Source organism: Anolis sagrei, chromosome 1 (assembly GCF_037176765.1).
Source record: "Anolis sagrei isolate rAnoSag1 chromosome 1, rAnoSag1.mat, whole genome shotgun sequence".
NCBI classification, from domain to species: domain Eukaryota; kingdom Metazoa; phylum Chordata; class Lepidosauria; order Squamata; family Dactyloidae; genus Anolis; species Anolis sagrei.
The window spans coordinates 205,824,894-205,969,072 of record NC_090021.1 but is presented as its reverse complement, the minus strand read 5'-3'; the positions used below and the strand labels follow the sequence as shown (position 1 = coordinate 205,969,072).

General features: G+C 40.3%; 1 protein-coding gene across 2 annotated transcripts; it reads left to right on the top strand.

Annotated features, from left to right (window-relative positions):
* The first annotated feature begins 27,071 nt into the window (after window positions 1–27,071).
* LYPD6 (LY6/PLAUR domain containing 6) lies at window positions 27,072–117,318 on the top strand. 2 transcript variants are annotated; one of them, XM_060776540.2, is made up of 5 exons: window positions 27,072–27,219; window positions 93,077–93,266; window positions 102,059–102,157; window positions 106,475–106,605; window positions 112,721–117,318. In XM_060776540.2, the coding sequence occupies exons 2-5, from the start codon at window positions 93,149–93,151 to the stop codon at window positions 112,880–112,882; spliced, it is 510 nt and encodes a 169-aa protein (XP_060632523.2). In that variant the 5' UTR covers window positions 27,072–27,219; window positions 93,077–93,148; the 3' UTR covers window positions 112,883–117,318. The 2 variants fall into 2 exon arrangements, with proteins under 2 accessions (XP_060632523.2, XP_060632534.2); XM_060776551.2 differs by lacking the exon at window positions 27,072–27,219 and adding an exon at window positions 80,547–80,788.
* Window positions 117,319–144,179: the final 26,861 nt, after the last annotated feature.

Sequence of the window (144,179 nt, the reverse complement as noted above, 5' to 3'; positions counted from 1 at the left end):
GGGTTGGCATTTGATGGCACTTCAAGGAGCACTGGAATGAATTCGGAGATGCCTATTTCTTCTCAGACTACCTACATCTGATGTGCACCTCTACTCATAAGTGATGGTCACTCACAGTGGTTCAGTCTTATGTCTTTTTACTCTGGAAGAAACCATACAGTGTTCAGGAGCACTTACCTTCAAATTAAGAACAGTACAATCCCCATAGCCACATGGGATACGTTCCTGGACTTTTATGAAACCACAGATAATAACAAACCCTATTGAAATGAAGGACATCTGGCCTACGGATACTAAGGAGACGTGGCGGATAACCTAGAAAATGCCTAGAGAGGAATATTTTGTTGCATATGGATAAATAAAACCATGAATGGTGATGCTGTGGGTGCTTGGGTCATTTTGAGTTCATTCTTCATGTACTTTGTGAGACATGTCCTAAATTATGATGTCTTAACATTAATGTTTTAAAAATATTCAAAACACATGGCAATAATTCTTGGACTAGATAATCAATTATTTTTGTTTTGGATTTCCAACCACGTAAGCAGTGTTGACTTTAAAATACCTTCATCTTAATCCTATCAATTTTCTTCCATGTTTACTATTTGCTTGAAAAAAATGCATTAGTGTCTTTTTGGTCCTCGAGTCAAATTCAGTAGGAATGCTGATGTTACAGTTTAATTACTGGATGACCCTCTATCTTTGCCGTGTAAGTAGCTGTCAGTTAGCACAGATATCTCTCTGTCTCGTGTTCTTGTTTTGGAAGATGTTTCCAGAGTGCTGACATGCTAGCCTTCTCTTATAGTACTATAAACTATTTGAATCATGCTGTTCATTGCTTCACATTTCACTATTCCATTTAAGTAAAAATTAACATTAGCCATGACAAGATTAATGTTTGGCCGATGTCAGTGTAAGAACTTGAAAAGAAGAGATCTGGTGTGAATTTTCTTTGTCTATTCCACCTTCAGTTGGTGCGTCTCACTTGTGTTGGGCCACAACTTCTCTAATTCATGTTATGTGGGGATAATGGCACTAACACACCAGTACATTTTTAGGAGGCAAGGTCAGGGAAGGTGACCAAGAAGTGCTATGTACACTAATGGTCAGCACCCATATAGCACTTGTCATATGATGTCTTGAACTCCACTTGTCCGTGGCTTCCCATTGCCATATACAATATTTTCTCAATCCACTCAAGTTCTTGAAAAATACTTGAGACTCTGCGTGGTTGCATGGCAGGAAAAATGCATGGGATTGCATGAGATTTTAATTGTCTTTTAAAGGAAGGATTCTATGTATGCCATCCTGGTTCCTAGATCATCAATGTTACAGCATGTAGTTGTGCATAGTATTCTCCATCCACCTCCCACTATTTATTCTGAAATTTGCTTCACATGATTTGCTTCACATGATTTGGAAGTGTGTTGCATGTGCAAAAAAACACATTTGTGTCTACACCAGGAATGGAGATTCCTTGGCCTTCTGAAATTATACAACTTCTATTAGAAGCATGGCTAATGGTTATGGAAGTTGTATTCCAGAATGTCTAAAGGTTATGCACCCCTGCCATATGTAATACTTCTACAAGTTAATATATACTATAATGTGCAGAAGAGCAAATAGGAAAAATAGCAATGAAGGGTGGGAATTTAATCAGCTCCATTCTACCACAGTTTTGATGAAAATTATCTTCTGAATGTTACTATTTACATTTGGATAGAAGTCTCCATTGACCAGGACAATATGAGAAAATGATTGATATCTACCTTTTCACCTTCCCGATTATCTCACTTTTGTTCACTATGGTATTTATTTGTACGACATATGTACAGCACAATCCCCTTACCCACAGAATCAATATCCACAGTTTAATTTATCTATGAACCAATAAACATTTCCTTCTCAAAGTGTTTGTAGGCCTCTTTAGATCTTCCAGTACTATTTTATGGCATGCTTCCATGTCAAATATAGTCAAAATATATGGTTATCCATGGTTTCAGATATCCACGGGAAGGTCTTGGACCGTATCTCTAGTGTTCACAATGGATGCAATGTCTAGAGAGGTGCTTAAAGGTTCTGGTACATATTGCACTATGAATGCAGTTTTTGGTTGTGGCAAAAAGGATCCATTTTTCATATTAGATGGTGACAAGAGGAATATAGAGGGGGAACAAGCATTTTTCATTTGAAAGTTAGACCCTATTAAAGTGGGCACTTAAATAAAGTGAACCAGTGTTCACATACTATCCTGCAGCAGTGAACAGATGTATCGCTTTATCCTGTGCATTCTTTTAGGGTTTTTTTTTCCATTTTCCAATCTCTTCCTGCCAATCACGTTCTCTGCCAGCCTGAACTTGCCTGTGGGATGCACATCATCTCCTGCAATAAAACAGTAGGAATGGCATTTCAAAGTATGTAACAGAATGAATATTTAAAGTCATGTCAGAAAGTCAGTGTGATGTCATGGTGTGTATGTGGGAAAGGAAAATAATTTGTGCCTTTTATTGGGAGGGAGTCTTAGATTGTAACCTGGAAATGACAAAAACATCCATTTGCGGCACTTCCCTTGAATCCTAGGTCTCATATCCACCATTTCCATGCAGGTATTGTGATCATCATGCTGCCTATGTATCTGTAAAAATGCAAATGATCTTCAACCATCTGGCACATGCTGTCTTCCTATCCTAATGCTCAAACTGCCCACCCCTAATTGGGCATAAAAAGTATTTGCATGTTGATCCTGTTTGCTTCAAATATGTACTGCAAAGACAGAGGAAAATTCAGTTAAAGAGAGTATCTTAAATGTTCTACATGTTTACTAAGATTTTGTTGATCAACATCGCTACATGGCAGGAGGAATTAAAAAAAGAGATTGATGGTGCATCATTGGTGTGAGGCACAGTCCTTCATAGTCCATGACTTCTTGGACTGTCTGACAAGCAGAAGTCACCCTGGTAAGATGGCCTTGTAAAAGTGCCTGTGCATGCTTTCTCTTTTATTATTATAGTCAACTCTCCCTATTTGCAGATTTGATTATTCACAGATTTGATTTAAATGTTCTCTCTAGATCCTCCATTGTGACTCTATGTCAACTTCTGCAGAAAGTTGGCCATAGAGTGAACATCTCTCTTGGAATCTCTAGATTTTCCAGTATGATTTGAAGTCAACCGTAGAGTCATGCTGAAGAAACAAAATATTTCTAGAGAGATGTTCTAACCAAACTACAGCTCTCATGATTACATGGCACTTAGCCATAGCAGTTGAAGTGGTGCCAAACTGCATTATAGCTTCTGTGTAGATCAGGTGTGGGCAAACTTCAGCCCACGAGATGTTTCAGGCTTCAACTCCTACAATTCCTAACAACAGGTATGCTGGATGGGATTTCTGGGAGTTGAAGTCCAAAACATCTGGAGGGCCGAAGTTTACAGTTGTCAAGTGCTTTGCTTTCTCAACTAGGCTCACCTGAAAAGGATCTGTGATGACATTCCTGGTATTTGGGCAGAATCATTTGCAGCACGATCTATTATACTGAAAGCAGGTTTCACAGATTTCACCTGAACTTGCTTCAAGTTGAGATGTTTAACATGCTTTGCACTTTTGAGATGAAATCGGTCCTTCCGACTGAAACCTAAGAAGATTATCATACAGTACAGTACCCCCAGTGGCGCAGTGGGTTAAAGTACTGAGCTGCTGAACTTGTTGACCAAAAGTTCGCAGGTTCAAATCTGGGTGGGAGGGTGAGCTCCTGCTGTTAGCCCCAGCTTCTGCCAACCTAGCAGTTTGAAAACATGCAAAATGTGAGATCAATAGGTACTGCTCCAGCGGGAAAGTAACGGCGCTCCATGCAGTCATGCTGGCCACATGACCTTGGAGGTGTCTACTGACAACGCTTACTCTTCGGCTTAGAAATTGAGATGAGCATCCATGCCCAAAGTCGGACACGACTGGACTTAATGTCAGGGGAAAAACTTTACCTTTACCTACAACTTGAATGTCTATATGCTTTGCCTTTCATCCATACATTCAAACCCACCATTATCTTTGTATTTGAGCAAAGCATCTTTGGAATTTTCCTGGCCTTGGGCAGGCTATCTTGGAGCTCCTTTAAATGACCTTTAAGCCTTGCCTGCCATTCTGAGAGGGAAGTGCATTTTGTTTGAATATAATACACATGGATAATTTTCAATGGGACCAAAGGTAGTTAATTACAGATGGTTTGAAGTGAGAGGAGGCATTAAATCTCTCAAGGAAATAACCACTCATCATAGAAACGAGAGAATTGTTTCTTAAAGAAAAGTGACCTCCGCCAACTAACCTCCTCTCCTAGGTTACTGGGTCACTTAGAACTGTGAGACACTTAATCATGGACTCACCTTGAAAACACTTAATTGTTTTAAAGGTGAGGGAACTTAACATTGGACAGCAGGTCATTATTAATTTGACTACTTTAAGATGTGTGTGTGAGACCCTTCATATCACTGGTCACTTATGGCAACCCCCTGAATTTCACAAGGTTTTCTTAGGTAAGGAATACTTAGAGGTAATTTTGCCAGTCCCTTCCTCTCAAATATAGCCTACAGCACTTGGTATTCATTGGTGGTCTCCCTTCCAAGTACTAACCAGGGCTGACCCTCCTAGGCCCCTTCTACATTGTATAAAATCCAGATTATCTGCTCAGAACTGAATTATATGGCAGTGTAGACTCATATAATCCAGTTCAAAGCAAATAATGTGGATTATCTACTTTGATAATCTAGATTATATGGCAGTGTAGGATAGACTTGTGCATTTCTGCTGTACCTCGATCAGTTTCTGCTGGCCAAATTCCGGGAGGCCTCTGGATCCATTTTTGAGCTTCTCCCGAAAACAGGTGGGTTGCTGAATAACCGTTTCTGGGCTGCAGCTGAAAAATCCGGGAAGATCCGGCCCATTGGCGGGATTGGGGAATTTACAAGACTCCCCTTTCTGTTCCTGAGATCATTTCCTTTCTTCTTTTCAAGGGAGTCTGGGTTTGAACAACAAAGTTAAAGAAGCACCCCTCCCTGGATCCTTTCCTATCATCCTTTCAGGGGAGTCTGGGTTTGAAGAATGAGGTTAAGGAAGCACTCCTCCTGAGACCCTTTCCTATCATCCTTTCAAGGGAGTCTGGGTTTGAAAAACAGAGTTAAGGAAGCATCCCTCCTGAGACCCTTTTCTATCTTCCTTTCAAGGGAGTCTGGGTTTGAAGAACGAGGTTAAGGAAGCACTGGGATCTTTTCCTATTTTCCTTTCAAGGGGGTCTGGGTTTGAAGAACGGGTTATGGAAGCATCTTTCCTGGGACCCTTTCCATGGACACAGCTTGCATAAGACATGTCTCAGCATTCTTCTATTCTGATTGGCCCAACAGCCAGGCCTCACAGAGAAACCCTGTGTGAGCAACAGGTGACAGCCTCTCTGCACAGCATGGTGCCAAATATGGGAGGAGGAGCCATGATCGGCTACCACATGGTCCTGTAATGGACAAAGAAAGTGATAGTTGAGCCCTTAGAGCCATCTGCCGTTGTATGGTGAACAAGCTGAATTGGCCAAAGGGAACCGATCACTCTGAATCCGTGCACAAGCCTAGTGTAGAAGGGGCCTTAGTTTCCAAGATCACATGGGATATGGTACTTTAGGATATTTGGTCTTGAAGATATGTTATTATAAAGCACTAAAAACATAGAATACATTGAATTAAAATCATTATATCATTTAACAATCCTCTTCCTAGGGCCCTTCTACACAGCCATATAACCCAGAAAATCAAGGCAGATAATCCACAATATCTGCTTTGAACTGTCTTATCTGAGTCTGCACTGCCATATAATCCAGTTCAATGTGGATTTTATACAGCTGTATGGAAGGGGCCCTAGTTGCTACCTAACAATTCTCATCCTCATTTAACAATCTCAGTACCATGAAAGCAATAGCAAAATAACGATAATTTAGTGCACTCGATCAAAAGTGTTATTACCTAAGAGTTGGGAGAAGATGGCACTTTAGCACTACATCTACTTATTCTCTACAATATTCGTAGAATGCACTTACACAATATTTGTTGTTGTGTGCTTTTAAGTTATTTCTGAACAGCGGCTACTCTAAGATGAATCACAGGATATTTTAAAAAGAATTTTTCAGAAGAGATTTCTTATCACCTTTCAGACACTGAATAAATGTGACCCATGAATAATAATTCTACAAAAAAATAAAATCAGAAGTTGATATTTCTTGTCCTGTACAGTTGGCCCTCCTTATCCACATGTTCTGCATTCACAGATTCAACAACCCGCAGCTTGAAAATATTGTTGAAAATCCAAAAAGCAAATCTTGCTCTTGCCACTTGACGAAACGGGCACTAAATTACTATGCCATTGCATATTATGGAAGCATCTAGGGACTTGGATATCCATGGGTGATTCTGAGGGCCCTTCCACACAGTCCTATATCCCAGAATATCAAGCCAGAAAATCTCACGTTAAGTGTCTACTCAGATAACCCAGTTCAAAGCATACATTGTGGGATTTCCTGCCTTGATATTCTGGGATATGGGGCTGTGTGGAAGGGGCCTGAAACCCTAGCAGATACCAGGAACCTACTGTATTTTGCATGTACCAGACACATTCAATATGAAGCATATACGGACTAGGCCTAGGGAATGATTGTATCTGATCTTGCCACAATTTCATAGTTGCTGGGGTATTTCTTTCTTTCTTTCTTTTTTAAAAAGAAAAAGTCAAAATAACAAATGGCCTATTTCTTTTTTTAGATGATGATTAATGGAGACTTCATTGCATGCTTGTTTCATGATTTGTACAATATGTACGTTGAAATGTAGTTTCTTCTTCTGGATCCGTTAAGTGCATCACAATTACATTAAATTTGCCCGGCTGTGCCGGTAGCCTTTGAAGTGAAAGTGAAGAAGACGGCAGAAGTAGACATTGAAGTTGATAGAATCTCTTATATACCAGACAGCTCAATAGCTCTGTGTTCTGCCTTTTGGACGTCTTCAATATTCCCATTGTTACATTATTGCTCGTAAATGCAGGAAGATAGTACAAATGGAAGACTACTTTTTTTAAAAAAAAGAGAAGTAGTTAAAAGCACGGAGAAATGATACGGCTTTCCATCTGGCCTTAATGAACCAAAGACATAATTCTGTATCATGAATAATGCAATGATTTCTTCATAAAATTACACATGCTGTATCAGAGAGATATATGATTATATGGCATCAGTATAGAAATGTGTGATGATATAATCTTGCAGATTAAAGTCATATAGTATTTCTAAGAAAGAAGGAAAGGTAGGAAACTCCCTATGGTACATTGTTAGATAGGAATGTGTTTCTTTTTGAGAAAAGCAAAGGAATGGGATCCAGCCCACAGGTGCAATTTTCTTTTTCTTGCACATACTGGTATTAAGCAGCACATAAAGCTGCCAAAGCTTGAGAAAATTACCTTTTTTTAAGACTACAGCTAGTACAAATCTCAAGTCAGTATGTTACTAGAGCAAAAAAAGTGTCTGAAATCCAAATAAAAATATTTCCAAGCTCTGAAGCTGTCCATTACACAACTGGGTAGCCTTTCTGGAAAACATGGCTATAGACCAGACATGGGTAAACTAAGGCCTGGGGTCCAGATGCAGCCCCTGGGGGGTTACCTTAGGCCCTCCTCATTTTCCTTGTCATCTTGCCATAAGGACACGTTGGCCTGCTGCATCCTTATGCTGAAAAGATGAGGGGGGGGGGGAGGCACACAGCATCTGAGAGCCCTCTGGAGCATTCTCAGCCACAGCATTTCTCTACCTCCTCCCGGCATAAGGATGGTGCAAGCGGCCCCATACTTATGCCAGGAGGACAGCTCGAGGAAGGTACACTGTGGCTGAGAGCCCTCCGGATCACTCTCAGCCACCGCCTGTCTTGTCTTCCTCCTGGCATAATGCCAAGAGGACAGCCTGAGGATCGGGGAGGAGCATCAAGAGGAGGATCATGAGGGAGGATCAGGGCAGTCACCATGTATCTTGCCTTTCTTCCAGCATAAGGATGGGGTGAGCAGCCCCATCCTTATGCTGGGAGGACAATCTGAGGACGACCCAGGCCCTGCCCTGCTCTCTCCTGGCCCTCCCCTCCCCCAGGCCCTCCCTCTCCCAAGCCCACCCCATCCAGCATGTGCCCGGTCCCCTTCTCTCGTGCCCCAGCCCTTCTGGTCCAAAGCACAATGTGGCCTCAAGGCAAAAAAAATTGCCTGTGCCTGCTATAGACTGACTTCACATTATTCAGATCCTGCTTACTACCAGTGGTAGCCTGGGCATGCAGTAGATAGCCATCTTGCTATGGGTTATCTGGACATACAGATACTCAAGAATGAGAAGCAAAAGCAGATTCTTATGGCATTCTAAAAACGTATTTAAATGTATTGCAGGATAAACTCTGTTCTTGATTATATTGTGATTCTGTGTTCAGGATCCTTTATCATCAAAGTGTAAACACACTGTTGTTTTTCTCGTGATGAACTAATATGTCTGCTATTCTGTAAAATGAAATCTATTTTGATTAGGAGAAACTGCACCTAGAATACAAAGTCATTCAGCAGTTCACAGTCTTTATAGTACTGGTAACTAATCTTCTTGCCACTGTAGGGCTTAATTATCTTAAGGACACTAGGTGCCCTTCCACACAGTCCTACACTACACTCTGGGGGAGAGTTCCACTGCTGAACAGCTCTCACCTTTAGGAAGTTTTTCCTCATGTTCAGGTGGAATCTCCTTTCCTGTAGTTTGAAGCAATTGTTCCAGGTCCTATACAGCCCTATATTCCAGAATATCAAGGCAGGAAATGCCACATTATCTGAGGATGGACACAGATAACCCAGTTCAAAGAAGATATTATGGGATGTTCTGCTTAGATATTCTGGGATATAGGGCTGTGTGGAAGGGCCCTAGGTCCTCTCTGATTTTGAAAGTTAAGTTGGAATGAACACTAGCTGTTGTGGGCTATGAGCCCTTCCGTACAGCCCTATATCCCAGAATATCAAGGAAGAAAATCCCACAATATCTGCTTTGAACTTTGTTATCTGAGTCCACACTCAGATAATGTGGGATTTCCTGCCTTGATATTCTGGGATATAGGGCTGTGTGGAAGGGCCCTATGTTTCAGAGGCAGGAACTGGCAAAACCACCTATGAGTGTTCCTTGCCTAAGAAAATCCAATGAAATTCACAGGGTCACAATAAAGACACTAGGTGGCTTAAAGGTACATACTCACATTGTCCGCTATATACACATGCAAAAATAATGTCCAGACCTTTTCTCATTAATAACAAAATCGACAAGCTCTATTCGACAGCTCCCAATTTAATGGAGAGAAATTGTGAATTTATCCTCCTTTTGTTTTTTTTTAAAGATAGAATCTTAACTATATCACAGCACATCAGATGAAATCGCACTTTGTCAGTTTCCCTACTTTATTCTGAACAGACAATGACTATCCCCTATCTTCTGACCTTGCAGTGACACATCCCTAATGTGTGGCCTCCATCCAGCATTCTTTGTGTAAAAAAAAAAAAATCACCCGAGTGCCATTTTTGTTTTCCTAGTTGCACAAAAACAGATAATGAGGTTGAATTCTTGGCCAGAGGAACAGTCTGGGTCTCAGTCCAGCAAACACTTAAGTATGTGGCCCTCTTTAAACACATGAGTAGACCAAAGAATCCACGTGGAAACCGTAGACACAGCTTTACCGTTATTGTGTATGTGAAAAATGAGTAATATTTAGTTAAACAGAGGCGATCTTGCTACACCATACTCCAGCTGAACATGCTTAATTTCCTCTCCTCCAGATGCAACATGAGATATCGGTTCCTCATCTCAGTTTCTGTCAATTTACCTTACCATTAGTGTCTCTTAAATGCAGTATCAGGTCTTCAGTTCTGAGAGCAAATAACTCTATGGAATTTCCAACTAGAAAAAGAACCACACATTTAAAAAACACCTGGCAGTCTGCTGAGGGAAAGACAATTTGTTTATTGTGGTACCTAATGAAATAATGTGCAGAAAAGAAATGTGAGGAACTGCTTTTCTTAGCTCCAGGGTAATAAATCATTTTCGAGGTGAGACAAGATTAAAGGTAACAAGTTGCTTATAATTTTGTCACAGAGGATTGAAAGTCAAAACATATTGATCACAATTCATGCTCTTAATTTTAACACTACCTCATTCTCTAGGATATAAAGCTCTACAATGAACAAGGATCAGAAACTTAATTAAAAGCGAAACAAAACAGGGCCCAACTACATCAGATTTGCTTGCCCCTTGCCAACATTCTTCAACCATTGGCTTGGTTGGCTAATGGCTGCATTTGTGTTGTGGTTCAAGACATTTGCAGAGTACTAGTAATGTGTCTGATCCAGTTTTATAACATTGTGATACTACTTTAACTGCTGTAGAAGAACATGTGGGTCAAGAATAAGGTTCCACAGTCTTATTCATGTATCCACCGCCAAGACACCACACTTGGAAAGCCTTCATACTCAGACAACGAGGGATCGCCTAAGTAAGTAATCCTACAAAGCCTTGGATTTTGTAAATTGGTATGTTATTTTGAATACTTTGTTCTAGTGCATGTCTAAAGAAAATTAGACATCACCAAATGACAAAATCCAGGATTCTGTGATATAGAGCAATGGCAGAAATTCTCCACAATGAGCAAACTCAGGTGTCAGCAAGTCATTCCCATTAGAAAACCATTTGATTGTCTGTCTTCTTCTGCCTTAGTTAAATGCAATATGTTGGTTTTGTCTCTTCACATTGTTCAGAGACATATTGTTCAGCTTGAGAGCTCTGCTGAACAATAAAGACCCTTGATTTTTTCCTTTGTTGTCTGATTACCCTATTACACACACCAGAGGAAATGCCTTTTAAGTAGGCAACCCATGTTTTAAGAAGACTGGATGAGGACTTGATACATATTAGATACATATCCACCCCATCACACTCGAACCTCTCCTTTCTGTATCTAATAAAATAATGCAGTTGACTCATCACATAGCAGATGGATAACTTCTTCCAATCCGTCAGATGTTCCCCACATCACAGTTTTCCAGCTTTTTCATTTTTATTTACAGATCTTGTGCAACCACACAACTTCTCAACTTACAAAGAAAGAAACATCAAAACATATTTTGGTACTGTAGAGGTGTGCAGTAAATGGAACACAGGAAATGTAGAGAGACAGAACACATATGGTCATTAAGCATACGATTTGCTAAACCCTTTCTAGCCAGTCAAAAGACCATCCGCTAATCCAATTCTTTCAGTGTGATACCTAAGATCTAAGTGGGCTGCCAATGACTTGCAGGCGGGTGTACTATCAAATGTCAAATACCATGCCTAAGGTAATGGTAAAGGTTTTCCCCTGACAGTTGTGTCTGACTCTGCGGTGTGGTGCTCATCTCCATTTCCAAGCCGAAGAGTCACCGTTGTCCATAGACACCTGCAAGGTCATGCCTCTGGTGAAGAAATAAAGGCCATGTGAAGACTACTGGGACCTTGTCTTACAAAGCTACAGTCCGCAGATCCTTTGCATGTGGTTTCTGATAGTTTGCCAATTAAATGAATCATACATCTTGTGATGGAATTGTCTATGTTTTTTTTAATTGCTTGTATTGTTGTTTTATTGCTTGTATTGTTGTGTTTGGGCTTGGCCTCATGTAAGCCGCACCGAGTCCCTTGGGGAGATGGTAGAGGGGTACAAATAAAGATAATAATAATAATAATAATAATAATAATAATAATAATAATAATAATGGAACACATAAGAACCAATATGCAAAGGTAAGGTAAAGGTTTCCCCTTGACATTAAGTCTAGTCTCGTCTGACTCTGAGGGTTGGTGCTCATCTCCATTCCTAAGCTGAAGAGCCACCATTGTCCTTGGACACCTCCAAGGTCATATGGTCAGCATGACTGCATGGAGCAGTCACCTTTCCACAGAAGCAGTATGTATTGATCTACTCAAATTTGCATGTTTTCGACCTGCTAGATTGGCAGAAGCTGGGCCTAACAGCAGGAGCTCACCCACACCCCGGATTTGAACTCCAACCTTTTGACCAACCTTTTGGTCAACAAGTTCAGCAGCTCAGTGGTTTAATCCACTGCATCACCAGGGGGCCCTACCTCAAGGTCCAGTATGCAAAGGGCCTCAGAAATGGGATATTTTACTGTGTGATATGATCCTGCATTCAGTAAGAGGAGAGTCAAGACCTATAAAGTTCTATATGACTTGAGTCTACAATCTGAAAGATTGCAACCCCTTATATGAATCTTCCCAATTATAAAGATGTTGTGGAGAGGGTTTTGTCTCAGTCCTACCACTGGTTCATGTGTGTTTGGTGAAGCCATAGGAGACATCTGTCTCCATGGATGCTCCCAGACTCCCTCTCATGCAACTGGTACCCTTGTCTGCTCCCTTTTCACCAGAAGAGTGGCTTTTTTTTATTGAGAAAGGATTTTGGGTTTAATATGTTGTGGCCAAATGGGGTTTTGGAATTGGACATGCTATGCTTTTATCTGTATTATAAACGAAGAAGGTAGGCCATTTCGATGGTAATGCACATCCCCCCATTCTGCTTTATAGAAGATAGTTATCTATTTGAAGAGGCATTAAAAGCAGTTCGCTATTTGAAGTCGTCTGTTTCAGAGACTCTCAAGAAATGAAGGAAGGGAGACATCCTTACCCCGGAGTTATCTGTCAGCAGTTCGCTCCTGGACATCAGACTAAGTAGCAAGCACACAAGTATTGTATTTCTATTTAAGATATACTAATTATATCTAGCCTACCTAAATTTCCTGTGAGGAAAGAAGTTATATTGACAGTAGCAATGCTGTTAACAGTGTCTCCTATATCAGACAGGTTTTTTTGCTGGGGAGCCAGACTCAATGTGCCAAACAGCTACTGGGCAGCTGCAGCTGAAGTGACACTGGTGGAGGATCTTTCAAGAGACAGTGGCATCGGCACCAGAGCTAATGCTTGTTAATTCCTCAAAGAGGAGGGCACAGTAACACCCCCTTCCCGCCCCCGAAGATCCTTTACAAAACTCCATGCCGAGGCAATGCAAAATGAAACAAGAGATAGTGCCAGAAGATGTTTTTCTAAGGTCAGAAGGCATTCAATGAGCTACTGAGCTACATCAGAAGACAACTATGAGTAGTGCTGTGGATACTGATGCAACTGGATTCAAGCCAAAGGGACATTCAGCTGTTGATGTGTTCAGAGGTGAAGCGGCATAGTGCATATCATAGGAACATGGAATGTGAGGACCATAAATCATAGCAAGCTAGACATTGTAAAACAAGAAATTGAATGTATAAACATGAGGTGAGTGTACAAAAGTGGGCAGGAATAGGAACAAAACAAAAATAATGATCATAGGTGCATAACTTTAAAGTAGATGATAAAGACACTGAAATAACTTTTGAAATCCTGTGCCTTGGCTTCATCATTAATCATATTGGAGACTGCAGTCAAGAAATGTGAAGAAGACTAGGACTTTGAAGGGCAGCTATAAAGGAACTAAACAATATCCTTAACTGTAAAGATATTGTGGAGCCTTGACTTAAGAGCATTCCAACTTAAGAGCATTTTGAGTTAAGAGCCCTCACTCGGCCTGGATTTTGCTTTGACATATAAGCAGCATTTTGAGTTAAGAACTAGTACCAGAGGGAACACTAACATGAGAGTATAGGGCTTTATGGCTTCAAGGAAGCTGCTTCCATGAATTGTGCTCTTTTCCACTTTGGGAGATTGCTCTCTGTGTTGCTGTTGTCCGCTTTGAGGAACTTTGGGTTACATTATACACAGGGGCGGCTCATCCATTACACAAAGTAAGCGGTTGAGGTACACTTTTTTTTGCCAGGGGCGCAGAGGTGCCTCTGTAAATGCCCCTCGACCACCACTTGAGGAGCACCCCCTCGGCTCACAACAGCCCTAGCAGTCTGGGGGGGGGGGCTCGGCTTCCTTGCCTCACTGCCGGGCGATCCTCTTCCTGAAGGGGCCGGGCCCTTGAGCCTTGCCTAGCCCCTCTCGTTCCTGCTCCATATCAATGATTGGTTGGGGGGGGGGGGTGCCAAAATACTGTTTGCTTACTGTTGAAAATTACCTAGGGCCGCCTCTGATTATACATTATAAAAATTACCACAACATATACATTTACTCAGAATTTCATGAGTTTTTATTCCTTTTCTGTCGGCACCCAGAAGAGTTCCCTGCTCATGAGGCAGCAATGCAAAGTTATGGAGATAGATTCACTCCATTTTTCCTGCCTAAGTTAGCATAATAAATGACCAAAGTCTATGCTACTTAACTGTAAGATATGATTCATCCTCACCCATCCCTTTCTGTCTCATTCCATTTCCATTTAAAAACTGTTTAAAGGTGACTTGAAGAAAACAAAGATTCAATCCTCGACTGAGAAGTCTTAATGAGATCTTTACAGTGTTTTTTGAAGCTTCTCATTAATTTGTACCAATCAGAGATTCCAACTCTGCACAAAAAACTTTTCTCCCATGGACTGAATGATCCTCGCTTAGAAATATTTTATATTGTCTCAGTGTTTTCTGGCATGTTCCCAGAGCAGATTCTTTTTTCTGCACTACGATCAATAGGAGAAAATAGCTCTAAAATAAATCAAATAAACCTTGTGTGGGCATTCAGGAAAACCTACAAAATAAGCAATATGTTTTCTTTTAAAAAGTGTGCGGGACAAAACAGACTTTTCAGAGCGTTACTGCCATTGAAGAATGATCTTGTTAAAAATTCAGTTCTTAACACAAAAACAGTAGAGTCTCATGGCACATGAAAAGCTAATGAATTTATTGCAGCATGAGCATTGGTGGATCAGAGCCAGATTCCCATATGAGGCTTCAAACAGCATCTAAGTCAGGTTCTCTTATGAATGAAAAATAACAACACTTGCCGGAATGCACATTGCAGTGATAAATTTCCCCCTTTCACTTACTGTTTTCATTTTTTTCACAACCTCCAAAAATAACAAGCGAAGATGTTTTGCTGCCTGAGATGGAGTGGCAAATGATGCCTTTTCCTGCATAGTCTAAACTTCTGTTTAATGTTGCTGGAGCATAATGGATGCAAAGTGGTTAGTAGCTTCCCAGCTATTCTGGAATCCATTATAGTGATGTTTTGGTGTCATTCCTCATATGTGTAATGTGTGTGTATGAGAGAAGGATTGGGTGGGGTATAAATGAAGTAGGGTGTGCATAATGGGCTTGTAATAAAGGTCTACAAATTCGTCATTCGGTATAAAAAATTCCTTAAATCCAAAATGGAGTAGGGTGTGCATAATGGGCTTGTAATAAAGGTTTACAAATTCGTCATTCGGTATCAAAAATTCCTTAAATCCAAAATACTTCAAAATTTCATTCATATGAGTGGATGAGATGGTGACACATTTGCTTTTTGATGGTTCAGTGTACACACACTTTGTTTCAGGCACAAAACTATTGCAAACATAGTTTATAAAATTACCTTCAGGCTATGTGTATAAGGTGTATATGAAACATAAATGAATTTTGTGTTAAGACTTGAGTCCCATCTCCAAGATACGTATATGTAACTATTCAAAAATCCCTCCCCCCCCCCCCCCAAAAAAAAACAAATCCAGAAAACTTCTGGTTCATTTTGAATGAGCAATACTCAACCTGTATTAGACATCTCCTTATGCAAGTGTCCGAATAGTAAACCACCACTAATGTAACTGAGAGGTAAACGGACGTAACACCTGAGAGGATTCTGGCCATAACTCCCATGGGCCAACTCAATTATTGTGGTATCTTCTCTCTGTTACTCAGGAAGTAACAATACAACAATAATAAAGAAGTTACTACTGCCTGCCTTTTTTATAAGGAGGGACTATTGTTCCAATGGCGTATTCAACATATGTTGCAGGCTTGCTTTCAACTAGCATGGGAGAGTTTAATTCACTGTCAACTGGAAGGTTGTTGTTCCCACAAGGCCAGCTCCTTTCGGCTCTCTGAGGGCCCTTCCACACAGCCCTTTATCCCAGAATATCAAGGCAGGAAATCCCACAATATCTGTTTTGAACTGAGTTATCTGCATCTATATACAGGTATTTTCTGCCTTGATATTCTAGGATATAGTGCTGTATGGGCACTCAGTTAGAAATGTAACTGGATGGGAGGATTACAAAAATGATACATTACAGTAGTGGTGGGAAGCATTCAGAGCTTCCCATTCACTCCTGTTACTTTTGTAAATCCAAGTCCCTGCCCCAATGTCCCACCATTGGGAAATCCTGTTTTTAATGTTACAGGCCTAACAATTAATGTCATGTCAGGAGCGACTTGAGAAACTGCAATATAGTAAAATACAGTAAAACCAATAGAAATGAAGGTAATTGTGATTCCTTGTGTTACCTTCATTCCAATGGGTCCACTCTACCTAGGACTAACATTGTTCACAAATCCAAGCATTCTGAACAGAACAGGACTGGAAGCCTTGAGATCATTAGAAATCTAAACAGTTTTTAAAAAGTAGGATTTGCTTTGCACTTTGTGAATGAATGCCATTTATCTCCCTGCATTTTTCAACAGCCCCTGGAGATAGCTGGCACTATCTGGTTCATTCCATTTTTTTCCAGGAAACTGTAATTAAAGAATGCAGTGCCTCCAACCACATTTCTCATTAGTCACCTTATTAGTTTTTGTGTGAGTAAATAAAAGGTTGATGAGACTTGGGGTTAATGACAAGACAAAGGGGGGTCTTCTTTGTAGATGTTGACTTTTGATGGTTTTTAAAATAAGCTTGCATATTTTAAAAATGTAAATCTTACTATAAGAGGGATGCCCCATTCCTTGTTACTAGAATTGTAAACATTTTATTCAACTACATCTGTTTAACTATTTCATCATGGAAATGATACTAATTTAGTTGTCCCTGAGATGGATGCAGTTTCACAGATATGTATCTGGTTTTGTGGCCAAGCAGTGTTTCAAACTCTGGTCTCCAGAGTCATAGTTCAACATTCAAACCACTGAACACCCGGCTCTACACAGCTTGCATACTTTAGATAAAAGTCCAATCAAGTATGTGTTAATCCATAGATCAAGGCAAGGCAGATGGTTTTGAACCGTCAAGTGTAAATGCAGTAAAGCTATGGGAGACTGAAGGAAATTATGCCATCCAGGAATGTCACTTGCATCGCAAGAGATATATTATATCCACTCTTGATTAAGGAAAAAATAGGCTATAGTTTTGAACCTTCTAATTTTTCTCCACAAAGTTGCTACTCTGGACCTCAAGTCTTAGGGCACTTCCACACAGGACTGAAACCTGCTCTGGAGAGGGTTTAAGACTCCACCGGTACCAAAAAAAACTGAACTTTCCCAGGGCTTGTCCCCTTTCCAGCATGGTAACTTCTGCGCTGGAATGGGGTTACCTCAATCACCTCCTCCAAAAGGCTTAAAATAAAGCAAAAACTTACCGAGCTGCCATGCCTCCTCTCTGCAGCCCTCCTGGCACCTGAATTTTGGGCCCTGTCTGGAAGAGCCCTCAGAAACATGGTCCTAGTACTGTTTAGCTACAGACTACACTGGCTGGGGACTTCAGAAAAAACTTGTCAGATCGCTTCTCCAGCCTTAAGAGAAAGAGGGTGGACTCTCAGCAGTACCTTGAAAGATCATTGGTCTGTCTGTCTATCAGTCACCTTCCTCATCTATTAGACTTGGGTTTTAAAATATTTGAATTGCATCCTCTGAAACTGTGATAGATGCTTAATCTCCTGCTGAATAAGATTGCCTCTTGCTACATTGTCCTTGAAAAATCAGTAGCAGTTACTTCCTATGAGTTCATAAAGCATTATCCCAAGACCAAATTTTTGGCTATGAACTGGAAATCCTAATTCTAAAACTTGGAGTCCAAAAAAGCAGCTTTTTCAGGCTATGCTCCCAGCATTACTTTTCCACAAGGGAACCTGTTGGATCACTCCAGTGTTTCACAGATGAAAACTGAGGCATGTGTGGCCAAGTAACATCTGAGCATGGCCAGGAAATGATTGCTTATTTATGAAGAAAGACATACAGGGTAAGAGAGGTTACAGCAATTTGGTTTTGCCTGTACTAGGAAGGGTAGGATTCTCCACTCTTTTCCTTTCCTCTCAGTTGAGTTGAATGCAACTTACCTTTGCACTTTGAACCCAGTTTGCAGCTGTTGGAGTTAAGCTGAGGCAAAGGGGGGAAAAATGAAAGAAGGCAAGAAAAAAAAGACACATTTTAAAAGCGTTTGAAAAAGTGGGACAATAGAAGATTATTTGTGACTGTTTCTGCCAAATCAGGAAACTTTGGGGGGGGGGGGGGTGAATATGACTGAGAATTGTGTTCATACAAAATGTTCGGAGATGGCAACTGCAGTGGTTGGAATTAATATCTCTAGAAGTACATAGATTTTTAAGCAGCTTCACAAAAATAAGAAAGAAATCTTTGAGTGATTGAAAGACCACAATTTTTAATAGGATGAGCAGCGGAGGGCAACTGTCAGGAACTGGGGGTTCATTGTTCATCACCTTATCCCCAGGACTTTCTTTCTTGCTTGCTTGCTTGCTTTCTTTCTTGCTTTCTTTCTTTTTAAATGTTTCTCTTGGCAGAACAGCCCACTGAAAAACCAAACGTAGTGAAATTAATCCCTGGCTTTAGCAGGTGTTTGGGACTCAAACTCTTTTCCCAGTTGGTGTGAGTTTGTGGTAGTAGAGGGTCCTGAGTAGTCTTGTGCATTAGTATAGAATCACTATCCATTTCTGTTTGTTTCATTCGTAAGGCCCTGTTTTCGCTTTTGAGCACCTCTCCTGAAAACGGGCACCTTTCTGAATGAGCTTTTTTGTCCCATTTCGTCCAATGGCGGCAATGAGCGGGCTTCCCGCGCTCCCCTTCCCCTCAGTTTTAGGGCTAGCACTCGGCTGCAGGGCAGACCCTGGCAACTGCAGGCACTTTGGGCCTGCTCGCCACACATGCACTCTCTTTCCAAGGAGAGTGTAAGCGTGGTGTGCACGCCCAAAGCACCAGCGCATGCCAGGGCCTGCAGCCAAGCGCCGAAAGTCAGGCAACTAAACAGTTACAATTCCATTCCCACTTTCCTTTCATCTCACTGATACTTCTGTACTGGATGGGTGTGTGTACCATTTCGTGCCTTCTGAATGAATAAAACGGTATAAAAACACAAATTAAACTGGTAAAACAATATAACCAGTCCCATGACTAGTCCTGAGAGTCAAAATGACTTGGAGAATCATGTGAGGCCATAGGCTGCACATTCTCCACATTATAAACTGCATTTGCCACATTTCCATTTCACCAGAAGCATGAAGTGCAATTCAAAGTTAAGTGTCATCTGTTATATTCATGCATGTGACTGTGAGTACTGAATTTACAGGGGAATAGAATGACTCAAGCGATTGTATTCATTCATGAAAAGGGAAGACATAATGAGAAGAAGAGTAAATGATGTGAAAGACAAAGACACAAAAGATGTGGGTTAAAATAATAGGAAGTAATGATAACATTTTCAAATGATGAGAAATAATGTGCACTGGTAAATAGAAACTGTCTTGAAAGAACTACTGTGAATGTTAAGTAAAGTTGGCATTTCTCTATATAGTACAAAGGGAAAATAATTTTGGAGGGGGCAGGCTCAACCATTGGATTCTTTATATTGTTCTTCCTTCTTTTCCAGCTGCTGCCTGAATTTATTTAAATTATTCTTTCTCTAGCCATTGTTGTCTCCAGGATTTTACAAAGGCCGTTTCATTAAAATTTCAAACAGCATGAATGGGATTGCGCATCTTACCTAATGGGGGAAAGAAATCAACAGACGTCTGTTATTTTCCATTGATATGAAGATGTTGCTCATTCTGCTTTGATGCTAAATCAATCTAATCTTATATTTGAGAACATCTGAAAAATCTGAGAACATAAAAATCTCAAAATAGCAAATGCAAGCAATAAAAGATCATTAATAAGGCACAAGCTGACGTATGAAAGCTGCGGTTGATGAATGGGTGCTGCTAATAAAAGACTGGATCCAAAGTTGAGTGAATGGATGTCCACTTCTGCAATGGAGGTTTACTCCCTTAAAAGGATTAGATAAACCGCAGTAGGAATTTGTTGCGGGGTGGGAAATCCATCTATCCAAAGGGTTAGTAGGTTAGACAGCCATGCTTCATATAGCACCATTGAATGGATGTTGTATGTAACCATAGTATGAGATGGACTGCTCATGGGTTGTCCACTATGATGCCTGAATTTCTTCAGCTGGTTTTAGGTATGACATCAGAAAACATTTGGTCCTAAAGGATTTCAACAGATACTCTGAAGGTGCCTTAATCCATGGCCTCCGTGACCTTCAGTATGCAACCAGCCAAATACACAGGACAGAACATACTCTTGTCCTGGCCTTTGTGGATGTGGAGGGTATGGGGAGACAGTCGATCAGTTATTCTCAATCTTTGGTTCTCCTGGTATTTTGGACTTCAACTTCCAAAGGTCCCATCCAGCTTGTCCAATGGTCAAGAATTCTATGAGCTGAAGTCAAAAGCTTTGGTGGACCAAGATTTAGGAACCACTCACCTAAAAACCAGGGTGATAGAAAAGATTGTTCCATTGCTATGGACAGACTGATTTCTGGTGAAATTTAGGTTCATTTTGCTGTTCTTTTCCTACAACAATTAAGAGAATCTGCTACAAGGTTTTCACTCAGTTACAACTATACTGAATATGTACTAAAGGAATTGCATTTCCTATTTGATAACAAGCCATATTCAAGGTGTTGACATACAAAGCCTTGAATAATTTGGAATGAGGATAACTAACAAAGTACTTCCCCCTTTTACGGAGTCACTCTACAAGTGGTGGAATACCACTATGTAAATGGGATTCTGGAGGCCAGGGTTTGATTCTCCATTTGGCTACGGAAACCCACTAGATGACCTTGGGTGAATCATATACTCCCAGCCCCCAAAATCCCACGATAGGTTTGCCTTAGGATTGTCGTAAGTTGGAAATGGCTAGAAAGCACACAATGATAATCATGTGACTTTTTGGAAGTGGTCACTTCTTTCTAGAGTTTTCTTCCATATGCACTCCAGAAAGCAGAAAAAGTGAACAATTTTCAAAGCATTCTGAAAATCCACTCATTTACCCAAAGCTTTTCCTGGCTCATATAAAAGGTCAACCAGTTTTGTTCTACTCTGTTGATTTCTTTATGCTTTATTTATATCTATTTTGGTGTTACAGTATTTTTTAAAAAATAATATCCTTTAGACTTTTTAATATATTAAGTCCTGGATAAGCATGCTATGCAAATAAAAACACTTTAAAGTGTGAACCAAAAAAAAAGGGGGGGGAGGGGGAATTAATGAAGATTCCTTTACAATGGAGTAAGATTATTGAAATTGCTGCCCCCACCACCAACTGATATCTTAGTCATAGGGAGGGGTGGGTGAGGAGAATGGGAAAGAGAATGGATGTAGGAAACATTTCCTTCAGATAACCAAAGAATGAACATCAAGCATTTTGATGATGTCTCCATGCATTTGGTGCCTGGTTTAACCAACATTTATGGATCTAAGGAGGAAAAAATAAGCACCAAACAAGAATTTCTACTTACCCTTTGGCTACAGTTCTTTAGGTTGCTGGAGATTTGTTCAAGAAAGTGGAAAAACTTGCAGGCTCATTTACTGTCTTGATTTATTCAGCAACCAATGAATTGTTCATACTCGTTTTTCATAATATCTGGGTTGAACTATATATTTCTAACTATATATACCTCAACACCATCTAGTTAAGCAGGTTTGATTCTTGTATCTTTTGGTCTCTGGCAACCAAAAAAGCAACAGCTCTGCATCTATGAATGTAAAAAAAGGCAGGTAATGTTTCTCAAAATCACCCAGATTTTAGGTTGCAGAAGCTGTATCTAAAGGTGTTCCCATGCATTTTTATGGTTGAGGCAAAAGATCCAAATGCTCCTGATGATCTTAAAGATATATCATCCTTAACATTTCCAATGGTAAAGGATTTGTGTTTTTATGTCTTTTCATTGTATTCCACATCTCAGGCATCCTCAAACTGTGGCCCTCCAGCTGTTTGGGCCTTCAACTCCCAGAATTCCTGACAGCTAAACAAACTCGATAGGAGTTGGAGGCCTAAACAGCTGGAGGGTCGCAGTTTGAGGATGCCTGCCATATCTAAACTCCCCATACAAGCTGGGAATCCTCTTTGTCACCAATACAAATTATAGAAGTGAAATGCATCTTTTATTGTTACAGCTTAGTCCTAAGAAATCCTGAGGTTTGTTGCTTGGTGTGATACTTAGAATTCTCTCTGCTTGATAGAATGGGAATATGCACAAATATCTGGACAAACTCTCCCAGCAATTTCACACATATATATTAACACAGGAGATAAAATTGAACCCTAAAGAACACTACAGACTGATGTTCAGAATGTCAAACATCAGCCCCTCAACCACTTTTTGAGTGTGCCCCTCCAAGAAGGACTAAAGCTATTGTGAAGCAATCCAGCAATTCCCATCCCAGAAAGGCAGCCCAGAAGGACATGAGGGTAAATGTTCTTGAAAACTGTTGAGATGTCCAACAGAACCAACAGAAACACATGGCCTTTGTCCTGTTCTTTCCTTAGGTTGTCCACCAAGGCACTCGAAGCTGTATCTATCCCATAACCAGGCCTGAAGCTGAACTGAAATGGGGGTGGACAATCCATTTCATCCCTGAACCCTTGGAGTTAAGACCCCACCAAATGCTTCAGCACCTTGCCCAGAAATCTAGGTTTGAAATCTCTTTGGGCTAGTTTTTGGAGAGGAAGATGGGCTCCAGGGTATGGACAGGAGGTCTGCCCCTCCAAGATCCTGTAAAGGAACAACATGCCGCTTGGAGATGGGAAGCCACAACACACTTTACGACCTTGCCCAAAAAAGGAATACATGTTTAATGTGGCAACAAATAACTCAGTTTTTGGCTCCCAGTGAAAGGACATTTTATAAATTATTTCAAAGCAGAGCCTGTTCCAGACAGTGCAAACGGGTGGCTCTGGTGTCATTGGATGATTAATTTATTTTGGCTTCAGTTTAAAATTTGAAGATTTCCAAGATGCATAGGACTTAAGCACTTTGTATAGTTCCTTTGAAATTTAGACGAAAGCCCAGATCAAACTAAGACCCTACTGATGAAGGTCCTTCATCTCACCACCCTTGGAAGTGTAGCTATATGGGGAGGGGGCAAAATGAAAACATTGCCCCCAGTCAGAATTTTCTCCTTCCCACCCATGAGATTGTCTTTCAGTCCTCATATTCATAGCTTTGTAGTCATTTAAAATTCTGATTGAGCATTTAGAGATGCACTTTAGGAATCTAAAGAAAAGGGGCAGGCAAAGTTACCAAGGGAACGCAAACACCGCAAATGTAAGAGTTGTAGGTGTGAATGATTTTCAATGTCTCACTCCCTGCAATGCTGGAAATCTGAATATGGAAATAAAATTTCACAGGGAAAGACAGAATTCTTATTTAATGGCCAATGCTCTCATTTTGACTCACCTGTAACTGCACCCAGCTTCCCTACACATTCATTCCCAAGAATAATACCTGTCTGCTAACTTTTCTGTGTATACAGAGGGGAGGCAGAAAACTGGTTGCTTCTTTGGAATGGATGCTGCTCTCCCTTCCCTCTTCCTAAAATGAAAGGGCAGAGCAAAAGGGAAGAAGAAAGGAGTGCTCCTCCTCCTGACCTGATGACTTGCTTGGCAGCCCTGGCTTTGGCCTGAGCCTTTTGCCACCTGGAAGGAAAGGGCAGATCAACAGAGACAATGTCTTCTTGCAGCTCTCTCTCTCCTCTCCATGTGGGCACAGGTGGATTTGCACCTGCTGAGTCTTGTATCATCTGCCTTGCAAATCCGGGTGGGGTGGGTACTACTGCTTCTACATGTAGTAGTAATATGGCATTGGGCTGTGGCAGCCGTTGATTTCAGTTTCACTAGATGGTGAATTCGTTTTGGGTCTAACTTGCTTCAAAGAAGCTATCCCAAGTGCTAAATCTATATCTTTCTCTCTCTACATAGTGGTGAGATACAGTTCAGCTCCTTTAAAGTTGTGAGTAAAACCTAGAATGAATTCAAACAATAACATTGGAGCCACCAGTCACCATGGGCACTACTACATGGGCCTTCTACTAGTGGGAGTGGCTATTGCTTTCTGTGGTCTGACCAAACGGTTTTTCATGAAGCTCAAGATGCCTGATCAATTGCTGTCATCATTATTCAGACCATGGATGGGACATCTGGTGGTGTGAAGACTGTTCAACTCCAGTTCCCATCAATCCCAGCTAGCATGACCAATGATTGGGTAGCAACATCATAGCCCAAGAGCATCTGGAGGGCTAGTGACTCAACTTGCTTATAATCTCTGTATACTTGTTATGGGCCTTCAAAATGTTTGTGACATATGTTGATCCTATAGAGAACCCTAAGAGTTTCTCAGCAAGTTTTGTTCAGAAAAGGTTTGCCATTGCCTTCCTTTGAGGCTGTGACTTGCCCTAGGTCGTCCAGTGGGCTTCATAGCTGAGCGGCAATTCAAATCCCGGTCTATCAGAGTTTATGCAGACTCTACTGTGGGGAAGATTCGTGGCTCTCCAGCTGCTACTGAATTCTACCTTCCATCAGCCACAGCCAGCATGGCAAGGGATCAGAGGTGATGGGAGTTATAGTCTGGACTGTGATTTAGATTCAACAAGAAATGTCTGCACAGTAAGCCTCTGAGTAATTACAGAAGGGCCTTTACAGATTCCTAATGATGGTAGGATGAAAAATAAATCAACGAGATTGCAGTGTCAAAGTACTGCTTCTTCAACAGAGGAAGAGAGGGGGAAAGAGGAAGGTGCATCAGGGAGGCTGTACGTGGGCAGCAAGAGTGGGTTGGAAGGAGGGGAACTGTGCGACAGAAACTTAAAGCCTGAGAAAAGGTGGGATGCTTGGCCTCAGGTATTTGGTTCCCATGAAAGGTGGAGGAGGATTTGGGTAGTTACCAAAAATACACACACACATACACACTCATATACACTCATTTATGTATTCATATGCTTTTCATGATTTAGCGCACAATGTATATCTTATGTTAATGTGGTATTGAATGATTGCCAATTGGGAAGTCGCTCTGAGTCCCCTTTAGGGTTGAGATAGAGTGGGATAAAAATACAGTACAGTGGAGTCTCACTTGTCCAACCTTCGCTCATCCAACTTTCTGTATTATCCAACACAGTCTGCCTCCTGCCCAGATCCATAACTGTTTCAATACATTGCGATGTTTTAGTGCTAAATTCATAAATACAGTATTTTCTACATCACATCACCGTGTATTGAACTGCTTTTTCTGTCGATTTGTCATAAAACATGATATTTCGGTGCTTAATTTGTAAAATCATAATGTAATTTGACTAATAGGTTATTCTTTACTCCCTCCTTATTATCCAACATTTTTGCTTATCCAATGGTTTTGCCGGCCCATTTATACTGATAAGCAAGACTTCACTGTAAATAAATATATGTAGTGGGTTGTAGATTGTTCAGGCTATATGGCCATGTTCTAGAAGCATTCTCTCCTGACATTTCACCTGCATCTATGGCAGGCATCTTCAGAGGTTGTGAGTTCTTTTGGAAACTAGGGAAATTGGATTCATATATCTGTGGAAGGTCCAGGGTGGGAGAAAAAGTCTTGTCTGCTGGAGCCAAGTGTGAATGTTTCACTTGGCCACCTTGATTAGTATTTGATGGCCTGACAGTTTTTACGTGTGGCTTGTTACTGCCTGGGGAAATTTCAACAGAAAGGAAGAAACCATGAAAATGAATAAAATCTGGCTACCAGTATTAAAAAAAAACGCTAACATTATAACAGCAAATAACGAACAATACTCAAACCCAGGGGAACTCCAGACAAGAAACAATCAGAGACAGCTAATCACTCCTCAACAAAGGATTCCCCCAGGCAGTAACAAGCTACACCTAAAAATTGTCAGGCCATCAAATGCTAATCAAGGTGGCCAAATGAAGCATTCACACTTGCCTTTAACAGGCAAGAGTTTCTCCCACACTGGACATTCCACAGATATATAAATCCAACTTTCCTAGTTTCCAGCAGACCTCTCAACCTCTGAGGGTGCCTGCCATAGATGCAGGTGAAACATCAGGAGAGAATGCTTCTAGAACATGGCCACATATTCTGAAAAACCTACAACAACCCAATGATTATGGCCATGAAAGCCTTCGACAATACAACTATCTATATATATAAATAAAAATGTAATGTTAGTTAGTGGGATTAATGTAACTCAAAAACCACTGGACGAATTGACACCAAATGTGGATACAATACATCAGGCCAACGAATGACCATCACTCATAAAAACACTGAAAAAAGCAGCAAAAGAGACTTAAAAAGCCAAAAAACAAAAAAAATGCATTACAATGCATGCTCAAAACCACATATATACACAAACACATATACACAAACATTGACAAACACATATACACATATATACACACAGAAAACACACATACACAGACAGGGCCACAGCAACGCGTGGCAGGGGACGGCTAGTTAAATATATGTATCTATACGCATACACAGAAGCACCCACAGAAGAGGAAGGTACAAGGTGCTGGGTGCCTTGGTTGGGGGCCGAGGGGCGTGACTGTGGGCAGACCCCCCTCCCTCCCTCCCTCTCTCCCTTTCTCTTCTCTTTCCTCCCTGCCTGGCGTGGGAAGCCGGGTCCGGCCTGCTTTTTGGGCCGGAGATGGGGAGGGGGCTGGAGGGGGGGGGAGCCTGGGAGGCGTGACCCGCGGGTGGGATCAGGCAGGAGTCCCTTCACGCGCCCCCTCCCCTCCTGGAATGGGCCAGCCAATGGCGAGGCCGTGCCAGAATTTAGCGTGGCCTCCGGCGCCCTGATTGGCTGCGGGGAGTGTCGGCGGGGGCCGAGCGTTCCATCGCAGGACTGCAGTCTGGACGCCGCTGCATTGGGCGCTCGTGGGATGGGGCGCCTGGCCGGAGCGAGGAGGGCAGCGGCAGCAGCAGCAGGAGGAGGAGGAAGGGGAGGAAGGAGCAGGCTGGCCGTTGAAGCGGTGAGTGCGGGGGCTTTGCGTGGAGGGGGGTTCCACGGAGAGGAGGCGGCTTTGGGGAGCGCTCAGGCTCTGCAGCAACAGATGGATTTATGTTGGGAGGCTTGGCTTGTTTCAAAGACTGGGAAGTGCCTGTTCCTCCATCCAGGAGCGCGCGCCGCGTTTGCCCTCTCCTGCCATTCTTTCCCCTTCCCTCCCTTTCTCCCGGTTTGTGCCTCGCGTTGCAATCGCGTGCCTGGAGTGGGCGAGAGGGGAGGCCAGCTGAGAAGGGCAGGGGGACCCAAGGGGTTCCAAAGGGAAGTTTGGAGGTGGACTGGGCAGGCAGCAGGGTTCGCCTCCTAGACAAACATCCCTCGGAATCATCATCATGCTGCAAGTCGGTTCTGATCTGCAGAACTACAGAGACACTCGCTGGAACACCTCAGCAAGCCAGAGTCCAAAAGTGGCAGACTAAAACCCAGAAACTCGTCATTATCATCATCATGTTGCAAGTCGCTTCTGATTTACAGATCTACAAAGGCACTCTCTGAAACACCTCAGCAAGCAAGAGTCCAAAAGTGGCAGACTAAAACCTTCACTATCATCATCATGCTGCAAGTCGCTTCTGATCTACAAATCTACAGAGACGCTCACTGGAACACCTCAGCAAGCAAGAGTCCAAAAGTGGCAGACTAAAACCCAGAAACTCGTTATTTTCATCATGCTGCAAGTCGCTTCTGGTCTACAGATCTACAGAGACATTCGCTAGAACACCTCAGCAAGCAAGAGTCCAAAAGTGGCAGACTAAAATCCAGAAACTTGTCATTATCATCATCATGTTGCAAGTTGCTTCTGATCTACAGAGACACTCACTGGAACACCTCAGCAAGCAAGAGTCCAAAAGTGGCAGGCTAAAACTCAGAACCTCAATCCATAGCTGATACCGAATGAGAGACCCCTCACCCCTGGGCACACAGAAGACTGGGCAACATGGAAGTTACTGAACAGACTATGCTCTGGCACCCCAAGATGCAGAGCCAATCTTAAGAAATGGGGCTACAAAATGGTGTCCACGACATGCAAGTGTGGAGTAGAGCAAACCACAGACCACCTGAGCCCTGCCACATGCAGCCTGAGCCCTGCCACATGCACAATGGAGGACCTTCTTATAACAACACCAGAGGCAGTCCAAGTGGCCAGCTACTAGTCAAAGAACATTTAATAGAATGCCAAGTTTGCAAACTTTGTGGCTTTAAAAAAAATACAATACAAATGTACCCTTAGTTTGCTCCGGATATGATAAATAAATACATCATCATGATCAAACTGGGCATTGTAAGACCCCTCCCCGCTCAAACTTTTTTTTAATTTTGGTAATCTTAAATAGTGCCCCATTAGCTCATAGAAAATATTATATGGGTCTTTCCCATGCTGCATGAAATCACACTTATTATATTCACATTGGATGCCCCCCTGCCATCCAAAAGCCAGGATGGAAATGTCCCAGTTCAATCAACAAACACATCCCATCCCTACAGTGGAGACCTGTATGGATTCAAGTCCATGTAGGGCAAGGAATCCAATGTATGCAGTGAATGCCCAGCTGAATGGGCTGCTCTTGCCATCATTACAGATTCAACAGGTCACCTTCTGTACTTTCAGTGATTTAGTGAGTCGTACGGCAAGCTAAATTGGCTGGTTTCAAATCCTGGGAAGCGTATGTATGTATGAATGCCACAGGTTGCTTCTTCCCGCAGCTGAATGCCAAGCATTTCAGTCTAGGAGCTTGGCGTGATGCTCCTCTTCTTTGCCGAAGAACAGGTTTGCATCCAAAACAGACAGGCAGAGGCATTGTTCCGTGCAGCATATATCACCAAAAGAAAGATGAAGGCAATGTGTGGTTTGGATTTATGGCACATTTATGTTTTCTTCTGGAAGTGAAAGCCATTGCTGCTTGCTTCTGAATAAATGCCAAAGGTTTTTGCTATTGGACTTTGTAAATATATTAATGTATTGTTGAAGGCTTTTATGGCTGGAATCACTGGGTTGTTGTGAGCTTTCCAGGCTGTATGGCCACGTTCCAGAAACATTTTCTCCTGATCTTTCACCCACATCTATGGCAGGCATCCTCAGAGGTGCCACAGATGCAGGCAAAACATCAGGAGAGAACGCTTCTGGAACATGGCCATACAGTCTGGAAAACTCACAACAACCCAATATATTAATGCATTTGATGATGTGCCCTGTAGGCTCATGTTTAAGTCTAGAAATTTTAGTTAAAAAATCGGTCTAAAAATCTGGATTGACTTATCAACAGGTCAGTGCGAGTATGGTGCCTTAACTCATATACAGTAGAGTCTCACTTGTCCAACCTTCGCTCACGCAACGTTCTGTATTATCCAACGCAGTCTGCCTCCCACCAAGATCCACAGCTGTTTCAGTACATTGTGATGTTTTGGTGCTAAATTCCTAAATACAGTAATTACTACATAACATAACTGTGCATTGAAATGCTTTTTCTGTCAATTTGTTGTAAAACGTGTTTTGGTGCTTAATTTGTAAAATCATAAAGTCATTTCACGTTCAGTAGGCTTTTTCTTACTCCCTCCTTATTATCCAACATTTTCGCTTATCCAACATTTTGCCAGTCCGTTTATGTTGGATTAGCGAGACTCTATTGTTTATGTATATGGAATCATCTTCTCTGAGTAGAGTGGTAAAATGCAAGAACTTAGGGCCCTTCCAGACAGGCCCTATATCCCAGGATCTGATCCCAGATTTTCTGCTTTAAACTGGATTATATGAGTCCGCATTGCCACATACTCTGGGATAAACAGAAAGCCTGGAGTCAGATCCTGGGATATAGGGCCTGTCTGGAAGGGGCCTTAGTGTGTCCCAGGAGAACCTAAAAGAAATACCACCTCCCTCTACTCTCTCTGCTATGGTGCCACTTCTGGCCTTTTGAATGCCTGGGCAGGAAGATGGTGGTGACAACCATGGTTGTTGTGAGTTGTCTGGGCTGTATGGCCATGTTCCAGAAGCATTCGCTCCTGATGTTTCACCCACATCTATGCCATAGATGTAGGTGAAACGTCAGGAGAGAATGCTTCTTGAACATGGCCATACAGCCCAGAAAACTCACGTGGGTGAAACGCCAGGAGAGAATGCTTCTGGAACATGGCCATACAGCCCAAAAAACTCACAGCAACCCATGGATTCCAGCCATGAAGGCCTTCAACAACACATTCAGCCATAGATGTCTGGCCCCCTGAGAAGGCATGATGCTTTCCCCACTCTCCAAATTACTCTCGACTTACTACAAGTCATATCAAAATCCATAATTATTGCCCCCAAATCTGCTCTTGACTTGTATGTGAGGTTGACTTATATAGGAATATATATAGTAAGTAGAATCCATTTTGCACAATTGTGTGGCACTATTAGTTATTACTGCAGTTCATTAAAGTTCCTGATGGTGATATGTTTTTGTTTTGAGAAAACAAATCATGCCGAAAACATATATTTGACTTAGAAATCTCTGAAAAAGTGAGGAACAAGGTAGGAGAGCTAACCCACTCTTAGCTTGTTCATGGTTTGTGTCATATTCTGGAGGGAGCAACCTTGTTTTCTGCTGCCCTGAAGACTAGGACACGGAACAATGGCTTCAAAGTACAGGAAAGAAAGGAGATTTCACCTGAACATTAGGAAGAACTTCCTAACGGTGAGAGCTGTTCAGCAGTGGAACTCTCTGCCCTGGAGTGTGGTGGAGGCTCTTTCTTTGAAGGCTTGTAAGTAGAGGCTGCATGGCCATCTGTCAGGGGTGCTTTGAAATGAGATTTTCCTGCTTCTTGGCAGGGGTTTGCCTGGATGGCCCACAAGGTCTTTTCCAACTCGATGATTCTGTTTGTTTTTCTTCTTGGACATGCTGAGTATTTGGTGTTATGGGCCATTCTCATAAATGTGCATAATATTATAGCCTTAAGCTCCCAAAGAAGGAGGACAATTGGGATGCTGTCCTATGCACATGTGCTCAGGACCAAGCTTCATTGCATAGAGTCGGCTGTGCTTTAGAGGGATTTAGAGAGGGATGTGTTCATTTTTACACAGGTCTGATGAAAACAACATTAGATATTTTGCCAAGGTAGACGGGAAATGAAGAAGTGAGATGAAGTCATAAACTTGTACTCAGATTGTGATTTATAGATGGCTGTAAATTGACTGATCTGCTTCAGCAATAATTATTTTTATGGGCAAAAAAATATTGATGTGTTTTGGTTCCATAAAGCAACTAAAGAGTGATTTCTTCAGGAAATATTCTCAATCATTTTTCTAAAAGGCTCTCCACTTCTCTATCTTGCATTTTGGACGTTCAAATGAGCAATTTAGATCTGAATTAGCAGATAAAAGCTCTGTATCTCATCTCTTATTGACAGCATCTCATGCTGCTCCATGAAGAAGAATCACATGTGATGTATCAAAGTGATAAGATAAGGATATGCATTTGTCTTGCACAAAGTCCAAGTGGTTTGGCTCAGTGAATTTGTGAATTCTGGCCATGATAGATATGTAGCAGTGAATAGGATAGAGAAAGTGCCTAGATTTTAGACTTTTGCAGGATCTGCTTAGTTTTATTATTTGGATCCCTTCCACATGGCTGTATTAAACTGGATTATGTGGTAGGGTAGACTCAGATAACCCAGTTCAAAGCAGATATTGTGGGTTGACTGCCTTGATATGGTTGTGTGGAAGGGCCCAAAGTTCAACTAACTAGAGGGGGCAATCACATATCCAAAATGGAAGTTTCAGCTGTGGACTCAATTATGTTTTGTGTTTCATTGGATGTGTGCTGCATATACAAACATGTACTTTGAAGTTACTGCAGATAGGAATTCCAGTAGGCCGCACTCCCTTATAGTGGGTCTAATGCAGTTGGCACTTATAAATTCTTGATCTGCTTCAAGTCATTCAGTTTTTAAGGGGATCTGGTCTACCTTTTCCGCACCTTTGAGATTAGTATTTTAAATTATTCAACTCTTGGCTCTTAAGATTGCTTACTGTTGGTCTTTTGGTGACTATCTGTACATCTCTTAGGGGGAGCTTGAAACAAAGTGAGTTGTGCTAGTGCTCAAGAAAAAAAAAATGTTATTAGGAACACTAGAGATAAAAAAGTTCCCAAAGCCTGAACCCTATTGTTAGTCTGAACTAGAAGTCTTCTATAAAATGAATGTAGTTTAACAATGTGTTGCACCAAAATGCAACAAGTTATTCATTGGAACTGCTCTAAAGAGGATTAACCTTTAGGATTTTGGCTACGGTTTCCAAATGTCCCAAACAGAATGAATATAAGCCAAAGCAGGCATCTTATATGCTTACTTGTATATGAAGACACAAAGAATTATTTGATGTAGGCAGATCCGTTTAGAGTTCTGTCTCAAAGAGAGTGCTTCTTATGTCTCTTCTTAGTCCAGAGTATATCTGCTTGGAAGTGATTACCATTGAGTTCCTCAGATCTCATTCCCAGCCAAATATGTGTTGGGTTGCAACCTAAAACACATCTTTTGAAAAACATTTTTGTTATAAAACTGTTCGATTTTGGTTAGATTTTTGTAGCATTATGTTAATGCTATCTATACTTTGTTGTGTTTTCCTGGAACAATGCATTTATATAATCCATTTTTATGAGGTGTGGTATAATTGCGGGGCAATTTCTCCTGCTACTGAGTGTACGTGGAACTAAAGAGAACTTATGGTAGAACTGAAGCCCATTCACATTGTATAGATATTGTGCTATTATTTTACTTATTTTGCCCTCTGCATATAGCTTGAGAATGTATTCCTGTACCAATAGTAGCACAATGTTATTGTTTAAAATAGACTTAAATCGTGGGGGCACTATAGCTGAAGTAGGAGTTCATTTGTTGAGTAGAGCAGGTGTGTTATGAATCATCTTTTTGTTTTATCTCTGAGAAATGATTTGTTAAAATATGTATATGATCTAGATCAATTGTGGAAGGTCCCCCACAATACCTTGGAGGACCCCTTAAAGGGCCCCAATGAATCTGCTCTTGCAAAAATGAAAACCCAAAACAAAACATTTTTTTGCTTTCAATTGCCCTGTAAGAAACATGGAAGTCTATTGATCATGTTTTTGGCAAGTGCATTTTGGCATATTTTTTGATTTTTAATAATTTAAAACATTTGTTTTGACCCCCTAAGAGAAGCTCCCAATAATCAAAATGACCCCCCCCCCCACTCTCTATATAATTTGGGGCATTTTGGAACAAAAATATTTCGGCAATTTTTGGACCCTTTGTGGGCCACAGAAACAACTCTCAGGGACAGTATGAAACCCACTCCTGCACCAGGCACATGATACTGCAGGCCCTGCTTTTGCAAATAGGTCCTTCTTCAAATGCAAAGTGGTCCTTCCTCTAATGCAGTGGTTCCCAACCTTTTTTTTTTAACCAGGGACCACTCTCCAACATTAGTACCAAAAGGGCTTTCAATCAGCTACCAAGTTTGCAAAAATTGTGTGTGTGGTTTTTTTTTTTTTTAAAAAAATCTGTTTGTTTGTTTTGTTCTGTTAGAAATGTAATACAATGTTCTGGTTGCGGATGACACGATAAATAAATAAATAAATAAATAAAACCAAAAGGTCTATGAATCAGTTTTTGGTCAACTTTAAATTCAGTTTGGTTATTTGGGGTGCTGATTCAGAAAATGGCATTGGATAGACCACATCAGCTCTAGTTTCTGAGACAGAAATATGCCAACCAGTAGTTATCTGCTTGCCCGTAGAAAAACATATTTAATAATCTGGAGCTGATGTGGTAGTAATAATCTTTTGTGGGCAGTCGGCCTCTCCCCTTCGAACATCCCCGTTGCCTCGGTACTATAAGAGGGTTTCGTGAGACCTGTTGTTCTTGTTGCCACATGGTTTCGAGGCAACATTGTAGTAATGGTGAGGCTACAGACTATATTTTCATTCTTGCGGACCACTGGTTGGGAACCACTGCTCTAATGAAGCTCTTCAGTCTCATGATCCCTAAAAAGCTATTCTTAAATTTAATTGGAACTGGCCAGAAACAATATGAGATGAATTATGAGTTAGGTCAACACATCCACCACCATGGATAAAGCTGAAGGTTTTCCTTTGTTCCACTTTACTAAAACCAAAGAGGATTGTTGCATCAATTTTAAAACAGAGTAAGAAGCAGCCCACAAATCACACTGCTTCTTAAGCGAATTGGGAATGCTACAGCCAGGGTGGGTAGGTTGCGGCCCTCCATCTATCAGCAGGTGGCAAATTTTTAGCAGTCCTAACCACCACATCTGATGTTGAGGGATGATGGAAATCTTAGCCCAGCAACATCTAGAGATCCTGCTCTTCTCTATGCATGTGATACAGCATTTTCTTTGAGTTACTAGGTTGTGCATTGCAGAAGTGTGAGGTATGTTGTTGTAACTGTGCATTTTTATTAATTAAATATGTAACTTGTAAGGGGAGAAATATTTATTTAACCCATGCAATTGATATATGTAACTATAGTTGTATATGACTATTGTATTCAACTAACTACTTACATAGTTGTTAGTAATATAGAATTGCCACTATAGGTAGTCCCTGAGTTACAAACATCTGACTTACAAGCAACTCATAGTTAAAAACGGGGGTGAGACAATAGGAAGTGAGAGAAATCTAGCCCTCAGAACAGAAATTCATTCCTGAAAGAGTTATTATCATGGAGAAAAGGTGTCTCCACTGAAGCTTTCTCACCAATCCTTGTTTCTACAACAAGTCAAATTTTTCAAAATCCAATTTTTACAGAGACAGAAAGTGAAGTGAAATCTGAACAGAGGCACAGACAGAAAAACAAACATCGCAGGGGTGTTCACTCTTCCCTATGCTATCCAAAGCTATCTATCTATCTATCTATCTATCTATCTATATCTGGAATTACACTTAAAATGTACCTATTCTGAATTACAAACAAATTTAATTTAAGAACAAACCTACAGAACTTACCTTGTTTGTAACTTGTCTGTATTCCATCTGTAAACTAGGTACATGATGGGTACTTATCTGAAGATGTCTAGACAAATAAAGCCGATTTTTACACATTTATTATCTACTGCTAATCAACACCTCATACTGAAAAACTTATTAAACTGAACCAGTAAATTGTAAAATGAATGTGTATCTGTACGACCCCACAAATGAGTTTAGATAATTCTGACATCATAATTCTAGTCCAGCCAATGTAATTTATGAGTAAAAAGAGGTATTTTGCTGAACTAATGCTAGGAAGGGTTAAATATTATTATATGCAATAGTAGGATGAGGGCAGGAATCTTGTATGAGAGTGATGTCTTCATAAGTGGACTTACATACGTTGAAATTAGAATTGGTTAGTTTTGTTATATCCGTGTCCAGTAGAAAGCTGGTGATATGTTATTATGTAGCAGAACTGGCACTCTTGTGCATCAGTCCCAATCCTCATCTTGTCAATATCCTTATATGCATCTTCACAGTTCACTAACAGGCTTTCTTAGTGCCTCAGCTGCTCAGCTAATATACATAAACTTATCTTAAGTAAAAAGTGCCAGGATTATGGCAAATATAGTTAGAATGCTATACATTATCCAATAGAAACTCCCACTGTCTGGCCTAATTGAAATGCTAAATAATAGGCATGCCCACTCCCCAGTTTTAACCCAACGTGATCAGAAGATTTTCTTGCCATTTTAGATTTGTGTTAGAGTATTACCCTTCAACTGTGGCTAATCTCCAATATGACTAGTAAAAATAACATTTCTTAAAGTTGCCTTATTTCAACCTAGTATCTTAGATGTAGCTCATCTAAATCACATTATCTGTTATTGGATCAGTGTGCTTTCCTCCCCCAAAGTTAGAAGAGTTTAAACATTCTTATTTCTGTCTTAAACTTACCAGAGCTTGCTGCCTTGTGTTGTCTATGACTGTTTTCAGAGGGCTAGCTATGTTGGCCTGGGTTGTGGTAAAAGTAGTCTTGCGCCTCCTTCAAAAGTGACCTGTGCCACAGAGCTTTTGTGGCTATCATTGGGTGCATGAGGTTATCATCAATTGCATACATATTGGCTAATCATAACAGTGATTTATGAAACACGTGAAACATGGGTATTGAAAAGCCATGTTTTGTCAGTGTTTCCTTTTTAATACATCATAGTTCACTGTAATTTAGAATGTAGACATAACACTAAGTGACTCCTATGGAGAATGAGGTTAAAACCCTCTTTACTTTTCCTTGTATTCTTGGAAAGGAAGGAGAACACAATTCCCAGGCTCAGCATGTAATTCTAAACCATAGTTTAGCATTGCAGTCTTGCCAGGTTTGTAGAGGTGAATGTAAAAACTTGTACAGACTTACATAGTGGCTTCATGCCTTCATAGCAGCCATTGAGCCTGTGAAAGTCTGGACATTAACAACCACTGAGTGGAGAAGACAGTGTAATGAAACAAACGGATGACTACTTCACCAGATGTGTAGCGACTTCTTAATGTGGCAGTTAAAACCACACTTCATGTAAGGTTGTTATTTCTTTCTGAACTCTCGGGTCCAGCATTCATGGAAGGAGCGGTTCTTGTAGTATAACACTGTGGCACCATTACAGACTTCAACAGCAACTGCAGTAGCACCATTACCATGTCTCATGAGACTCTCAGATTAAGTTTTACAAGCCTTAGTGACATCCAATTGGGATTACTATAATGTGCTCTACATGGGGCTTCCTTTGAAACTCCCCAAAGAGATATTAACTGAGGCTGGCTATAGGGACTACACAATTCCCTGTTGCAATAGCTGCATTGGCTTCTGGCCTGTTTTTGGGCACAATTCAAAGTGTTGGTTATGACCTATAAAGTACACAGCTCCCTTTATAAGTGTTGAACCATGATTCCCTGCTTTGCCGTGGACGTGGATTGTGTGACCTTGGGGGAATCACACACTCTCAGCCCAGAAAAGAACCTATCACTCTAAGGTGATAGGTTCACCTTAGAGTCGCCATATGTCAGAAATGACTTGAAGGTACAACAGTGTCTCTTTTTATGAGTCCCCTAGAATTCGGTGGTTATCTTCTCTCTCTGCCCCACCACTTTCTTGGGCTCTTTTAATGGGAATGAGGGAAAGGCTGCTCCCAGACTCTGGAACTCCCTCCCTGGAGAGATCATCCATGTTTACCCATTGTTGGCAGATTAAAACATTTCTCTGTCAACCTCTCTGATGACGGTTGGGCTTATAAATACTGTGATTTGGATTTTAAGGATATTGTATGAAGTTTTAAATACATTTTAATGTTTTAATGTTTAACAATTGCAACAGCATATTTTTTACATTCTATTTTTCAACATCTTTATCTTGTTTTAATTGCTTTTATTCAGTGTTAGCTATCCTAAGTTCTACTATTGGGAGAAAGGCGGGAGAAAGATAAAGTAAATACAGGCAGTCCCCAAGACAAACATCTGACTTAAAATGACTCATAGTGAAGAACGGGGGTGAGATAACAGGAAGGGAAAGAAATCTACCTCTCGGAAAGGAAATTCACTCCTCAAAGAGTTTTTATGGGAAAAGGTGTCGCAAGCTTTATCATCAATCCTTGTTTCCACAACAAGCCAAATTTTCCAAAATACAATGATCACAGGGGTTGCAATATATTTATGAAAATTGAACTAGAAATTTAGCTAGAATCATAGAACCATAGAGTTGGAAGAGACCTCGTGGCCATCCAGTCCAACCTCCTGCCAAAAAGCAGGAAAATTGCCTCCAAAACACCCCCCACAGGTGGCCATCCAGCCTCTGTTTAAAAGCCTCTAAAGAAGGAGCCTCCACCACACTCTGGGGCAGAGAGTTCCACTGCTGAACAGCACTCACTGTCAGGTTCTTCCTAATGTTCAGTTGGAATCTCCTTTCCTGTAACTTGAAACCATTGTTCCACATCCTAGGGCCCTTCCACACAGCCCTATTTCCCAGAATATCAAGGCAGGAAATCCCACATTATCTGAGTATGGACTCAGATAACCCAGTTTAAAGCAGATATCATGGGATTTTTTGCCTTGATATTCTGGGATATAGAGCTATGTTGAAGGTCCCCAGGTCTCTAGGGCAGTAGAAAACAAGCTTGCTTCCTCCTCCCTATGACTTCATTTAATTCACAAAGGCATTGGAAATTTAATGTAGATTCTAAGGATTTGTTATGGCATGTCAGCAAAAAGGATGTCCATAACCCATCTTATGCTTTTTTGCAGACGTATCTGCTTTTTTGTATACTGGCATTGCTTTTTGAGGATGCCATCCAGAAACGTTATTACAAATGTTTGTTTGTCAATGGAGAGTTAATCTCCTCCCCTTTTTTGGATATCGACTTGCATATTCTCTTTGTTTGCGTGTGGGTGTTTTTCTTTGCCAGTGTGTAGACCTCTTGGTCATCTTGGGTTTGCTTCAAGTTCATATGTTCTAACAGCAAATTTACCACTTTCTGTACTGAAAGTGGGGCATCACAGATATTTGTGGCAACAATGTAAATTAATTCAACAAGAATAATTTATATTTATATATCGTAAAACCTATCTATTTAGTCTGAGAAAGGTACTGAAATAAAACACAAGACTCTCTGTAGTTATCAATTGGAGTCTGAATTTTTCAGAGTATTTCTGTATTTTCTTAAAGAATAGGGCTGTAGCCTTATGATATGGTAATTTTTTGGTTTCTTTTTAAGCAAAATGGCTTAAGGGCAGCTGAAAAATGTATCTTCCTGCTACAGTGCATTTATATTATAAAGTCTTTTGCTATTTAGCCTAAGGCATAGTTTGTGTGACACTGTTTTCTGATGTCCCCAAGGATATTTAAAAAAGAAAAACAGTAAAAATAAACAGTTGTCTTGTCTAACAGCTGAAAGGAAATAGAGCAGCAAACATGCGGAATGCTTTAAAACCCAACGGAAGAGTAACTGGAAATAAGAAAGACGTGCATGCAAAACATTTGTATGCTCAGTTGGTGGTGGGCCATAGATTTTTCCAATGTCTAGCTCTAATAGTACTTGATCGTTGCTGGTTACCCTCTGCCACCATACAAAAACAGTATTACTAGAAACTAAACATATAATTTACCTGCCCCCTTCCCATGTCAGTTGTATCTCATCTATTTACTGAAATGTAGTTTACTTGATATCAGTCACGACAGCTTTTGCTTATAAGCCAGTGATTCTCTATATCTTTTTAATTATATACTACATTTGATCTTAATCAAAAGTCTGAGAAATGTATGATATACCGTATTTTCCAGCGTATAAAATGACTGGGCATATAAGATGACCCCCAACTTTTTCAGTTTGGGATTTACTCACTGTATAAGACTACCCCTCTTCCAACGCACACCAAATAAAAAAACATCAGATTTGATTTTCACCCCCTCACCTCATCATCAGGGCCCCATTAAGTCACTTCTTTCTTGGTAAGTGGATTTTCTTCTATAGCGCTGCCCTTGCTGCTTTCATACAGTCACTGCATATTGCGGGGATGCGGCCGCAGCCGTTTTTGAGCTCCCCCCACCATATGTGGAGACCACAGATTCTCCAGTCCGACTCGGAAGTTTCAGTACCTGCATATAAGATGACACCCAGTGTATAAGACAATCCCTGACTTTTGAGAAGATTTTCCTGGGTTATAAAGTAGTCTTATACCCCAGAAAATACAGTATCCATTTTTGGAACAATTGTCCACTTTCCAGAATGGGAAAGTTCAATTGCTTGGGACCAAAGTGTTCATTGTTATAAAAGCCATAATCAAAGAGATAGAATGGCTTACTCACAGTTTACTAGCTACTACCCAATAAAGTTATGACGTTCTGTAATTTTTATTTGTAATATTATTTACTAGCTCACCTCAGGTGATGATAACAAAGAATAAAGATATTGTTATACATTTTACTGTAAAGAAATTATAATGGCTGGGGGATACTTTTTAAAAAGGATAGTGCAGAATTAAAATATTCCAGAAGCTAAAAATAATGAAAAAGTTATGGCCTATGTGAAACTGAACATGGAAAGGGCATTACTGGTGGTGCTGGCTCAGGGTGGTGAGAAATGTAACAGGAATTCCAAATTGATGGGCAGTCCCAAGATGATATAGTATTGCAAACATACTTCTCATTCACCGATTTAAGTGTTCATTATCCACCTACCTGAGTCTTATTCATCCAAGTACTGGTTCAGCACCCCTTATCTGAAATTCCAAAATCCGAAATACTTAAGGATCCAAAATGGTCAGTAGGTGTGGCTGAGATAGTGACTTTTTTGCTCTCTGATGGTCCTACGTATGCAAACTCTTGTTTCCCAAACACAAAATTGTTTAAAATGTTGTGTATAAAACTACTTTCAGGCTATGTCTATAGTGGTGGTTCTCAACCTGTAGGTCCCCAGGTGTTTTGGCTTACAACTCCCAGCTGGTTTATAAGTTATTTAAGAAACAGAGAGCCCTTCCACACAGCCCTATATCCCAGAATGTCAAGGCAGAAAATCCCACATTATCTGAGTGTGGACTCAGATAATCCAATTCAAAGCAGATATTGTGGGATTATCTGCTTTGATATTCTGGATATAGGACTGTGTGGAAGGGCACGAAAATTACCCTCATGTTTAAACTTGGGCGCAATTTCCAAGATTGTTATGTATGTATATGCAGATATAAATATGAAAAAATACAAAAACTTTTGGTCCCAAGTATGTCAGAGTTATTTATTGTATCGAAAGCGAACCAAGGGACACAGTTGTAATGTATTTAAAAAACATACAGTTTTAAAACTTGGCATTATACTAAATGTCCTTTGACTAGTAGCTGGCCACTTGGAGTGCCTCTGGCGTTGCTATAAGAAGGACCTCTGTTGTGCATGTGGCAGGCTCAGGTTGCATTGTAGTAGGTGGTCTGTGGTTTGCTCTTCTCCACACTTGCATGTTGTGGACTCCACTTTGTGGCCCCATTTCTTAAGGTTGGCTCTGTATCTCGTGGTGCCAAAGCATTGTCTGTTTAGCACCTTCCAAGTTGTCCAATCTTCTGTGTGCCAGATGAGAGATAGTCAACCTGTGCTGACACTGCCATGCCTTGTTTACTTTTAAAATGTTGAATAATGTTACATGGGCTCAAGTCATTTTTTTTGCACCAAATAATAATAATAATAATAATAATATCTCAACTGGCATTTGGAAACAATAAACACTGACAAAATTACGATCTGCCAACTGCAAAAGGCCACCTTACTTGGATCTGCACACATCATTCGAAAATACATCACACAGTCCTAACACTTGGGAAGTGTTCAACTGTGTTTTTATGTCAGTAATATAATTTTATTTATATCTTGCCACCACCTCCCAAAAGGGACTCGGGGCAGCTTATAGAGCAGCGCATGATGGTGCCACACAAAACACATAAAATACAATACATCAGCATTTATAAATATCAATAACAACACCAATTAACATAAAACAACACTTACAAAAATTAACAAAAACCCAACTCAATTTAAATAAGTCACTCAATAGTAGCAGTAGGTACTAGTTAAAATACAGTTAGTGTCTTTGCCATTCTGGACATACCTGAAGTTTGAACAGAGCAGAAGAAAGTTTTACTCTTTTTTTTACTGTCATATCCAGAATTCCCCACCCAGCATTATTTCCTTCCATGCTGCCTGGGGAATTGTGGGTCTTGTCTTTCAAAAAACTAGTTTTCCAAGTTCTGAGCTTGAATAATTCTTAGTTATGTGAAAGTATAGATTGGGTGAGGCACAGATGGTCATCGATAACCCATTTCAAAGAGAAATTGACTCTTTGTAAATAATGTATTGACTACCACAGCTTGAAAGAACAACTTCTAAAAAGCTTCTTGAAGTCATCCCCCCCCCCCCCCGAATCAATCCTTTGTATTTTAAAAATGATATCTTGACGTTAAAATGTATGATTCTGTATTGTTCTTTAGTTGTCTGCAAGTTGTACTTCGTTTACGTGAACACAAAACAACACAGAAATGAAAGGTGCCCCCCCCCCCCAAAGAAGGGACCATAATCTATTGTATAAAGGACAATAAAATCCTGGCAGAGTTTCTGTTTCAGTTCAATACTGACTTCCAGCATATTAGGATTTCTTACTATTGCTTTACTGTAGCTTTAAGATTTCTTCTGACTTTCTTTTTGGCAAGAATCCCAGAATTTAACACTGTAAGCACGCCTAATGATCAGATGTGGTTGAATTGTGTATGCTACACACTTACCCGAAGCATCTATTGTGATGAAAACTTTTTAGGATATGTTTAACAGCTTTGTTTTATAGCTGCATAAATGAGAAACTTGAAATAACTTCTTTGTAAAGTGGTGTTGGACTTGCAGGAGTTCAATTTGGAACCAAAACAATGGTTTGCAAGAAAAGAGCGGTATCTGGAAAAAAAGTGAAATCACCCTACTCTTGAAGAACAATATTTGACCCCTGCCTCTCTGAGTCCAATGGGAATTGAAAGCCTTACACGTGTGCTGCCAAGTGCAGTCTTCTGGATCATAGCATGTTGGTACAATTTCTCTCCTTCCATCAACAGTGTTGCCAGACACTAGAAATGTAAGATATACTTGCTTTTCACTTGCCATGTCCAGTCAATAGTGCCAAGCTATGGATTGAAACAGTATTTATTTCACGGTATCGTTCATGCTGAACTGCATACTTGCCAACCCCCCCTCTCCCCCCCCCCCCCCCCGGCAGTCTTTTTTCCATAGTACAGTACAGGCATTTTTGGAACAGCTGCCTACTTTTTCAAATAGGGGAATTCTGATTGGAACGAGAATGTGTTCAATTATAACACATAGTCATGGAGGTACATGCCTGCTAGTTGTCGAAACAGATGTGCTGTCAAGTCTCATGTTAGCCATAACAAAATCTTCAAAATTCTTAGATCTTTCAAAGAAAGTAGAGGTCCTACATTTTATTCTGCGGAATATCCCAGTGGGCTTTTCAATATTATATTTACCATTGCTTCATGTCCAGGATTCAAAGAGCCCCCTGTGTGCTTCCATACGCATGCAGTGACTTCACCGCCTTCCTGTTTCTTGTGTTGTTCTGTGTCTTTACGTTCTTTTTGATGTATGGTAATCCCAAGGCGAACCTATCATGGTGGCTACGAACACGGGACATGTCTAAAATCACCCAGTGGGTTTCCATGGCCGATTGAAGGGATCCAACCTTGGTGTCATAAGGCTCATCTGCACTGAACACTTAACATGAATTGGAGGTATATCGAAAACAGAGTTTTAATGACGCATGGTGCGAATGCATGCAGGAATGTGCATTAGAGGCCTTAAACTGGGATAAGCAAAGTTTCAAGATTCTTTGCCCACAATGCACGCCAGCACATAATATGGTGAAATTGATTAAGGGAGGATCACTCCGTTACATGTGCATTACAGTGGGGGAGTTGAACACCACCCCACCCCACCCCACTCCATGGCTGTGAATCTGTGGATCCTGTAAATCAGGCATGGGCAAACTAAGGCCCGGAGGCCCCCTGGGCGATTACCTAAGGCTCTCCTTATTTTCCTTGTCATCTTGGCATAAAGACACAGTGGCCTGCTGCATCCTTATGCCAAAAGGCACTCAGCAACTGAGAGCCCTCTGGAGCATTCCCAGCCACCGCACATCTCGCCCTCCTCCTGGCATAAGGATGGTGTGAGGAGCCCCATGCTTATGCCAAGAGCTCAAGGAAGGCACACTGTGGCTGAGAGCTCACTGAAGAACTCATCCATCGACTGACTCGCCCTCCTCCTGACATAATGTCAAGAGGACAGCTCGAGGATCAGAGAGGAGGATCGAGAGGAGGATCAGGAGGGAGGATCAGAGCAGTATAAGGATGGGGTGAGAGGCCCCATCCTTATGCTGGGAGGACAATATGAGGATGACCCAGGCCCTGCCCTCCTCCCTCCTGGCCCTGCCCTCTCCCGGGCCCACCTCATTCAGCGTGTTCCTGGTCCCCTTCTCTCCTGGCCCAGTCCACAGTCTGGCCCCAAGGCAAAAAAGTTTGCCCATGCCTGGAGTAGATTCTGGAATCAGATTGGGGCTGAACTCTCCAATGCATATAAGCACCACCCAGGCCTCGACCTAGTTCCTGCGCCTGACATGAGATTAGATGTTTGATCTACTTCCTCCCTTGCCGATTTTGTCCCACATCACTTGGTCAGTGTACATGTGCCAATATTCCAATGCTCAACCATTCCACCCTTCTAACTGTTTCTCCAAAGGATTTCTAACCTGCCAAGCCAGCTCTTCAGTGGACTGTGCTGAGGCAAAAAGAGCTTCAGATGTATTGGTGTGAACATGGAATTTGCTTTTGGTTTCAGCCTTTTTTTTTTTTGCTGCTCCAAATTTATATAGTATTTTTTCCTCTCCAGTGTGCCTTTTCTGTCATTTTATCATTAATTATTTAATGGGTAGAACTGGAAACACAATCTAAAGAGTCCTTTAAAAATGTAGAGTTGTCTGTTTAATTCAGTCTTTGTATAGCTCTTTTCATTAAGGCTAACCCTTTGATCTTGCTATCTCTGCATAACACTCTTAGGACTCCTGGTACTTTCTCAAGAAAGAGAAGATAATGCTTGATAACAGGCATTAATTTACAGGTTTTGTTAAGGACAAAAATAATGAGGAGGGGATCAGACGGAATTGCCAATGTGAACTGCATTGAAGCCAATGCAGTTCACATTGCATTGGCTTAAATCTAGTTCCCCATCACAACCTAAGGAGACCTCTTCAGTCAATTGCTTGATGCTAAATCCACGATTTTGTAGATTCCATCGCTTCAGTAGTTCCACTATAATCAGGCTAGCAGTTGGATTAAGGCCTATTAATTTACTGAATATGTCTTGAATTTGAGGAGCAAGCTGTAACATAGGAGATAGGAGATAGTGTGGCTTTTTGACATGGAAAAATGAATTTGATTTTTATACTTAATGTTCGAATGCTAATTACATTTTGATAAAGCACTCACTGCAAACACAAATGAATGGGAGCTGCCTGAAATTGTGTGACTTAATAAGCTGAAGTTAATTAGTGTAGTTGGGTGGGTGCTTTATCAAGGCATTTCTTGCTTTATTGAAAAGCATATCACTGCTCATGTTCTGATTGTTCGCTGCGATCTTTCTTAGATATTGCAAATATGTAGATTTTTCATACTTTTAACTTAGTAATCTACGGGGAGCTTTTAAATCTGGCTAAATCAGATTTTTGTTTCAATCATAACATTAAGTTAACTAGATGTGAAGCATAATTGTTTTAATTCCAATATATTCCCAACACTATTGTTAAAATCCTTGGCACACGGATACAGAGTAAAGCTTTGATTGTGTTTCACAAAGTTTACATATGTCATTCCCTTTCATGTGGCAAACACTTAGAATCAGTTGAGTAATCGTGTAGTGTGTTTCAGAGCTACTGGAACGCTGGCCATTAGTGGAAATTTATTCCATCCTGCTGAATTAATCCTTGAAGTAAAACCACATTAATATAATATGCAGACAAAACCATATAGTATGCTTTTTTTCCAGGGGAAGTTTTTTTTTACACTTTTAAGAGTACAAAGGAGAAGGCACTTTGTGTGTGTATGTGCTTTCAAGGGAATTAATGTAGTTTGACAATACTTTAACTGCTGTGGCTCAGTGCTACAGAATCATGGAAGTTACAGTGTTATAAGCCTTCTCTGCCAGAGTGTTGGTACCTCACCAAACTACAGCTCCCATGATTACATAGCATTGAGCCATGGCAGTTAAAGTGGTATCAAACTGCATGATTTATACAGTGTGCATACATCCCAATTTTGCTGTCCATTTATGGCAACCCCATTGATTTTATAGGGCTTTCTCAGGGAAGAAATTCTCAGAGGTGGTTTTGCCAGTCTCTTCTTCTAAAATATTATTTATTTATTTATATCCCACTTTTCTCCCCCATTGGGTTTCAGATTGGCTAACAACAAGGTATAAAACATACAAGGTACATTGGGATAAAATAAGTAGACATAATTAAAAATAATAATTGAAACATAATAAAGCAGTTAGACCAGGTATGGGGAAACCCAGGCCCAGGGGCCAGCTGCGGCCCCTTGGACTCTTTTCTCAGGCCCTCCTCTCTCTCACCATCCTATCCTTCCTTCCTTCTCTCTTTCCTTCCTCCTCCTCCCTCCCTCTTCCCTTCCCTTCGACCCTTTTGTCCTTCCTTTCTTCCCGCCTTCCCTCTTTCTCTTTCTCCTTCTCCTGCCTTCCGTTCCTTTCCTTTTGTCTTTCCTTCATTCTCTTTTTTCTCCCTTCCTCCATCCCTTCCACTTTTCCTTCCTTCCATCCTTCTCTTCCTCCCTTCTCTTGTTTAGCTGGGAAAAGAGAAGGCAGAGGGAACCTGAGAACTGTGTTTCAAGATTTAAAATGGTGTCCCATTGAGAAGGAAGGGGAAAACTAACTTTCTGCAGCTCTAGAAACCAGGGCACAAGGCATAGCCTCTGAGTGTGGTGGAGTCTGCTTCTCTGGAGGCATTTCTATTGGGGGTGCTTTGATTGTGTCTTCCTGCATGGCAGGGGGTTGGACTGGATGGCCCTTGGGGGTCTCTTCCAATTCTTGGATTCCAAGATTCTATATCAGGAGCAGGCAATATGGGATCTAATGGATACACCTTTTCTCTCCCATCCACCATCTCATTCGACCAAGATGTACCCTTTTGGGACCCAAACATTTCCTATCTTTCCTTCACATTCTGTCTTCGAAAGAGAAGAGGAAGGGGAGGAAAAGGCAGGGAGGGCACTTGGGGAGAACCCCCTCACTCGCCATGCGGCCCCCAAGTTAGAAAGTTTGCCCATGTCTCAGTTAGACCATAATAGAACACTTTATAGATTAAAATAGATTCAACACTTTAGGTATAATTAAAACTAAATAAACATAAACTGAAGCCTTTATCCATCCAATTGCCACTTGTCCATAAACATATTACACAAAAAAGGTTCAGCCCAAATGTTACGATGGCACCTATCACTCTTGTATTCTTCTTAATCGAAGGCCCGATTCCAGCAAAAGGTTTTTACCTGGGGCCTGAAAGTTAGTAGGGCCTAAAGTACCTGATATTCTTTGGTGGTTTCCCATCCAAATATGAACCAGAACTGACCCTGCTTAGTTTCCTAGAATTGAAAAGATCTAGTGCCTTCAGAATATTTAGGTCCTGCAGTTACCTTACCCTAAGTCTTATTGAACACAATTGGGCTTACTCTAGTTAAATGTGTATACAACTTCGCTGCCAGTAATCTTTGGGCTAATTTATACTTGGAGCAATCCATCGCTGAACCAAAAATGTTTGACAGTTTAGGACAGTGACAAATTAGGACAGTTTCAAACAGCTGCAGGGACAGCTGGCCTCTAGGCAATCCCCATAGCAGCACTGGGGCAAGAAAAGGGGTGAGGGGTTTGGATTTGCTCATGGGAAGAAAAAGAACATTTTTGGTCTGTGTTGCAATTTGTCAGTGAAGCTATTCAGATATCAATCCCTTGATCTAGACCTAGGTAGGGCCTGTGCTGGGCTATACAATTTGAAGATGAAAGCTGTACATACTTGTGAGCATCAAAGTCCTCCTTGATTCTAGTGTTATCTGTAAAGTGAGCAAAGGGAGATCATTTACGAGCGAGAGAAAGAAACCTGATAACACAAAAGTGCTTGCCTTTTTTTTCTTGCTGTTCGGGCAGAAGAGGAAAAAAAGTTTACTTTGTCAAGTTGTCTTTATTCTGAATCCCATTCACCACCATAATCCTGGAGCCATCTTGTTATGCCCATTTCTCTCCGTTGCACTGTTTCTGGGAGGATCCGCTGCTATGTTCCATTATCTTTTGATACATTTGGGCATTTTTACTTGTTCCTCTCTTTCCTGTTAAGTGGTTTCATATTCTGGTCTTCATCCAATACTGGAAAAAGAGGGTTACAGGTAGCAGAAGTATTTGCGATCATTTACAAATACACGAGCTTCCTTAACAAGACAGGACTGAATTGCCCTAAAAGAACAGCAATGAAATCCCCGGGATTGCAAGTGTTTCTCAACCTCTGATCCTCCAGGTGTTTCGGATTTCAACTTCCATAATTCCTAATAGTTGGCCAAGTCGATTAGGGCTGCTGGGAGTCGAAGTCTCAAACACCTGAAAGACCAAATGTTGTGAACTACTGCTCCAGATCATTGATTTATTCCAGCTGAGTTTCATCAAATATTTTTTGACTAATTACTTTGGTTGTGTGCAACTGATGCTTATGGTGGTAATAATAGTAATAGTAATAACAAATGGAACTTTGAAAAAGGAGACGGAGGGCCTGTTTCTGGCAGCCCAAGAGCAAACCATTAGAACAAATGCAATCAAAGCCAAAATTGAAAAGTCGATGACAGATCCCAAATGTAGACTCTGCAAGGAAACAGATGAAACAATAGATCACATCCTCAGCAGCTGCAAGAAGATCGCACAGACAATACAAGCAGAGGCATAACACCATTGCCCAAATGATTCATTGGAACCTGTGCCACAAATACCATCTGCCTATGACAAAGAACTGGTGGGATCACAAGCCAGAAAAAGTTACAGAAAATGAACACGTCAAACTCCTCTGGGACTTCCGAATTCAGACAGACAGAGTTTTGGAGTACAATACTCCTTATCTCACGATCGTGTTAAAAAACAAAGTATGGAGAGTTGATGTTGCAATCCCAGGTGACAGCAGGATTGACTGGAAAAGCTGACACAATATGAGGATATAAAGATTGAACTGCAAAGACTCTGGCACAAGCCAGTAAAGGTGGTCCCAGTGGTCATCGGCACACTGGGTGCAGTGCCTAAAGACCTTGGCCTGCACTTAAACACAATCAGCGCTGACAAAATTACCATCTGCCAGCTGCAGAAGGCCACCTTACTGGGATCTGCACGCATTATTCACCGATACATCACACAGTCCTAGACACTTGGGAAGTGCCCAAAGTGTGATCCAATACAACAACCAGCAGAGTGATCTTGTCTGCTGTGGACTCATCTTGTTGTGTTTCAAATAATAATAATAATAATAATAATAATAATAATAATAATAATAATAATAATAATGACTTTATATTCCGCCATATCTCCCTGAGGGTGTTGCTTGATGGAAAGTAATGGGAAATGAACTGAGTAAGTCTAATCCACTCATCCATTAGCTGGCAGGATTTGTGGTGGGAGCGTGGTGCTTACCACAGAGCTTTTCAAACATTCCATGTTGGTGACATGCTTTTTAGACATGCTTCATTTTGCGATATACTAATCCAGTTTTACTTAAGAGACTAGAGATTACATCAATCTCTTCTAAAAGATGCAGACCCATAAAAAATTGTAACAATGAAATGTATGGGGATACAACATATCTCATGAAAACCTTTCATCGATATTTTTAAAATATAGGATTTGTCACTTATTTCAATTAGACTAATTCTGTTTGCATGACACAGCTAAACCTTGCAACCGACACACTAATTGTTGCGACACACAGTTTGGAAAGCTCTGATCTACCATTAGAGAAGAACTATGTAGAGTTTTTATCTAATGGTTCAAAAGCTTTAGTTATACTGTTGGAAAGATGAGTGGGTGCAAATCACCTGCTGTTTAGTCTGCTTAATGTGTGTGACTAACCCTTCCATTTCTTGATGAGGCCCTAGAATTGTGTCTTTTGCCAGCAACACTTAGTCTGGTGTTGGTGGATCAGCATCGTCCCATCAGATGTCGCTGGACTAGTTTGGCAGTACCTTATTATGGGCGTGTCAAACAATATTTGTTCAGCAAAATATGGAGGCCCACGTGTGCTCCAAGCTATATCAGAACCAAGGCAAAGGAAAGGTATTAGATAGACAGAAAAGGTAAATCTGTGCTTTGCTGTTGCCTTTGATACTGATAAAGAATCTGCCATACAACTTACCCTGTTCTTAAAGAGATTTTCATATAAATGATGTTTATTTATCTTACACTTTCAAAAGTCCTTCAGAGGAATTACAAGATATTTTGTTAAACACCCTTCTAGGTTTTCGTTTAGGTTGTTGCATTCTTTGTGCAAAAATCTCTAAATATTTTGCTGTATAGGCTTGTTCTCCTAAGCAAATGTATGCAAATTTCTGGGTTTTTTTGTGGTATACTTTGTTTTTCAGTGCAACACTGTGATTTGTCAAAATTTTGTCCTCTCCAAATATAAATCTAGTTCATTATAAAATGAAAAGTTGGGGGGGGGGGTGTTTGATATTTAATGGGACTCGGTTTGCTTTTTGTAATTGGTTGAATTTGTTGATGCAGAATCGTTGGATTCAGAGGGCTGATTGTACATTGGAGCTACTTCACATTTACTCATTCCTACTTGACGGCAATTGAAATATAAAATTAGCATCTCATGTCAAACCCGTTGCATTGTATGTAACATCTTGTCCCTGAAAACAATAATTTATAAATCAGTTCCAGTGGTTTCAAGAGAACCAATTGGGTTTACAATACTATATTTCAGGTGTCATATTCCTTGTGTATTTAAGAATATATGTAGTTAGGAAAAACATACATAGTTATGTATGTTTTGATATAAAAATGTTGAACCAGGGCATCTGGAAAGCAGTGGAAACCCCAAGGCATTGAACCTGGCAGTGACGTGACTGAAATGAAGTTTAGTGTTGTGGGCTCTTGGTGCCAAGTTGTGAACCTACCCAAGGCTTGAATAAAGGTTAAGGTAGAATTCTAAGGTTTAGCAACCTCATTCCATCTTGTGATTCAAGGAGTCATTTTAATTTTATTTGCCTTTATTTTAGATGGCTTCTACGTTCTAGTCGTATGGAATATACTCTTGGATGTGTTTCCTTAAGTCAATGGTTCTCAACCTGTGAGTCCCCAGATGGTTTGGCCATCAACTCCCAGAAATCCTAACAGCTGATAAACTGGCTGGGATTTCAGGGAGTTGTAGGCCAAAACACCCGGGGCGCCACAGGCTGAGAACCACTGTCTTATGTGAATTGAAGGGGTCATTTCATTTTGGGTGGGAATTATGTAGACTTGCAGATGTTACTAGACTATAACTCTAGTAACATCTGCAAGGCTGCATAATTCCCACCTAGCAGCCAAAACCAGCACTGTATTTATTTATTTATTGGCATTATTTGTATATCACCCTTCTCAACCCCAAAGTGATGAGGACTGTTGGAAGTTGCAAACCAACAGAATCTGCAGGGCTTTCTACTTTGAGCCTTAAATTGTTGTTTGGGAATTCCTTATCTGGAATTCCAAAATCCAAAATATTCTAAAATACAAAATTGTCTCAGTCACATGGGTGACTGAGATAGGGGATTCTTTGCTTTCTGATGGTTCAATGTACACAAACTTGGCTTCTTACATATATTGTGTATAAAATTACCTTCAGGATATGTTTATGAGTTATATGTGTAACATAGATGAATTTCATGTTTAGACTTGGGTTCCATCTCTAATGGATGTCAACTATTCCATAATAAAAAAAATCTGAAATATGGAGCACTTCCGGTCCCAAGCATTTTGGATAAGGGATACTCAAGCTGTTCTGCAGAGGGAATAGTGTTGAAATTATGTGCTGGCTGCTAATCTGGCCTCGTTTGCTTATATCAGACCGTCTTTGTACTGGCATTGACTTCAAGGGTAACACTTGGATCAAACTCTTCCACTTGGAGCAGAAAGATCATTATGACTTAGGTTTACACTGCTGAAATTGGCACAGAATGGTATATATATGACCTCATGTAATTGGCAAGATAGCAACTCAGCTCTAGGCTTTATGGAAATGAAATCCATTTACAAATAATTAATACAAATGGGCTCTTTTTGAGTTGAAGAGGGAATATTAATCTTTATTACTGAGTAGTAGGTGGCCATCATAAAATGATTAGCTTGAAGGCTTTTTCCATTTGTGAAACAAACTTTTTTCTTTCCCTTGAGAACATAGATATAAAACCCCCAGAAATTTGGAAGCTATGCAAAAAGTTTTGTGTTTTTCTTTGAATTTTCACTTCTTGGAGTTGAAAAAGAAACTTTGGAGCAAAGTGAAATATTCATTTCTTTATATCAAACAAACTTGTTTTAGTGTTTTAACAATTTCAAAATCATACATATCTTAGTTTTGTTCAAAGAAAATTGTAAATACACCCACAACCTCAAATTGCTGCATCTTGACTTAACCACATATATCTTAGTTTTAAAGTTAATTTTGGAGTAAAATAGCTTCAAATAAGAGAAAAATACGTAAAAGTTGCAATCGATCCCATTGATTTTATAGTAAATATAAATTTGACACATTTTATCTTCACAATATCAAAGACTGGCAATATAATTGAATATTTTAGATTAGTTTTGCGACAGCAATTGAAATCCTCATTAGTCTGTTATCATTTTCTAATTCTGTAGATAATTATACAGAGATAGCGTCATACACAGCTATCTTCATAATACACAGTTTGTGTGACTAAAATTTGGCCTCGAGAATGATTTTTGGGATGAGCATTCACTCCTTCCAAAGCTTTAGCTATTTTTTCTCTCTGATTCTTCCAGATTCCCACTTTGCCACAAAACACCCTTTGATAGTAGACTGAATGTTTTTGTAGTTGTCGATAGGTCAGTGCCAGGCATGTAGCCGGGGGGGGGGGGCCCTCGGGGGGCTTCAGCCCCCCCCCCCCCGAAATTTTCATGGTGGTTCGCGAAAAGGCCTTATTGGTGCATTATTTAAACTGTTATGTTTATTCATATCATGATCTGATCACCATACTCAATATATCCCATATGCATGGGGGTGTTGGGGTAATGATACAAAAGGTTTGCTAGGCTAGACCCTCTTTCACTCAGACTCAGCCCCCCCCCGAAACTCAGCCCCCCCGAAACCCCCCCTGAAAAAAAATTCAGCCCCCCCCCCCCGAAATGAAATCCTGGCTACGGGCCTGGTCAGTGCTATACTTGAGACTCAAATCTGCAGCATTTTCTGCTTACGTAGTCTCATTTTAAAATAATGGGTCTACACATGTAGCAAGTGGGAGTTGAATGGCAACCATTGATATCCATCCTTAAATGACAAAACATATTTAGAACAAGTGTGATATGGCAGCATGTGAATGTGAATGTGCATGTATGTGGGACAATATATCAATAGCAAGCTTTTCTCTGACCTGCATGCCATCATTTTTGTAGGAGCTTTCTATAGATATATCTTATGGTAAACCCGAACGGAACATAACTTAGATGATTACTATACGGGTTACGACTGTTTCCTTGCAGATACACACTTGTCCTCTTTCACTTAAAGGACAAAGGAAGTCCCCCCCCCCCCCTTAATTTGAAGGTTTCTTTTGATTATTGCAGTAAAAACAAGCTTAAAGCCCGAATTTCATAAGGTTTAATGTTCTTCTTGTTCTTCTGGTCCCTGTTTTTAATATTTGAGTAAATCTTGAATACTTGTGCTAGGGTTTTTTTTTCTTATCTCATTCTTCTTTTTTGCCATATTGTGTCCTCTTAAAGCTAGTCTTACTGTAAGCGCAGTTCAAATCCCTGCTCAGACTTGAATCTCATTGGGTGACCTTGGGCCAATCACAATCCCTCAGGCTAATCTCCTTTGGTGGTATCAGGATGAAATGTCTGTCTGTCCGTCCGTAGTGGGGACTTTAAGTATCGTACCTAGTGGTACTTCTATGTGCTACATTACTACGTAACCACAGTAGCTATGTGGCAACGTTGTAAATCCCAGCCCACCCACTCACCCAATCCCTACTTGCCGGTCAACAGCCACTCTGATTGATGGGGGTCTATTTCCCTGTTGCTTGGGAAGTGGCTGACAAATGTTCTCATCCCCTTGCACTTCTTGCCACTTCCATTGCTACAGACAGAGGCAGAGATTGTGTCACACAATGACCTCCCATAGCTGTGATTGCTTGCACGAGGGGAGTGAAGTGGGACCATCAGCCATCTGCTTCCTGATCAACAGGAAAGCAGTCACCCATTGATTGCAGCAAGAAAGAATTGGGGGACCATCACAATCCCTATGTATTCCCTAAATGAGGGGATACGTAAGGATCATGAATGCACAAGTCACAAATGCATTTGTAATTACCCAAAAACATTAAAAAATCTTAAGCACTGTTCCTAGAAAAGAAGTCAACAACTAAATTAACATACTTCTGGGGGAAAAACAGAAAGGATAGCAGTGTTAACCCAGTGGCACTAGGATAAACAAATTTGTGTTGTGTGTGTTGTGACCTGTTTGCTAATCTCAGTGATAAGTTCAGTCTCTGAGGAGGTATGCTTAAAGGTTTGTTTGTTTGTGTAGAATCAAATGTGTTTACATAGAGCCAGAAAACAGAGTAAAATAAAAGCACAATAAAATATAGTTCTTGGGCTACAGTATATATTCAGATGGAGGTCCTTTATTGTGATGTGGCAAGAAAGAGTCTCAGTGACCACCAGAGAGGTTATGTTCTACTTACATTGTTCAATCCCTATACTGGATATCACTGTAATAAAGCATATGTGGATCACTGGTAAATGTGCATTTGTATGTACTTCAGAGGAATTCTGCATAGTCTATAGTAGGGCCCTAGGAATCTGTAAAGAATGAGCCGAAGCCATTATGAATTGTGTACATGTCACATGGTGCATACTGGCATTTGTTCTACATGTGGATCTCTGATTCAGTCCCAGTCATTTAGATACAAACATCCATTGTGCAGTGTCCGATAAGTGCACTCTGCCTGCATAACACAATCCAATGCCTTTGTGTCATCAGCAAGATTCTGGCCACAACTACCAATGTATTCCAGTACCCCTACCCATTTTTCCCCAGATTTATCCAAAATGGGGCCAGCCTGCTGACAGCTGGAAAATGTTAGTTATATTTTGCACCTTAGGTCATGGCTGAGACAAAAAAAGGACCCTAATGGCACAAATCAGTAGACTGCTTGGGGCATGTTTTTTTTTATTGTAGGAGGAAATGGTGCAAGCTGGTTGAAATTTGAGGACAGTACATAGACAGGAGTCGTGCTGATGCATTGTGGTTATGTAACTATACCATAATGGGTGGAGGGGTAGGAAGAAAGGGCCACCACTATAATGGACACAGAAAAACTATGACATTGGGGAAAATGTTGTTTGATGCCGACAGATTTTATCAGGCTTCACATGCCATGAGTGCATGATCCTGAAAACGTTCAGCCTCTAGTGTACTATGTTGAAAGGACTGCAGCCATTGTTTACAGCCCACTTCCAGGTAACTGTGTTGTGTCGTGCCATTGCAGGTCTGAATATGATAATCCACCAAGACAAAAGTTCATCAGAGGGGCTGAAAGATCTTATGTAGATTTGGTACTCAATTTAGAATTGGATTTTTTCCCTTTTAATTTTATTCCAGCTTTATAACATTCTTCTGGATATGTTCCTTTTAATATGATGTTTTGCTTTTTAAAAGAAACACTATATTTAAAGAGCTACCAAGGATCTATTTTGCACAACACATTCAAATATCTGATTACTCAAATTTCTCTTTTGTGCTGCAGCAGCAGAAGTGAACATGACCAGCCTGTGAACAACTGAAATCTGTCTTCTAATTAATCCCTGACACCTTGAACACTGTGGTCTAATTGTTAAGAAGTTCAAAGGGATACTGCTCCCATAATGTGCTATAGCTAGCAAGCTACATAGTTGATGTATTCTGGTTGTGTGCATGTGTATTCAAATGGAATTAAAACACAGATTGGGCCCATGAAGTAAGAAGTTTGCTTTGAGGACAGTGGACCCACAAAAACACTGTGTGGAAAAGTTCTTTTTTGAACCACAGCTCCTAGAACTCCCATCCCTCCCTAAATTGTTATGTTGACCAGAGAAATGGTTCTCAACCTGTAGGTCCCTAGATATTTTGGCCTCCAACTCCCAGAAATCCTAACAGCTGGTAAACTGTTTAGATTTCTGGGAGTTGATGGCCAAAATACTTGGGGACCCACAGGCTGAGAATCACTGGACTAGAGAATTCAAGGTGCTGGAATCCAAAAGCTTATCCCCCCACCAAAAAAACCTTTCTGCTGATAATCTAGTTAATACATCTAGGTCTTTCAAGAAAGAATAGGATTGTAGCTTCTATAATTAATTTGCTATGCTTCTTTGGGCTGCTGTTTCCTAGAAATTGTGTTATTTCTTTTCCTTGAACTACACAGTCAGTTCTCCAAAAGTATTGCTTTGTAGGACTTTATATTTTGTCTTGTATCTCTCTCCCCCCACCCCCGTTTGGTAACAGTTGTGTATTTGCTGGGTATTTAGAGTGCCTTTTCCTTATTTCTAATGGGTCATTTGCATTATTCTTGTTAGTAAGACAACAGTAAGAAAAATGAACATAGCTGGTTTGGTCTAATTCGTAGTATCTAAATCTAACCAAAGCTGCAGTTTCACCCTTTCATTGGGTCAAACTTTTCACATGCTGAAACCACATACTTTGAAAAGTGTTTATTCTTATGTGAAATCCTGTAAGTTCAATGTGAAGTACTTCCTAATGCACATGCATAGGATTTTAGCTCAAATTTTAAGTTGCAGTTTAGATCAGATGTAGTCTATTATAGACCTTGGAGAGAAGGCTTTTTTTTTGGGGGGGGGGGGGAGAGGTCAACTTCGTTGTGTTGCTTCAAATAATTTCTGATTTATGGCAACTCTAAGACTTGGGGTTTTCCTGGCAAGAATGCCTGTATTAATGAAGAGACTCTAGACAGGCTATCACCATTGATCTGTGACTACTTCATGAAAGCTGAAGGAGTAAGAAGTTTGAAGAATTTCCTGATGCTCTTTCATATCATTTTGAAATTGTGTACCACATATACTCACGTATAAACTGCCATCATGTAGAAGTGGAAGTCAGGTTTTGGGATCCAAATTATGGTTTTTGATACATCCCATGTATAAGCTTCTTCTTCTAAGAGGGGAAAGCACCAGTGCCATCTCGGGGGACCGGTTGCCCCAGGTTGCTGTCACTATTTCCCTGCCCAGGCATCACAAAGGCTGAAAGTGGTACCATGACAGAAAGAGTAGCAGAGATGAGTGATTCTTTTAGATTTTACCAAGTCAGACTAATCTCTTGTCTTCTGCTACTTTACTTAGTAAAAGGGGAATGTTTCTTTTTCAATAAGGGTTTAGGTCTAGTTCTTCCATTGACCTGTGGATAAGTTAACCCATTTTTAGTTGTTATTTTTACTAAAATTTCTAGACTTATACATGGGTATTTATTTATTTATTTTAATTTACTGTATTTGTATACTGCCTTTTGGCGACTCAAGGCGGTTTCCAACAAATCAGTATACATAAAAGATAATAGACAAAAGACATTGGGCAGTATAAGACATCAGAAAAACAATATATAGAATAATTTGCAAAAGATACAACTAAATGCTTGAAATAAGAATGGAACAATATTCAGCACTGGTTATGATTTCTTGCATATAAAATACATTTCAATTCGATTTATCCTTTAAATACCAAAGCAGCACTTTTTAAAGACTATTGTGTTTATGTGGCCTCTGTATATACTTGCAGCTGATGCATGATTGGTTTTCAAGCAGGAAAAACTGTGTGGACTGACTCAGTATTTTGATGGTGAGTGTGCTGTCTTGAAAACTAGATATTTCACATTTTATGAGCGAAGTCACCATTCATTTTATTGTGCAGTTAAGCAGGATGTGGTCTTGATACCAGTTGAGGTCCAGATAGAGGTGCACATGCTGTTTGAGGATGACAGAATCAAGCATTACAGTAATGCTTCCACAAATTGTTGTTTATAGTTCTTGTATTTATTAATCAATGATGACAGTGTAAGATGTTGTTCAGACATACATTGATGGAAGGCACATTTTAAGATAATAATGAGTAATTGTATAAAAGCTTATATTGCAGGGAATCAAAACATTAAAATAATGAAAGAGCATAGCTTTATGAACTAGTACGACTGGCATCTTGCTGAATTAAGATGGTGTAAGTCAGCCTTATGCTATTGCAATCCACTTTTACAATTGTTGCATGAGTTGGAATTCTGTTCTAAATATGCAACAACAAAAGCTTCCCTGTCATCTTATAAGCATCTCCCTTACAAACATGACTATTTTCTTGTGATCCAAGAGTGGGGGGTGAGAAAAGCAGTATATAAATACTCTAAATAAATAAATAAATGTGGACCTCTCCAGCTATTTCTTGATGCTGGACATACTGTTAAGATGTCATGTGCAGAGATCTTGCAAAGACCACTGGACGTCTTCTTGGGAAAATAGCTGGACATATCCACTCACTCATCAATAATATGAAAATGGTAATGTTGAGGTGTGCGCACATGCTGATTTCAAGTTAAGGTTTTGTTTTTTTAAGGAGGGAGCATTGGGAGGTCTAGCTATAGAAATATATGTCCTTATCACACTACACTGATAAAAAGCTATATTCCACTTGAAGTGTCACGGTAACTTTCAAAGGAGTTATGGGGTTGGTAGTCCAGTGAGGCCCAAAAGCTCTCTGGCTGATATTTCGAAATGCCCTCCTTGAACTGCAAATCCCAGTGTTCCATATGATGTTGCCATGCCACTTGAAGTGGAAAGTAGCTTTACAACAGTGCAGCATGATGAGTTTCCATAGATGTACTTATGCCTCCTGATGTAGGCCCTCACACATATGTGTATGTTCTTAAATAGAATTAAGATCACTGAAAAAAATGAAAAGCAATATTTTTAACTTTTTACTCATAATGATAATTCTGTAGTCCCCCTCCTACATTTTATTGTGGAGGTATAATGATTAAAATGAGATGTTTTATGGAATTCTGTATAAGAAGATCCAGAACGTATTGTTAGTGTGCAGTCTTGAACACATATTATTAAAGAGTTAAGCACATCAGACTCCAGTGGGTTTCTTCCAAGTAAATAGGGTTGTGTAGTTAATTGAAGAGCATTTTTATAGAATGCATTGGCATAATTGTTAGAAACAAATTGTGATTTGCAAGTGACTTGAAAAGAAACTTGCAGCATTTACTGAATTTGATCCATGCCTTGTATTTCGGATTGGCACTGCCCATGAAGCATAGAGTATTAACTAGTAGAATGCACTGCTGCTTTCAGTTACAAAATGTAATCCTTGTAAGAAGGGGGTACCAGAAGTGTTTTCTATGAAGTCAGCAGAGTCTGGGATTTGGCATTAAAGAGGGGAGAGTTGAAGTCCCTAACAGCATGTTCTGACTACTGAAAACCATCATGTATAGAAAATAAAAACATATTGTTATCAAACATTCTGTTTGATATCTTGAGAAATGTTGAAGATTCAGCAGCCGGGTTCATGTCAACAGAACAATCTGTCCTCCGTATCGTATCTACAAATTCAACCACTCGTGGCTTGAATATAATATTTCTGTGTGTATCCATAAAGTAAACCTTGATTTTGCCATTATATAAGGTAAACTATTTTACTGCGCCGCTGTATATAATGAGACTTGAGCATCCATGGATTTTAGTATCCATGGACATCCTGGAACCAAATTCTAGTGGCTCTCGAGTGCTCACTGTGAAGGATCTTGTGCGTGTCTTACTGAAATGCTTTTCATGCTGCAAGCATTGCCACTTTGTAGCCCTATTTCTTAAGGTTGAGTCTGCACCTCGTGGTGCCAGAGCACAGTCTGTTCAGTACCTTCCAAGTCTCCCAGTTTTCTGTGTGCCCAGGAGGGAGTCTCTGATTTGGTATCAGCCATGGATTGAGGCTCTGAGTTTTAGCCTGCCACTTTTGGACTCTTGCTTGCTGAGGTCTTCTAGCGAGTGTCTCTTAGAAAACTTTTTCTTGATTTAAGGCGTTGGCTTGCTGGCTGATTTCCGGACAGGAGATGGGCTGGATATATCACTGCCTTGGTCTTTTCACTATTAGTTGATACTTCCTGGCAGTGCAATACCAGCTAAACAGTGTAATTTTTCCAGTGGTATAGGGCACAGACACCCCGTGATAATGCGGCACGTCTCATTAAGAGCCACATCCACTGGGATTGGTAATGTTCCCTGTTAACAGTCTCGGCATTTGGGGCATTCACTGTAATATCAACATTTAAGTGAAATTGTATGTTCATATGTATATGACATACTGGAAGGAACATGGAGTATACATGAGCCAAATTTTGAACACGGATAGTATATTGTCAGTCCAGTTATGTGCTTTTCATTGGTGGAGACAACTCTACTTTAAAGCATATGAAATGCAGAAAGAAAAGTAAAATGAATCTGTGTATCCCAGTTGTGTAATGGAAGGCGGCACTTATATCTCTGGGATTACGAACTGTACAAGTACAGAATAGGGATTGAGTGTTTGTCTACAATGTAAAAAAAAATCGCACTCATATAAGTGCTGTCATTCAGATACACAACATTCTTGATGTTTTACTTGCAGTTCTTTGGGCTTTGGTTCAGTTCTTTGGGCTTTGGTTCTGTTAAAAAAAAACCCTTGCCTTTTTAAACAGAAATTTCAGATTTGTTGGCCTTCCAAGCTGAATTTTTTTGCTGTGGAGTTTGGAGAAGGAATTAGTGATGGGTAGATCTGGTTGGTGAGATCCACTTCCTACCAGGAGGTGGTTCTTTCCCTGACTGCATCTCTTTTTAAAAGAAAGTGCCTGTGTTGATCACTATATCAGTATTAGCACTAAACAAAAAAAAAATGTATATTTGAATCCATGGCCATGTAGCAAAGGCTTGGAAATGTAGACCACTCCCTAATAGCAAAGTGATTTCACTAGGAGGATATGTGTGCCCAATTATGGCAATCTCGCCATGATGTGTGTGGCATTTCAGAGGATCAGTGCAGATAGTGAAATGTGGTGCCAAACAGATAAGCTTTGACAGTATCTTCAGTACAAAATGAAAATGATAGATATCCTGGACAAGGTACTATAGTCAGTTTTTTAGTCTAGATCTGGAAAATGGAGAATCTCCCATTGTACTTCTACCAATGCTGACCACTCTCTGCAAACTGGGAATTGTGTATGTGTGTGTGTCCTGGGGTCTTGGATGGTATAGAAGGCTGAGGCAAATGACTCATTTCACCATCTCTGTTGTTTGCTCTTGGTACATCTATATCACAGACCTGAAAATAATTTCCCTACTGGAGGAAACCAGAGTGGAAAAGGACAGCAGGTGTAAAGATCTTACGTTCTTAAGACCTTTCCTCAATTTCCAGTTCCTAAGACTGGAAATCCCATTTGTGTTTTTATCAGGTTTTATTGGTGTTTCACCTTTCTTCAAACAAATTTTAACTCTTGTCAGTTTTCCTAACACAGGGAGTGTAGTTGCCTCTAGGAGATATGTACAGCATATTTGTTTAGACCTATTAACTGGGACAAATAATATATATCTCGGGATCTTTCACACCAGTTAATTATTACTTGGCACTCTTCATCTTCAAAGGCCTTTATGAATGTTGATGAATAATCACAGAATCCCTGAGGAGCAGTGAGTATTTATAATTGCCATGTAACATATGGGATGCCGAGGAGGCGGCTCTGGATTTTCCCCTTCCCCCATGTAATGCATTCTCACCAGACCACTAATGATATTCATGATTACATTTGAGAGGTTGGTGTTTGCCAGACAGAACCTGGCCACTTATTGCCAGGCAGAACATGGCTGTGTACATGTCTTTTCTCCGCATTACATTCTCATGAGAATGGGGTTACATCTGTCTGGGTGAAGGCGTATTCTTATAAAAGCAAGAACCATAAATTATCTACTTGCTCTGATTCACAAGTTAATGGCTTAGGTTTGAGAATAGAAGTGGAAAGCTATATTAAGTGGAGTTGGTCAACACCATGGTTAATACCTGTTCAGGTGCTACTGGCTTCTCCACCTCTATTTCTGTCTTCTTCTTTGAGTCCCGCAGACCTGGACAGGTGTTGCAAGGTAAGGCGGAAGAGTGGAAGAGGAAGAGATGTGGTAGAGATGTGGTTGGTTCTCTCTTAGTGGAGAGGTGGTCTTTTGCATGGTGGGGTCAAATAAGAGTGAGCTAGTCATCTATAGTTGGCTTTCACATTTGTTCATCTTTTAATGAATTGCTGGTGCTTAACTCTTGACAGTTTTGTGGGGTGTCATTGAGTAGTGGAAGGAGAAGTAGTGATCGTGGTGGTGTGCCAGTTAATATACTGTGGTTCTGTCTTTTTGGCCTCAACTGATTTTCTGCAGTAAGGAAAGCCAGGTGGAAAAACAAGGAATGATTATAAATGGAGGAGTGCATGAAACCTAAGGGAATGAGGAAGGATGATACAATAAAAATCTTTTTTCTGAAACCTGGTACCACTCTTAGATGTGGGCATGGTGAATGTGCAGCGATCATTCATTCATGAGTTATTTTACACAAACACACACACACGAACGAGACTGCTTTTCTCCCAGGTTTACAAAAAGGACAGAGAATACAATTAAACACATGTAGTTCAAATATACAAAATCGAGATCAAAGCAATATTAAATAATAGTAGAATTGAAACCAATGCAAATGTACTTGAAAATAGATTAAAAATAGTGTGTCTGTGTGTATGTGCCTTCAAGTCGCCTATCAATTTATAGCATTCCCATGAATTTCATAGGGTTTTTTAAGGCAAGGAATATTCAGATGCAGTTTTTCCATTTTCTTCCTCTGAAATATACCCTAAAGCACCTGATATTCCTTAGTGGCGTCCCATCCAAGTACTAAGCAGCTTAGCTTCCAAGATCAGAGGAGAGCTGGTGCCTTTAGGGTATTTAGGCCTATTTAAAACAGTATAGAGCCATAAACAGCCCTTTTCTTGTTAAAATTAATGTATAAGGAATTGCTGAAAAAGAAAGGTCTTAACCTGCTGATGAAATGAAAAAGAAGGAGCTTCCTTATTATCCCTCGGGAGGGAGTTCCAAAGTGTGTGAGCAGTTCACCATCGTTCCCACCAGCTGTCCCTTTTAGGGCGATCTAGCAGAGAGAGGTACCTGCCTTCCCTGCAGATCTGAAAGTTCAAACAGGCTCCTAGGGGCAGATACATTCCTTCAAATAGCCTAGGCCTGAATCAAATCACTGGCTCAGATCTTAAGATGGTTTAATTCAAGGGCATTTACAGTAAAAGTTTCTGATCCAAATGTACTACTCTCTTGAGTGTCGGGATTGGAAGTGGAATAAAGTATAGGCATTAGAAATAATGAGAAGCCTGAACTTTCTTAAACTAGTTTTGTAAAGTTCTTTTATGTCTTCCAGGATTTCACTTAGCCATACTATTAAGTTATCTCTTCTCTCCGTGCCCTCACAGAGCGTTGCCAGCTCTCTCCCTGGAGAGATTTCCTGTATTTAAATAGTTTGAGGCACTGTTGCAGGAAGCTGCCTCCCACTTGGTCCTGGCACATACTATTTCTGGCACCAGAAATTCCTTCGCTTTGGTATACATTTCAAAGTCTTCTTAGCTACAGCAAGTAGGGGATGGATGGTGTGTGACGGAATTGATGGAGGAAGAATCATATCGACAGCATCAGCTATATGCCTTGCCTCTTAGCATATGATTATATGCGCTATCTCTTGGTAAGACCTTAACAGCCATCGTTTTAAGTGGGTCAAGACTTGGCGGCTTGAAAAGATGTGGGCTAGAGAGGGGCTTGGTGGGAAGGGTCCCATCAGTACAAAAAAGGAATATGTTTCTGTTCTTGATTTGAAAGTGTTATTTCCTGTTCAGTTGTATGCCGATAAATTTGAAAGTAGTTTTTATACTGCAGGAACTTCTTTTTTATGTCAGAAACTGTTGAATTGCATGAGGATTCAGTGATGAGATATTCATTGAAAAACTATAGCAAAGTGTGACCTCAACTCCAATGCAATAGCTGACAATTCTCTTTTTTCTATTATACAGCAGACTCTCAGTTAACCAGAATTTAAGCAACCAAAAATCTAAAGCAACCACCAAAAAGTCAAATAAATAATACTTTAAATTCTTTAAAAAGCTGTTTTTATAATACAGCAAAGCAGTAAAGCTGAGTTACTTTAAGTTAGGTTTATTTGCTTTTAATTGTCTATTTTTAATATTACTGTATTTCAAGTCTAGAATGTACTTTTCCCACCATGTAAACATCTCTACTGGAGCTCTTGTAGCCTTTATCTTATCTGGATTCCTTTGATAGCAAAGTAGGATGTGGAAATAATTTGGAATACAAATTTCCTAGCCTTCACCATTGTACAGGTTGGCCATTCAACTGCACGACATCTGGAAGACCAGTTGTTCCCTACCTTTGACATAGAGGCAGCTCCTTTGGTTCTCTGTAGGATTGGATGTGACGTCCTTAGCCTCACCCTGCACAAATCACTTCAGGTTGCTGGATGATTTGTTTCTTTTTCAATTGGGTGATCTAGGACAAGTCACACAATCTTAAATTTAGAAAACCCTGTGATAAGTTCACCTTAGGTTCACTTTAAGTTGGAAACAACTTGAAGGAACACAACAGCAACATACCGTAAATATGAAGATCTGGTAAAATAAAAGCTGTACAGTGTCATCTGTGATATGTGTAACTTGTTACAGCACTTGAATCCCAGCACATTAGTTGGAGCCACTAATCTGACCAGTTGAAATTGCATTCAGCTAGACTACACAAATCTTGTTGCTATTTTAAAAGAAGAATGGCCTGGAAAAACAATGCTAAGTGGTTTCTTTTAAATTCCACTCTTATCAAATGTGATAACAGCAAATTTTAGTGCTGGTTTTTACAACTAATAGTACACTCCCATTTTTCAGCATCATGATGTGGTTTACTGATCTGTCAACCTTGTTGTCCAGCAGGAATTGAACAGTGACCCCCTTGGATGAAAGATCTTCACTTGGCACCCTGTTGTGTTCTCTAAAGAGTGGATCTTGCACCCAAACAAACACACTTTTCATAACTGCAAAACTTGTAGTGTTTTGACAGTTTTGTCCAGACATTACGTTACACTATTCTGAAAACTGAGTCATGAGAGCCAATGAGCTTATTGAGATTGTGCTCTCTTTCTGACCCAGCAGCTGCATAGTTTACATTTCAGTTAGATTCAGTTGTGAAAGCTCCGACTTTGGAAAACTCAGATTTGCATAGGACTTTTTCATCATCCTTTAGTGAGCATTACGTTATGCATATCCTTTAGTGGTTATTGGTTCTGTGTTTCACATCTGGCAGATTCCTTTCATTTTAAAAGAAATCCTGATTTGTACATATGTTTCTATCCTGGTTCCCCACAGTTAAAAATAAAACACAAGACATTTCAAAGAGTTATGATTTCTTAATAGATTTCAATTGTCAGCGGATTTTGAGGAATGGATGATGTGAAGAAATGGACAAGATTTCCCCCTCATTATTTATTAAAAGAATGTAGAACCCATCTTTTAAAATCAGTTTTGATATTGAAATTAACCAATGACAAATATTGATGGCTACAACCAAGTCTTCAAATAGTCCTTCCTAGGAAGAAATACATCAATTTCACACTATCACAGAGTCTTAGGTTCTATGATGATATGAAGTTGACCTATAAAGCCCTAAACAGTTCTGGCCCAGTTTACATGTATCTCCCTCTATGAACCATCTAGGACCTTAAGATCATCCAGGGAGGCCCTGCTCTTGGCCCCACTGCCATCGCAGTCACGTTTGGTGGGGACGAGAGACAGGGGCTTCTCTGCGGTGGCCCCTCGGCTGTGGAACTCCCTCCCTAATGAAGTTAGATCTGCCCTCTCTCTTCTGACCTTCTGGAAGAAACTTAAATACTAGTTATGGGATCAATCGTTCACAGAATAGTTGTTTTACTGGGAAGACAAGATTTTATTGGACAGTACTTAGACAGTTTTGGACGATGATTTTAATATGTAAATTTTAATGTGGCGAACTAGTTCTAATGAATATTTTTAAACTATTTTAATGTATATGGATGAATTTATTATGTGTTTTATATCATGTTTGGCATTGAATTGTTGCCTGTTTGGAAACCGTTCTGAGTCCCTCCTTGGAGGTTGAGAAGGATGGGGTATAAATGCTTGAAATAATAATAATAATAATAATAATAATAATAATAATAATGTATTTGATGGACTTCACTGATTTGCCTACCATAGATCAGAGCTTCCACAAAGGCTTGCATGGGGGGGGGGGGGGGGAAACATAAAATTTTTGGTTGTGTTCATAAAAAAAATTAGTAATTGAGCCAGGCTGGCTTTCTGATATATTACTAAAAAAATATTCCATGTTGCAGACATTAAATTAAGATTCTCTATGTATGCAAAAGAAAATAGTTCCGAACCATTTTGACAGCATGTTTGTCTGTGTGAGAAAATAATGTCTCGTTTACTGTATGGATGAAACTTAAAGAGCAGTATACAGCATCAAAAACATAGGCAAATGAAGAGTTTTGGATATTATATATTTGGTTGGCTGAGAAGCATCGAATAAGTGATGATACCTCTTGAAGTGAAGAATATTATGGAGAGAAGATAAGCAATGAACAACTATAGGGAGATAGCTGTTGTTTGTTGACTTTTTAGGGGGGATTATTAGAGACTTCCATAAGTCTGGATATAAAACTGGCCTCTGATAACCTTCTTGCCGTTTGCAGTGTGGTCCTTATATCATACATTTGTAAGAATACAGCTTATGTATCATAATAGCTTAGGCTGTATTCCTGCAGAAAGATAATGTGGTGAATGGTTGTGCAGCCTTGGAATGGGCATGTGGAAGTCCTAAGTGTTGTGGGGGTTGGCCAGCTGGTAGCCATGCCTCATGCTGATCCCAACAGCCCTAACAAATTCTAAACAAAGTAGCATTAAAATTGTTTACCATTTTTACTACTGATGCTGAACATTTCTTCATCTGAAATATCTCTTTTTGGACTTTGGATGTAATTCATTATTTGTGTCCGAACATATCTCCCTCTATGAACCTTCAAGGACTCTTAAGAGCATCGGGAGAGGTCCTGCTTTTGCCCCACCACTCTCACCCTCTCGACTCAGTGATTGCTCCTCAGCTGTGGAACTCCCTCCCAAATGATATCAGATCTACCTCCTCCCTCCTGGCAATAGATACAGTGGTTGAATGCAATTGACCATTGCAACCTGCAAATGGACTGATCATGGATCGCATTTTTAAACTGGCGATATTTTAGAATTTTTAATCTTTGAATGTTTAAATTATGTTTATTAATTTGTTTTAATTATGTTTATTAATTCACTGTCCAACATCTAATGGTTGTCTATTGTAAGCTGCGGGTGGGGGTGAGAAGGGCAGGGTATAAATGCTTGAAATATATAAATCAATAAATAATTGTGCTTGAGTCCATGTCTGTTTGAGGATACATTAATTTTTCTGGCTCAATATTTTTCATAGTTTTTCCACTGTGTATACTGGGGTACAAATGATGGTGCCTTACAGATACTGTTGATGTGCAACTCTCAGGACTTCTTGCTATATTATCTACAGCTGTTGGGAGTTGAATTCAAAAATATAAAAAGGGCAGCACAGTTCCCATTCCTAATCTAGATTTCAGTTATCCTGAAATTGGCCATGCCTTTCAAACCAAGACAAGTGGTCGCAGTAGTTGGAGAGTTCTTGGTTGTGATTCTAAAGGTATATATTTTTTTAGTTATTGCTAACACCTATTTAGATACATATGTCTGAGTTGAGAGTGTGGCTGAGGTGCAGCCTGTTGATTGGGTCTTCCAAGGTGAAAGCTTTCAGCTGAAAGATGGGACATTTCCATTAGCCCTGGATTCATTCTCATTATGATTCTTTTACAGGAAAACCCAGTTGCCCAGGGGAGTGAGCAGAATTCATTTCAGTCATGTTACAACTGCACAGATTTCCCCTGAGTCCCCCAGGGGAGATAGGGCAGGATACAAATAAAGTGTTATTATACTGTTACTATTACCATTTGCCAGCAAACCATTTGCCAGCAAATATGGAAAACACAAGAATGGCCATCAGACTGGAAAAAATCAACTTATATCCCCATACCAAAAAAGGGAAATGCGAAAGACTGCTCAAACTTCCGTACAGTGGCCCTTTTTTCTCATGCCAGTAAGGTAATGCTCAAGATCCTGCAAGGAAGACTCCAGCAATACATGGAGCGAGAGTTGCCAGATGTTCAAGCTGGGTTTAGAAAAGGCAGAGGAACGAGAGACCAGATTGCCAATATCCGCTGGATAATGGAGAAAGGCAGGGAGTTTCAGAAAAACATCTACTTCTGCTTCATTGACTATTCTAAAGCCTTTGACTGTGTGGATCATAATAAATTGTGGCAAGTTCTTGGTGGGATGGGCATACCAAGCCACCTTGTCTCTCTCCTGAGGAATCTGTACAAGGACCAAGTAGCAACAGTCAGAACTGACCACGGAACAACAGACTGGTTCAAGATTGGGAAAGGCGTATGGCAAGGCTGCATCCTCTCACCCAACCTTTTTAACTTGTATGCAGAACACATCATGTGATGTGCGGGGCTTGAGGAATGCAAGGCTAGGGTGAAAATTGCTGGAAGAAACATTAACAACCTCAGATATGCCGATGACACCACTCTGATGGCCAAAAGCGAGGAGGAGCTGAGGAGCCTTCTAATCAAGGTGAAAGAAGAAAGCGCAAAAGCCGGGTTGCAGCTAAACATCAAAAAAACCAAGATTATGGCAGCAAGAATGATTGACAACTGGGAAATAGAGGGAGAAACCGTGGAGGCCGTGACAGACTTTGTATTTCTAGGTGCAAAGATTACTGCAAATGCAGACTGTGGCCAGGAAATCAGAAAACGCTTACTTCTTGGGAGGAGAGCAATGTCCAGTCTCGATAAAATAGTGAAGAGTAGAGACATCAGACTGGCAACAAAGATCCGCCTAGTCAAAGCCATGGTATTCCCTGTAGTCAGCTACGGATGTGAGAGCTCGACCTTAGGGAAGGCTGAGCGAAGGAAGATCGATGCTTTTGAGCTGTGGTGTTGGAGGAAAGTGCTGAGAGTGCCTTGGACTGCGAGAAGATCCAACCAGTCCATCCTCCAGGAAATAAAGCCCGACTGCTCACTGGAGGGAAAGATACTAGAGACAAAGTTGAAGTACTTTGGCCACATCATGAGGAGACAGGAAAGCCTAGAGAAGACAATTATGCTGGGGAAAGTGGAAGGCAAAAGGAAGAGGGGCCGACCAAGGGCAAGATGGATGGATGGCATCCTTGAAGTGACTGGACTGACCTTGAGGGAGCTGGGTGTGGTAACGGCCGACAGGGAGCTCTGGTGTGGACTGGTCCATGAGGTCACGAAGAGTCGGAGACGACTGAACGAATGAACAACAACAACAATTACTTTTTAAGGAAATCCCAACAAATCTATTTTGCTTCTTGATGTATCTGTATCTGTGGAATATTTGCCACAGTGTGGGTGGATAATTGTGGAAGTGACTGCATTAGCCACCTAGGAGACCTTGGCAAGCCACGTCTGCTTATGTAAATCAAAAAACAATACCCCCCCCCCCCCCAAAACACCTCTAAGGACTATGGAGGCATTTCTACCAGGTTTGAGGTTGTAAAAAAGGCCTCTTCTGGGCCTAACATATGTACTATACGTCAGTCTCATAGATAAACCATGGGCAAGTTTTTGGCCCATAATTATGGAATTTGCTATGATCCAAGAGTAAGTTAAAACTTAGGGGCATGTAACAAAGGATGTAAAGGAAAGTGATGCCAAAGAAAATAATTCCATGAGGTGTTAACAGGCTTATGTTTACCCTGAATGTTGGATGCATGAAGAGGGAACTAAATTATGGCTGTGTAATATTGAGAAACCTTGCTTTGGGCACTTGCATACACACTTCTTGCATAGCAATCTGAGTGGGGAGAAAAGGACACTAAGCCTAGCTTGAAGAAGAAGGAAGGTGAAATTCAAGGCTGTCAGAAATGCCCCAGAGAGCTTGCCTCTGCTCTCAGAAGCAGAGCATTTTGAGGTCCATCTTTTATTGGTGGTGGCAAACCCTTGTAGAAGTGAGGTGGAGAATTCTGTTGTAGAATGAGAAAGGGTTCTATGCCACATTGCTTAGGACAGTGGTTTTTAACCTGTGGGCTGTGGACCACCAGTGGGCCAAAAGGATGAAAATCTGGCCCATGAACCTCCTTTCTCTTTATTTTATTTTTCCTACTTTTGCACTGCCTGCCTACTCCTTCCCCATCGCTGACCGTGGCATATGTTCTGTATCAGAAACTAGAGACGATGTGGTCTATCCAATGCAATGTTCTGAATCCACATGCCAAACTGAATTTAAAGTTGACCGAAAACTGATTCGTAACCCTTTTGGTACTAATGTTGGATAGTGGTCCCTGGTTAAAGTGGTCCCTGCTCAAGTGGTCCCTGGTCAAAAAAATGTTGGGAACCACAGGCTTAGGAGATATGGGCTGTTCAGCTTCTTGTTGTTTTTGTTGTTGTTGTTGTTGTGTGCCTTCAGGTTGTTTCTGACTTATGACAACCCTAAGGTGAACCTATCATGGGTTTTCTTGGTAAGATTTATTAATAGGGAGTCTGCATTTGCCTTCCTGTGAGTCTGAGAGCGTGTGATTTGTCCAAAGTCACCCATTTGAAACCTGGTCTCCTAAGACGAAAGTTGTTGTCCAGTGCTCAGATTACTACACCACCTGACTATGAGCTTTTGCCCCATGGTACAAAAACTTTGATACCAAATGTGTACCCTGGACAGCCATTTGTCTTGCAGGAGCACCCCGTTTGCATCTATGCCTAATTGCAGAGATGGAGACTTCTATATATAAAGAATAATGATATCCGAAATTGGCAAGATTTTTAAAACAAATAACTTATTCTCTTATGGTGTGTTGTACTTCTTCCAGCATCATTTTTCAGAATTGTAGCAACCAGGGCACAAACCCAATTAAGCATGTGGCATGTTTATATAGCCTTTTAATTGTTCAGACAATACTGAAGGTTGGGAGAAATGTCATGAAATAGCTTTTTGTTGTGGTAAGAATGTTGGCACAAGTACGTTTGGTGAGGTGGAGGGAATGCATATATTTTACTGATAAAACAATAATGATTCCAATTTAACAGACTTAGAGTACCTGCTATAAACGTTGATTTGTAGTATATTAACATTTGTTTATAAGAAGGTCACACTGTTCTGTAAATCTTCCAGATTGTTTCCAGCTTTCAGTGTTCAAATAAATTGTACACTGTGTTGAACTAAATGCTTTTTTCCTGCTGCACATGGAATTGGATCCAATTCAGTCTTTTGATTACCCCTGGAGCATCCGTTTTCAGATACTTAAAAGTTTCATTCCTTCAGTGTACTTGCAAGCAAAGGGTATTAAGCGTGCCAGATTGTAACCAGTATCTAAAAGGAAGGGGAAAAAGAGAAAGTACACTCTTGGCAAAAAGGATTGGTACTCAGGCTTGAGGGCTTTGCTGGCAAAGTTTGTCCCAGAGCGCTTTTTTCTTATCTGTGACTTTGAGGTTCTCCAAGCTGGCTTATAATTAGAATGTCAGCCCTTTCCTCTAGGCTGTGCTAATGATTGGTTACATTGGAAAAATAATTGGTGAGAAAATATGTAAGGCATTCTATATTTTAATAAAGTTCATCAGTCAGAAGAGGAGGCATAGAGCAGCTGTACAATAAACTAAAAAAAAAACCCTCAACCAACACAAGTTGAAATGCAATTAAATTCACCAAAGCCTATCCTGTAGTAGTAAATATTTTTGAGAATTATTGGTATTCCTATATTTAACCACAGCCATTTAAAGTCTTAATCTTCAATTTAACAAACGACTGGATTTTGTTCTGTTTTGCCAAGGAGCTGTGGTGGGTCCTTCAAGCAGCTCCACTCTCACAAAGCTTATCTTCAGCTTCTACTCACTTTATTTAAGCATGGCTGGTCAAGAAGCAAGTCTAAATTTAAACATTTTGATGTATCATTTTTCATTGTGCTGCACTGGGGAATGCAAAGGAACTAGGTGACCATTGCAAGGAGCATAAATAGTAAGTCATCTGTCTGCCATCCAAAGAGATAAAGTGGTACACCTTGAACAAAGGATGACTTACAGATAAGCGCTATTATATGCAATAATAACAAGAATGATGGTTGGTATTCAGTGTTGCAGCTACAAATGTTTAACCTAGAGTTACAGATTCGTAACTAATCTGTAATACAGTATAAAGACCCTAATTTAAATCTAGGTATAAGCCGCCATAGCCCATCCTAAGAGTGAGCTGGCAAGAGTTAAGGGTTCAAGGAGGGAAGGCATTTCACACTCTCTTCCACCAGTGAATGAGGCTGCAAAAATCTAGTGGAGGACCCTTAACAGATGTTCTTTCATAATATAGTTGGCTAGCAAAAACTATCAGAGGGGAAGTAAATCACAATGATGACTCTTACAGGACTGAATTTCCCTTCATAGAGGTAGATTTCCTCTCACTTTCTACTGATTCAGCCCCATTTGTAACTAGGAGTTGGATGTAAATTGGATGTTTGTCACTTGGGGGCTGCCTGTAGTAGAAACTGTTACGCGTTATGTGAAAACAAACAAAATGCAGTAGGTGTGAGGGTTACAGGGGGTTTCTCATGTTGTGGTTTCCTAATGAGCTTGGAACTGGATGTTCTGTTGAAACAATACATTCTCTGATCTAGGTCTCTGCTAAATAGCTGTATGGTATAGCAGGGAACCAGAAGATAAAGGGATAGAGGTAAGATGTGAAACAGATATAACAGCGGTTCCCAACCTTTTCTTGACTAGGGACCACTCTCCAACATTAGTACCAAAAGGATTACAAATCAGTTTTTGGTCAACTTTAGATTCAGTTTGGGGTGCTGATTCAGAAAATTGCATTGGATAGACCACATCTGCTCTAGTTTCTGATGCAGAACGTATGCCAACCAGTACTCACCATCTGCTCCCCCAGAGAAAAACATATTTAATAATCTAGAGCAGATGCGATCTATCTAATACAAGTTTCTGAATTGGCATGCCAAATAACCCTAGGAACAAGCCTGAAAATGAAGACACCAAGGCACCCCTGCTTCTAAGAGCCACATGGAACAACTCTGCTCAGGGGGAGGAAGGAGGAGGAGAAGAAGCAGTCAGGAGGCTTGTCATGCCTTTCGTGGGTAGTTAGCCTCTCCCCTTCCAACATCCCCGTTGTCTCAGTACTATAAGAGGGTTTTGCGAGCCAGTCACTCTCGTTGCAACAGTGTAGTAACAGTGAGGCCGCGGACCATATTTTAGTTCTTGGAGACCACAGGTTGGGAACCACTGAGATATAAGGAAGTACTGCTTCACATCACAGTGTTCCTGAACTATGGAATTTGTTGTAACATATTTTATTTGTAAATTGTGGATGATGGGGATATCAGCAGCTGCCTGTTATGACCATCATGGAACGTAACAGATAAACCAGAGACAGTACATCTGGTGTTGGAGTCCATGAGCAGGAGGGAGGTGTTATCAAACTGTTCTTGTTGGCTTCTCATAGGCAGCTGAGAAATGGCTGTGCAAACAGAATAGTAGGACACTGAATTCGTTGGTCTGATCCAGGCAAGCTTTTATGTTAGAATTGGTGGATGGGAGGAAGTATTTAACTCCTTCCTGCTTGCTGCTGCTCCACTCACCTCTTGGGCTTCTAGTACTCATTTAAGATGTGTTTATGAACAAAATGCGTAGGTGGAAGAAGCTCCAATTTTCATGGCTTAAGAGTTTAAATATCGGTTTTCACATATTTCAGTTCATGATATATTGTTGGGAAAAAGCATGCTAATTGAAAGTTTTAAAATGTGTTTCAGATGTTTTATTCCACACTAAGCTGGATAGGTAACTCTGCTAGTCCAGGTCATTGTCTTCATTTCCTGTATAGATGAAATTCCTGTGTAGACTAAATTGCTTACCTGTGTGTTATTGCAGCAAAGGGACCAGACCTTGCCTCAGTAACTAACATACGCTCACGTTATTTTTATGCTGAAATTGGTGCTATCATGTTTAATATTTCAGGGCCTTGATCTAGCTTGAAGGAATGTCAGCTTAAACTCATTTCCCCTTACTTCCAGAAACAGCTCTATAAAGATCAGCTCACTTGTAAGTCTCTGTTGTTTGCTAGCTGCGTGAGGATGTTTTCAAAGCTTTCTGAATCAGTGGGTTTGGCCTTCCCTCCTTTTGCTCCAGGGCTGTGTTAACAATGATAAAATATTCATTTGATCCTTGCTTTCTGGAAATGAAGCTCCCAAATTATTAATGTGTTAGGAACACAGGGTGTTCAGAAGCTTGTGCTCAGAAGAAAGAAAGGGAGATGGGAACAATACGTGGACATAATATTGATCTTGTAAATACTGGTCTTGTAAATGCTCTTCATTGAAAGGGGGAAAAAACACATTTGTGTCAACTCAACTAATGTTTGCTTGATCTCTGTGGTCAGTTATACAGGTCAAAACTATGACATGGTAATAGTAATTCACAGTTGTGTTTTAATGAACTTGGAAAGGAAGTGGCTTAATTATTAGGAAATAATACATTTAAATCAGTAGTGGGAACCCTTTCTCCATGTTTAGTTGTTAGTAGGCTGTTAGTTGTTACTGTTCTATATCGCCCATGCCAGGAATATACTTTTGTCTGCCAAATCTCTATGTTCTAGGAGCAGAGCCTTCAATAGAGAAGAGTGTTATGGCAGTTTTAGCAGTATCACTAAAATATTATGATTGGAATATGGTCACTTAATAATTTGCAAAGAGACTTTGTTCAGGTACAGTTTTTATGGTTTGGCTATAGTTGCCAGTAATTTCTTTGATGCACATTTATATCTAACCTAGTAAACATTTGATATGTCCAGGGAGGGACATACTTTTTCAAAGCAGTACCTGTCTCTTAGCACTTGTGATGGCAGGGCAAACTCAGACATAAATTTGCAAATATCTTGCAAAGTTGAGGTTTTGACTTCCACCAGTGACATTTGCTAGTTCCTGTGTTAGTTGGGTGGTGCATCTACTTAAGGTGAAAGTCTGAATTTGAAAGTGTCAAGTAAGTGGTGGTAGTCCTTGGACTGAAGTGAATTGTGGAGAGAGATAAAGAGTGGACCACTGTGGAGAGATAGCTGCTGAACATATTTTGGATTTATTTATTTATTTATTTACTGTATCTGTATACCGCCCCTCTCAGCCTTCTGGCGACTCGAGGTGGTTTACAAGGCAAAATTCAATGCCACAAAAACACAAGTACAATATAAAAACATTAACATCAATAAAATCACCGGCAACAATAAAACATAATTCAAGAAATACTCATTAAAAATTGTACAGTTCCATTGTGTAATTATTCCGTTTCTTATACCCATTACTCAGTATTTGCAAATGTCTGCTCGAATAGCCATGTCTTGAGTTTTTTCCAAAATGCTAGAAGCAAAGAAGCCGATCTGATCTCCCTAGGAAGAGCGTTCCATAGCTGAGGGGCCACCACTGTGAAGGCCCTGTCTCTCGTCCCCACCAGCCGTGCTTGTGACGATGGCAGGACTGAGAACAGGGCCTCTCCAGACAATCTTAAAGTCGAAGGCTTTCATGGCTGGAATCACTCAGTTCTTGTGGGTTTTTTTGGGCTATATGGCCATGTTCTAGAGGCATTTCTCTTGACGTTTCGCCTGTATCTATGGCAAGCATCCTCAGAGGTGAGGTCTGCTGGAGCTGGGAAAAAAGGGGTTTATATATCTGTGGAATGACCAGGGTGAGACAAAGGGCTTTTCACACCTAGCCCAACTTACAAAAGTACTTTGTCTCACCCTGGTCATTCCACAGATATATAAACCCCTTTTTTCCCAGCTCCAGCAGACCTCACCTCTGAGGATGCTTGCCATAGATGCAGGCGAAACGTCAGGAGAAATGCCTCTAGAACATGGCCATATAGCCCAAAAAAACCCACAAGAACTGAATCTTAAAGTCCTTGATGGTTCATATGGAGAGATGTGTTTGGACAGTTAAGTTGGGCCAGAACAATTCAGTACTTTGGTTAGCTCCTTTAAAGTTCAGACTCAAATCTAGAGCAGGGGGTTGCTATAAGATAGGTATATGTTTAAATCCCCTCGAACAACTTCACTGAAGATTTATTCTCGAAGACTTTATTATAGGCATAATTTTATACTCCAAACTGGAAAATCCTTTCAGAGGAAGGGTGTTGTTTAATAAACAGAAATAGCCAAATGGTCGGCAAATGAAATGGAAAGAGTGGAGCTTTTTCTGTGGTTGTTCTTCCTCTTTGAAATTCTCTTTCTAGAAGTGCCTACTTTTCTCTGATGCTTAGATACCTAGTGAAGGGGGTCTTATTTGGGCTTTTAAAAGCAACAACTAAAATGTCAAAGTTTAACCAGTTATTATTCTTGCTACTGTCCCTTCCAGTTGTTGCCAGGGACTCATTCTTTTATGATAAATTTGTTACACATACATAAGCCTTCAGGCTATTAATGGCGGAAAAAAGCAGGATAGAAACACACATTTGGTTAGATTGATTAAAAAGTGTGTGTATGTATGTGTGTGAAACAGCATATTCGTGTGCTGCTCGGAAATCTGCTTTCTCTAGCTCTCTGAACTCCACTTGCAACTTGTAATTAGCAGCAAGACTAGATGGTCCACTTTTCGGAGAGTAATTAGTACACTAATTGTGTTTGACTGTTTGACCATACTTGGTTGCTGTAATTGAGGTGGGATGGTGAACTCCTTCACCATGTCTGCTCTGGGTCTTGCTGATGACAATGTGATATAATGAAGCCTGCGCACAGACGTCAAAATGGGCTAGAATATAGTTGACCTTTCCCAAGGCTTGGAAGAGAGAAGCAAAAGTGGAAAGGGAAAAGTGACGTTGGGAAGAGAGAGATTTCTGGATGGGGGAAAACATTTGAAGCACAAAACAAATGTTGGCTGTTCTTAAAAACATACTCAGCCCTGGAGAGAAAGAAGATCTGTTGTAGAGAAGGGAATACAGTCCAATAGGGGAATTAAGAATAAATAAAAATACATACATAACTGGAAGTTTATTTTGGATTTAGTATCACTACTGGAATATGCTGTGAGCTAAGTCATTGGTTTTCAGCAGGTGTTTTTCACCCCACAAATGGATTAAGTTGTGGCAGTGGCTTGTCATTCTTTTTCTTTTTAAGGAACAGCAAAAAAGGGCAATCAAAAGCAGAGGGAATGAGCTTCATTTTAATAGATGATTCCAGGAGACACCTCTTTTGCCGCACTCCTCCATGCTGCTATCAAAATTGTGTTTGTTGTGGCACTATTAGGGCAAAGAAGTTCTTTCATCTGCCTTATAAATAGAAGAAGACTAGCATATATAGTTAAGAATGAGATTTTTTTGTTTGTGTTTTTAGGGTAGACTCTGGAGCCCCCAGTAGCACAATGGGTTAAACCCTTATGCTGACAGGACTGCTGACCAACAAGTTGGCGGTTCGAATACAGGGTGCAGGGTGAGCTCTTGTCTCAGCTCTAGTTTCCCATGTGGGGACATGAGAGAAGCCTCCCACAGGATGGTAGAATATCAAAACATCTGGGCATCCCCTGGTTAAATTCCTTGCAGACGGCCAATTCTCTCACACCAGAGGTGATTTCCAGTTTCTCAAGGTACTCCTGACACAAAAAAATAGGCTCTGGAACCTTACAAAACATTGAGGGCCCTTCCACACAGCCCTATATCCCAGAATATCAAGGCCGAAAATCCCACAATATGTGATTTGAACTGGGTTATTAGAGTCCACACTGCCATGTATTGCAGTTCAAAGCAGATAATGTGGAATTTTCTGCCTTGGTATTCTGGGATATAGGGCTGTGTGGAAGGGCCATGAGTGATAATGCTAAATTGAGGTTCTTTTCTGCACTGTTTCTTGGCAGAGAGAGTTTTCAAGTCATAGCTCTGATTTTGGTTCTATTCATTCAGGTGTAAGAGAGCTTTGTCTTTTCTTCTTTTTGAATCTTATCCCATTTACTCCTGTCTATTATCTCTTTGTCCGTGCTCACCCTTCACTGGAAACAAAAAGGGACCTTTCCAAATTCAACAGTAACAGGAAAAGTCTCACTTCTGTTAAACTGGACCATGTGATGATTGTTATGAAGTTTTGTAACCCTGTTTTCCTTGGTTTTGATTATTATGGAACAGAGTCCAGTGGAAGCTGAGCTTATTAGAAATGAGGCAGCAAACAACTTACCCTGAGCAGTTATTGAAGGGGAAATCACATTTCCAGGACAAGCTCCATATCCACGGAACTTAGTCATGGTTTCATGACAAATCCACTTATGGCCTCCTGTACAAGCTGCAATTTCTTCTCAATACCTCCCAAATTCACTCCATTGAATACAATAGGGTGTACTATTATCTCCATTTCCACGTATCCATGTGAAATCTGGGACTGTATTCCCCATGGATAAGGGAAGCATACTGTATTACATTTGCAACACAGTAATTTGTGGAAGATGCACCCAAAAACTATTACACATGAGGAAGTGTGCATTCAAAATAATTCTGCCCATTGCTAATCCTAGCAGGAACAAAAAGGATCCTACTGAGCTCTTCTTTGTTTCCAACAATCCTTTCTGTATTTCTTTATGGCTGAATGCTAACCCAAAAGAAATGTGATTTCAATAACAGTGCTTGACAGGTTTACTGTGCTGTGTGCCATATTCTTGGCAAAAAAAGTTTCATACTGGTAGGAATTGGATCAGCCTCATCTTCTGTCCTTAGCTCCACTCACTGACGGATGTGATTGTAAAAGAAAATTAGAAACTTCCTCTGCAGGGAAGGAATGCACACATACCATTTTCATAACATTCAACCATGATTTAGAATTGAGTGGAAATACAGTCAGTTATGTGGCATACATGCCTAGCTTCCAAACACTGCTTGTGGATTGACTTCTCTTTTCTCCAATACAGTAGAGTCTCGCTTATCCAACCTTTGCTCATCTAACATTCTGTATTATGCAACGCAGTTTACCTACCGCCCAGATCCACAGCAAATACAGTAATTACAACATAACATTACTGTGTATTGAATTGCTTTTTCTGTTGATTTGTTGTAAAACATTATGTCTTGGTGCTTCATTTGTAAAATCATAATGTAATTTGATGTTTAGTAGGTTTTTTCTTAATCCTTCCATATTATCCAATATTTTTGCTTATCCAACATTCTTCTGGTCTGTTTATGTTGGATAAGCGAGACTCTGCTGTAACTGGAAGTCTCTGAAGCCAGCTATCTATTGTATACAGATGAATGTTACTGAGTCATTTTTTTTCTCCTCTTCTGTTAGAAGATGACAAGACAGTGCAAAATATTCTCTCCCACCCATTGCTGTTTCCATCTGAAATTCCTTTACCCCCTGTGCAGTTTCAAATGCATGTTTCTGAACAGTAGACATAAAATACAATGTTGTCACTCCTCAGTGGAACTTTCTGTCTTTGGGGCTCAGTTATTCTGATAATGTCACCACAAAATGTTTATTAAACAATCTTAAGATCTGCAGAGTGTGAGCCACTTAGGAATAATTATAAAGGCCTGCATGTAATAGATCTGTGGTGGATTTATGGGTTTAATATATTTAGGCATCTTGATTCTTTAGATTTAGACAATGATTTCAGCATTTTATATGCTTTTTAAAAAATGCAATGAGCTGTTTCTATCCAGTAAAATATCACACATAGATAATGCCTTTTCCTAACACAAACAGTGTGAAATTCACCCACAGCATGTACACCAATGCTGGAACTAGTGTTTTTTTGGATTTTCTTTTCCAGAAGAGACAGACCAGATTAAAAATGCATTCTCAGATATAGGATTAATTATTGGATATGTTGCACTAATTATTTAGAAGCCTAAATAATTAGTGCAGGTCTTTTTTAAAAAAATAAAGGAAGATTGAAGTAGATATAGGTTGGAGAAACTTTGCACAGAATATAGTCTGATGGCAACAGAAAATTAATCTGGAGCAGAGGCTTGCCTAAATGCTCCAGCAGATCTAATGCCTCTCGTTTGGGATAGAAGTGCACCAGTTTTGAATTTCTGCTTATTCAAGTTAGATATGCTGCAAAGAATGAGACCTTCCGGGCACTTTAAGTGGAACATCTTAGTCTGTTTGGCGTGGGTAGTGGCCTCCTGTATCAGCAAAGGCCCATTAGAGTATAACAAATCAAGAGCCAGCGTAGGAGATGGGGCAGACAGAATGCCATGAGACACTCCGTAAATCCAGCCCAACGTTCAAGAGGATTAAAAGTTTCATTACTGCGGTGGCTGCTGGAACACATGGGCCAGTCTCTGCTCCAGTTTATTATCCCCAGTCTGCTATTGTCCCCTTGGGCTGGTGATAGCAAAGACAACATGTCGCCATCTTAATCAGATCTGACAAATGAACAATTGTGTTGCTGCTTGGTGAATTTGCCGGGTGACTTCAGGAGCTCTGTTTCAGAGCAAAAGGCCAGGGAGGAGCGGTCCTGTCGGACGTTGGGGAAGATGCGTTGCTGCTTGCCGCAAGCGGGGTAAGGTCGAGAGGATTTCAAGTTTGCCAGCTTTTTGTGCCAACATGTTAGGGAGGAGAATATATCTGAGGGCTGCATGAACTAAATACAGAAATAAACTGTAGGGGGTGGTTTTGTTTTGAAAGCTGCAGGGTGTTTTGGCCACCTTCCCTAAGTACAGCTGACTTGGAGAACCATTTGGATTTGCTACAGATGAAATATATTCTCTGTACTCTGCTGTAAGAGGAGAACAAAATCCTGCAGAAGGACACTCCATTGGTATTCTTCTGCTTAGAGTTCAGTATAATTGGGATGAAGCATGCTGTTTTGTTGGAGTGTATCAGCATAAAACTATATGACCTTCCTCTCCTTTCTGCTACCCAGTTGAATGGCTGTATATCAAGGCCATCCTTGGTACAGCTGTTTATAGATGGAAAAAAGTAATAGGGTATGGGTATTCTTTTTTGTAAAGGCCACTTTCAGTATAACAGAAGAAGATAAGGTATCTGTGTCCTTCTAGCACAGTTGACCACTTATATGCAGTGATGGATGTCTTTGGTCTCAATCAGTATAAAATTTCCAAGAACTTTGGTTAATTTCTGGATGACTATTAGTACATGTTGTTGTTGCTATGTAAATATCTAAATGGCATGATTTTAAAATAATGATATAATGCAATCATTATAAAGTGCTTGAAACTATTAGAAACTGTCAAAAAGAAAAAAACAATATGGGCTTACAAACTAAAGAAAGACAAAGGCATGTGAGGGAGCCTATTACGTTGCATTTTATGTGGGGCTTCAGAAATATTACATGATGCTAAATGTGATCATCCAAAGTCTGGTCAGATTTTGACTAAAGTTCTTGGAGTGTTAGTGATTAATTACATCAGCTGTGCTGATTACACTATGTAACATTTGAAACATTTTCCATTCCTGGTTTGAAAGTGTTATTTCCTGTTTAGTTTTGAAGTACTTAAATTTAAAGTAGTTGTTATATTTCAGAAACATTTTTGAGGCTGCCACAAACTATGTTGAATTGGTTGAGACTTTAGGAGATATTCATTGCAAAACTATAGCAAAATGTGATGAAGGATATCCTGCAAAAACAAAGGTTTTCCAGTTTAATATGCCTTTTCCATGTTTTTTGTGATAGAACTAATTAGGAAATAATATCTATAACCTAGGAACAAAAATCATGTTACATAGTGATGTTAGTACATTTGAAAACCTTAGGACAAATGTTGATTTGGTGTCAGGTTAATTGAAGGACACCCTGACCAACATACTTATACTAACATGCATGATAGAGGTTCTTCTTCCTTGCATTAGCACTCCAAAATTGCCAGATTAGTCGGTATGAAAAAGAGGGCCTTTTCTTCATTGCCTCAATCTCTACTATATTCCATTATTACAGGTTATTTGAAAGCCTTTAAGGTTTGTTTTCCTTGACCTTCTCTTGACTTGCAGTTTGTACAGAACTGATTATTTTCACAGTCATGGTGCATCCACATTGTAGAATTAGTGCAGTTTGCCACTTTAACTGCCATGGCTCAATGCTATGGAGTCCTGGGATTGGTAGTTTGATGAGGCAGCAGCATTTGTTGGTATAGAAGGATAAAGATCTTGCCAAACCACAACTCCCATGATTCCATAGCACTGGGCCATGGCAGTAAAAATGATGTTGAAATGCATTAATCTTACAGTGCAACTGCACCCTTGACTGTAATATCTTGGGGGAGAGGTTGGGTATCTTTTTTGTTCCTGCCAGTAGCATTATTTATTTACATTCCATCTTTACTCATCTCTAGAAATAATTGCGGCTTATTATTAAAACATAATTATATTTTGTTCTGCTAGTTTTTAATATATTAAGCCACTATGGCATGGTTTTATATCTAAAATGTGCATTAAAATATTTAAATAAAAGTAGACGGAAAATGTGGACACCAAGGGGACAAACCACCTCTGAACAAATCCTGCGAAGAAAATCCTGTGATATCTTTGCATTGGGGTTGCCATAAGTCAGAAACCACCTGAAGGCACACAACAACACACTAAAGGATATAAATATGCAGCAAAACAGAGAGACTCGAAGAAGTAGTGAATATCAAGGAAAAAGAAACTGAATCGCGAAACCAAATGTTAAGGTTCAGCCGATAGGTTAATTAGGAAAAGCAAAAGGAGGTTTCCAAGCTGGAACAGAATAGTGTAACAGTGTAAAAAGAACAGATAAGAATAAATAGTTGGAAGTTGACTGAAATCAGAGAGGAACAAAAAACCAAATGATAACAAAGTTAATATCCATTTGATGTCAGTGTAAGGATTGCTGAAAACAGGGAAGGAATTACAAGGGAAGATTATGTTGTGGGTGTGTGCATGCCTGTGCCTTCAAGTCACTTGTTGATTTACGGTGACCCCATGAATTTCTTATGGTTTTCATACTATGAGGTGGTTTGCCTGTTCCTTCCTCTGAAATATAGCTTACAGCACTGGGTATTTGTGGTTGATTTCTCATCCAAGCACTAATGATGGCTGACCTTGCTTAGTTTCTAAGATTAGACAGGACCTGATGCCTTTAGGGTATTTATGCAGGTTATGCTGATTAGTTGTTTTTAATCTATTTGAGGTCTCGCTTGCAGGCAATAGTATAGGGATTTGCCATGAATTGTGATGAATCCTTCCTAGGGAACCCTTCACCTATTGCTCGCATCTCCCCTTATCTCATCTCACGGAGTAAAGTGTTGCCATTTGGCTTCCCTTTGTTCTTCTCTATGGAACATGGGAAGCCTCCTGTGTTCTTGCTGGTTCCTCTTATGACGGTTTCACCTCACATCAGGCTTAGAGCCCCCCCCCCCCTAGTAGAGCTATGTTGTGTGGGGTCTGTGCCTGAAATGAGGTGATACTGTCATAAGATGGGCAGTTTTGTGCGTGTGATGAGGTCATAAGCCTCAATGGGTGACCTTGGGAATGTCATAGCCCAAGAGGAAGGCAATGGCAAACTTCCTCTGTATAACTGTGGACAAGAAAACCCTACGCTAGGGTTGCCACAAAATGGATTCGTGTTGATGAGATGTAACAACCACTACCACAACATTTAGATTATAGACTGTCCACACCAAATTTAGTCCCCCTCTGCTCCCCCCCCCCCCGCTACATTGACCCACCTTTCTATTGCAGCAGGACTTGAATGAAGATTTAAGCAGGTGTGGCTATGTGCTTAGCTTTGTTTCGTGTGAGCTTTTTTTTTAAGTGTCCTGGGTCAACGGAAGAAGATTGTGCTCTTTCATTCAGAAAGCACTGCACTGGTAGTCCTCAACAGGGAATAAAAAACAGGGCTCTCTCATAACTCTTTATCTTATTTCTATCCTCCCTGCCTGGCTTTGTTTACTTCATAGAAGGGATCATCTCTCAAATATGAATTGCAAATAGAAACCCTTCTGTAGTTAAGTATGTAAATGTGCTTTCAACATGATAGCAGCTGTGACTAAGACTCGGATGACTTGTCTGCTTCGTCTTTGGGAGTTGGTGGTAATATGCATACAGCGTGTTAGAATAGCTCTGCCCTGGGGCAACTTTAGTGTATTCATGGCTCCTTTTTTCTCTCCCTGGAGAGTTTGCAGCTTGCTCTTTTGATCTGCCTTTTATCTCTCCTGCTTGGCTTTATGCATCCACCGAGCTTTCCCTGGCACAGCTGTAAGGCGGAACTGGGTGCCCACGTTACTGGTTATATCCATGCTCCTTGTTTACTTGGAGCCCTCAAATGGGTTTCAACACAAATATACCGCCTCATTGTCCCAGAGATGACTCAGGATGGACTAATGCTTTTCATATTGTGCTCCTTAAATCTGGAGTGATTAGAGTGGAATTTACCTGTGGAATTTATCTGTGGTGACTCTTCTTTCTGCTGCACCCTGAATTTTTGGTAATTATTTGCCATGTACTTATAAACATTTTCTCTGCCTAATATGATACCTAGAGATTTTTAACAGAGTAACTTGGGATGAAAACAGCTACAGTCAACACTCCACATTCCCTTTACAAAAGGAAAAATATATTTGGAACGGCCCTGGAGTAGGATTGCTGGATTGTGTGGTTTTAACATTTATATTAATATGTTTTAAACTCCATGTTTTAATTATCAAATGCTGTTGCGTTTTATGATTTGATAGCTGTATGTTATTATTGTTTTATGTATGTGATGCATTGAATTTTGCCATATATATGTTGGAAACGACTTTGAATCACCCCCCCCCCCCCCGGATGAAAAAATAAATAAAATACCCAAATATATATATATATATATATACACACACACATATACTAGTGAGAACACCTCTCTAGGAATTCTCCAGCATGGTTCTATGATCAACTTGAAACTAATATTGACTATAGAATCACATCAAAGAACTAGCAGATTTCTAAAGAGGTGTTGCCTCTGAGGCCCCTTCTACACTGCCATATGAAATCCAGATTATCTGCTATGGCCTGGATTATATGACAGACTCACATAACCCAGGTCAGATTAGACAATGTGGACTATCTGTTTTGATAATATGGGTTATATGGCAGTGTAGAATGGGCCTAAGAATCTCTAAGTCCTCCAGCAAAGATTGACCACAGAGTTGCACTAGAGCAGGGATTCCCAATAATTTCCCACTTGCACCCCTTTCCATCTGGGAAATGTTTATGTGACCCAAGTATACAAGTATGTAAAATGGGCATAAAAATCAAGCATTTGCTGATAATACGTCAGCATTTGCAAGACTTGTTAAACAGGCTGATTTCCTTTTTGTGGAGTACTTCTGAAGCATTTTCTGCAGAGTCTGCTGTAAATGCTTCAAGTTGTTGCTAACAGATTTGTGTAAACGGGTGGCATTTAGAAGGGTTTTAACATTGCCAAATGTTTTGTGACCCCCCACATTGAGTTATCATTTTATTTAAATCTGAATAAAATCCACAAATGTGAAAACTGCAAATGTGGAAGGATGGTTGTACTTCCAAGTTAGCTGTGAAATATAGTGTATTCTTTCCCTCTTTGGAAATGGATTGCCCCAAGCATAGCACCATATTTTGCTACATTATACGTACTGTGCTATGGGAAGCTTGCAATTCTATTTTTCTCGACCAGTACTTTGAAATTTGTCTCTGAGTTAACTTCAAATAATCCCTTCTTCCTTCTTTCCTGCTTTAGAGGTGTGTCTGCCTTTAGCAGTTTGGCCCTGCAGTTGCTATGTTTAGCATCTGGATCCGCAGGAAGATGTTTGAATCCAGTTAGTATAGCATTGGTGTGTTTTTATTTGGTTTGGTTAGCTTTCCTGTTTCCATCTTCTGTATCTTAGTTTCTGCTGAACAGTTGTTTGTATCATAGTTGAATGTTTGTGTTTCTTGCCTCCTGGTGGATCTTTATATATGTAAGTTTGGGTTTTGGGGGGAGTTTTTATTCAGACGTTTTATTTTTAAAGAAGCAAGATAGGCACAATGTTTTTAGCATCCCAGTCTGTGTCTTCACCCTCCTTCTCCTGAACTGCACAAATTATACAGTCCAGGATAAGGAGGGTGAAGACACAGACTGGCATGCTAAAAACATTCCGCCCATCTTGCTTCTTTAAACATAAGACATATAAAGGAAAACTGCTATTCATCATATCACTACATATTACAGTAGGAAATACAACTATCGGAAAGAAAGGCAGGGAAGGTAGAGCATTTAGGATCAAGGCAGGGGTAGCTGATGCTATGATCTGATGGGGCTCACTCTGAAATGGTGGGGTGGTGCTGGTTAGAGCCACAAACCACTGGTGGGTTTAGGGGAGCATTTACTGTTAACTTTTTACCAATGATAAGGGTTGAAATGTGAATCCTAACAAATAGTGAGTAGAAAGTAAATGGAGATCAGCTTTCATTTGTTCTCCCCCCTCCTCCTTTCCCATTTTATAAATGAGTGTTGTTTCTACAACAAAGACATGGGTGGGGGGAATAACAGGAGGAAGTGGATTTGCTCCTTCAGACCCCCCCCCCCCCAATTAAATGGACTTTTTTCCCATGTCAGGAGCAACTTGACAAACTTAAAGTCACTTCTGGTGTGAGAGAATTGGCCTTCTGCAAGAATGTTGCCCAGGGAATGCCTGGATGTTTTACCATCTTGTGGGAGGCTTCTCTCATGCCACCACATGAGAAGCTAGAGCCAACAAGCAGGAGCTCACCCCACTCTCCGGGTTCGAACCACTGACCTTTTGGTCAGCAGTCCTGCCGACACAGGGGTTTAATTCATTGTGCCACCGGGAAGGATTATCCTTCCCTGTCTAGCACCTCCTTTTGGCCTCCACCCAGATAATGGAACAGTACCATTTGGTCAAAGTACTTGAAAGTCTTATAAATGTGCATTTGACCTCTCTAGTAGAAAATTCTAAGTAATTCATTACCTACAGATCCCAGGTTACCATATTATGAAGACATGGCAATTCAAGATTCCTTGAGATAGTTTATACTGCCATCATGACTATCAGCCATCAGTGGTTTGGTAATTCATAAATCTCTCTCATATCTATTCAGAATTCTCACACTGGATGGCAACTCACAAATTGAGAGGGCAATTCCAATTGTCTTCATCTGGTTCCACCTAGAGTAGAATCCCATTTTCCCAGTTGTGTTTTATTGCTACAACCCAGTCTATTTTAACCCTTTTATCAAGGGGTTCTATGCAGTCATAAAACTCCCATTCTTGCGGAAGTGACTCTATTAGTTCTGATTAAGGAACCAGGTATCCAAAAACACAGTTATGGTGGTTTTCTACTCAAAGAACAAAACATGCAGAGACTTTTGTTCTTTCCCAAATAAGCAGGAAGGCTTTTCTTTCTCCTTGGTTGCAGCAGTATGCAAAATATAGAAACTTTACAACTTCTTTTTCCTCACTACTCACAACAGTAATTCTCCAATCAATCTAACTCACTTCAAACTTACTCAGTATAACTACAACCTATATACCACTCCCATTGCATAAACCACCATGCTCTAATCACAGTGGCTTAATGCTTTCATGGGTGATTACTAGGCCAGAGGTATTAACTCTGCTATCACTTAGAAAATGTCAGGTAATTTCCAAATCCTGACACCTTCAACATCCTTCCAGTGCCAATAACCTAAAAAACAAACACGTTATGATGAGCAGAAGACAGGAAAATGAGGGCTGGGTTGGATGCCCATAAAAAGACATTGTAAAAAGGAGCTTCTTTCTCAGAGACTTTAACTGAGATATGCTCACAAGGTATTTCTAATATGTGATTTGATTGGATTGGATTGTAGGCATGGCTACGGTTTTGTCACCTAGGCAGTCACCTACCCTGCATGCACTGTAAAACTGGAGAAAAGTCTGCAGGTGTAGGATGCAATGTAAAATATGAAATTGCTCCAGAGAAGGCTATTAGAGATTAACTTTGATTAAATATAGCAACACTCAATGAATACTAATGAGTGGGTTTTTAAAAAATGTAGAGAGGAAGATTTTGCCTATCATTATTTGGGGAATACGGAAGAGCAAAGTTGCCAGTTTCCATTCCAGGAATGTTTTACCTAATTTTCAATGTACCTATTGAAAAACATTCTACTAAGCTTTGCTCTTTTTCCCCTGGATGATTTATATGTTGAGATCTCAGATATTTGACAAACTGGTAAAATGGCCCTCAGCTCCCAAAATGGCCTTCACTCCCCATCTACTTCCGATTGAGATCATTCCTTGCATTTGATTGACTGTCATGAATATTTTCCCTTCTTGCTGATGTAACTGTTCTTTCTTAAGAGCATATTGCAAGAAACAAGGTTCTTGGTTAGGAGAGCAGATCAATGCAAAATAGAACAAATATACTGCTTAACAAATGGACCTAAGAGCACTGTACATCTCATCACGTTTTCTTCTATATTAAATTATAATAATGGTAATGATAATAATAATAATACTATTATTATTATTATTATTATTATTATTATTATTATTATTGTGCACATCATTTGAAAATACATCATACAGTCCTAGATGCTTGGGAAGTGTTTGATCTGTGTTTTTGTGTCAACAGCATAATAATAATAATAATAATAATAATAATTATTATTATTATTATTATATTTCTTACCCGCCTCTCCTCATGGTTTGAGGTGGGTTACAACATCACTAAAAACACACAATTGTTAAAATACACATATTAAAAGATATTTCTAAAAATACATATTAAAATACACAGGAAAAAAGATTAAACATAAAGAGACAACTTAAAAATTTGTAATGAAAACTGGCTGGGTAGGCCAGCTGGAAGAGATAGGTCTTGAGGTAGGTTTAAAATTCTGACAACTCATTTAGCTGTCAGAGCTCTTCCGGCAGGTTGTTCCACAGTTTTAGGGCGGCCGCTGAACTGGACCCAAACCATGTAGAACTTTAAAGGCCGAAACCAACACTTTGAACTTTGCCCAGAAACTAATTGGTAGCTAATGGAGTGACTTTAGGATCTGTGTAATATACTCATTCAAGGATGTTCCTCTTACCAATCTGGCTGCTGCATTTTGAACCAATTGGAGTTTCCGAACTTGGTACAAAGGTAGCCCAATGTAAAGCTCATTGCAGAAGTCCAACCTTGAGGTAACCAGTACGTGCACTACCATCTTTAGGTCCTCCAAATTTAGGAAGGGTGTATCAGTCTAAGCACTCCTGACCATCAAATCTATTAGGGTTGACATTCATAGAGATGGATCCAAGAACACTCCCAAGCTGCAAACACATTCTTTCAGGGGGACTGTAACCCCATCCAGAACTGGTTGGCACACCTCCATTCCCAGATTAGGACCCTTGATGGCAAGCACCTCTATTTTGTCAGGGTCCAAATTCAGTTTGTTTTACCTCCTCCAGGCATTTATTCAAAGGAGACATACTATCTGAGGCTGTTTTTGAAGGCGTGGAGAAATATATTTGGGAGTCATCAACATACTAATAACACCCTGTGTAATAAGAAATTCAATGTGCAGATTTGACAAATATGAATTTAATATGATGTGTGGGAATGACTGGATGAATGGAAGATGAATGGATGGATTGAGTTAATAATTTTGGAAACACCAGTATAATTTTAAGGCCTGCAATGACTAACTACCTGCTTGCTGGACTTGCTAATGAGAAACCCTGATAAGAACTGGGACAGTGATAACAGAAATGTTTGCAACATTACTTATGTTAAGAAGGAAGTCAACACAAGCCTTGTGTTTGTTAACACCAATTAAGAAGATCAACACTGAGATGGATCCAGGATGGAAGACATCTATCATTAATTTACAACTTTGGGACTACATCAACAGAATATTACTATAAAAGACTCAATCTAATAATACTCAAAGTGTGGCAGTCCTGAGGAGTTTGTTCACCCGCCATGCTCTGCTTCATGGGAAGGAGAGAGATGGTGTATTTGGAGAGTGGCAGATCTGCACGGGAGCAGTCTGGTCACTTTGGAGCTTCTTTCTCAAGGGAAGAGGAAGAAGTGCGCTTTTGGAGTCTTAGATTTTGTGCAGGGAGTCAGTTTCTGCTGTATGGAAAACAGAGATCTGGTCCTTGGCATCGTTCTTAAGGAAGACATTTTGGCATTTCAGCATTTTGAAGTTACGGTGTTATGGAAGTTATGGAACTATACGTTGGCAGGCTGCAGGAAAGCAGGGTCTGGCCTAACAGGTGCTTCTCCAAGGAGGGAGAAAAGGATATGGTAATATTTTGGATGCATGTGGATGAATGCGTGTACTTGTGTGTGAATGTTGAGTGAAAAATGTAATTCCCCTTTGTTTGTTTATTAACCAATGTAATTGTAAATCCAATGTAGTTGCACAGAATCTATATGTCTGTATGTCCAATGTCATTCTTTGTCTAAATGTTTTCTGTAATCTGATATACATTCTCACACTGGAAATTGCAATAAAAAGAACCTATGTTTTAAAATCATTGAAAAGTCATTCATGACACCTGCCCCTACGGATGATTTCTCCGAGCGGTTTCATATAAATATTAAAAAGGATTGGGGATAGAATGGCACCTTGTGGGATGCCACATAAAAGCTTGGATATATACTTTTGAATAATCTTTGCTGGAGTATTATAATATTGCTTTTAGCTTTGTGATTGTTGACTGCACCTTACATTGCATCATATTGTGTTTCTCTCACCATTTTCACAAGTTTGATTGATTAGGATGGTTTGCAGAGCTGGAAATTAAGATGGAAAGACTTTGCAAAATCAATTGCACTTGCCTCCTTCAGGGTTCTACCAAAAAGTCAGACTAATCCAAGCTTGAGGCTTCAAAAACGTTTCTGGCAAGTGGAGCCATGGAGGGACCGTCGTGTATGTAGCACTTCTTCAAGTAGCCTAGTTCCACTTCCTTAATTACTAGTAATTAGCTACTCTGAAGTAATTGGTTTTGTCAGTGGGGAATGGAAAGAAGGGATGAACAGTTACCTGATTACCAGGACGGCTTTATACTGCAAAACTACTTGTATGATCATGCTTTTGAAATCCTACCAGAAGTAAGTCAGGCTGGATGTACACTGCCATGAATCCAGATTATCTGCTTTGAACTGGATTATATGAGTCTACACCACCATATAATCCAGTTCAAAGGAGATAATCTGGATTCAGAAAGTGGATTATATGGCAGTCTAGATGGGGCCTCAGTGCTTTTACATCCTCTCCTGGAGCTTTCTTTGGGCCCTTACAGACAGGCCCAATATCCCAGGTTTTCTGTTTATCACAGATTATCTGGCAGTGCGGACTCATATAATCCAGTTTAAAGCTGAAATCCTGGGTTCAGATCCTGGGATCTAAGGCCTGTCTGGAAAGGCTCTTAAAATCTTTTCAATTAGGACAATTGTGGGGACAATTGTGATGCTTAATTAAAACAATGTTATCTAACTCTTAATATGGTTTGATATTGAGAAATGGCCTATGTTGGCACATCTTTGTTCAGTGGTTGACACTTGGGGCTCTTTCACTACAATTCTGTTTTGTATAATCCCAATTATAGCACTACAATTCCATTTTTATGTCCATATCTGCATCCTGTGAAATCTTGGACTTGTAATTTGACCAGAAGAACCAAAGGAGGTCTTTGAGAAGTCTAAAGCCTCTTGCCCTAAACTATAAACCCAGGATTCCATAGGCCGTTGCCATCACAGGTTAAGTGTAATCAACCATAGCATGTGTAGTGTAAAAGGGTCCTTGTCCTCAGAAAGTGCATTTTCTGGTTGTTATGATGTCTTCAGCATTTTAGTGTGCTGAAACCAAGTTTCAAAAGATGCAGACTAAAATTGTATGCTGTCAACAAAGACTCAACATTTAACTAGTATTTTGCCAATAATAATTTTCTTTGGTAACTTGATAATAATGGTTTTTCAAATTAAAAAGTACCCATCATGTTGAAGGTGATAATTCCCAGTGAATTGCAGGCCCTTTGAAAAAAATAAATAGAAGAGTGTGTGGAATTTTACCAGGTATTATGGATCGCATCTCTTTGCCTTTACCTCATCTTCATCCTTGAGCCCCCACAGGGATTCTCATTCTGAATATTATGATGTGTTGTTTGATAGCACAGTGGACTAAATAAAGAGGTGATTTTGGTAAGACACCCTGTGATCTTATTGTAATGTCCATAGAATTAGTATACACCCATTTGATTGAAGACTAGTTAAGCCATATACTTATGTTGCTCCAGTGAGTGCTTTAAACATAAATTTTCTCATGAATAGATCTACATGGGAATGTCTATACCACAACACAGACCACCTTCAGTGATGTTGTCTGTAGAGAAAATGTCATGTATGCCAGAGCAAATTATCCATCTTGATCAAAATAACAGCTATTTTCTCTTTTCAATTTTATTGTACTACTTGGATGCCTTATCTGGAAATCCAAAATACTCTAAAATCCCAAATTGTCCACATGGGCGACCAAGACAGTGGCACCTTTGCTTTATCATAGTTGAATGTACACAAACTTTGTTTCATGCACAAAATTATTTAAAATATAGTATAAAATTACCTTCAGGCTCTGTGTATAAGGTATTTTTACAGCATAAATGAATTTCATGTTTAGATGGGTGTCCCATTTCCAAGATATCTCATTATGTCTGTATATACAAATGTAGGTATTGCAAACTCCATACAAATCTGAAACCCAAAACACTTCTGCTCCCAAGTATTTTGTATAAGGGATACACAATCTGTATACAGATGTGAAATCTAGCTACTTGGTCTGCTCATCTATTCTTTTGTTTGTCTTTATGTGGTTTTAGGTGCATACATCTTCTGGATACAAGAAGAACGTACTCCCAAGAAATCCGCATGTTTGAGGCTGCCCCTCTGCAATGGAATCTTGGCCCACATTGGCCTGGGTCCTGCTCCTTAGTTTGGCATCAGACTGCCTGAAGGGAATCCAAGCCAGAGACTTCACAGTGAAAGATATTGTCTACCTTCATCCTTCAAGTAAGGGGGTGCTTTGAATGCAATTTTCCTTCTTCCAACTCCAGTTGGACTGGATGGCCCACGAGGTCTCTTCCAACTCTATGATTCTATTATTCATCTTTGGAGAATGAGGCACCCATCTCTGCAAAGCCTGTGCAATGAGGGAAACAAGCTAACATTCAAGGAGCAAAAATGATGGATTGGTTGTGCTGCCTAGCTTCTGTAGGAAATAGTTCCTTTCTCAAATGGGAAGATAGTGTGAAGTAGGGAGATTTTATACATGTTAGATCACTGAAGACTGGTGCTCTCCTCAAGCGAGGATGCTCAAAACTGTGCCATGGATCAGCTCCCATAAGTCCAAACAATACAATTGTGTACTCACTTTTATAAGGCTTAAGTGTGCAAAAAAATTGAAAAAACACAAATATTTCCTGTGATGGCAGGGGTAAGACAACACTGTTGCAATCCCTAGTGCCACATGCCACTTCACTTTCCTAGTGGATCTTGGATCCTTTTCCTCTTTTGATGTGGCACAAGTCTCCCCTCTTCTGATGGTATGAGTCTCTCTTTCATCTTGGCAAAGGGAGGAAGATACTAAGGGGACCTGTAACATGTGGAAAGCTAGAAGAGAACTAGCCCCAATGGATCTACTTCCTCCTCCTGCGTGTTATGTGTTCCTGTTCCCCCAGTGTCTTCCTTTGCCTGCATAGAGCAGAGATTTGTGGAAGGCAGGAAGAGGAGTCAGATCTGCTGGTTAAGTGAAGTGATGTCTCCTCCTCTTACCTGCTTGCTGTGAGTCTCTGTTTCACCCAAGAAAGGAAGGGAAATACAAATGGAGCAGATACATTAATGAGGAACTGGCTCTGCTGACTTACCTGACAGATCTAGTTTCTCCTCATCTTCCTATGTGCCACATATTTCCACTGGATCTGATTCCTCTGCAATACCAAAAGGAACAGGGATTCATGGCACTCGTGCTTCCTGAACCAACCTCCTCGCTCACCTCCTGAGGATGGGGCTGCCAGGTGAATGGAAGCTCCAACGTCAGCAAGAAGCAGGTTTCAAACTCATGTCAGTCTGACACCTGCGAAAGTGGAGGGCCAATTTGTAGTCAGTTTCTATGTAGACCAGGCCTGCCAATGAGCAGTCAGGCTTTCTGGTGTAAATTTATTTATTCATTCATTCATCATATTTGTATCCTGCCTTTCTCACCCCGGAGGGGACTCAGGGCGGCCTTACAATAGGCAGCAATTTGATACCATACACACATATATTAAATAAACAATTGCAATAAAAACCAAGCAATTTAAACATGAGTAATTAAAAACAACAATTAAAATAACACCAACTAAAACGTAAGTAAAGTAACGTAAAGTAACTTTGTTGTGAATGCTACTACTCTCCAACCTTTTGGCATCTCTAGAAACCAAAATCTGGTGTTTATCATCTGTAGTTTACAAAGGAAAAAAGGCCCCCAACCACTTTATGGAAGCCCTTTGGTTTTCTACACAAACTGGAGATGAAAGGAATCTAATACAGATTTAGACTAGAACAGGGACAAAACCCCATTCCACCCAAATTCGATCTCCTACACTTACATTTCAGTGAGCAGTAGCCATGCCACATGCTACATTTTAAACATACGTCCTTTGACACTTTCAGAACAAGCCAAATGTTCTGAAATAATTCAAAATAATATGTAATATGAGAGGAATAGAAAAAAACAGATTGCCATGCAAATGTACTGTAACTACTTCCTGTGATACTAGTGGCCACTCATGGTTAATCTTGGCTCATTGCTGGTAGTCATTCATATCATTTCTTTTCTTCTAATATTCACACTCCTTTCTGTTTCAACCATTTATCTTTAACTCCTCAATGTTGCGCCGTACATGTAAAACTGAGGCCAGCTTCTATCTTTGTGCTGGTTTTAAAATGCTCTATAAAGTGCTCAGAATTAAAAGCAACTTCCTTTGCTCTTGTGTTACCTCCCCCTTTTTATCTGCAGTGCTAATTTTTATTTTTATTCTTTGATAAATCTCCTTGTTTTCTTACAATGATTGGGCACAGTTGTTGACCAAGAGAAGTTAATGACTGGATATAGTTACAGGCAATTTTGGGACACTGGGCAGTCTCTTTTGATTTCCTTTAGAATGGTTCTCTTAAGGGACGGTGTGGCCTTGTGCCCCAGACCGCAGTCTATTAGGCTTAGTAACTTCTCTGATCATGAGCCAAAACTGGAATCCCACACAGCTGTGACTGCTGTTCTTTGAAACTTCCTTTCAGTACCAGGATTATTTTTTTTACTGTACCAAGCACCTCCACAGCTTTCCAATCCCCATTTCCCTCCCTCCCCGCCTGCCTCTCTCTCTTTGCTCCCATCTCCTCTATCGATAGGAGGCAGAGCACCATGGAGTTCTCCCAGTGGGAGATCATTTCCTCCTTCTGCTCAGACTGCACCTGCATTAGATGTGGGTTCTCTAATACACATATACTGTAATTTGAATTTCTTGGAAGAGCTGAAAACTGTGAGAGCTATACCACCAATTTGGAATTGGGCTATTTGCTGCTGTTGCTGCTGCTGCTGTTGTTTTTAACAAAAATGCTTTCAATTTGACTTTGTTTTTCAAATTGTCTTTGTCTTGCTATTTATCAAATTAAATCAAATCATTTATTTCAGTCATAGATCAGCACAGGAAATAAAAGTCACATTTCCATAGAATAATAGTATATGTGCGAACATATAGGTATCCAACGTTACCATTATAGGCATATAAATATAAGTTGCATATTCCTTGTCTGTAATGCTCTGGGCCAGAAATGTTTTGGATTTGGGATTTATTTATTTTTTTGATTTTGCGATACCTTCATTTGCATACAGAGGTTGGCTTATCCAACCTTTGCGCATCCAGTGTTCTGTATTATCCAACGCGGTCTGCTTTCTGCACAGATCCACTGCTGTTTCAATACATAGCGATGTTTTGATGCTAAATTTGTAAATACAGTAAATACTACATAACAATACCATGTATTGAATTGAATTTTCTGTCGGTTTGTTGTAAAACATGATGTTTTAGTGCTTAATTTGTAAAATCATAACATAATTTAATGTTTAATAGGCTTTCCCTTAATCCTTCCTTAATATCCAACATTTTAGCTTATCCAAAGTTCGTTTATGTTGAATAAGGGAGACTCTATTGTACTTATATAATGAGATATGGAACCCTTGGTTGTGCCGCGGTTTAAACTGCTGAGCTGCTGAACTTGCTGACTGAAAGGTCAGTGGTTCGAATCTGAGGAGCGGGGTAAGCTGTTAGCCCCAGCCTCTGCCAACTTAGCAGTTCAAAAACATGCAAATATGAGTAGGAAGGTAGTGATGCTCCATGCAATCATGCCGGCTACATGACCTTGGAGGCATCTACGGACAACAGCAACTCTTCGGCTTAGAAATGGAGATGAGCACCACCCCTCAGAGTCGGACCTGACTAGACTTAATGTCAAGGGGAAACGTTTACCTTTTATATAATGAGATATCTTGAAGCTGGAACCCAAATCTAAAGAAGACATTCATTTATGTTTCATATAGATCTTACACACATTGCCTGAAGGTAACTTTATGCACAATGTTTTAAATAGTGTAGTGTATGAAACAAAGTTTGTATGCATCACACTATCCAACATTTTTTTCTGGCTCTTTCATATATTGGTTATCACAAACCTGGGTAAAACTCTTGGGATTCTAGTTGCAGTTCTGTGATTGTAAAACCCGATTAAAATGCCTGTTGCCCAGTGCTGCCAAGCTTTTGTGATTGAAAATCATAGGGCATCATCTTAAGCTATCCCTCTGGGCTAGTTTCAAACTCATTATATTAGAATGTTAGAACATTACAATTCCATCAAAATATAATAAGGAGAACCAAATTATGAAGAGCCGATTTTATTTATTTATTTATTTTCATAGTGTCGTTCTGCCTAAAATACAGTCAAGGTAGCTAATAGTGAAATAGAAATTAAATTTTAAATTAAAGCTGGAATATTTTGTGTGATTTATAGGTATGTGAGGACTATAGTTATGGTGCTGAGAAGTGACTCTCAGCCTAAACCCATTCACGTCCCCCCAAAAACCTTCTTATTAAAAACATATACCTTGGCATCATATTTAAGGGTACTGAGAAAGGTGGGAGTTTTTTCCACTGCTGGAATAGGGTGTAAAGTGTTTTTAAAAATCTTTCTTTAGGAACAAACTAATTTGTTCTCAGAACACAGGAATAAGCTATACAAGTGTTCCATGGCCCAAGGCTCCCTTTGTAAGCTACGAACGATAGTATGATATATGACATTGATTTAGGCTACTTGCCTAAAATCTCTACAAGAGTTTTCCATTTTTCCCCTGCAGCAAAATGAAAGAAATTATTTTTCAGGTGGCTTTTAGAGAATATAGAAGAAAAGTTCTGGCAATTCAAGTATTTCTGGAAAGAAGACAGTCTTACAATGGCCGTTATCCAAAACAGCACTTCTGGAAAGGAGAGATCAACTTTAGTGCTGATCATCAAGACGATTGTGCAATTTTAGGTTGAGAAATCAATTTTAAATGTTGGCATAATTCTTTTTGTGAAATTGAATATTGCATAAGGTAAAGGTAAAGGTTTCTCCCTGACATTAAGTCCAGTCGTGTCTGACTCTGGGGGGTTGGTGCTCATCTCCATTTCTAAAGTGAAGAGCCAATGTTGTCTGTAGACACCTCCAAGGTCATGGGGCCAGCATGACTGCATGGAGCGCCATTATCTTCCTGCAGAAGCAGTACCTATTAATCTACTTACATTTGCATGTTTTCAGACTGTAGGTTGGCAGAAGCTGGGGTTAACAGCAGGAACTCACCCCCTGTCCCCAGATTCGAACCTGTGACATTTTGGTCAGCAAGTACAGCATCTCAGTCGTTTAAGCCACTGTTCCACCAAGGCCCCCCCTTTTTGTGAAATTGAACATGGCATATTTCCACAGGAAGTTATTTATTTATTTATTTCATACATTTGTATCCCGTCCTTCTCATCCCCCGGGGGGGGGGGGGGATTCAGGGCAGCCTCACAATCAGCAACCATTAGATGTCCAAACAAGACAATTATAACAACAATTTACATTTAAAACAATCATTGAAATATCACATATATAAACATTAAATTAAAATTAGGCAAGTTCAAGTCATAATCCAGGTCAGTCTGTTGTCAGTCCAATAAATCATTCTCATTGTTAATGCTGCGCCTGCTGCTTGAATGCTTGGTCTCACAACCAAGTTTTAATTTTTCCCCCCTAAAGGATAGGCGGGAGGGAGCTGGTCTGATTTCATTAGGGAGGGCTTTCCACAGCTGGGGGACCACCACCGAAAAGGCCCTGTCTCTCGTCCCCACCAGTCGCCCTTGCGAGGATGATGAGATTGAGAGCAGGGCCTCTCCCGATGATCTTAATCTCCGAGGTGGGTCGTAAAGGGAGATACATTCGGACAAGTAAGGAATCCCTCCCCCAAATCCTCATTTCTTTGTTGACAACTACAAATGTTACACTCTGAAATTTTATAATTTCTCCTGTTTTCTATTATTTATTTGATTCTGTTAAGAAATGTAGTATTTTGCAGGAGTAGCATAGTTAGTGAAATTGATGCAGAAAATTCACATAAAGAGAACTCCTTAACCTTAGAAAGGCTTCAGCAACTCAGTTAACAGTGTTTTAATATTACCAGCTTGGTCACACTTTGACTCTGAGAATTCTGGGATGGTAACTGGTGGCTATAATGATAATTTGCTAGATATATCTTCTCTATAGAGACGTGCATCCAAGTATGCAAGTGTGCACAGAAGCAAAAATTACTGGTCCCAGTAGTCCAAGTAGCAGAAAGCAAATTGCTAAATGGACCAAGTTTAAGGCTGTAATATTGAATATACTTGCATACTTATCTGAGAGTAAGTAGAGCAGACATGCCTTTTGAGTAGACGTGCATAGAAGTGACAATTTGCAGAGTTGTGTTGCACGTTTACAGCAACACAAAATCAATGTTTTAGATTGATTTAAACCTAATGTTTTTATTCATTGTGTAATTGTGTTGCTATTGTTTTTGTAAGTTGCAGAATCAAATTGTTGCCAGTTATAAGCCGCCCAGAGTCCCCCCTTGAGGGTTGAGAAGGACGGGGTATAAATGTTTGAAATAAATAAAATAAATACAGTGTAGAGACCACATGAGAGTGATCCCCCCCCCCTCCTCTTACATTCCACCAAGTACTAGCACTTGTCTGAATGCTTTGTCCAGCAATGATGCACCTTTCCCCCCAGCTAGATGGAAGCATTTTTCTGGTGCGTGTTGTTTTGTTTTTGAAGCAGTACTATATCTTTGCCTTTGGTCATTGTACTTTAAGAAGGCTGTGGAACAGGTGTAGGTAATTGTAGTGAGTTGAGCCTGTGCCAGCAGACAGATTGGTTTTAGAGTTTTTGTTGGCACCTGCCCCATCTGACTCATGGATTTCTGAACTTCTTCAGAGCTTTGAGAGCTGCTCCTTAAAACTGGAAGGCAGTCAGAGGGAGAACTGAGTAGATTGGAAAATAAGTCTTTTGAGGAAAGAGCTGTGAGGAGGGAACTGGATGAGTTTATTATAGGGAACAATTAGAAATCTGGGGGCTTATCTACATAGGCTAATACTCTGAATCAGGACGAAAGTCACTCCTGGATGTCCATGTGACATTCAGGGACTTATGGTGCCTAACATGGAGTAAAACTGGCTAATCTGATTTTGCACTACATTAGCAGAAGTTGGAGAATAATCTGAAATTTACCTGAAACTCTGGAAAAGTCCACACTTCAGGGTTGGTGCGTGCAGCTGGGCCAGTTCCAATTTGAACAGATCCAACTCTTCACATGGACTAGTGCAAGCCTCTGTGTAGGTAAAAGGAGATTTCAGCACACTCTGTGCAGGGCAGTGGTTCTCAACCTGTGGGTCCCTTGGTGTTTTGCCCTACAACTCCCAGAAATCCCAGTCAGTTTACCAGCTGTTAGGATTTCTGGGAGTTGAAGGACAAAACATTTGGGGACCCACAGGTTGAAAACCACTGGTGTAGGGAAAAGGGGGAGGCAATTATCTTTTACATTGTGTGTTGTTACAGCATTGACTACTGAGCTCTGGTGAACAGCTTGCACAACCTGGTGAAAAGAAGGGGGACTCCTCCCTTCTTCAACTTGACATTGGCAAAGGTGCCTTGTGATGGCCAGGAGGTCTCCAGAGCTACCGTTGGAACAATCTATCCAGTGGGACCAAACTAAGATTGGCCCAACTGGATGGTTAGGACTCCAGTCCTGTTGCTGCTGTGTTTCAAGGGAGAGAAGTGAAACCATCTCCACAGAATCTGGTTCAAACCGGTCCCGTTTAGAGACCATGGCAGAGTGGTGCAGGAAGGGAAATTTGAGATACTTCCCATATACTTGCTGAGCTGTAGAAGAGCGCCTATACTTTTTATTTGCTGTGCTACAGGGCGGACATAGATGCCAGGGCAGGTAGGTTTGTGTGGACCATGATTTAAAACTTCTTAATGGTAAGAGTGGTTTGACAGTGGAATCGGTTGGACCTTTCCTTACAGGAGGTTATGAAGGCTGTTACCCTGAGTTAACTGCATTAAGTGAGGGGTTGCATTATATAGCTTAGTATCCTTTTTATTGTGCCTGCTAACATTTAATTTTTTCCAGTCTGGGTGAGTTCTGGTTTGAAAAAAGTTGAAGACTCCTGCTGTAGAATATATGGAGCTAGAGATGATTGGTGATCACACAGGCAGTACATGAGGGCACACTTAAATTAGCTATAAATCATCAGCTCTCTCCTTTGTCATTTTTTTTACTCTTCCTACCTTTCCCCACTTGTTTAAAGAGAGAACAAATAATGGCTGATACGATATTCCCTAGATGCCTTCTACTTCAGATTATTTGGGATGGAAGGCAGAAAAGGCAGGCTATTTTTTAATTGAACTAACCCAAGTTCCTAGCCCTCATGCTTTCAGTGTGTGAATCAGGAGCCCTCAAACCTTTAAAGACATGGTACCTCAGACTGTTGCAGGGCCGAAGTATAGTTTGGAAAAAAATGAATGAATTCCTATGTACACTGCACATATCTAGGTGCAAAAAAAAACCCATGAAAGAACAAAACTATATTAAAAATAAAGAACAGTTTTAACCAATATTCCCAGTATTTCAATGGGAAGTGTGGGCCTGCTTTTGGCTGATAAGATAGTCAAATCAGTTAGGGTTGTTGTTGTTGTTGTTGTGTGCCTTCAAGTCATTTCAGACTTAACACGATCCTGTCTAAAGTTTTGGGCGGAGGCTGGGTAAATGACCTTGGATGGCCACATCCGGCCCATGGGCCTCAGTTTGGGAACCCCTGGTGTAAATGGTGTGCACCCTTCTCTCTCCCTCCATGTGTGCCTCCTTGTTGTTGACTGCCCTTTTGTCCTTTTCTTCATTGCTTGCTGCTCAATACTGGCAGTACAAGACAGCCAACTGTTGGAATGTTTCCTTTCCTCTTATTAGAATAAATCAAAGCACACATAACCATTATCTAGTAATAGGGAATTATCTGTTCTTATTCCACTTATAGTAGTGAATTACAGCTATTGACATTACAGAAAAAGATAACTCCACTGTAGCAAATTAATGCAAAAAATTAACTTGTTACAAAAGCAGCTCATTTGAAAAATGAGTTCCTAGCTCATTGTGTGTGCATGGATTGATGGATGGATGAAAGTAGTTCACAATGTGATTTCATTGTTATGTTTACATTTTTCAGCTACTCCATATCCAGGTGGTTTCAAATGTTTCACCTGTGAACAAGCAGTTGACAACTATGAATGCAATCAGTGGGCTCCAGATATCTATTGCCCAAGAGGTAAGGACATTTGCGTATTGCCAAAGAAATTCTATCCTATTTAAAGCAGCTCCATTGGTTGCTGATCTGTTTTCAGACCTAATTCATATAAAGCCCAAACGGTTTGGCTCTTGCCTATTTACATGACCACATCTCTTCTTATGAACCTGTTCAAGCTATAAGATCAGCAGCGAAGGCCCTCCTCTCGATCCCACCTCCCTCAAAAGCGAGGTTGGTGGAGACAAGGGAGAGGGCCTTCTCGATAGTGCCCCCCTGACTTTGGAATGCCCTCCCCAGGAAAATTAGACAAGTACCTACCCTCATAACATTTAGAAAGCCTTTGAAAACCTGGCTGTTTAAGCAGCCTTTTAATAATGGCTAAAAGTATCAACCACCTTATCAGACAGGATTTTAAATGGATATTAGAACTATAATTAATATCCTGGATACTCTGATCATAGGAATGATTAGTTTTAAATGGTGTTATATACTGGTTTTAGAGGTTTTTTAAATTGTTTATTTATTTATGTTTACATTCATCTGCTATTTTGTTTTTATTAATTGATATGTGATTAGTGTCTGTGTTATATTATTTATTGTATTTGTTTGTTTTGTTGTAAGCCACCCCAAATCCATCTGGGGAGAGGGGGCAGGATATAAATAAAGCTTGTTGTTGTTGTTGTTAATTTTCGTATGAGTCCAGCCCCTGTCATCGCTCCTAAGGAGTCATCTGAAGGAACGGAGGACTTAGGCTGCAACTTGCATGTCATAGACTATCAAGTGACCTTTATACTGCTTTGTATGCACAACTTATTTAAGCATGTCAGAAAAACATGTTTCTGTAAGACATGTAACCTTGGACATTTCTTTGCATATTTGGGAATATTCAATGCTGTACTCTGTTCAGTTCTTCCATGTTGCCCCTGTTTATTGCTGTGAAATGACAAAGAGGCTTCATACATATACAAAAACATTAAGTATATTGGGAAGACAGTGAGTGAATTTGCAGCGTCTGATATTAGTTCTATCCTAGAATTAATCAAACTGAATTGTGAGCACTTTGGCAGCAGATACATCAATTCTCAGCTGGCATAACATTTGCATGTGTAGGGATCACCATAGCATATAGATCTCATAACTACAACAATTATAATAAAGAAGATAAGTACTGGCCCTCTGAAAGCAAAGAATATGAAGCTATTTCACATTCAGTAACACTGGTAGATATTTTAAAAAATACCCCAAAGCCATTATAAATGGTTAGTCAAACTTGATTTGTGTTATTTAGATAAGGTTCAAACTCTTGCTTTGGTGATGCACTTGTGATGACATAGCTATGATTAGTTTTCTGCTCTGACTTCCCAAACTCACCTTAAAAGCCAGGCAGCTGAATCATCCAAGGAATATAGTGTTGCTTGAAAGCAGGACACCAGAAGATGCTGCATCCAACCTCTTTCCACTAGTGAACCATGGTACAAAGAACCTGTTGCTGCTCTTTGTCTTGCTGCTTGATGTACAAAGAGCATTCTTCATCTCTACGCTTGTCTGCAGCAGAGACCTCCTTGGCTGGTACATCTGCTTGGCTTTTAAGGTGCATGGGGGAGGGGCATTTATGATTGTGCCATGTTGCCACAATCATGTGTGAATGACTAACTTTACAAAGCTGTAAGTATGTTATACAGCACTGTAAGCACTGACCAGAATGTCATCCTGTATCAATACCAGTCCATAAAGACCAACATCCTAGGCCTTATCTACAATGCTATATAATGCCAATGAGGAATCATATAATGCAGTTGAAGTGTGTCATATGAGTCTACACTGACCATATAATGCAGCTTCAAACTTCATTGTATGTCAGTGCAGAGGGAGTTCTATTGGTTAATCCCACCTAAAGTAGACCAATTGAATCAATTGTTGGATGGTAGGCATAAGGCATAAGGTATACCTTATTTCTCCTCTTCGCAGAATACAAAGAGAAGCAGAACATTGGGACCCATTTGGAAAGTGTGGCGGAAACTGGAACCTATAGAAACTAGAAACCAGAAAGCAGTTAGGGTGGAAGTGAAGGAAGTATATTTGTTTTCCTTTACCATCAGAGGAATTATAATGAAGGCTTTACATGTCTGGCCCATCTTCTTTTAAACCAAATCAAACTGAGTGCTTTAAGCAACAAACCCTGGCTTTCTGAAGGAAGGTAAAGCTGGGGGCTGGAATGGTGTAAGAAGAAGAAGGAGCAATAAAGAAGCAGGAGTCGAGATTGCAGAGGAGCTGGAGAAATGAAGTTGTTTTTAATAGGCCCCACCAAAAAAACAAAACAAAACAAAAAACCTGTAGTAGTGTCCCCAGGGCAGGTAGTACAGAATACTTGATGGGCTTTGCTGAGGAATGTTGATATAAATGGACTTCATTCTGTTTGGGCAAGAACAGTCATTTGTAGAAGCAACTGTGTTTGCCCAAAGCTGTGTTATAAGGGGTGTTCAATAAAATACAACAAAGTGAACAGCGGTCCTGACTTTTGAAAATGTTTCCTAACTTCAAAGAGACATGAATTAGGACATTAAAGCAGAACAGCTAATTAGGGGCGCGTGACAGCTTACATTTTTTGAACTCGTGTTTCCATTACTTCCCTTAATTCATTTGCGCAGCTCTATAAGCTACCTGCTTTTGATGATCTAGCTGAGAGACATCCACCATAGTTAGGCTTCTATTTAAGCTCTTTTGTTTTATCTACTTTGAAAGGTACCGGGAGTCTTTCTATATTTACCAAACATGGGATTTGAAGCTGGAACTGACCAGGTGGAAAATGTAATCCATGTTATATCTTTGCCACAAAAGCTCCAAAATGTACTTAGAACCCTAGCTATTGGATAATGTTGGATTCATACAATGCTGCTTATTTAGTTATAAGAAAGTGTACTTTGCAATTAGTCATCTTTGCCAGAGTTGCGTTCATTTGTTTCATAGATGTGGGAAATTCTTGTGACTTGTTCTCTAAGTATAATGTGAATGCTGTTCATAATCAAGGGACTTCATAACAGTAGGATTTCTCCCCTCCACAAAAGACATGACTGGTGTGGGACATGGTTTGAATTAACAAAATTATATGAAATTTGCAAAGGAGAGTGATAAAAAAGAGACATAGGGCCCTTCCACACAGTCCTGTATCCCAGAATATCAAGGCAGAAAATCCCACAATATCTGCTTTGAACTGGGTTATCTGAGTCCACACTCAGATAATGTGGGGTTTTCTGCCTTGCTATTCTGAGATATAGGGCTGTGTGGAAGGGCCCATAGAGAGGAAGGGAGAACTGCTAGAAGTAGATGTTCTCCTGGAAATCTCAAGATTCCTCTTTCATGCTCAAATATTAAGATAGAAATGAAGACTTAGGATGGACTATACAATTTGTGGTGTAGGGAAGTTTCATTTTCTATCTATGGATTGTGTAACTCTAGACATAGTCCTCAGTTGCCCACATTGCATCTGCTATATGGGCAATTGGAGACTTGGTATAGACCAGTGGTTCTCAACCTGTGGGTCCCCAGATGTTTTGGCCTTCGACTCCCAGATAACCTAACAGCTGGTAAACTGGCTGGGATTTCTGGGAGTTGTAAGCCAAAGCACCCGTGTACCCACAGGTTGAGAACCACTGGTATAGACAGAGTTTCAGTGGGATTTAAGAAAAAGGAGGAGCTGCTGCAAAAGGCTTAATAAAATAACTTTTTATGTGTTTGATTTTATAAGCAAGAGGGGGAGGGAGAAATTAAAGGATTTTGGGGAAAGGAACAAACATTTCATTCACACTGTATTAACATTCAGCTGGAGCCCCTGCTGGTGCAATGGGTTAAACCCTTGTGCTGGCAGAAGGTTGGTGGTTCGAATCCGGGGAGAGGGATGAGCTCCCATCTGTCAGTTCCAGCCTCCCATGCGGGGACATGAGAGAAGCCTCCCATGGGATTGTAAAACATTTGGATGTTCCCCTGAGCAATGTCCTTGCAGACAACCAATTCTCTCATACCAGACGTGACTTGAAGTCGCTTCTGACGCACACACACACACACACACACACACACAAGTTCAGCTTTATGCAAATAGATTGATAGTAGGTTTATGACAGGAAAAATTAAATATTTTTTTGGAGCACAGGATTAACTTTAATAGGCATCCTCACAGTATAGCAATGACAACTAGGTTTGGGAGAAAGCTAGAGGAGGTTTACTATTTTGAACATAATCTAAGAAATTGACTTAAATTCATCTGAGCTCTCATATTTTCCATCAAGCTAATTACAGCATGAATATCAGTCAACAGAAGTATGTCTCTCTGTTTTTTTTTAGTGACACGATACTGCTATACCCAGCATACACTGGAAGCCAATGGAAAAAGTGTATCGGTAACCAAGCGATGTGTGCCATTGGAGGATTGTTTGGCTACAGGATGCATAGATCTCCAGCATAAAGGGCTCAGGGTAAGAAGCACGGTGGGTTTGTGTTCATCGATGCAAACAAGCAGTCATTCTTTTTCTTTCTTTTTACACAATAATTGAAGTTGCTACACACAACTGTGATGTTGCCATTTATTTACCATTGTTTCCTTCTTCTACTTTGCCTTGCATACTGAAACATTCTAGCTATTAATCATTAAATAAAGGAATTCTTTGAGGTGGGGAAAATATATGATAAATGTTGGCACCATGCAATATAGATTTATTCGAGAAAGGAGTATTTGTTCTTGCTGCATGCACTCAAGTCATTTATGACTTATGGCGACCCTAAGGTTAACTATCATGGGGTTTTATGGCAAGATTTGTTCAGAGGGTGTTTACCATTGCTTGCCCAAGGTTATCCAGTGGGTTTCCATGGCTGAGTAGGGATTTGAACCTTGATAACACAGTGCCCTGGCCAACACTGAAATTGCTGTAGCCTATCCTCTCCTATGTTAACCATATACCAGATGGCCCAGTTGAAGGTCAGACGAAATCAACATTTACAAGTTAACACCTGATATTCTATTTCTTCATTATTTGTGGTGTTCCTGCTACCAATAGTTATGGGTAGCAAGCTACCATTTGGAAACAACTCATATAAAATGGATTAATTTAAAACCCAATCATAAAAACTTTCCAAGGATTTGTTGCACGGCTTCCAGTTTAGACATTATCCAGCTTGCTTCATTACTCATAGATCTTATACATATATATCAAGGTGAATTACTGCCTCCATGCACTGGGCAGGGCAGTTAGAACTGAGTGCATTGATGGTCTTTTCTGACTCATGATTTCATCATGCTACCAAACCTTGACTGTATTGCCAAGCCTGCCAGCCAAAAAAAATTCCAGGGATTTCAGGAATACTTTCAATTCTATGTATAAGTCTCTGGGTGTGCACCATATAAATTGGTCTCAAAATCATGTTTGAAGGCTCAAGTCAAACCTCACAAGGAAACGGCAAGAGGCTTATTGTAAACCCTTAGTTTATGGGTATGCATGCCTTTGAGCCGCCTATCACCTTATGGTGACCCTATGAATTTCATAGGGTTTCGATAGTCAAGGAATACTCAGAGGAGGACTTGCCAGTTCCTTCTTCTGAAGTATAGCCTTCAACATCTGGTATTGTTTGGTGATCTCCCATCCAAGCATCAACCAGGGCTGGTACTGCTTAGCTTCCAAGATCAAATGAGATCTGGTGCCTTTAATACTTTGCTTTAAATCTTCTGTAAATCCTGTAATGTTTTGACTATTTGGATTGGCCTTTCCATAAATCACTCTGGCTTATATATAAAAGGTTATATCAGGCATGGTGACAGTTTCCAGGGGGTTATGTCTTCCACTTGAGGCTGGAAGTGAGATTGCATCAATGAATTACCTACTTTAGGAAGGGGAGAAAATTCTCAGTGTGTAGGTCCTGACTAGGACATTATAACTTGCCAATGGAAGTTTGCTCAGTTTCTAAGGCGACTTACTCTGTGGCAAATGGAGCCCACCAGTCCGAGAAACATGGGCATACGGAACTACCTGCTTAAGCCTCTCCTTTCCTAGCCTGTAATGTAGATGATGGAGGGGAGAGATAGTACAGGGGTCTTGAGTATCCACTGGAGTTTGGTTCTATGACTTCCCATGGATTTTGGTATCCATGCTCGAGACCCATCATATAAAATGGCATTGTAAAATGGTATCCCTTATATAAACTAGCAAAATCTAGGCTTTTTAGGCTTTTGAAAAATACTTTCAAGCCATGGATAGTTAAATCTGTGGATGCCAAATCTGTGGATACTGAACTGATACTGATACTGTGATACTGGAATTTTATCCATGTAATTCTTAATTCTTAGCAATAAGTTTGTATGGCCTTTGTGGAGCAGTGCCCTCCAGATACCTTTGGTCACAAGCTCCCATCAGCCCCATTTGGCAGAGCCTACAGGGATGGATTACTGGAATTGCTATCCTAAAATATCTGAATGGCCACAGTTGCCTATCATTGCTGAAGAAACTGCACAGAAGCTATGAACAGTGTAGCTAAGGACACAACCAGGGTGCCAGTTTGTGGATTTTTCACATGTGCTTCATGGGATAAAAAGAAAAAACCCTTTGCTGTGTTCATGCAAACAGAGGAAAAGGTGACCTAGTCGGGAGAAATAGTGGGAGGCAGAGCTGGAGGGGAGAAAAGAGGAGAAATCAGGGATCCTGGAGAGCAATAACCGATCTAGAGCTCTACCTCTGAGAGGAAGTAAGCTGCAATTCCAGCCCATTTGTCATGCTAAAGAAAATCTGTGGCAGAGCCTTTACATCAGTGCGGATTTTACAAGGCATTTTCCCCCTGTGGTTTAGAAACTTCAGAAAATGCCTGAATGAGATGTTGAGGACATAAATTAGGATGGAAGCATGTGAAAGGGAAACTTTCCTGCCATTCCCTCTGGAATTAAAATGATAGCTGTACAAGATGAAAGACACGCAATATGGCCAGGCATTTTTATGGTGCGCATTAATGCTTTGGGGAAGATCATTTTCATCTGTATTTAAAAGAGCTTTGCTTGTAATTTATTTTAATTGTGTTATGCTCTTTTCCAACCACTTTTTACGAATTCTAACACTGCAATACCTAGATGATGTGCACAACGAAACAAATGGCCTACTGGCTATTAGTAGTCAAGAACTAGTGTCGCACAGTAGTTAGGATGTTGGACTGGGACTGGGAGGATATGAACTCAAATCCCCGCTAACCTTGAAGCTCACTCAATGACTGAAACTGTATCATACTTGGATTGCTGTGAGTTTCCGGACTGTATGGCCATGTTCCAGAAGCATTATCTTCTGATGTTTTGCCCACATCTATGGCAGGCATCCTCAGAGGTTGAGGGGTCTGTTGGAAACTAGGCAAGTGAGGTTGTATCAAGACAGTAAAGAGCAACACTCAAAAAGCAGGGAAATTCCAGACAAGAATCAGTCAAGGCCAGCTAAAACATCCAAATGAAGGATTTCCCCAGACAGCAATCAGCAAGGCTTTGAAGCTGCAAAGCCGTTAAATGCTATTCAAGGTGGCCAGTTGCTATATTCACACTTGCATCAAACAGACAAGAATTCTTTCTCCCACCCTGGACATTTCACAGATATACAAACCTCACTTGCCTAGTTTCCAACAGACCCCCTCAACCTCTGAGGATGCCTGCCATAGATGTGGGCAAAATGTCAGGAGAGAATGCTTCTGGAACATGGCCACGCAGCCCGGAAAACTCACCGCAACTCAGTGATTCCGGCCATGAAGGCCTTCAGCAACACAGAATATTCTTTTTTGTGAGGATTAAAATGCAGAAGAGGACAATGTGCTCCTCAGAAAAAAAAATGTGGGATATAAATATGCTGATATTCTTACTTAGGTATGGGTAATTAAGTATTGTCTTCTTCCCAGCCCAACCCACCTTAATAGCCAGCATCCACATTTGGCAATAGGTCTGTTTAGCTTTCATTCACAGTGCAAAGAGGATATGTTCCCTCCACAGCCAACAAACAAGGCTGCAAAAGGAACACAAGAAAATGTGACAGAAGTCATACCTCTCATTGTCATAAGTGGCTGCTGACTTTTAAAGTGGAATTAGGAGGCAATTACATAGTCTTAGAATATGAATTCCCAAACTTTGGTCCTCCAGATGTTCTGAACTTTGGCTCCCAGAATTCCAAACCATTGGACAAGCTAGCTGGGACTTCTGGGAGGAAGTCCAAACCATAAAGTAAGATTACCAACCATGAAGTAAGATTACAATGTCATATCATGTAGTTTGAAACTGCATTATAAGATAATTGTAAACCAGAGGTCCTCAAAGTTGTAAAGCTGAGGGCTGGTTCACAGTCCCCCAGACTGTTGAGGGCTGGACTTTAATTTGGGGGGGGGGGGGCTATGAATGAATTCATATGCACACTACATACATCTTATTTATAGTGCAAAAAGAAAAAAGAAAGAACAATAACATATTTAAAATGAAGAACAGTGAAGAACAATTTTAGCCAACATAAACTTACCAGTATTTCAGTGGGAAGTGTGGGCCTGCTTTTGGCTGATAAGATAGTCAAGTCAGTTAGGATTGTTGTTGTTTTGTTGTTGTTATTGTTCTGTGCCTTCAAGACATTTCAGACTTAGGACAACCCTAAGTCCAAATTTTAGGGCTGAAAAAGTCAAGTCAAGTCATTTCTGTCTTAGAGTGACACAATGTCTAAAGTTTAGAGCAGGAGTTGGGAAAAGAACCTTGGAGGGCCACATCTGGCTCACAGGGCTTAGTTTGGGGGGCCCTGGTGTAAACTAATACACATAAAGTACAAATATACTATAGTTCAATGCAGTTAAACTGCATTATATGGGTCTACACTGACCATTTTACATCTCCCTGCTGCTTTCAGACACTAACTTGGCTATAACTTATAATGCTGCCAAGTTCTGCACAGCTGCAATTAAAATCTGTCGGTCTATGACTGATAGTACAAACTAGTACAAGATGGGACTTCATACTAGCAGAAAATTGGCATTATTAATTATAGTATGGATGTTGCTCTGTCCTCCATTTGACTGGACTTCCTTTTCCCGTGCCACATGAGCACCCCTGTTCCCTCCCTTTTAGAATCCCTTCCCTTTAATTCCATAAATATTGTTGGGTTTTAATATAATCCTGTATGTGGCTCTTATCTTATCTTAGATTCTTAAGTTAATTATCTTAATGTTCTAACAATGATAGGTAACAGTAAAGGTTTTCCCTTGACATTAAGTCCAGTCGTGTCCAACTCTGGGGGTTGGTGCTCATCTCTAAGAGCCGCCGTTGTCCGTAGAGACTTCCAAGGTCATGTGGTTGGCATGGCTGCATGGAGTGCCGTTACCTTCTTGCCGTAGCGGTACCTATTGATCTACTCACATTTCCTTTCTTTCGAACTGCTAGGTTGGCAGAAGCTGGGGCTAACAACGGGAGCTCATATTTCTCCCCAGATTCGAACCTGCACCTTTCAGTCAGCAAGTTCAGCAGCTCAGCGCTTTAACCCACTGTGCCACCAGGGGCTCCTTCTTAACAATGATACACTTATTTTAAAGTCTTAAATCTCTTAACATCTCAGAGATTGAGATCATCTGAAGAGGCCCTGCTCTCAGTCCCACCTCCTTCGCAGGTGTGGTTGGTGGGGATGAGAGACAGGGCCTTGTCAGTGGTGGCTCCTCAGCTATGGAACTCTTTCCCCAGTGATATTAGATCAGTCCCACCTTGATTGTGGATAATGTGATTTTAGAGCTGTAAATGGTATTGTTTATGTTTTAATTGTTTTTAACCTCATTTCAATTTTAAGTAAAAGTTATTTAATTGTTGAATTGTTTAAAGCATGGAATTTTGCCTCTGATGTAAGCTGTCTTGAGTCCCCTTCGGGGTTGAGAAGAGCGGGATATAAATATAGTAAATAAATTAAAAAAAGAAATATTCGTACAGGACTATATCCCTCTTCTCTCAAACTCGTCATTGACTGGAATAAAGTGAACTTGACGTGAGTTGACACTGACCATATAATGCACTTTGAGGTCAAAGCCATGTTGAGCATGGAGCAGTAGAATCATTGAATCATAGAGTTGGAAGAGACCTTGTGGGCCATCCAGTCCAACCCCATTCTGCCAAGAAGCAGGAAAAACACATTCAAAACACCCCCAACAGAACACTAGGTTACAAATCTATAACTGCAATATTGGAATAGCCATAATAAGTAAATCATATTTCACTCATAGATGCTAGTGTACATTACATATGCACACTTATGGGTGAGCATTAATCTCAGCTTTTCTTTTTTTTTTAAAGAAGGAATCCCACTTGGGTGAGGTTTATAATAGGATTCTAGCATGCTTCACTCTGAGTATTAAATTTGTTACCAGTCTCCTTCAATTTTACAGTGAAATTATTGATTTTGGTAGACTGTGTTCATGCCCCGCCCCACCCTTCCCAAAGCACTTTATCAAGTGAACAGCAACTTGGCTTCAATGCTTGGTGTATCATGTATAGATAGCAAAGGTTGGTCCTGAGAGTGGGATGGCCTCTTTTCACCATGATTTTTTTTTCATTTTGTTTTCCAGGTCTGCACTTCTTGTTGTGAAGGAAACATCTGCAACTTGCCGTTGCCCAGAAACGCAAGTGATGCCATCTTTGCGACGACAACGCCTCTCAATCACACACAGAGACATTTGCAAAGCGCATCCATAATGATGCTGTTTCTCTTGTTGCTCTTTGCTACGTAGGTCTCAAGGCTAAAGTGCCAGTTACACACCAAGGATTGAGGATGGAAATATTTATGCATACAGAAATGATCTTAATTTAATATATATTTCATACCTTACATTTTTAATGGCATTTCTACATTTTTCTTTTCTTTTTAGCACTGGCTAGTTCAAAAACCATGGTTTTTGAACAGTCTCTTTTTTAAAAAAAATGACACTGGAGGGTGGAAGGGATGTGAGTTGTAAGTTTATTACTCTGAAGGAAACCTTTTGTAGTCCTTGAAAAAAATCAGATGAAATATTTATCCTTCTCCCCTTCTCCCCAATTTCCAACAAATGGCCTTCTTGTAAAAGAAAATTATTTGGAATTGTACACTTACAGTAATACTTAATAAAAACCAGAAATTCCCCCAAAAGTTATCCTCCCATAATGGATTCATGGACAAATATTAGTTGGTTAATTGTATTGTGTTGCAACTAATTGGGTTATAGTTAAGAGTAGAGCCATTTGAATCAATACTTCTACTTCCCAAAGATTGAATCTGGATCCAACCTATGAGCTTTAATTAATGGCATATACCCTTAAATATGAATTTGCATATAACTTTGAAGAAAGATTTGGTCTTGGACAGTTAAGCAGAGCTGGTATCATCTTAGAGCATATATTTCCCACATTTATAACTGGAGATGCAATAGTTTCCTCAACCTGTTGTTTTGTTTTTTCTTTAAGTATTTGCATTTTAAAAATTAGGGTGATTTTGCCAGTTGAGTTAATCAATTCAGTAGAATTCAGCTGCAGTCTTATGTGCACTTACTTCATAGTAAGAACCTCGAACTCGATGGTTCTTACTTTTGTGTAGAAATGTGTAACATTGCACAGTGATGCCACCACCCTGGGTGCACTTCCTGGAAGTAATTTTAATTGTGTTGGAATTAGCTTCAGAACAAATCTGGGTGGAAAGAGAGCTGCACATATGCAGTCCAAGGTCCCTTCCAAACAGCTGAATGAAATCCCACATTATCTGCTTTGAACTGGAGTATATGACAGTGTGGACACAGATAACCCAGTTCAAAGCAGATATTGTGGGATTTTCTGCCTTGATATTCTGGGATATAGGGCTGTGTAGAAGGGCCCTTAGTTTTGCGGTGCTTACGAAAGCTTCCCCATTCAGTTTAATGTTTGGGTCAGTTTTTATGTACACCACCACATTTTTTCTGGTGCTATACTTGCCCGAAAATGAATGGAAAAGCTTCTTGTGTGTACACTGTAAACTTTGGGGTGATAATAGGATTATCAGACCACGGTGACTCTTAAGAACAGCTATTCTCCAAGAGGCACAATGAAGATTCTGGAATAATTAGAATTTCTGCTAGAAAAAATAAGTACACGCTGAGTATCCCTTGTCCAAAATTCTGAAATACAGTTAAGTTTTCCTTAACAACAGAAACCATATCCTTGGAGCCATTCCACACATCCCTATATCTCAGAATACCAAGGCAGAAAATTCCACATTATCCGAGTGTGGACTCGGATAACCCAGTTCAAAGCAGATACTGTGGGATTTTCTGCCTTGATATTCTGGGATATAGGGCTGTGTGGAAGGGCCCATGGTTTCACATGGGTGGTTGAGAAAGTGACCGTGTTGCTTTCTGATAGTTCAGTGAACACAAAGTGTGTTTCATACACAATATTATTTAAAATCTGTGTAAAATCAGATTCAGGCTATATGTGTAAGGTGTTTATAAAACATAAATGAATTTTGTGTTCAGTTCCATCTCCAAGATATTTCATTATGTACGCTTCTGCAAATAATGGTATTTTGAAATTTGAAAAAAAATCATCCAAAACATAACTGGTTCCAAACATTTTGGAGAAGGGATATACAACCTGTATGGATAGTTTTCTTATTTTCAACAAGGAATTGACTGAATTTAAATGTGTTTTAATGTTTTATTAATTCAGGTAATACTTTGGGCACACAATATGGTTTATTTTGCTTACTAAATCACAATATTTATTTTTGTATGATGCAATCAGAATTGTTGACATGTCGTTCTGAGGCAACGATTGACAGTGCTTCTGTTAAGTATGACATGTAGTATATATTTTGTGATAAATGATCTCCAACCTTTTCAGAATTTAAGTCCTGGAAAAAGAAACGGTTGATAAATTTGAAGTAAAGTCAAATGAACACCACTAGTTTAAGGGTGCAAGGCCAAATTTTATATACAGCATACAGCCATGTAATATTATAGTGCATCATATGAGTTCTTTTTTGGCTAGCATTGATCGATAGGGCTGGCACTTTACCAAGTGACAACAGAAATTGATGCTGTAAAGTTGGGGCAGAGCAAAAAGGGGATTACAGCTAAACCTAGCCATGAAAGCCCATTAAAATCATCAACATTAATTTTAGTTGTGACCATTGTTTGTTCTTCAGTTTTATCATAATTAACATAATCAGAATAAGGAGCCATTGATGCTAAGTGAGGAAGTAGAACATTGGGTTCAGTCTGCCTCTGTCCAGTTGTTACTGTTCTCTCCTCCTTCCTGTATACCTCGATTCCCTTGAGCCCTGGTTGTAGTTTTTGAGGGGAGAGCTTAGTTTTCAATGGGAAAGGCACCTTTCTTCACTTTGCCTTTTCACATTTTTGCAAGCAATGCTGTTACACAGAACAACTGTGAAGCTCTTTTGTACTTTTTTAAACAAAACGAAACAACAAAACAAAAAAGACCAAAATGTTCTAATGACCAGAATTTTTCAAAGTGCATAGTTCTATGTGCATTTTAATTCATACAATCTCATTTCATATACAACATGTCTGATAGTATCGTGTGCACAAAATAGTTTCAGTGTAATCTCAATATTTAGAGGAGACAAAATTATGTGGCCCTCTGATGTTGTTGGACTGCAACTCTCATCCACTCTGGCAATGATGAGGAGTGCTTGGACTCATGGTTCATCAACACCAGGGGATCTTCATAGTCCCCACTGCTGGTTTGAAATGGTATACATGCCTGCAAATGCAACATTACTTTCAGTGTGGCATTAACACTGTAATGCTGGCGTCAAACAGCAAGGTACAACATCACCCAGAGCTTGGGAAAGTTACATTTTGAATGACAGTAACTCCCAGGCAGCATGACCATTCATGTCAAGTAAAATATTATCTCTCTCCTCTCTTCCACCAACTGCACTACTGAGCCAATTCCTAATATATGACTCAGTTTACCAAAGTAACTACTGGTGCCAAAAACGAGACAGGTGTGTCAATAATTTGGATAGCATCATAATTGTGTCAATAATTTGGATAGTCTCTTACCCCTTCTCCACATAAAAATAGGGACAAGTTTTTGGGTGTCTTAAGAGTTCTCAACACAGTATGTTCACATACCCATGATTCACCACATTGTTAAGGCAGCTAGAAATGGCATTTGGACACTCAAAGGGTGGGCTTGAATCAAGTGGAAAGCTTCCACACCTATAAGATCCTGGTGGTGGTTGGTCTTTCCGTCAGGAGAAGAAGCATTGGGAGGTGCATTACCAATGCTGAAGAATCCCCTATGTGCTCTGAGCACATATACATGCAGAGTGACAGTGGCCACCATAAAGTGTCCCACTCACCTTACACTCAGTTAGAAGGAAGAACAGCATAAAGGGGAATCACTAGTTGGAGCTGACAAACAAGATCCATTTTCCACACCCTGATAGCTTAAAAGGAGGGGTGGAAGGAACAAATAGGACAGATTAGGCCCACAAACCAGAGGTGTGCCCACCCATACAAAGAACATGTGTCATCATAGGGATGCTGTTTCATGTTGTCTCATTGTGGCAGTAATTCTCAATGTGTAGATCATCACTAAGGAAAAAAAAATGTTTGTGGTGTCTGTTCCTATGTCTTGTATCCCTTGTGAACTCTCTGAAAAGGTGGTGGGTGTGTTTGTTTGCATGACCTAGCCATATGTATAACATACTTGGGAGGCCTTGGGTATCCGTGTGGTTTAACGCTTCTCTTTGTGCAATCAGAGTGACTGAATTGTCCTGTCTGTAAAATCTGTGGTTTTTGAACCTGACACAGTATCGTCCAGGAAAGTTGTATATTGCTCTGTGAGTGACAGTGGAGTTGGAACACGTTTCTGAAACTTTGAACATTTGCAATCCCAGCATGATGGTGTGCTAAATATTTCAGCATCTGCATTTCACTGTGAGTGTAGATCTTTTAGGCTGTGTGAAATTATTCCTCCTATCTTCCCATGTCATTTTCAAAAAGAATTGGGAAGAGCATGATCATCTGAAGGCGAATTTCTGCAAAATCACTGATGGTTGTCCTTCTGTTGTTTGTTTGTTTGTTTTTACCTATCCTCTGGTCAATGTGTTCCCATGTAAATAGTGCTTCCAATTGTTAATGTAAATTTTGTACATTCTATAAATAAATGATGTTTTAAAAATATGGCATACGATTTGTGACAGTCTTTTTGTGGTTCTTAAGTTTGGAACAGAACGTTGTCTAGGCTAAACATGCTCTTTTTGTGTATGCAAAACAAAACTTAGAAGAAAAATGGTTTTTGGATATTCAGCTCTTAGAATCCCCCAGCCAGCATGACAGCCAAGGAGCCAAGTCTACACACAGAAGGAATAGTGCAAAATACCCATTTTATGTAGAGCAGGTTTCACTCCTGCAGTATGATGTCCTTTTCTATCCTCCTTTCTGCAGTGCTCTAAGTCTATCCTATAGCAGATTTTAAGGACACAGAGGGCAAGGTGGAACTTGTTCTTCTGATGGGTGACATTTAATCCATGGATGATAGCATTTCAGTACTACCCTATGTATTTGCTTCTGTGGTTTTTATTAGACATGATGGGGCAGGTTCACAAGGGTACAGGACATAATCCTGGCTCTCATCCATCAAAGGCTTGAACAGTAGCATTTTATTGTGGGCTCAGAAACTCTTAGGTAACATAGTACAACTGAGAAATTGTTTTCCCACAAGCATCTTGGCAGTCAGTTCTCTACTCTAATGACATATCTTATTTCATATTTCAATAATTTATGAGGCCATGAGAGCCCCTGCTAGCACAGCAGGTTAAACCGCTGAGCTGCTGAACTTGCTGACTGAAAGGTCAGTAGTTTGAATCTGGGAAGTGGGGTGTTAGCCCCAGCTTCTGCCAACCTAGCAGTTCAAAACATGCAAATGTGAATAGATCAATAGGTATTACTCTGGCAGGAAGCTAACGGTGCGTTATGCTGGCCACATGACCTTGGAGGTGTCTACGGACAACACTGGGTCTCCTGCTTAGAGATGGAGATGAGCACCACCCTCCCAGAGTCGGACATGACTAGACTTAATGTCAGGGGGAAACTTTTACTTTTACCTATGAAGCCAAGAATGTTCCAGGCAGCAAAATGTTTTATTTTTAAAGGCAAACTCAACATTAAAATGAACTTTAAATGCATTCAGAAAGACTAGCTCTCATGTTCACAAGGCAAATGTAACTTCATTAATTCACTCAAAAGCCATATCCATTAAGTTCATTGGGACTTTCCTTTAGGTACATGAGTGTAAAATTGCCTGTTCAAAATACCTTGAGATCTCTGCCATCCCACAAGTGCTTCCAACCTTCAAGAACAGGTGTGTGTGTGTGTAGGGGGTTGCTCCATACATACAGGTGGTGGCATTAGTGAGAAGGGATGAGAAATGAATGTAAACCTCCTTAAACCTTACGATCCAGCCGAATATAATTCTTCGCTGATGCAATGTATGAAAAGATGGGCTTATTAGGTGGAACTTGCTGCCAATTTTGGATTTGTATTCCTTCTCCTTTCTGATCTCCACCTTCTTTTGTGACACAAAGCCTGTGGTTTGGCAAAAGATGAGGTAATGTGCAATCCAAAGAAATGGACTAATACTTGTAAATACTTCTAAATGCATAACATTTTAAAGTGATTGGTTGACCCTGAATGTAACAAGCAGGTATTTAATGTAATGGAACAGGTGGGTGGAAACGTAAGGGCCAGTATTAGATTTAGGCTATACGCAATAGCAAATCTGAGTTTTCATTATATAGTCTATATAGCATGATTTTAGGGCCTTTCCATAAAACCCTATAGAATATTATAGAATATTTAGGCAGGAAATCCCACAATATCTGCTTTTACCTGAGTTATCCAAGTCCACACTCAAATAATGTGGGATTTTCTGCCTTGATATTCTAGGATGTAGAGCTGTGTGGATGGGCCCTTAGTCTCACAGAACTCATTTGGATTAAAATCCAGTTAAAGTAGCCAATGGATTGTGAATCTTATTTATTTCAAAGATAACCAAGTTAACCTAACATTTTTTTAAAAAAACTTTGCCTGGGAATTGTTCCGTTTGTTCCAAATATTGCAAATGTCCACTTCAAGTGCCAGAATTTTTCCTAAAGGTATCAGCACAAGGCAGCAAGCAATTTTTTTCAGCATATCTTGTTGCTGCTTTGGACATACTTGCATATGTTTTTGTATAAGTGGGAAGTTGAATTTTTTATGTTAGTACCCTTCGTAAAACCTCTCTTGAAGCTTTGCTTCTGTTGAATGAAGAAAGGTTGGTACTAATGGTTTCTCTGTCAGCATCTTCTGGAGGACCAAGGGAACCCAGAATCCAGCACAGCAATAAGAAAAGCCTGCTTGTCAGCAGACCAAAATTAACATACGTGTTACTGTGGATTACTTTTTTAGAGCATACCAAAGGCATGAAACCAGCAGGAGGAGGAAGAATTAAGGGGGAAATGTGTGGCAGGGGCGAAATGCTGATATTCATGTAAAATCTCTTGCTAATCTAGTTAATACATGATGACATAGGAAAATTAAGGAATACTAAATCTCTTACCAAGCCAAGCCACCTTGTCTCTCTCCTGAGGAATCTGTACAAGGACCAAGTAGCAACAGTCAGAACTGACCACGGAACAACAGACTGGTTCAAGATTGGGAAAGGCGTACGGCAAGGCTGCATACTCTCACCCAACCTTTTTAACTTGTATGCAGAACACATCATGCGATGTGCGGGGCTGGATGAATGCAAAGCTGGGGTGAAAATTGCTGGAAGAAACATTAACAACCTCAGATATGCAGATGACACCACTCTGATGGCCGAAAGCGAGGAGGAGCTGAGGAGCCTTCTAATCAAGGTGAAAGAAGAAAGCGCAAAAGCCGGGTTGCAGCTAAACGTCAAAAAAACCAAGATTATGGCAACAAGAATGATTGACAACTGGAAAATAGAGGGAGAAACCGTGGAGGCCGTGACAGACTTTGTATTTCTAGGTGCAAAGATTACTGCAGATGCAGACTGTAGCCAGGAAATCAGAAGACGCTTACTTCTTGGGAGGAGAGCAATGTCCAGTCTCGATAAAATAGTGAAGAGTAGAGACATCAGACTTGCAACAAAGATCCGCCTAGTCAAAGCCATGGTATTCCCTGTAGTCACCTACGGATGTGAGAGCTGGACCTTAGGGAAGGCTGAGCGAAGGAAGATCAATGCTTTTGAGCTGTGGTGTTGGAGGAAAGTTCTGAGAGTGCCTTGGACTGCGAGAAGATCCAACCAGTCCATCCTCCAGGAAATAAAGCCCGACTGCTCACTGGAGGGAAAGATACTAGAGACAAAGCTGAAGTACTTTGGCCACATCATGAGGAGACAGGAAAGCCTAGAGAAGACAATTATGCTGGGGAAAGTGGAAGGCAAAAGGAAGAGGGGCCGACCAAGGGCAAGATGGATGGATGGCATCCTTGAAGTGACTGGACTGACCTTGAGGGAGCTGGGGGTGGTAACGGCCGACAGGGAGCTCTGGCGTAGGCTGGTCCATGAGGTCACGAAGAGTCGGAGACGACTGAACGAATGAACAACAACAAATCTCTTATTTCAACACCTTGGATATTTCCTTTACTACTCAGCCTAAAAGTCAGAGTGAATTTAAAGTAAAAAGTAAATGTTTCCCCTGACATTAAGTCTAGTTGAGTCCGACTCTGAGGGGTGGTGCTCATCTCCATTTCTAAGCCAAAGAGCCGGAGTTGTCCGTAGACACCTCCAAAGTCATGAGGCCAGCATGACTGCATGGAGCACTGTTACCTTCCCACAGAGTGGATTTACACACACACTACTCAACATCAAATCTACAAGTTGCCACTGTGAGTGATTATGGTTTCACATCTTTCTTCACATGTTGGGGATTTATGTGGATGGGGACATTATGTGAACCGCTTGATGTTTGTTCTACTCTGGACAGAGTATTTTATGGAAAACATAGTTGGAGTGTTTGTGTTGGCATTCTACAGCACATTTTTCTCCTGTGGTGAGTAATTCCTTGTCCGCTCTGAGGTCCACATGAGATTTTTAAAGAAGAAAAACTCAAACAGTAAGTCACAAATCTTTCAGTGTTGTTAGAAATGATATGAGATATATGATTATCAGTAGTTTTCTGTTAGAGAAGATCCAATGATTCTAGTTTGTTAGGCATTTAATTTTTCACTTGTTGATGTAAGAAGGCTGCACAGTGTATCTGTTTTCCAGGCTACAGAATACAAACGCAAAACCACGAGCACAGTCACTTGGAAAATGTATGTAGGTGTCAACTGAGTGATGTGTCTCAAGAGAAATATTCTGTGTGGGAAACATATGGGTGGAATGATTAAAGATCTTGAAAATGTATGAACTGAAATTTGACTCTAGAAATGGCACTTTTTAAAGCTGTCTGCATTGCTGTGATCCAAAGGAAGTTTAGCTGAAGGTAAACTCACTGAAAAAAATAAGACTTGGTTTAAAATGCTAAAAGTAATATTTAATAGTGAAGCCTAAATACACTAAGACATTGGATCCCATCTGATCTTGGAAACTAAGCAGGGTCAGGTCTGCTTAATATTTGGATAGAAGATTACCAACAAATAGCAGTGGCTCTCAACCTGTGGGTCCCCAGATCTTTTGGCCTTCAACTCCCAGAAATCCTAACAGCTGGTAAACTGGCTGGGATTTCTGGGAGTTGTAGCCCAAAACACCTGGGGGTCCACAGGTTGAGAACCTCTGTGCTAAAGGCTATTTATTATTTATTTATTTATTTAAAACTTTTGTATCCCGATCTTCTCTACCTCCGTAGAAGGACTCAGACCAGCTAACAGCAAGGATTCAATGCTAACAATGCAATATAAAACATCGTACATCAACAATAAATTAAAATACATATAGACTAAAATACATAAAAGCCAGTTCGTCAAGATAAAACCATGTCCAACTCAGTCCGCATATGTGGTTGATAACTTTAACCAATTGCCAGTCTCTGCCATCATTCTGGGAATGCCTCTGCCATAGCCAGAATTTCACTAGTTTCCTGAAGGTCAGGAGGGAGGGGGCAGATTTTGTCTCTCATTCCCACCAGATGCGATTGCAAGGGTGGTGGGACCGAGAGCAGGGCCCCTCCAGGAGATCTTAAGAACCTTGATGGTTCATAGGGGAGAATACATTCGGATAGGTAAACTGGACCGGAACCGTATAGGGTTTTGTAGGTTAATTATATTGTTTGGGGAGGGGGCACACCAATTTGAACTGAATGCTGCTGTTGTTAATCCTCAACTAGAACAGACCCATTTTTAATTGTGTCAGAAGCTACTTGGGAACCTGCAAGTTGCTTCTGGTGTGGGAGAATTGGCCATCTGCAGAAACATTGCCCAGAGGACGCCTGGATGTGCTACCAATTAGTGATTTCAGTAATTTTGTTTCGTTATCAGAGTTCCAGAGACAGAAGTTATTTTTCCAAAGCAAGCCTTCCTTTCAGGGGAAGAATGCTACTTGCTTCTGGTTTTATTTATGAAGAATAATGTGCTCCACTATCCATTTTTGAGAAATCTCATGAGAACAAGGCAGACAGCTTCAGACACCTAATATGACAGGAAGCACCCAGGGGAGAGGTCTTGAAGAGGGTCTGATTTATAACAGTGAGAATGTTGCTTGGAAGAGGTTCTGAGTTATAACAGTGAGCATTTTGAAGTATCTCTGAAATATTTCATCTTTAGATATCTGCCCATATTCCATACACTTCTACCTTTTCTTTTTTCTGTAAACAATACCTTATGCAAAAAAAAAATCAATTTTGTTGAAGCTGAGAGAAGTTGTGTGGTCACACCATTCTAATCCTGCATAAAAAGTCTTGGATGTCAGCAGTAAATAGAAGCATAGTTCTGCTGGTCAGACAAAAAGAATTAGACCCAATTAGACTTTGATGGAAAGAAGAAGATATTTCCCTCCTTATTCTTTGTATAAACTAAATGGATTCCTTGTATCCCATCTGACCCCAGATTGTCTTCTTATCCCAGATAATAATAATAAATCATCTTTATTTATATCGGAGCCCCCGGTGCCACAGTGGGATAAACCGCTGAGCTGCTAAACTTGGTGACCAAAAGGTCAGTGGTTCAAATCTGGGTAGTGGGCTGAGCATTCACTGTTAGCCCCAGCTTCTGCTGACCTAGCAGTTCAAAAACATGCAAAAGTGAGTAGCTCAATAGCTACTGCTTTGGTGAGAAGGTAACAGCACTACATGCAGTCATGCCGGCCACATGACCTTGGAGGCATCTACTGACAACGGCGGCTCTGGAGCTTAGAAATGGAGATGAGCACTACCTCCCAGCGTCAGACTCAACTAGACTTAATGTCAAGGGGAAACCTTTACTTTTTACCTTTATTTATATCCTGCTTTTCTCCCATGAAGGGACCCAAAGCAACTTCCAACATGTTAAAATATAATAAAGTACAAAACAAAATGATCCACAGTCAAAGGCACAGGTATAAAACATAATGAACGGTCAATAAAACATAAAGAGCATTTTAAAAAGATATGCATTCTTGTGGTGTCTTGTCAAATCTTATTGCACTTCATATTGCCCAGTGAAGATTAATCTTCCCATCACTTCAGCCTACATTTCATTGCTGAATGCTTGTTTAAAAAGGAAGGTTTTCAATTGTTTCTTGAATGATGTTAGGGAGGGTGCCATTTTGATCTCTCTAAGGAGGATATTCCAAAGCCTTGGGGCGGCCACCGAAAAGGCCCTCTCTTTTGTCTCAGCCAACCATGTTTGGGACGGTTGCAGAAGCAAGAGACTGCATTTCCTCATACCAACCTGCCCGAATCCTGATTACTTTAGGGTTCAGGCAGGTTGGTATGAGGAGATGTGGTCTGATAAGTAAGTTGGACCTGAACTGTGTAGGGTTTTAAAGGTTAAAACCTTTATCTGGCAGTGGAGAATCAGGGCCCTTCCACACAGCCATATAACCCAGAATATCAAGGCAGATAATCCACAATATCTGCTTTGAACTTGATTATCTGAGTCCACACTGCCCTAAAATCCAGTTCAGTGTGGATTTTATACAGCTGTGTGGGAGGGGCCTCAGGCCCCTTCTATCGTGCCATATAATCCAGATTATCAAAGCAGATAATTCACATTATCTGTTTTGAACTGGATTATATGAATCTTCACTGCCATATAATCCAATTCAATGCAGATAATCTGGATTTTATATGGCAGTGCAGAAGGGTCCTCATATAATCCAGTTTAAAGCACATAATCGGGGATTAGATCCTGGAATATAGGGCAATGTAGAAGGGGTCTTAGACATACCTTTTTCTTGAAAACATCATTATTCTATTTTAGTATATTTCCCCCTGTTCAAAAGACTTCATCACATAAAGCCACTATTACCCAGCAGTGGTGTAATCGATAGCGGCACCATACCAGCTTGAGCATCCTTGTATTCAGCGAGTGTGCTGATACGCCAATCCATGATCCTGCACTCTTATTTCCACATAGCTTCCTATCGACACCTCCCTCATTTTCCCTATTCTGTCATTTTTAAGAATAATTTTCAAAATGATTTTGCAATTCCAGTCATGGTTAATTTTTAAAAAATCAAATAAAACTTAAAATAATAATAAAATACCATCTTGGAAATAGTGAGAGGTAAGGAGGGAATGAAGAGGAGAACCTTGCCCATTGACATGACTTCATTGCTGGCATGTAGGCACAGAAGCGAAATGGTGACAATAACATTGCAGGATTTGTAGGTATTGATGGATTTTTCTATCCATAGCAGAGGACAGGTTTATCATGGAGAAGAGGCGCACCAGCCATGGGATGCTCACGGCATTGTGCAATCAATGCTGGTTTGTCTCCTTTGTGTGATAAAGAGAGTAAAATGCCTCTCCAAAGCCTTATTTATTAGCAGAAGAGATAGAAATTTTGTGAATCTGGATGTCACCAAGGCATGAATTATTATGTTTAAGATATTCACCCTGGCACCTTCCGAGTGGCAAGGACTGGTTTGGGATTTTAGCACAAGGTTACAAGTTTGTAACGGTGCAGCAGTTGCTGCTATGAATAAATGTTACATTAGCTATTGTTGCTACAGCAGATAGCATGCTTGGACAGGTAATTTCCCAGGATAATGTCTTGATATATAACACAATTATACTTTGCAGCCATACAATAAATACATTCGTTTACATACCAACTTTATGCAGATTCCTTCACTCTAATGTGAAATACTGTAACACAATGTGCAATGTGGTGTAATATTCAACTGATGCAGCTCTCTCCCCAATAGAGGTCTGTAGTTTGACATTACCTTCTTTATAACAGGTAGGAAATTTCATTTTGTGAGTCCTGTTGACAACTCTCCAGAAGCATTCATGGTGATTAATGCCTTTCCTGCATGAAATTCCACAGACAGAATAATTTTAAATCATTCTCTAGAAAATGAATAATCTCAAGGGTGGAGGAGGGAAGGAGAGGCAGAGAGATGCTCTCACAGAAAAGAATGTAATTATTTAAATTAACACTGGAATGAAAGACAGTTAAGACATATAATTTACTAGTAGAAAAATATGAATATTTGCCACTGATAATGATTCAATTCCTATTGGCTATTCTGGCACTGAAACTGATGACTGATGAATCAATATGTTGGTAAATCCCACTGATTCAATGGGTCTGTTAGGAGCCGTGGTAGCGCAATGGGTTAAACCCTTGTGGTGGCTGAACTGTTGACCTGAAGGTTGGTGATTCGAATCCACGAGATGGGGTGAGTTCCCATCTGTCAGCTCCAGTTTCCCATGCGGGGATATGAGAGAAGCCTCCCCCAGGATGGTAGCACATCCAGGCGTCCTCTGGGCAATGTCTCTGCAGATGGCCAATTCTCCCACACCAGAAGCAACTTGCAGTTTCCCAAGTAGCTTCTGACATGATTAAAAAATGGGTCTGTTCTAGTTGAGGATTAATAACAGCAGTATTCAGTTCAAATTGGTGTGTCCCCTCCCCAAGCAATATAATCTGTTTTTGAATGACAAACTAGAGGAGTACAAGGAATGGTCCACGTTCTGTATCCCCAGGATCTGCATCCACGGATTTAACTCACCCCAGCTTGAAAATATTCACAACAAGAAAATTCAGAAACCAAACCTAAATTTTGCTGTATGCCAAGCACTGATGTGTAGACAAACCCTGACATAAAATCCTGCCATAATGTCCTGCCATTTCACAAGTCATCAAAGTCTCTCTGGCACTTGTTTGCTTTGTTTGCTTTTTTCAACATTTTAAATAAGGGACACCATGTTATTACTCCATTGCATAGGAATTGAGGTCTAGCCCAACCAGGAGCTTTCAACTCCTACCCACACGAGAAAACCAAATAAATTTTATTTCCCTTTTCCTTTCCAAAGATGAAATTATAATAACAACCCTAAGGGCACTACATTTCACTTGATCTTGGAAGCTATGCAAGGTCAGCTCTGGTGAGTACTTGGATGGGACATCATCTCTCAATACCAGTCATAATATTTCAGAGGAAGAAACTTGCAAAACTACCTTGCTGAAGCAAACCCAATGAAAGTCATGGGGTTACTGTAATTTTATTGGTGATGTAAAGTCACATGCACACTCATACATAAGGAAGAGTTGCAGATGAGCAAAATTAGGTAACTGCTCCATATTCACAAATGCTACTTAGGGCGCTTCCACACAGCCATATAAAAGCCTTTTCTATCCAAAGGGGAAACTGCCCTCCTGGATCCCAAGCTGCTCAGGAGCTAGAAAGCAAGGTGTTTTTATCCACCAGAGAAGACAGCTTTCATGCTCTCCCCTGCTGCCTCCAGTCAAGAAAGTATATATGCCAGTGTACTGAATAGTCACACAGCATAAATCTCCCACACAGCCCAGAATCACCGATCGCTGCAGCTCTTTGCAGCTTGCAATGTTAGAGATTTTCCTTTTTGTTTTGTCAAAGGCTTTCATGGCTGGAATTACTGGGTTGTTGTGAATTTTCTAGACTATATGGCCATATTCCAGAAGCATTCCCTCCTGACATTTCACCTGCATTTATGACAGGCATCCTGAGAGGTTGTGAGGTCTGTTGGAAACTAGCAAAATGTGGTTTGTATATCTGTGGAATGTCCAGGGTGGGAGAAATAACTCTTTTCTGTTCAAGGTAGGTGTGAATGTAGCATCTGGCCATCTTGATTAGCATTTAATGACCCAACAGTTTCAAGGTCTGGCTTCTTACTGCCTGAGGGAATCCTTTATTGGGAGGTGATTAGCCGGCCCTGATTGTTTCTTGTCTGAAATTCCCCTGTTTTTGAGTGTTGTTCTTTATTTATTGTCCTGATTTTAGAATTTTTAAATACTGGTAGCCAGATTTTGTTAATTTGCATGATTTTTTCCTTTCTGTTGAAAGGATTCCCCCGGGCAGTTAGAAGCAAGACCTTGAAACTGCTGGGCCATTAAATGCTAATCAAGGTGGCCAATTGCAACATTCACACCTACCTTGAACAGACAAGAGTTCTTTCTCCCACCCTGGACATTATTCCACAGATATATAAATGCCATTTTCCTAGTTCCCTGCAGACTTCACAATCTCTCAGGATACCTGCCATAGATGTGGGTGAAATGTCAGGAGAGAATGCTTCTGGAACATGGCCATACAGCCCAGAAAACTCAAAACAACCCATTAACCTTTTTCTTTCATTTTGAAAAAAAAGCTGGCTCTCAACTGAGAACAGTAAAAAAGAAGACAATTCATTATTTCCCATAGTAAACATGGATCTATACATGTATTTGAGGACTTAGGACTAGAGTATCTCATTCTCACAAAGCTTTTAAACCAGCCCTTGTCCCTCCATTTGCAACCTTCCAATGCTTCCCTATTACTTCACCTTTTCCCCCCCTGTTACCAAAAACTTGTTAAGGCAAAAATTCTGAATGTTTGTCTGGAAGCCCTGACAGCCAGACTCCGACCAAAAGGGTTGAAATTCATTTACAGGATTTTTGCCTTTAGGTCTGAGGATATAAAGAGGCCTGGACTGTCCACACACTGGAGGTCTTTCTTTGGCAAACAGGAGTGGTGGCTTGAAAGGCAACAAGCTTTGAAACAATATAAAAACTCTCTGTGCAAAATGACCACATAAGGAGTGAGTTAAATATATCTCCTGTTCTCCAGATTGGATCGTATGCAGCTGTAAAAAGAGCCTAATAACTTTGTTAGCGATCTTATTAAATAGCCAGGACAGACTAATCTCAAAATGACTATATCAATTCAACACAGAACTCATTATTTGTAGCCTTGTTGTTTCTGGCAGCTCATTGGTGTGAGCTTTCCACCCAATCTTCCCCTCCACCTCTTTTTATGCAATGGTCTTGAATTTCGAGCTGGATCAGCCTGTTATAATTGTGGTTTTGTTTGCTACCAACGGGTAGATGCATTGGGAGCACCGGGGCCAGGCTGGAAAAGTCACCCAGGTATAATTATACTTTGAGCTTTAATCTCATCCCACCACAGGTGTAGCGCATATTTTAACAAGATTAATGCAAAGAACCATGGCCATGGGAAACAGTAAAGATTAAGCCTTTGGCCCGGTAGGCAAATCCAGAAATATATTTAATCAAAGGCCTAAGAGACTGCAAATCATTGGTAACATCAGATAAGAATTCCACAGAGGGAAAAATGCTTCCTTCGAGAGAACAACTCTATAGTCATGCAATCAACCTACATGGCAGTGCTGCTCTAAGAATGCTAATCTATTTTATGATCTGATAAAATGGCTACTTTGAATAAGGACCTTATTACATAAGACTGGCAAAACATAATTAATGGCCTGACAAAAGCTCCTTTGGTTGGGGCTTATGGCATGATACCATGACTCTACTATAGTTACATTGCATTTGAATGGTGATTGGATCGTCTCTTTTCATTGAAAGGAAAAATTCATCAATGAATCCAGGCTCACCTGTGCTATAGTTGCTGTACTGAAATACCAGCACATAGGAAGTCTGAAACTTTGTCATAGTAAGTCTTACAGCAATAAGACAAATTCCTCACACTTCCTTGAGTTTACCTTAGGGCAAACAAAGTTCACTTGAGTGACAGGATGCATTGTTATTTTGGCATGGTGCCAAGACCACCATAGAAATTTATTTGTCTGAATGCATCTCCCCCTATGAACCATCGCGGAGATTAAGATCCTCCGGGGAGGCCCTGCTTTCCGTCCCGCCATTGTCACAGGCACGATTGGTGGGGATGAGAGGTCGGGCCTTCTCGGTGATTGCCCCCCCCCCCCCCCCCCCAGGGCTATGGAACTCCCTTCCTGGTGAGATCAGCTCAGCCCCCTCTCTCCTGTCCTTTAGAAGGATAGTAAAAACTTGACTGTGGGACCAAGCTTTCGGGACAGTAAAGCAGCAGTAGGAAAGATTACCAGGCCAATTAGATTTGACGCTGATGACTAGGACAGTTTTAAATGTTTTTAATGTTTATGTATGGGCATTGAATGTTTGCCGTATATTTGCTGTGCTCTGCCCTGAGTCCCCTTCAGGGTGGAATATAAATGTTATAAATAAATAAATAAATAAATAAAGGAAGAAAACCGAATGTCCTGAAAATAGTATGAAGCTCAGAATTTGCTAGTTTCCAGAAATGACAATTACAACATTATAGAACATTTGTGTATTGCTTAGGGTAATTGTTAATCCTAAGCCAATAATGGAGCCCTCGGTGCAGCCCCCTAGCCAGGATTTCGTTTCGGGGGGGGGGGGGGGCTAAACTTTTTTCAGGGGGGGTTAGGGGGGGCTGAATTTCGGGGGGGGGCTGAGTCTGAGTGAAAGAGGGTCTAGCCTAGCAAACCTTTTGTATCATTACCCCAATACCCCCATGCATATGGGATATATTGAGTATGGTGATCAGATCATGATATGAATAAACATAACAGTTTAAATAATGCACCAGTAAGGCCTTTTCGCGAACCACCATGAGAATTTCGGGGGGGGGGGGGGCTGAAGCCCCTCAAGCCCCCCCAGCTACATGCCTGCCTCGGTGGCATAGTGAGTTAAACCAAAAGGTCAGCAGTTTGAGTTCAGCGGGTGAGTTCCTGCTGTTAGCCCCAGCTTCTGCCAACCTAGCAGTTCAAAAACATGCAAATGTGAGTAGATCAATAAGTACTGCTTTCGTGGAAAGATAACAGCGGTCCATATAGTCATGCCAACCAATGACCTTGGAGGTGTCTACAGACAATGCCAGTTCTTCGGCTTAAGATTGAGATGAGCACCACCCCCCAGAGTCGGACATGACTACACTTAATGTCAAAAGGGAACATTTACCTTTACTTTAGGATATTGGCTGGAACACCCAGTTTAAATTTCATGGATGTATAAGGTGTGTGTCAAAAGGATACTGCATTGTTCACATTGTTCATTTGTATTGATCTTACTTTAGTTATCTTGGCTCCATTGTAGGGAATCCATGAATTAGCTTGTGATAGATGTCCTTCCTTCACAGGTGAAGTTGTTCCTTTGTTCTCTGGAAACCTAATTTATATCTTTGTAGGACACATACAGTAGTGAACAGAAGTGAGGGATTCAAACTACAGGAAAAGAGATTCCACCTAAACATTAGTAAAAATTGATTGACAGTGGGATATGCTACTTTGGAGTGTGGTGAAATCTCCTCAGGAGGCTGGATGATCATCTTCCAGGAGTGATTTGACTTGTGTTCCTGCATAACAGAATGGATTGGATGACTCTTTTCAGACCTCATTACATTGTCTTTGGGAAGCATCCTAGGACACTTCCAGGATGCTTCTTCGACGGAACCCACTGGATCCCATCAAACAATGCACAGCTACTTCTGGCGAGGCTCTGTCCATGAACTGTGCTGGAAGCTTCCTACGATGAAGCAAGGAGAACACAGGAGGCTTCCTGTGTTCCCATAAGGTAAAATGGAGAAAGTGCAGGGGTTAAGTGGGGCAGAGACATGGGATGGGGAAGGGGGCAATGCAAGGTGCGGGTTCCCATGTTGCTTGCTGGATTTGCCCCATTGCCCAATGAATGCCCCCACTGTTCCCCAGCTTCAGGACCTCAACGTGGTGAGGTTTTTAGTGACTTCCAAATCTATGATTCTATTATAAAGACCCCTAAATATAAACAGATCTTTAAAACATTTAAAAATTATAACTCATAGAATCCCTACCCATGATTTCCACTGAGATCTGGAAACTGGCTTCTAAGACAAGTTTCCCATGCTCTGAATGCTGTAAGATTTGACTGTCCCACCACAATGTATTATCGAAGGCTTTCATTGCTGGAATCACTGGGTTGTTGTAGGTTTTTTCGTGCTATATGGCCATTTTCTAGAGGCATTATCTCCTAACGTTTCACCTGCATCTATGGCAAGCATCCTCAGAGGTTGCTTGTCATAAATGCAGGAGAAATGTCAGGAGAGAATGCCTCTAAAACATGGCCATATAGCACAAAAAACCTACAACAACCCACTGTCCCACCACAGTTATGAAAAAACTGATTTCTCTTCTACCTGCCAGCTGCCAGCTCCCACTAATTTCGCTTCACTAAACTGCTGCAGTAGGAAGCTGAAAATCTGATTACTTTGGAGATATGTGATTTAAGCCTTTTACTGATTAAATTGTGCTTCACCTGTTGCTTTCTACTCATAGGGGATAAATTAGAGGGGAAATCCTGTAGAGAAAAGGCCAACCATCTCCTTCCCTTCACTGTTTTCCAAGCACATTTGCAGCCACCCATTGCTAATATCACTGACATAAATCATTTCAAGGAGCTTCTGTGTTTTGTCTAGTTAGTGCCTAAACTAGGGAAAGAAACATAGCTGAATAAATAAATTCAAAATCCCTTTCGTGGGTTACAATGTGATTGTTGTGCTATTTTCTTGTAACATATATGCACCTTGTTACAAACATTTTTGTCCTATTGTTCCTTCAAAATGGATTACCTTAGTTTTTAATGCATTGGAAAGGATCTACTTGTGGACTCCCACTAAAAAATGGTGGAACTGATGATGGCTTATTTTGAGCTGAAGAAACCTTTGGCTGTTGATGGGAGTGGTTATGCATGTCCTGAAGTTGAAGACTGAAGCACTTTGGAATGTCAAGTTAAGAGTTGTTAACTTGGAGCCCTTTCACATCACACAAATATAGTACTATGGTCAGAGGCGGCCCTAAGTGATTTTCAACGGTAAGCAAACAGTATCACTGATATATATTTTCTGTTCGTCGTGGGAATTCTGTGTGCCATATTTGGTTCAATTCCATTATTGGTGGAGTTCAGAATGCTCTTTGATTGTAGGTGAACTATACATCGCAGTAACTACAACTCGCATATGTCAAGGTCTATTTTCCCCCAAGAGTGCCTCAAGAGCACCCTGGTCAAAATCAACTATACTGCAAATGCTTACTTTGCATAATGGGTTGAGCCGCCCCTGACTATGGTCCACTTCAACTTTTATGACTGCATCCTATGGAATCCTGGGGTTTATAATTTGGTTGACTTGGCTGCCTTGCTGGACCTTAGCTTAAGGTCTGGATCTTTACAGGTGTTTTTAAAACCTGGATTAAACTGAGTAAATTTGGTTTACTTCAGTTTATTTACTGTATTTTTATCTTTCTCACCCGGTGGTTTACAACATACTAACGGCAAAAATTCAATGCCAACATACATGTTAAAAAGTCATAATAACTAAACAGTAACATATAACTATGAATTAAAATTATTAAAACCATTAAACATAAGACATAAACAACATTTAAACATTAAGACAAAACATTAAAACTTCCTAGTATAAATATTAAAATCACATGATTCAAAATAATACATTGTAGCCATTCCAATTGTCATTGCACATATTCACTAATCAGTTTGAAATGGATTAGCCTGAAACATCATCTGGACACCTCAAACTAAACCTTTTTTAGCTCAAGTTTTAGGGCTGTGTAGGAGCCCCCGGTGGCACAGTGGGTTAAACCCTTGTGCTGGCAGAGCTGAAGAATGGCAGGTCATAGGTTTGAATCCAGGGAGAGCATGGATGAGCTCCCTTTGTCAGCTCCAGCTCCCCATGTGGGGACATGAGGGAAGCCTCCCACAAAAATGGTAAAACATCAAAACATCCAGGCATCCCTGGGGCAACATCCTTGCAGATGGCCAATTCTCTCACACCAGAAGTGACTTGCAGTTTCTCAAGTCGCTCCTGACAAGAAAAAAAGGGCTGTGTAGAAGGGCCCTAAGTAAAGCCGTGGATAAGTGAAACTGCATATATTGGTTCTGTGAATATGGGGTCGCACCAGACTAAAATCTCTATATCAAAGCTTTCATGTTGGTGACACACTTTTATGACATAATTTTATGACACGCTAACTCAGTTTTACTGGAAAAATTAAAGTTAAACTAGTCCCAATCTCATGAATGTCTTTTGCTTATATTTTTTTTTAAAATACATGATAACATACATTTCCAAGTTTGTAATTTCTCGTTATGTTCATGCTCCACACATCTACACACTGCAGTTGACATGCTAACATGTCGCAACACACAGTTTGGAAAGCTTTGACTTAGGACCTTCTGTAGAGACCACTCTCTTTTTTTGGTATCTCCATTAATTTGTCCCATTGAAAATAACAGGCTTTGCTATTATCTGAATCTGGGAACGTTTACTCCAGAGTTATGGAGGTCATGCTGTACTTGGGAAACACATTTTCAGAAGGTGATAAAAATGATAATGTTGTGTGACATATAGGTGTTTAAATATATATTGTGTCAAAGTGACTGGATGGATACAAAGATTGTCAATGTACCTGAAAGATACATATAAATTATGTCTGACAATTGCTACCAGATTTTTATATCTCTCGGCTGTCATACACAACAGCAATTCCATCACAGGGTTGGAACACATTTCATTTAAGGAGAATGAGGACATTTTAACACAGCAAGGCAATGAGTTTTTAATCCAGTTTCCAGAAGTTGAGAGTAACGAAATGCAAGAATACTTCCAAGAAGCAAAGCAATATATGGCAAAAAAACCCCAAACCCTTACTCTCTTTGAACCACTTAATCTGAAAGGGTCTCACTGATTTCTATGTAAAATTTTGCAAAAATAAAATAAAATAACAATGGACTTTCTCCCCATCAAGCAAAGGCAACTATCAAACTCTTACACATACCTCTTGTTCCATCTGATTACTTTCCAACTTCTGCTAAACATACAACACTATTATTTAATATTAGTACACAACCATTAGTAATATTAATATCAAGAATTCATCCATTTCAACTAAATTTTCAAATTTTGGTAAATTTATCTTTATGTTATTTCTGTACTATCTCCCCTTTCAAATGAAATTAATCACATCTTATTTTATATTATCCCATGATTTACCCTTTTGATCAAACATGGCCTTATTGAATTTTGACATTTTTAAATATATCTCGTTATATTATTATTTTCCATTCAATAATTATTCCATCTGCCCACAAATGACATTGATACAAACAATTTAAACATTCTGTTACCCAGTTCCCACAATTTTATCCTTTTCATCTAACTAGATCTTATTGTATTCTTATATTATTTATTCCAAGTTGGAATAAAACTTTTATGAAGAACTATAAAAAATTAATTTGGCACAGTGTGAATTATGCATTCTCTACTAAAAAAGGATCAATACCTACAAGAAGTATTCAAAAACCAAAATTTGATATTGAATCATGTTTTTGTACCTGTTTTCAGGATTGTTGTCTGTTCTATTATGTTCTTTAGTTAGACATTTGAATGAAACAGCTGCCTCTTATTCTGCACACATTCTTTTATTTTCACTGTTGCTAAAATTATGTGCTGCAGTCAAATAACTCTTAAAATGTTAGCAATGTAGCTGTATTTGGCTTGGACATATGGAATGCCAGAACCAGATTTATTTTGTAGGTTATGATTCAGTGACTTTATTGTAATATTGCACTTTATTGGACTGCATTTTGGCAATCGTATGTATGTATCGTTTGTGTTGCTAGTTTGTACTTTTGGGGTTGATCTTTGCATGGCATTCAACAGATACCCTCCTCCACAAAATACAGAGAATGAGAAGAGCAGTTTTAAACAATTCCATCCTATCTTAAAGAAGTCTGACTTCCCCACCCACATTTTGTGAATCTTTCATAGAATCATAGAATCTTTGAGTTGGAAGAGACCTCGTGGGCTATCCAACCCTATTCTGCCAAGAAGCAGGAAAATCACATCAAAACACCCCCTACAGATAGCTATCCAGCCTCTGTTTAAAAGCCTCAATTGCAGTCCGGGCCGGAGAGTTCCACTGCTGAACAGCTCTCACACTTAGGAAGATCTTACTCATGTTCAGGTGGACTCTTCTTTCCTGTAGTTTGAAGCCATTGTCCTGCGTCCTAGTCTCCAGGGAAGCAGAAAACAAGCTTGCTCCCTCCTCCCTATGATTTCCTCTCACATATTTGTACATAGCTACCATGTCTCCTCTCAGCCTTCTCTTCTGCAGGCTAAATATGCCCAGCTCTCTAAGCCGCTCCTCAGAGGGCTTGTTCTCCAGACCCTTGATCATTTTAGTTGCCCTCCTCTTTTACTTCTCTTTTACATTGTCAACTGATTTCCATTTTAAGAAGGGGGTTAACCAACATTTGATTATGTTTTCATGCATGGGTCAGTTTTTCTGAGTGTGAAAAATCATTGGTACAATCAAGCCAACTTTTTAAAGTCCAATTTAAAAATCCACAGTAAATGTAAGTCCAAAGAGACTTAAAGGAATGTAAGGGTATTTAATACTGGTATTGTCACACTTAATGACTCCTCCACCCTCAGTAGAAAAAGCGCTTCCAGAAAAACAAGTCTATCAAGGGAAAAGTTAAGCAAATTTAGAAGTGCACAAACAAAAGAGTGGTAGCTGGCTGTTGTTTCCTCTATCCATGAAAGGTATTTGCCAGTGGAAATTGAAGGGGAAAATTTTCAGTGCAGCTAACAAGGGCTTACCTCTAGCTATTTTGCAGTCCTTTTTTCAATTTCTCCTGTAAAAAGGAAAGAAAAAATCTGCTTACAACTGTGTGAAATAACAATCACAATAATTAGAGAAAAATTGGTTGTGGTTGTGTTTTGATCATGTACATTACAGCAGGGTTTGCACAACTCTCTGCATTCCTCCCTATTGGTTACCTGACCTAGGGTTGCAGGGACTTACATTTTGGCAACATCTGGAAAGTCATATGATGCCCACCCATGGATTAAACACTGCCTCTTAAACTATGGGTCATGATCCCAAATGGGGTCCCCTTACCTCGCTGTTGGTGTTGCAAAAAATTGGTAACAGTATAAAGTTTTTAACACCACCTAGTGCCTGCTTTAGACATTTTCATGAAGCTATTGTGTAAAAAATCAGCCTGTTTAGCAAGTCTTGTCAATGCTGATTTGTTATCAGTCATGTAAAAATGTCACAGGCTGAAAGGGTTTGAGAGTGGAAAAGGTGTAAGACATCCTGCATTAAAGGAAGTCATCACCACTCCTCGTTTGCTGAACCTTTAACCTGATGGAGCAGCCAAGAAGTATAGGCACTTCTGCTGCCCTGAAGTTTGTTTAGGGTTGAAACCAATGCCCCCAAATTCCTAAGAAATGCCCGATTGGGCCATAGGGCTACTTGCATTAGTTATATCCTGTTTCTATTTCTGCAACAGGTTATATATCCTGTTCAGAAGGTTCTGTTGTCCTAAGCCTGTTAACAGGAGCTGACTCCAGGGAGTATTCCCCAGTTGCAATACTCCCAACGGCTGCCTATCCATTTCTGAGCGCAATTCAAAGTTATGACTTTGTGATGATGAAGTGTTGTGATGAAGATTAATGTGTAGACACACACAGAGCGATCGACCCCCCTGTTTAAGGAGCTCCATTGGCTGCTGTTTATTTTCCGGTTCCAATTTAAGGTGCAGGTTCTTACCTACAAACCCCTGAATGGTTTGGGACCACATTTCCCTCTACGAACCTACGTGATCCCTTTGATCTTCCGGAGAGGCCCTTCTCTCTCTCTCGCCCCCGTCGCAAGTGTGACTTGTGGGGATGAGGGAGAGTGCCTTCTCTGTGGTGGCCCCTCAGCTCTGGAATTCACTCTCCAGATAAATTAGGCAAGCCCCACCCTGGCAGTCTTCAGGAAGAGCATAAAAACTTGACTGTTCCACTGTGCCTTCAATGAATGAACAACAATTCCCATCCTTGACCAAACCCTGCATAAAATGCCCTTGGATGCACTTTATATCATCCTAGTGCAATTAAACCCCATTGTTTCATCCCACCTGAATCTCCTTCCAGATACACTACGTTGCTCATCTCACCCAGTGTTTTTAAACCTTTTAATCTTAGCAACTTGCCCTGCCCATTGTGTCCAATTATTGTGGTTTTATATTGCACTGTGTGTTTACTTTGTATTGTTCTTTTGTATTATTATTTTCATTATATTTTATTGCTGCATTGTTATGTTGTATATTTGCTTTGTTGTAATTGTTGGGCTTGGCCTCATGTAAGCCGCTCCGAGTCCCCTTGGGGAGATGGTGGCAGGGTATAAATAAAGTATTATTATTATTATTAATGCAGAAGCTTCTTCACTCCAACCAAGGAGCAAACTCACATGTTTGTCTCGTAGCAGAGTTTATACAAAAATGCATATACATACAGTCTAATTCTTCTCTTTAAGCCACAAGCCTCTCAGAACTCCAATATCTTTGTAAAAGCAGCAAAAGTATGATAGCTGGGACCCTACAAATCTTATGCTGCTTGCACAACGCACGTCAGAATTAATGAAGGGAAGCCCACTTGGACTTTTTCCAGCTGCTTGGGAAAAGGGCAGAAATTGTGCTGACTGCCAGGGAAGGTTTTTACAAGGCCCTAGTGGGAACAGAGCATCAGGAACCGAATTCCCCCCTCCCTTCCCCTCTTCTTCTGCTTTCCCCCACCCGCTTTCTGATAGTGGAGGAGCCGGGCTCTGGGAGGGCAGGACATGTGAGCGGTAGACCTCCTCCTCCCTCCCTCACAGCTGCATCTCTCACTCACTGTGCTGTCTAGCACATGTCTTCCCTTCATGAATTCTGACCTGTGGTGCACAACTAGCATAGGGTCCCAGCTATCATATTTTTGCCACAAAAATCTTCAACCTTCCAACACCTCCAAACTCCTTCCAACACCTCCAAATTCCACCACACTTCACCAACACCTACCAACTCTTTCTTACTCCTTTATTATCCCGGCAGTTACCCCACCCTGGCTGTGACTACTCAACGCTTGCCAGATGGCTTGGCTCCCACTGCTTGCTGCCCTGATCCTTGCACTATTTTTACTTAAGAAATGATACATGAAGACACCCCATAGTTGCAATACTCCCAACGGCTGCCTGTCCATTTCTGAGCACAATTCAAAGTTAAGACATGGAGTTCTACAGAGCTCTGGTTCAGGTTGTCTCAGTGACTTCATTTCCTTCAGTGAGCCTGCCGGCATCTAAGATCTTTGAAAAATGTAGGCCCCACCACATATAAAGGCACATTTGATGGAAACACAGGAGTTTCCTTCCTAGTAGGAGCTTAACTTTTGTGCATTTCAATATTTGCTGATTTGATTAAAATGCTACCTCCAGGAATCTTTAGGTCCTTCCGGGGACTCTGTGATAACCTTTCATCAGAAGTAAACTGCAGAGTTGTGCTGACGGACATAGAAATTGATAAAGAGAACACTTTTCTAGAAATCTGTTGGTAAAAATACAGTAGGTTTTTATTTTCAGCTTTTCTACCTTCAAAGGGAAAAATGGATCTATTGTATTTGTTTTTGATGTATCGCTTACAGTCCTGATTGAGCAGGGGCAGTTGATTAATCTTTCATTATTATCTAATTTTCAGAAGCTTTTAAAATGGCCCAGTTTCTCTCTCCTCCCACTCTCCCATTTACTCTTCAGCTTACTTAAACTGCTGCAAACAGAGGCCCCTTCTATGCTGCCAAATAGTCCAGATTCTAAAAGAAGATAATCCAGATTATCTGATTTGAACTGGATTATATGAATTCACGCTGTCATTTAATCCAGTTCAAAACAGATTATCTGGATTTTATATGGCAGTGAAGAAGGGGCCCTGTAATTATTATTAAGCATTGATATTTGGCACTGTAGAGTCCTATTGTCATATGGAAGGGTAATTTCAACCATTGAGAACATTTTCTCAGGCTGAACATTTGGCCCAGGAGATCTTGAAGCATTGATTGTGCAGAGAGCAGGAACGTCCTCACTCATGCCTTACTGCTTGCTGTCCTCTGACCCCAAGGTGCCTACATCTCTTTGGGACGGATGGCACACGCTGTACGGCCCTGTAGTTCTTTTCACTGGCTACAATTGACAATCAGCAGGGAGGTCTCCTTTGAACCATGGAACCTTCTTTTCAAGTAGACCTTGGCTTTATCTTCCTCTTTCACAATGTTTAGAACATCTTTGACAATTCCCATGTTGATGTTTTGTTGTAGGACAGATCCCATTATGAAAAGCTGGAGATGACATTGGCATTTTTGATTCCTAACAGATGCTTTAAAAATAGAATTTGAATTCCAGGGGGGAAACTATTCTGTCCAGAAGTAAAATCTTTGGAATTACTATTTCTTTCCAAGGGGACTGGCATGTAGCCAGGGGGAGGGGGGCTCGGGGGGCTTCAGCCCCCCTCCCCTGAAATTCTCATGGTGGTTCGCGAAAAGGCCTTACTGGTGCATTATTTAAACTGTTATGTTTATTCATATCATGATCTGATAACCATATTCAATATATCCCATATGCATGAGGGTATTGGGGTAATGATACAAAAGATTTGTAGGCTAGACCCTCTTTCACTCAGACTCACCCCCCCCCGAAACTCAGCCCCCCCCGAACCCCCCCCTGAAAAAAATTCAGCCCCCCCCCAAACGAAATCCTGGCTACGGGCCTGCAAGGGGATATCTTGCCATGTATCAGTCTTCTTTGAGACTGTGGGCAAAGTCTGATAGGAGAATTGCTACCCAGTATGAAAAGCAAAGGAGGTACTTACGAGTAGGGATGGCAAACCCATTGCCCTTCAAATGCTGCTGAATTCAAGCTTCCATCAGTCAGATGATAAGAACAGTAATCCAATACCTGGAAGGCCCCCCATTGTCCATTCCTAGAGTAAATTATTAAGGCCAAAATTCCAATACTCAGCAGAAAAAGAATAGAGAATAAAATATCTTGTTATTGTGGATATTAGCATTCCCAAGACTTACAATTCTTAACAATTCGAATACAGCTGAGCTCATGAATGGTCACATTAGGGACCATCATAGCTTGTATTCCATGTAGTCAGGCATGTAGCCGGGGGGGAGCTCGGGGGGCTTCAGCCCCCCCCCCCCAAAATTCTCATGGTGGTTCGCGAAAAGGCCTTACTGGTGCATTATTTAAACTGTTATGTTTATTAATATCATGATTTGATCACCATACTCAATATATCCCATATGTATGGGGGTATTGGGGTAATGATACAAAAGGTTTGCTAGGCTAGACCCTCTTTCACTCAGACTCAGCCCCCCCGAAACTCAGCCCCCCCCCCGAAACCCCCCTGAAAATTTTTTAGCCCCCCCCGAAACGAAATCCTGGCTACGGGCCTGCATGTAGTCAATATTCTTTGCAATCTTTCGAGTAATTTAATTTTGACTGTGTGAAATGTTTTGTTATGTTAATTTCCACTAGAGTTGCTAGACTGAAAATTCAAGATGACTCCTTTACCTTGAATGATTGGGTAAAAGAGGGAATTTCAGCAGGTTTTGCTTGTTACCTGGATGGATGACCTGCTGAAATCCCATCTCATACAATCATTAAAGGTACAGAGACTATTTCTAGTTTACATCTGGCAGTCCTCGTGAAATATTATTATTATTATTATTATTATTATTATTATTATTATTTACCATATTTGTATACCGCCTTTCTCAGCCTGGAGGTGATTCAAGGTGGTTCACAGTCGGCAACAATTCAATGCCACAACAATTAAAAAGCAATTAAAACAATCATAAAATATTATTTTAAAATTAGGATATAATATAAAAATTGTACAAAGCTATAAAAACATTATCATGAGCATCTCCTTACTAAAGACATCCAATTGCATCGTCAAGTCGTTCAATGATCTCATATTTAACAAATTATGCTGCATTGCTGAAAAAGCCAGGTTTTAACCTTTTTACAGAATAAAGGTTAACACAAGACTACAATACTTTGCAGAGTAAAATGCAAACTACTCAAAAGATTGGCTAACCTACATGGAATACACATCGTGATGGATCCTAATCTGACCATCAGTAAGCTCAGCCGATTTTGTCCAAATTGTCAAGGATCTCAGGCCCATCTTAGGCCCATCATTAAAATCAGAAAGGAATGTTGTCTTTATCGATTCAGATGTACTCATGGAAAGCAGTTGAACCCACCCCAATCTTCCTTCATTAAAGATTCTTTCAAACCCAATTGGGTAAAATATTGTCTATTTTATTCTATATTGCCTACAAGGGTGAATACTGTATGGCCCAAGATGCCCTTTTCCTATGCATAGGGTTTTCTTTCTTTTTTGTGCTATTTCCCCCTATTTCTTGCCAGTGATAAATCTGTGTTTAAAAAAACCCAGTCTGAATAGCACTCAATAAGCATTTTGAAAAATTCTAGTATTATTAAGAGCCATGTTCACCCGCTCTTCTCCAGCAAGGATTCTAACTGAATGTTACACAAGAATGAATAATCATTCAAGTGAATGTTGAAAAGAACGCGAAATAAGGTGGATAAACCCCAAGGTTCAGATTCCTCATGGTTCAGAAACTCTATTAGCTGTTCACTGAAGCAGAAAAACAGCACACGAACAATATGTGAGGCTTCTTTCCAAGGAAACTCACTGGGCAGAGTGTGGTTTGGCTGAATGTTAATGAACAATGTATCCCACTTGTAAAAAGTCTAAATCTATTAATGTTTTTTAAAAAGTGGAATAATACATATTATTCATAACAAAGTAACATTTTATGATCATGTCCTTATATGCTACATTTATATTCACCAGGTATTCATTTGGGGGAAACAAAAAGGTTAGTAAAGATGAACTGAAAATGAACATTTCCCAGAGAAGGTCAATGTTCTTTTTTCAAGCATGGGGGGGGGGGGGGGAAGCCTCTCATAGTGGGACAATTTAGGTGAATGTATGCAAAGACAATTTCTAATGCTATTGTTGAAGGCTTTCATGGCCGGAATCACTGTGTTGTTGTAGGTTTTTTGGACTATATGGCCATGTTCTAGAAGCATTCTCTCCTGACGTTTTGTCTGCATCTGTGGCAAGCATCCTCAGAGGTTGCAAGGTTCTGATGCTGCTTCTCTAGAAGAATACAGGATATGGTAGAAATCTGTTACATAAGGGTATCTGGGAAAGGCCATCCCAAGTCCATGCTGAAGGTGTTGGAAATAGCAACCTTCTTCAAGCCTCCACTAGTAATTTGTTTTGTATATGATTCTGTTTGCTTACTGTATTGTATGTGTATGTTTGGGTATGCAGCTTTCTCTTTCTTTTGTCTTCTTGAGGTTGTGGGAGGAGCTGCAGACCACATGATCAGATCTGAGACTGCTCAGAGCTCAGACTCCATTTTAGAGGGCAGATGCCGTTAGACTTTGGACTGTAAAGAGCAAACTCATGTTGCTGTTGATTGTAAGAAAGATGCCCTGTCTTATCTGCACAGGGAAGCCACTTCAAATCCATCTGTAACTGGATTGACAAGTTATGTATCTGTATGCTGAATACATGAATGTTGTCAGTAAACCAGATATGTTACTTTTAATGAAGTCTACTTTATTTTTGTCCCTTGAGAGCATGATATAGAAACAAGATATTTTATGGGAGAGTAGATTTTTTGGGCACTGAAGTACTGCTATATTTTGTGCATTGGCATAATCTCTGTTCCTAACAGGTCAGAGACAACTAGGCTATCAGTCTAGCAGCTGAAAACCAAATTGCCTTGCATAAGTACATGTGGTTATATACCACATGTTATATACCACATGTACTGAAGAGAAGATTTTACTCAAATGAGTTTTTGGCTCTTCTCTGGAAGATCATACTTTTACAAAAGGTTATGATTTTCAAATGGTTGTGAATGCTATTTTTCTCCAAAAGGTCATGGAGAATCCTGGTTTTCCAAAAGAAGGAAAAGCCCTAACATTGAAACAGACTAGTTCCTTTCTCTTGCTGGAAAGAACAAAAGTTATTGTCATATATTTGCCTGGTAGAGGGACATTGGGAATGAATGAGAGTGCCCATAACTGTAGCTGATACACATTCCATCAGGAGTGTGTCCCATTCAATCGCTAGATGTGAAAGGTAAACCAAACAAGGACCTAATAAACCAACTGAAGGTCCAGATGCAGGTGACCCAACCCAACTCCAGTACAAACAATGCTAAGAAGCATGTTCTCCAGGGCCAGTGAAGTGCTACAACTTGAGCATTTTCTGACCTTCCCTTTCTCAGTACTCTTGACAGCAAACCTGTTGATGAGAATGCATACCCAGAGGCCATGGGGACGAGTGTATGAAATCTGAAGTGAAACCTGCTTACCTGATTCTTAACTTGGCAGGCAATCAGGTCCACTTCCAGAAACCCGAAGCAATTTAATATTAACTGAAGGGTCAGCAGATGAAGATGTCAGTCTACTAGATTGATCTTAGTTCGGCTTCACCAGTCTGCTCTAGTATTTGTTTCACCCTTGATGTGTTCTGCCCTTTATGAGAGAAGATGATTCTCAGGCCACATTTCCACCTTTCCAATTCAGCTGTTTGTATGAAGGGCTGTCCATACGAATTAGCAGCAAGTAAGGTGCAGCACTTTCTCCCATACGATCTTATTTCTTTAGGCCTAAACTACAAAAGGAACTAATTCTTCATACAAACAGCTGAAACTGAC

What these genes read in the sequence shown, in the direction of transcription:
- LYPD6 (XM_060776540.2), top strand. Translation starts at nt 93,149, where the DNA reads ATGGAATCTTGGCCCACATTGGCCTGGGTCCTGCTCCTTAGTTTGGCA. An exon ending in TGTCTACCTTCATCCTTCAA is followed by an intron (nt 93,267 to 102,058) that starts GTAAGGGGGTGC and finishes TACATTTTTCAG; the next exon opens with CTACTCCATATCCAGGTGGT. An exon ending in AGATATCTATTGCCCAAGAG is followed by an intron (nt 102,158 to 106,474) that starts GTAAGGACATTT and finishes GTTTTTTTTTAG; the next exon opens with TGACACGATACTGCTATACC.